Genomic DNA, 144179 nt, shown 5'->3' on the forward strand with positions numbered 1-144179 from the left:
TCTAAGCTTCCAGAAGCTTACGGGCCATGTGGAGGGGGGTTTGGAGGCCGTCAGATGGCGGCGAAGCTCAGGCGACAGCGGCGGCTATTATTGGTGGCTTCTCTTCCTTCAGTGGCTCCACGGCAGCCCCCCCTCTCTCAAGTGGCACAAGCGGCGACTTCATCAACCTCTTCCTCCCTCACTATTCCAACAGAGCCTCCTCCAAAGGCTTTAAATGTAGCGCCTCCTCTGCCTTCCGCTTGCATCCCCCCCCCCCATTTATATAGGTAAGGGGAAGGGGATCTTCCCTCCCTTGCATGTCGTCGGGCATGGCTAAGAGCCTAGGCAAGCTCCAGCAGGAGCTTGCCTCTCTTGCTATTCCCCTCTTCCTCCAGCTCGACAATCGGCTGGAGGAGAGGGGAAATAATTTTTTAAAAATTTTCTTAATCAAAAGAATTATCCAATTCCATTATTCTCTATTGAGGCAGTTCAAGCGTGCTTGCGCCTTTGGGATATTACACACACCTAATTGCACGATAGGATCTATGCCACACCATCAAAACTTACATATTGGAACCTCACATCTATTTTCAAACCACATGTGTACCATCAAACCTCGTTTCTAGCCATCAAAATGTGTGCATCTCTAAGTTGTATCTTCATAATTTTTATCGATTTTGCAATGCTAATAGCTATGCAAATAGGGACAATTTGCGGTGTGTATTGCAACACCAATATGACACGTGCAGTAAATTTGGGATGCTAATAGCGACAGTTACAAAGGGAAAAAAATTGTGGCAGGGCAACAAGCACCTTGTTCTACCACATATAGCACTATGTAATGTATTTATATTCTAGAAATGGATTACATGTTAAGTGTTCAATGGTCGTCAAGATGAGTGCAAAATGTACTTGAACCCACAAGACTGATACGTAGAATAAGTACAAGATCGCTAATGAAAACTCATGGAATTATGGCAAGATACAAAGAATGATAACAACATAGTACATAGAAGATACTTGCATAAATCACAGGACCAAAAAGAAAGAGGGTGTGCGCTTTACGAATCCAAGCGCAAGCTATAGATCCTCGCCATGTGAAAGCTCATCTCAACGCAAAGGAGCATTGAATGGACTTTGCAAAATGAACAACTACACATCAGCCCACCATACATAATGCATTTTAATAAAATATAATAACTATGGACAAGAAAGATGAGTGACTGTTTGGCCTGCCACGTGCATACAGTCTATCCATCAACACACTGAGACCATGTCTCTCTCCATATCGAGTCTCCAAGCCGGTGGGATTGCAGTTTGTAATAGAGTCTTGCTAAGAAAACAAAATACAACTATTAGAAACACGATTGTCAGTACAAGCGATATTGCAAATAAGAAAGCAAGAAGAACAAAAGAAAAACTTACAAAGTCCTCCAAATAAGTCCAGTGGCCGCCACCACTCCCAGGATGATGGATCACCCCTACCTTCAGTCGTGCCCTCACTGCCTCCCACTACTATTGCCAATGTCTTGGAGAATCTGTAGCCTCCTCCTTAAGTCTACGCTAGTCATCTACATCTAGCAACTTGGACTTTGACATGCCACTCTTGAGTGCCTTGTGTGCATCCAATCATCTATGTGTGACATGTATACACACATGCACTCCATCATCCACCTAGTGAAAAACCGCTCTGCCACAGTGGATATTAGAAACTCCTTGTGTAAGGATATTACTATGTAGTCCTTGCTCCCCTTAGGTATGTTCTTCCAATGGTCCAAGACGTTGTGCCAAAAAACATGTTGGCACAACTCTCTCATAAGAGACATCACCTCCTCCCATTATCATTCATGATCATGGCTCCTCTCGTTTCATCTACAAGGTATCCATACCCCTATGGGATATGTCTAAGGTGTGTCCTCTCCCACCCATGAGACTGCACTCCTAGGCATAACTAGGAGACTCCTGTATATTTGCTATACCTAGGGGGTGGTATCTCTTGGAGGAGCACCCATAGGGGTGACACATGTAGATGATTGAGCAAAAGCTAGAGTCATTGGAGTAGATGTCTCCACAAGTATGACAAATCCTACAGGTGGTACAGAGACACTGCATAAATGCCTCCACAACAACCACCTAAGAGCAACCCTCTCTCCAACTTGCACAAGATTGAGTAGCACCTGTATCTCGAGTCAACCATAGGCTCACAATATCCACATCTCCATAGCAACCCAAAACCACTCCCTCCATCCAGACCTAGTTTGGAGTGTCGACTCGTCTACTAGAAACTGAAGCATCAGAGCATGCCAAAGTAAATCCAACAAAATGGTTTGATGGTGTCGAAGACGGCTTGCCATATCTTTGAATCAGGCCATGTGATCTAGAGACATACATATGCATATCTCCTGTAATTATCGTTGCTCATCCCTCGACTCATCCTACTCTCCAAATATTGTCAAAGGCCCCCTGCATAGACAAAAAATGATATTAGCATAATCAATATAAATATTTGTGCAAAGCACGGTAATATAACTCTGAAAAAAATGATGTTACTTAAAATGCATATTGTAGAGTACCCTTATAAGTGATCCATCAATGAATTGAGTAGGCAGATGCTGCAAGTATGATGTAGCCTATGGTCCCATGTCAATCTAGCACAACTCCACATACACTGGAACGTTGATAGATAGGTCACCACAAAAAGAGGAGTCTGCCTCGTTTTCAAAGAATTCTTGGCCTCCTCTCTTTCCATCATCGTTACCCGATTATGCCTCCTCTACACGCTCCACCACCTCCACCCCTTGCAATATCGACCCTTACACCTGCATACTCTTCTCATCTACATTGGAAACATTTATTTCATCATACACTTGCACTCTAGGAAGCTGAAGGCACAACATATCACCATTGAGGTTGTCAGGGGTTTGGATAGAAAATTACCTATTCAAAATCACATATAAGAGAGATTCAATATTTGTGACATATCTGTGTAACTTCCAAATCCTAATGGAAATTTTTATCAAGAGGTAATAAATGTAACTTCCGCTCAAAACTCCCTTATAATAATCAAACTGCATTACTCAAGCTACTTAAGTCTACCTCATAGGAAAAGTTCCACCTCAACCCCACACAGATCAACCTAAAGCAAGCCTAAATTGTGACTATAGTCTCCTACCATGGTTATCTAACATTATCTTAAGATAATTGCTTTGCTATCATCTCTCAAACTTAAGTAGAACATTGCATTGGTTTAAAGAGAGTGAGAAATGAGGGGGAGTAATATGCATCAACTACTTTATTAATAAGGTTTAGTCTCAACTCAGGTCCCCCTAAAATAACATTGATTTGGATCTAGGATGACACACTAAAATAGTTGATATTTGATAATTCTTAACTTGACCTAATGTAGCATTTCAAAATTTTAATGGAATTCTCTTGGCTAACCAAGACCACTTTTCCGTATAAAAAATCCATGGGCAATTTAAACACCCCCTTCCCTCAAAGAGTAGATTTAGTTTTCTAACTAACCTAACACAATTTATCCACCTCTCTCTACACTCTTCATTTCATGTTCTATCCCCCTTCTCTTTTTTTCTCTGTTTCTCTTTCTTTGTTGCCCCAAGAACAAGAACAAACCAAGATGAGGCAACGTACTTACTACAAAGGCCTGATGATGGATTCTTTGTTTCCTCTTCGTGACAGCCCCTCTTCTTCCTTCGTGCACTTATCCCTCTTCTTCGTGAACAGCAGTAGCGGCGGCAATAAGAAGCTCTCCTTCTCTCTCTTTCTCTCTTACTCTCTCTCTCCCTCCCAAAGCCACTCTCTCTTTCGCTCTCTCTCAAAGTCTTTGTGGAAAAATGCCACACTCAAGTTTCACCCACTTTTTTTTCATAGAGTAGCTTTGCTATTTGTGTCGCATAGCGACACCACTAATTTGTGTTGGAAATGCTCGTCACTATACCCCCATTCCCTTGTAATGAGAATGGTCCACCTCGACTGCGAGAGAAGCTGTATAAGAACTAGAAAGAATTCTAAGTTCGATACCAAGAGAACATCAGCGTGAAGTACTAGGAGAATATAAATGTGGAGTGCCTAGTTATGCTTTATTGAGAGAAAGAGAAAGATAGAAAGAGAGTATGGGACCTCAGCTTAAAATAGGGAGTAAGAAGAAGTTTCTTTTGTTGGCTTTATTATTAAAACGAGTGGATTTATTTGTTGTAGTTATCACCATTACACCTCTTGCTCATATGACAGGGCATTACAAAAACCATTCAAAGTAATACTCAACAATATAGCCAGCTTTCACAGGGTCATTAAATTGGCATCTATAGCTTTAGCCTCACAGCACTCCTAGTCTATCAACATCATAAATTAGTAAAGAATTGGTGCTAAATAGTGAAGTTGAAGGTGGCTTCAACAAATCGGCCACACGCTAAAAGCATAGTCAACATTCAAGCAAGCTCCAACCACACTCAATTGACATGGAAAAATACATGATTTGCAGCAAGCCATGGCATACTAGTCAACAATAGTCCATGATAGTCATCCAACATAATTTGTGTAAGCTGATTTGCACCTAGATCTAGTGGGAGAAAGGTAACCCCTTGCCCCCACAAACACACTGTTGCACCTACGAAAGAAAGAAAAAGTAGTGTTTTGTTACACTTGCAGTACCCCTACAAACCCTTGGGAAAATGGTAGTGTGAAGGGAAAGCTAGTGGGGTTTGCAGTCGGTGACTACTCTTATTGGTGTGATCAGATTTGGGTGTAGTTATCCACTAATTGGGGGGAGATGTCTACAAGCTAGCACCATTAATGCAAAGATTCTTTGATTACGTTTCTCCCCCCCTCTCAGACAAGACCCTAGTGAATGATACCCTCCCATTGCTTCTATGTCAATAGGCTTTCCAATTCACTAAGCTTCAAGCCATATTAGCATTCAACATTAGCTATACAAGATAGCCCCACAAGCATCGTCACAGTAGTTCATCGGCATCCTTCACAAATATCCCCATAATCAATGGTGCCTTCCATGGGGCTCCAACATAGGTAACATAGCTGTTAAAGCTTTTTATAAAGGTTTAAGGTTTAAAAGCTTTGAATCAACTCCCTTGCTAAAACCCATTCGTTGGGGCTAAGGCTTGAACTAAGTTCACATGTTTATGGTCACTACAAGACCACAAGCCGTACTCTAAACAAAATTAATGAACCAATTCAATATCTTTTGTATTCATATTACAATGAGATATATATTAATTCATAAAGGTTCTTGTTCACATTGAAAAATAAGACATGGAGGCAAAGCTTTGACTTCAAATGCATGAGACCAACAGAAGATCATGTTCACATGCTATAAGGGAGGGCTATCAAATTTAACTATATAAAGAGCAACAATGTAGAAGAAGGTTATGCATCATTATGGTAATCAAAAACAGTTTCTAGCAAAAATTTAGGAGAAATATGGACTCTCTTTTTTTCCCCTTTTAAGGAACGAATAAACAAATACAGGCCTAACCAATGAGAGAGCTACGACTCCAGATTTATGTAACATGAATCTTCTAGCCATATCTTGGCCCAAATCTTCCCTCAATAATAAAATAAGGGAAAATGTGGGGAATTGCTGACACTTCCTAGAAGTTCGTGACTGAACTGTTCATTTTCTTATTTTTTTATGTTTGACTTTTCATTTCTCCCCTTTTCAGTTTCCCCCTCTTTCTTAGGTGCAACTCAAATTTATCATATCTCTTTTGCCGCTTCTTCTTTCATGACGAAATCTTACAGCCTCATTGTTGCTTGCCCTATTTGTAACCCTGTGAAATTTCATTTCCTCTACACAAACGCAGAGTGAGTTTCACATGTTTTATGAGAGTAGATCTTGTTCTACCAAAGTCATAAGATTTTCTTCACAAAACTTTACCGGTGTATTGTTCTCTTCATGGATGTTCTATAGTAAAGCCTTATCTCGTTTGAAAAATTCTCTAGCATGTAAATCCTTTGGTTTTGGTATTTTAGGAGTCTCTTACAGTCAAGAAAAATAATCTTTTGAACACTCAACTTCTTGTTCAACATCTTATGATTTCTTTGTAAATAAAGTTACAAGTATGTTGTTTTCTTTTTGCTACTCCATGGTTAAATTGTATCTCGTTTGGAAAAAACTTATGCAATCTATACGCATACTAAGATTTCCTTTGTATTTTTACTCCAAGAGTGTTCGAGGGTGGAGAACAATGATTTTCTAAAAACTCAACTTCTTCAACATCTTTGGGCTTCTTTGCAAAGAGAGCCATAAGTATATTGCCACTTTTTTATGTTGCTTCATGGTTAACTTTCAATTTATTTAAGTTATATGTATGCTTTGAATCCATATTTCTTTTGTTTTTGTACTCTAGGAATTTGTTAGTGAAGGAACAATGGTCTTGTTATAAGTCAACTTCTTGTTCAACATCTCTGGGCTTCTTTGTGAAAAGAAATATAGGTACAATGTTTTTTTTAAAATTGCTCCATTTAAATTTCATTTCATTTGGAGAGAAAATTTGCAAATTAAACACATGATGATAGGTAACTTTTCTATTTGGTTATTATAGATGTATTCATGGAGGAAAAACATCAGTAACATACTTGCAATGGAGGTCTTCAGTAGGAAAGATAGTGGCAGTAATTGGATTTGTGATAAGCACTATAAGTTGGATTGGATTTTGATGCACCCAAGTACTCAAGGGAGTTTCAAGGTCAGGTGTAAGGATGTTGCAAACCCTAGCAAACATTGGAAAGGTAGAATTTTAGAGTTTAGAAAAGTGTTTAATGGAACAAGTATAGTAACAGAAGTGTTGATCCAACATGTTTATATCCACAAAAAAATCTATGTACACGACAAGAACTACATTGCAAATTATAAAAAAACAATAAGTTTTTAAATTTTATCATTGTTTATTCTTTTACATCAGAGTTTTAAAAAAAAATCTTTGCAGTGTTCTAATTCAATCTTGTTTTACTGACAACTCTATATCCATCAACTTTGTATGAATGGTAGAATGTGGAATGTTTGACTAGTAAGATACATGTTTGGCATGAAGATATAGGTTCTTTGATCTATAATAATAACTCTGCAAGTCAACTTGAAACTCAAAATATCTTTTTTTATAATTCATTGTATGTAGTAGAAAGCCAGAGATTGCCGCATGTCCCATTGCCGCCACTATCTAGTGGTAAATGGTTGATTGGTAGCTTGGTGTTGTCAAGAGCATGTATGTCTAACATAAAATCTAACATCAATAGTGCTATGAAACCCACAACATGCTCTAAAGATGTGCATCTTAGTTAGTTTATTCCATTCTCATTGTTTGCACATTTGTTTGGTTCATGTAATGTTCTAAAGAAAACAAAGATTACTTATCAATGCAAGTGTCCATCCGAGGAATGGATGAGTTAGCTATTGGGTGAGTCTTGGCAAGTCAAAAGAACACATTTTAATAAGATGATTGAGTGCAGGGTCAACCAATTTGATCTCACATTTAGGTAAATCTCTTTTACTACTTTGAATGCCTTGATTTAATTGACACAGGTCTTGCTTAGATGAATTGTTGTGTTATTCGCATTTACTTACCATTATTTTTATTTTTATTTACAGGTTTTTCATTGCTAGAAAAACTCTGTGCATTCACTTTTGATATAGAACATGGTGACTCTTGCAAGGGGAGTGGATCAGCTTGGATCAAGATACCTCAAATGAGACACATATAGCTCTCATAGATGTGGTTATCTTGTGGAATGGTCATAATCCTTTTGTGGTCAGCGTAGAGAGTCATTGGCCCATTTCTTTTCTAAGACAAGAAATCCAATTAATGTCCAATGAGCCCCTCTGCAACTTCTATTTCAAGTTAGATGACATGTAAACAATGTGCTTCTCCACATATCCTTGAGATTGTGGAATCCTTGTAATTTTTTTTATAAAGAATGAATATAATTTTTTTAAAAACTTTCAAGTACTTTCAATTTAGTTAATCTTAGTTTACTGTGATCCAAGCGTGTGATAATACATATTGTAATTAGTCAATCGTATTGGTTAAAATCATAATTAAATTGCAGGCTAAAGTTCTATAATCTATGCAATATTGTATTTGCATAATGATATATTGTAGCTCATCTCTTCCACTTATTTCTTAAAATTAAATATTAAATTGGATTCAAGGGATTTTGAATATCTTTTATATTTCTTTTCTTAAAAATTTTCTATATTTTTTGTAGTTGGACTTGAATATACTTAGCGATCCAAGTATATTTGTAACATGTATGCTTATCCGCTTGTGGGACATGTCTTAGCAGCCCATCGGAAGGAGGGTCTAGAAGGCTCCGCCTGGCACTCGCAAGGAATGACACAGGGTTTGCGATCTAGGTCTTCCTGAGTTTATCCCGAGCGGAAGTGTCCGGCCATTCCAACTTGGGATCTCCTTTCCTATCAGTAAGGTCTCTAGGAAGAAGCTAGCATCGAGCTCTAGTTGTACCTCCTTTCATAAGAACAATAGAGTCGAAGTAGTTTCATGATGCACTTGGTTCATGGAGAATGGGAAATGAGAGGGATGCAAAGTTCAACCTCTCTGCCATACGGCATAGCCCCATTCCTTTCTCCTAAAAAGAATAAATCAGGAATTATACATCTACTGACACTAGGTCATCATGGTCTTATTATCTCATCATTTGAGAAAAGTTCTTAGCTAATTGGGGCCACCCTTTCGTAGGATGGACCTAAGTCACGTCCACCACACTTTCCTCAGTTTGCTTTAGTTATCTAATTACCTATCACATTATGTTTTGACATGCAAAAGCAGCTTCCTTAATTAATCAAATTAATCACGGGTTCCTTCACGCAACTTAGGCACTCATACAAAAACGATGTCAAGAAAATTCCTTTTTCTCCAATATCTGCTCTTTATTTATAAAAATCTTGGAGTACATCCTATATCACGCCCAAAAGCTATCCCAGTAATCTATAGGATTGCTGCTCCAAGTTTCGCCCATTGACTAGTACACGAGTCTCGAGATTCCATCTCGAGTCACGTCAGTATCTTGTGAGGGATCCGGAGGCAAGGGATTTACAACCAAAGCCTCCCCTGGCACCCAAACATCCTCCCACTCCAAGCAGCACCCACGGAGAGACCTCTCGCGGCAGGTTAGGTCCATATACCCATCATGGCTAATAACCCCCTTGGATAGGGCCAGGCAGACAGTCAGAGGTAGCTCTTCCTACCTGTCCCTCCACGCTTTCAACTCGAAGCATTAAGTGTTTTCATTGAATTAGTTCCTTGAGCAAAGAGATCAAATAATGTACCTAAGTACAAGCACAAACATTTCGGAGGTTGTTTGCATGACCAACTGCTAAGGTGTGACTCCTTTCTCCCCAGATGCTCCCAACATCCAATCTTGGGTCTTTTCACAACTTGGCGAGATCCCAATAATCTCAAATAAGAGTACACAAGCAAATGTAAGTTAACTTATTTTGAGTTGCTCTTTCCTTGGGTTCTTCCTTATGGTATCTTAACCTAACCCAAGCATTAACTGGACAATCAAGGCAATGGTCATGCCTTCATTCACAACCCAACCAAAGGTCTTTTATTCTTCTAGATCTAACCAAGTTCGGTTATTACACTCGGCATCATAGGACTCTTCATTTAGGCCTTCAAGATATAGTCTAGATGCAGGCAATTCCTCCATTTCCCTTAGTGCGATTCCATGCAGAATTTTCCAATCAACCTTATCCATCATGCACATGGCGCGCTTAGTAAAGTTGAACGTCCTAAACAACCTTTGTCTCTCATCATTTTTGGCAATAGGTACTTATTTCTAATGCACCAAATCACATGTGACTTGTGTATATAAAAGTCTAGGTTTCTTTTTCGACGATGCAAATGCATTTTTTGAACGGAAACTAACATTTCTTGTGTTTCTTTTAATCATGAATGCGAAGCATGAATTCTAAATGAATGTTCAAACACTGAACTGGTTTAAAAGCTATTATATTATGTGAAATAATGTGAAGGCCTTATCATTTTATGTACATAAAAACTATCATTTCATGCATATAATCTTATGGAATTCCATAATCTACCATTTCACGCATGCAACTTAGTGCTTAGAGTAAGCAAAAACCCTAAGACTTGTTCTAGTTCCATGCACGTCATACCCCTTTCATCTCTTCCACGAGAAATATTACCTGATTAATTTTTAAAGCTTAGAACCTGGGTTTGATTCGTGTTTGCCGCGTTGGTCGCGTTACTTGCCTCTCCAACATTTCCGGTGGCTTTGGCACCTACGCTTCCCGGGACTTTCTTCTTGGGAGCTATTCGCCTCATGCAGATTGGACAGTCCGGACCTCAACGGTGTTTGAGTTGACAGGTTCGGGTCGGAAAGACCGCTGGATGGGGTCCTTCGTCGAGGGAGTGGTTTGATTGTGGCTCTTTGCAGTTACTCACCAACTCTCACTCCCTCTCCTTCTTTCTCTCTCTTCTTCTTCTTTCTCTCCTCTTCTCCTTCCCTCTCTTTCTCTTCCTCTTCTCTTCTTTTCTCCTTCTACCTCTTCTTCTTCCTCTTCTTCTACTACTACTTCTCTCCTCTCTCCTTCTATCTCTTCTTCTTCTTCTTCTTCTTCTTCTTCCTCTCTCCTTCTCCTTCTTCTTCTCCTCTCCTTTCTTCAACCTGAAGCATTAAGAGTTTTCCTTGAATTAGTTCCTTGAGCAAAGAGATCAAATAATGTACCTAAGTACAAGCACAAACATTTCGGAGGTCATTTGCACGAGACCGACTGTTAAGGTGTGACTCCTTTCTCCTCGGATGCTCCTAGCATCCAATCTTGGGTCTTTTTGAAACTTGGCGAGATCCCAATAATCTCAAACAAGAGTATAGAAGCAAATGTAAGTTAACTTATTTTGAGTTGCTCTTTCCTTGGGTTCTTCCTTATGGTATCTTAACCTAACCCAAGCATTAATTGGACAATCAAAGCAATGGTCATGCCTTCATTCACAACCTAACCAAAGGTCTTTTATTCTTCTAGATCTAACCAAGTTCGATTATTACACTCAGCATCACAGGACTCATCATTTAGGCCTTCAAGATACAGTCTTGATGCATGTGATTCCTCCATTTCCCTTAGTGCGGTTCCATGCAGAATTTTCCAATCAACCTTATCCATCATGCACATGGTGCGCTTAGTAAAGTTGAACGTCCTAAACAACCTTTTTCTCTCATCATTCTTGGAAATGGGTACTTATTTCTATTGCACCGAATCACATGTGACTTGCGTATATGAAAGTCTAGGTTTCTTTCTCGATGGTGCAAATGGAATTTTTGAATGGAAACTAACATTTATGTGTTTCACCATCCATCCACCTACGTCATCAACCAACCACCAGGCTACCTACGTCATCATCCATCATTCATCATCCATTTTATGTGAAATAATGCAAAGGACTTATCATTTTATGTACGTAAAAACTATCAATTCATGCATATAATCTTATGTGAATTCTATACTCTACTGTTGCACACATGCAACTAAGTGCTTAGAGTAAGCAAAAACCCTAAGACTTGTTCTAGTTCCATGCACGTCATACCCCTTTCATCTATTCCACGAGAAATATTACCTAATTAAATTTTAAAGCTTAGAACCTAGGTTTGATTTGTGTTTGCCACGTTGGTCGCTTTGCTCGCCTCTCCAGCATTACCGATTGCTTTGGCACCTACGCTTTCCGCGACTTTCTTCTTGGGAGCCATTTGCCTCACGTAGATTGGACACTCCGGACCTCAACGATATTGGGGTTGACAAGTTTGGGTCGAAGAGACCTCTAGATGGGGTCCTTCGCCAAGGGAGTGGTTTAACTGTGGCTCTTTGTAGTTACTCACCAACTTTGACTCCCTCTCCTTCTTTCTCTCTCTTTCTCTCTCTTCTTATTCTTTCTCTCCTCTTCTCCTTCCCTCTCTTTCTCTTCCTCTTCTCTTCTTTTCTCCTTCTACTCTTCTTCTTATTCTTCTTCTTCTTCTTCTACTACTTCTCTCATCTCTCCTTCTACCTCTTCTTCTACTACTACTTCTCTCGTATCTCCTTCTATCTCTTCTTCTTCTTCTTCTTCCTCTCTCCTTCTCCTTCGCCTTCTCCTCTCCTTTCTTCTACCCCTTTTGTTTCCCCTTCTTCTATCTCTCTCTCTCCTTCTCTTCCCTCCTTCTCCTTCTCTCCTCTTCTTCTCTTCTCTCTCCCACTCCTTCTTCTTCTCTCCTTCTCCTTCTCTCCTTCCCCTTCTCTCCCTCTTCTTCTCTTCTCTCTCCCACCCCTTCTTTTCTTTCGTTCTCCTTCTCTCCCTCTTCTACTCTTCACTCTCCTCCTTCTCCCCCTCTTCTTCTCTTCACTCTCCCACTCCTTCTTTTCCTCCTTCTCCTTCTCCTTCTCCTTCTCTCCCTCTCCTTCTCCTTCTCCTTCTCCTTCTCTCCCTCTTCTTCTCTTCACTCTCCCACTCCTTTTTCTCTCTCCCCTCTCCTTCTCTTCTCTCTCTCCCTCCTTCTTTCTCTTCCCACTCCTCCTTCTTCTCCCTCTCCCTCCTTCTTTCTCTTCACTCCTCCTTCTTTCCCTCTTTCTCCTCTTCTCTCTCTCCCTCCTTCTTTCTCTTCCCACTTCTCCTTCTTCTTTCTCTCCCTCCTTCTTTCTCTTCACTCATTCTCCTTCTTTCCCTCTTCCTCGTCTTCTTTCTCTCCCTCCTTCTTTCTCTTCACTCCTTCTCTTTCCTTCCCCCTTCCTTGTCTTCTCTCTCTCCCTCCTTCTTCCTCTTTCCACTTCCTCACCTACTTTATGTCAGGCGGCGCGCAGTTCATAGCAGGTGGGAGGGTGTCGCCACTTGCTATCACAGGGGGAAAGTGGGCTGAGTCGTCAGCCTGGGTGGTGGCGCAATTGGCTACCAAGTGAGTCCAAGGGTTGCCATTGCAGCGGGTCGCAGGGGGAAAAACATTGATCGGAGGGGCCCAGGGGGGTAGTGTAGCGTTTAGCATAGAGGTGGTGGGGTGGCTACGACCGAGACCACCAGGGGGGAGAAGATAACTCTAGCAAAAGGCCCGGGGGGGCTACAACTACCACCAAGCGAGGAGGGGGGGAAAGGAGCTGATTGACGGCCGCTGGGATGTTGCCGCTACTGGCAGTGACGACGCAGGGAAGGGGGGCACAGTCTCTATCGAGCTGAGGGAGGGGAGGGGCCTCCCCTTATATAGGGGGGAGGAGGTGGGTGGCATGGCCAACCCTCCCACCTAGGGGTTGCATGCCTCCCCCTCATCACCATCACTCCCACTCTCTCTCCCCCAAACGACCTGTGGGGGGAGTAAAAAAATTTGTACTAATGATATATATATATATATATATATATGAAATTACAGGGGGGTTCCTATGGCATGTTACATCCTCCCTCCCTTAGAGGAATTGAGATGTCCTCATCTCGAGAGGACCTGGGGGTATTGTTGGTCTTCGTCCATCTAGGTGGCATCCTCTTCGGGATAATCTTTCCACTGGACGAGGAATTCTCTCAAGGTCCTTGACCTCAAAATGCCTTTCTTTGACATCTAGGACTCTATCAGGCTGTAGCTCAAGGACTCCTTGGCTAGGCATTAAAATTTGTTGATCATCAAGTATATGATTTGGATTAGGTAGTAGGCTAACGTGGAATACTATATGAATCTTTAGGGTTGCGGGTAGATGTAGTTTGTAAGCATTAGGCCCTAGGCACTTAATGATCTTCTAAGGTCCACAATACCTTGGACTTAGCTTCTTGTACTCTCCCAAGGACAGTGAATACTTTTTAGGGCATACGCGGATGAAGACCATATCACATTCAACGAAGGATCTGTCTTGCCATTTCAAGTCTGCGTAAGCCTTCTGTCTATCCTTTGCGGCTTGGATGTCTTGTTTTATTGATTTGATTTGGTCATCCATGTATTCCAGTATCTACATTAAGGCTTCTACCCTCAAATTTGGGTCCAAGAAGCTCAAAGGGATACGACAATCGTGCCCATACAATGCTTGAAAAGGGGTCATCTGAATACTCTGTTGGTAGAAAGCATTGTAGGTAAACTCAACCAGTGGCAAATATTGAATCCACTTTTTGGGTTCGCGATAGCAGTATGCCCTAAGCATATCTTCAATGACTTGATTGACTCATTCTGTTTGACCATCAGTTTGGGGATGGTAGGCTGTACTGAAATAGAGTTGAGTCCCACTAGCCTCAAAGATAGCCCTCCAGAAGTGTGATGTGAAGAGAGAATCACGATCACTAATGATTCTTCTGGGTAACCCATGTAGTTTAAATATTTCCTTGATGAATAATCTTGCGATGTTTGAGGCTTTATAGTTTGTCTTGAACAGGGATGAGATATGCAACCTTGGTGAGCATATCTACTACAACCATAATAGAGTTGTATCCTCCCTGAACTTAGGGTAGGCCAACAACGAAGTCCATACTAATGAATTCCCATTTCATTTGGGAAATGTCAAGTGGTTGCAATTTCCCTAGCATTTTTGACATGTTCTACCTTAATGCGTTGACAAGACAAACATTTCGTGACATATTTGAGAACCTCACCCTTGAGCCTATCCCAATAATAGCTCTTCCTGACCACATTAAGGGTCTTGGCATAGCTAGGATGTCCTAAGAAAGGGGAGTCATGGGCTTCCCAAAGTATCTTCTCCTTGAGAGATTGGCTTGCAGGGATACATGATCTTGTCTTAAAGTAGACAAGTCCAATACTGATAGAGAATTCTTGATACTTCATCTTTAGCTTTGGGTCTTGATCCTTGACGGGGATCTCCCTTAGCAATTTTTTATAGACTAGGTCATGATATGCCTCTTCTATAGCTAGCTCAAGAATTGGGTTGTTTGGCATTGATACCTTTGTGGCTAGAGATATTGCTGTTGATGGATCCTGCAAAATAAGAGAACCGAGAAATGCCTTGCGATTGAGTGCATCGGCAACGACATTCTCTTTTTCAAGCCTGTATTTGATTTAAAAGTCATATTCTTCCATCCCTTTGATCCATCGACGTTGCCTCATATTGAGCTCATTCTGGGTGAAGATCCATTTAAGACTCTTGTGGTCCGTCACTAAGGGAAATTTGTTACCTAGCAAGTAATGTCTCCAAAGTTTGAGAGCATGGATGATAGCCAACAGCTCCAGATCATGGGTAGCATAATTCCTTTCATGGCTCTTCAATTTCCTTGAAGAATACGCTATCGAATGACCTTCTTGCATAAGCACACATCCTAAAGCAAGTGCGCTAGCATCAATTACCACTTCAAACTCCTTACTAAGATCAAGAAGTTTCAGGATAGGTGCTGATACTCAGCTTTGCTTTAGCTTGTCAAAGCTGGTATGTTCGACAGGTGACCATACAATTGCTACTTTCTTTTTTAGTAGATCAATCAGGGGCGCTGCAATCAAAGCATAATCTTTGATGAAAATCCTATACCATCTTGTCAAACCAAGGAAACTACGTATTTCTTTGACAGACGTTGGTGTTGGCCATTCCAAAACGTCTCAGTTGGATCTACTAAAATCCCTTCTGTTGATACAATGAATCCCAAATATTCAATCTATCTCTTGAAAGAGGCACACTTCTTCTTCTTGGCATAAAGCTTGTGTGCTCTCATTGTTTCAAGAACAATGTGAAGCTGGGGTTCATGATCTTTTTCTTGTTTAGAGTAGACTAGGGTATCGTTAAAGAAGACAAGTACGAAGTCATCAAGATAGGGCCTAAAGATGTCTTGCATTAACCTGTTGAAGATAGCAGGAGCATTCGTTAGCCCGAATGACATCTCCAGGAGTTCAAAGTGTCCATACCTTGTGATGAATGCAGTCTTCGAGATATCTTCTTCCTTGATCCTTATCTGATAATATCCAGATTTGAGATCTATCTTAGAGAAATTCTTTTCTCCTTGAAGACAGTCAAGTAATTCATCTATTCTTGGAATGGGGTATTTATTTATGATGGTTGATTGATTCAACCCTCTATAGTCAATGCATAGACAAAGCATTCCATCTTTCTTCTTTTGGAACAGCACTGGAGCTCCCCATGGCGAACTACTAGGACGAATGTAGCCTTGGTCTAATAGTTGCTTGAGTTGCTTTTTCATTTTAATAGCTTCCGGGATGCACATCCTATACAACCTCTTTGCAACGAGTACAGCTCCTAGTGCCAACTTTATTTCGTGGTCGACTTCCCTTTGAGGAGGAAGTTCTATCAACTCCTCAGAAAATACGTCTACATATTCCTTTGACCATGAAGGTTCTTCTCTAGATTCCTGATTGTGATCTAGCTTATTCATTTTAATCAGATAGATAGGTAGGCCATTTCTAACTCCTTTTATTATTCGTGTTGCTTTTGTCAGTTGTATTTTTGGCTTACCAGCCTCTCCTTGAGTTGTGACTAGTTCCCCTTCAGAATTTTGGAAGGAGACGTGGCCCTTTCCACAATGGATGTGGGCATCATTGGGTATTAGCCAATCCATTCCAAGTAAACATTCGTGAACACCTAGGTTAATTACCCTGAATCTCACCGAAGTTGGCTTCCCACCTAGTAGGAATTTCACCTTCGCAGACCTCACAACCATTTGCCAATTCCACAAGTAAAGTAGGTTCATCTATTGTGGCTATCCCTAGCCTTTTTGCACAGATCAGTGAAATGAAGGAATGTGTACTGTCACAATCAATTAGGGTTTTGAAGCTTTTACCTTCATAATGCGATGGATTTTGGATCACCAAAAATTGGCGATTCAGACCCTTCTTATGTAGAGTGGCGTGGACCATTTCCCTCTCAATGTCAGCATCCATGGATGGATCTTTTTCATTGCCCATCTCCTTATGGGAAACACAGGAGGTTCTCCCTCTCGCCATGACTATGGCTCCTTGGCCATGGGAGGCTCCTTGGAATTTCCCTTGGCGATATTCTCTACTAAGCTTGGGACACCACCTCTTGAAGTGTCCAGGCTGGTTGCAATGGAAGCAATGTAGATTGCGGTCATTACCTTGTGTAGGAACAATGTTGTTGACAGCGTTGGTCCTAGCTTTCTTCCTTTGTCCCTAATTCTAACCCTGCACTCTCTTAGTCCGAGCCCTATACATTCCCTTGTTCTGATCCCTGTAAGGCCAAGTTGTGTTGTTCCTCGGCTTGGTCTGCACTTCTTGTATTATTGGAGCAGCTCGAATGAGTGCATCGTGTAGGTCCGTTGGGTGCATAGATTCCAATCGGGTGTTTATGGGTGGATTCAACCCAGCATAGAACTTTGACACCTGTTGTGTCATATCCATTGGAGGTGCGTACTTTAAGAGAGAAAATAACTTTGAATAATATGCATCAAGGGATTGTCCAAGTTGCTTCAATTTGTAGATATCGTTCATCTTCTATGTGTGGTAGGCAGGTGGCAGATACTTCCCTTGCACAGCTTCCTTAAGCTTCTACCAAGTGACTGTCCCTTCCGAGATCGCTTGGTCTCTGTACAAAGGTTTCCACCAAAGTCTTGCTTCGCCTATAAGCTAAAGTTTGGCGAGCATGGCTTGGTTAGTAGGTGCAATTCTTGCTGCCTCAAAATAGTCCTCCATGGACTCGATCCAGATCTCGGCATCAGCTTGAACAGTCCTTCCCTTGCCATCGAACTCAGGTGGCTTGATTTGTTTGAGAAGGAACTTCTTCTCTTGAATCATAGTTGTACTTAGTGCGTGAGTCAGACTTTGAACCTACACTTGGGTTTGCGCCTGGACAATAAGATTCTTTATGTTAAAAACTCATCAAATGTTTCCCATATTACGTTAATATGACTAGCACAGCTTTTAGCCAAGTGATTTAATTGCTTAACACCTAAGCTAATATTTACAATCATGATAGACGATAGTAAAAGTCTTGTTCATTCATGAGGACATAGCGTTTCGAATACATTTATTTTGGAAAAGTAGAACAAGCTGATTGGTACATCAGTTTAGGGAAAATCGGATTGTGTTACAATCGGCTATAGGGACTAAGTAATAATATGGAGTGGGGTCATGGATTCTTAGGAAACGATAAGTCATAGGAAGCTTGGGATATCCCTTCCTTTTATACATGTTCTTCTCATAGCGCCCTAGCACTTTGATCCTGTCAATAGGGATCACCTAAGTCACTTCTTCATACACATACTTGTTCTGCTTGACTTGCCAACAGCCAACATGTAAGGTTGCGTTTGCGTGAGCTTTGAAAAAGATGAATAGCTTCACGATCTTTAAACCCTCCATCCACTTGATTCTCTTCAAGTTGATCTGAAGGTACGCAAGTCGGTGGGCTGCTATGTAGTATATTTTTTATTCTCCCGTCCATCTCCTTCCGCATACACGAATGAACGATTATAGATGTGGTCGAGAATATTCATCATGCCTAGCCTCTGACGATAATCTGAAGCACGCATTGTAGTCATGAACATAACCTAGAACACCGAGAATTTGCTCCATGCTTCGTGATTCTGCAACCCAGCATCCATAAGTGAGTAAAGGAATGTTTTCACGAAAAACACTCCTCTATTCTACTCACCTTTCCCTAGCTGTCCCCTTATTCACTTAATTTTCCTCCATTAAGTTCCCTTGTAAATCTTAGATCCCGTTGGTTTTCTCTGATACCAACTATAACGTGTCCGCTTGTCCGCTTGTCCGCTTGTGGGACATGTCTTAGCAACCCATCGGGAGGAGGGTCTAGAAGGCTCCACCTGGCACTCACAAGGAATGACACAGGTTTTGCGATCTAGGTCTTCCTAAGTCTGCACCAAGCAGAAGTGTTGAGCCATTCCCACTTGGGATGGAGCTGAGGTCAGGGTTCCTTTCCAATCAGGAAGGTCTCTAGGAAGAAGCTAGCATCAAGCTCTAGTTGTACCTCCTTTTTGTAGGAACAACAGAGTCGAAGCGGTTTCATGTTGCACTTGGTTTATGGAGAATGGGAAACGAAAGGGATGCTAAGCTCAACCTCTCTGCCACATGGCATAGTCCCATTCCTTTCTCCTAAATAGAATAAACTGGGAATTCTACATCTACTGACACTAGGTCTTCATGGTTTTATTATCTCATGATTTCAGAAAAGTTCCCAGCAAACCGAGACCACCCTTCTGTAGGACGGTCCTAAGTCACGTCCACCGCACTTTCCTCAGTTTGCTTTAGTTATCTAATTATCTACCACATTATGTTTTGACATGCAAAAGTAGCTTCCTTAATTAATCAATGGGTTCCTTCATACAACTTAGGCACTGACACAAAAACAATGTTAAGAAAATTCCTTTTTCTCCAATATCTTCTCTTTATTTATAAAAATCATGGAGTACATCCTATATCATGCCTAAGGGCTATCCCAGCAATCTACAGGATTGTTGCTCCAAGTTCCGCCCATTGACTAGTACACGGGCCTTGAGATCCCATCTTGAGCCACGTCGGCTTCTTGTGCAGGATTCGAAGGCAGGGGATTTATAGCTAGAGCCTACCCAGGCACCCAAACATCCTCCCCCTCCAAGCAGTGCCCACGAATAGATCTCTCGTGGTGGGTTAGGTCCATATACCCGGCACGACTAATGACCCCCTTGGATACGGCGAGACAGACAGTCCGAGGTAGCTATTCCTACCTCTCCCTCCACGCTTTCAACCTGAAGCATTAAGTGTTTTCCTTGAATTAGTTCCTTGAGCAAAGAGATCAAATAATGTACCTAAGTACAAGCATGAACATTTCGGAGGTCATTCGCATGACCGACTGCTAAGGTGTGGCTCCTTTCTCCCCGGATGCTCCCAACATCCAATCTTGGGTCTTTTCCCAACTTGGCGAGATCCCAATAATCTCAAACAAGAGTACTCAACCAAATGTAAGTTAACTTATTTTGAGTTGCTCTTTCCTTGGGTTCTTCCTTATGGTATCTTAACCTAACCCAAGCATTAATTGGACAATCAAGGCAACGGTCATGTCTTCATTCACAACCCAACCAAAGTTCTTTTATTCTTCTAGATCTAACAAAGTTCAGTTATTACACTCGGCATCACTGGATTCATTATTTAGGCCTTCAAGATACAGTCTAGATGCATGTGATTCCTCCATTTCCCTTAGTGCAATTCCATGCACAATTTTCCAATCAACCTTATCCATCATGCACATGGCGCGCTTACTAAAGTTGAACGTCCTAAAAAACCTTTGTCTCTCATCATTCCTAGCAATAAATACTTATTTCTAATGCACCAAATCACATGTGACTTGCGTATATGAAAGTCTAGCTTTCTTTTTCGACGATGCAAATGCATTTTTCGAACAGAAACCAACATTTCATGTGTTTATTTTAATCATGAATGCAAAGCATGAATTCTAAATGACTGTTTAAGCACTGAACTGGTTTAAAAGCTATTATTTTATGTGAAATAATGCAAAGTCCTTATCATTTTATGTACGTAAAAACTATCATTTCATGCATATAATCTTATGTGAATTCCATACTCTACCGTTTCATGCATGCAACTTAGTGCTTAGAGTAAGCAAAAACCCTAAGACTTGTTCTAGTTCCATGCACTTCATACCCCTTTCATCTCTTTCACGAGAAATATTACCTAATTAATTTTTAAAGCTTAGAACCTGGGTTTGATTTGTGTTTGCTGCGTTTGTCGCTTTGCTCGCCTTTCCAGCATTACCGGTGGCTTTGGCACCTACGCTTCCCTCAACTTTCTTCTTGGGAGCCATTTGTCTCATGCAGATTGGACAATCCGGACCTCAACAGTGTTCGGGTTGACAGGTTCGGGTCGGAAAGACCTTTCGATGGGGTCCTTCACCGAGGGAGTGGTTTGACTATGGCTCTTTATAGTTACTCACCAACTCTCACTCCCTCTCCTTCTTTCTCTCTCTTTCTCTCTCTGCTTCTTCTTTCTCTCCTCTTCTTTTTCCCTCTCTTTCTCTTCCTCTTCTCTTCTTTTCTCCTTCTACCTCTTCTTCTTCTTCTTCTTCTTCTACTTCTACTTCTACTTCTCTTCTCTCTCCTCTCTCCTTTGATCTCTTCTTCTTCTTCTCCTCTCCTTTCTTCTACCCCTTTTGTTTCCCCTTCTTCTACTTATCTCTCTCCTTCTCTTCCCTCTTTCTCCTTCTCTCCTCTTCTTCTCTTCTCTCTCCCACTCCTTCTTCTTCTCTCCTTCTCCTTCTCTCCTCTTCTTCTCTTCTCTCCTTCTCCTTCTGTCCTTCTCCTTCTCTCCTTCCCCTTCTCTCGCTCTTCTTCTCTTCTCTCTCCCATCCCTTCTTTTCTGTCCTTCTCCTTCTCTCCCTCTTCTACTCTTCACTCTCCTTCTCCTTCTCTCCCTCTTCTTCTCTTCACTCTCCCACTCCTTTTCCTCCTTCTCCTTCTCCTTCTCTCCCTCTCCTTCTCCTTCTCTCCCTCTTCTTCTCTTCACTCTCCCACTCCTTCTTTTCCTCTCTCCCCTCTCCTTCTTGTCTCTCTCTCCCTCCTTCTTTCTCTTCCCACTTCTCCTTCTTCTCCCTCTCCCTCCTTCTTTCTCTTCACTCCTTCTCCTTCTTTCCCTCTTCCTCCTCTTCTCTCTCCCTCCTTTCTCTTCCCATTTCTCCTTCTTCTTTCTCTCCCTCCTTCTTTCTCTTCACTCCTTCTCCTTCTTTCACTCTTCCCCCTCTTCTTTTCTCCCTCCTTCTTTCTCTTCCCACTTCTTCTTCTTCTTTCTCTCCCTCCTTTCTCTTCACTCCTTCTCTTTCTTTCTCTCTTCCTCCTCTTCTCTCTCCCTCCTTCTTCCTCTTCCCACTTCCTTACCTACTTTACATGAGGTGAAAAATTCACGGTAGGTGGGAGGGTGTCATCGCCTGCTATCATAGGGGGGAAAGTGGGCTGAGTTGTCAGCCTGGGTGGCACCACAGTTGGCTAGCATGTCAGTCCAAGAGGGGGCTATCGTTGCAGCAGATCGCAGGGGAAAATCGCCAATCGGAGGGCCCCAGGGGGGGTGGTGCAGCGTTTGGCAAACAGGTGGTGGGCTGGCTATGGCCGAGAGCCCCATGGGGGAGCAGATAACTCTAGCAAAAGGCCCAACAGGGGTCACAGCCTACCGCCAAGTGAGGAGGGGGGGGGGAAGGAGCCAATTGACAGCCACTAGGATGCTGCCGCTGCTAGCAGTGACGATGCAGGGAAGGGGAGGTGTAGTCTTTGTTGAGGTGAGGGAGGGGAGGGGCCTCCCCTTATATAGGGGGGGAGGAGGTGGGTGGCATGGCCAACCCTCCCACCTAGGCGTTGCATGCCTCCCCCCCCATCACCACCACTCCCACTCTCTCTCCCCCGACGTGCTATCGACGGGGAGAGAGGAGGGAGTAAAACATTTTGTACAAATGATATATATATATATATATATATATATATATATGAAATTACAGTGGTGGTTCCTATGGCATGTTACATCCTCCCCCCCTTAGAGGAATCGAGATGCCCTCATCTCGAGAGGACCGGGGGGTATTGTTGGTTGAGAGTATCTTCGTCCATCTAGGTGGCATCCTCTTCAGGATAATCTTTCCATTGGATGATGTATTCTCTCAATGTCCTTGACCTCAAATGCCTTTCTCTGACATCTAGGTCTCTATCAGGGTGTAGCTCAAGGACTCCTTGGCTATGCATTACAATTTGCTGATCATCAAGTATATGATTCGGATTAGGTAGATACTTTTTCAATAGGCTAATGTGGAATCAATTATGAATCTTTAGGGTTGCGGGCAACTATAGTTTGTAAGCATTAGGCCCTAGGCACTTAATGATGTTATAAGGTCCACAATACCTTGGACTTAGCTTTTTGTACTCTCCCAAGGACAATGAAATCTTTTTAGGACGTACACGGATGAAGACCATATCACCTTCAATGAAGGATATGTCTTGTCGTTTCAAGTTTGCTTAAGCCTTCTGTCTATCCTTGGAGGCTTGGATGTCTTATTTTATTGATTTGATTTGGTCATCCATGTCCTCCAGCATCTGCCTTGAGGCTTCTACCCTCAAAGTTGGGTGTGAGAAGCTCAAAGGGGTACGAAAATCGTGCCCATACAATGCTTGAAAAGGGGTCATCTGAATACTCTATTGATAGGAAGCATTGTAGGCAAACTCAACCAGTGGCAAATATTGAATCCACTTTTTGGGTTCGCGACAGCAGTATGCCCTAAGCATATCTTCAATGACTTGATTGACTCATTCTGTTTGACCATCAGTTTTTTTGGGGATAGTAGGCTGGACTGAAACACAGTTGAGTCCCACTAGCCTCAAAGATAGCCCTCTAGAAGTGTGATGTGAAGAGAGAATCATGATCACTAATGATTCTTCTAGGTAACCCATGCAGTTTAAATATTTCCTTGATGAATAATCTTGCGATGTCTGAGGCTTTATAGTTTGTCTTGACATGGATGAGATATGCAACCTTGGTGAGCATATTTACTACAACCATAATAGAGTTCTATCCTCCCTGAACTTGGGGTAGGCCAACAACGAAGTCCATACTAATGAATTCCCATTTCATTTGGGGAATGTCAAGTGGTTGCAATTTCCTTGGCATTTTGACATATTCTTCCTTAATGCATTGACAAGACAAACATTTCGTGACATATTTGAGAACCTCACCCTTGAACCTATCCCAATAATAGCTCTTCTTGACTGCATGAAGGGTCTTGGCATAGCTAGGATGTCCTGAGAAAGGGGAGTCATGGGCTTCCCAAAGTATCTTCTGCTTGAGATATTGTCTTGCAGGGATACATGATCTTGTCCTAAAGTAGACAAGCCCACTACTGATAGAGAATTCTTAATACTTAGTCTTTAGCTTCGGGTCTTGATCCTTGACAGGGATCTCCCTTAGCAGTTTCTGATAGACTGGGTCATGACATGCCTCTTCTTTAGCCAGCTTAAGAATTGGGTTGTTTGGCATTGATACCTTTGTGGATAGAGATCTTGTTATTGATGGATCCTGCAAAATAAGAGAATTTAGAAATGCCTTGCGATTGAGTGCATCGGCACCCGCATTCTCTTTTCTAGGCCTGTATTTGATTTCAAAGTCATATTCTTTCAACACTTCGATCCATTGCCGTTGCCTTATATTAAGCTCATTCTGAGTGAAGATCCATTTAAGACTCTTGTGGTCTGCCGTCACTAAGGAAAATTTGTTACCTAGCAAGTAATGTCTCCAAAGTTTGAGAACATGGATGACAGCCAATAGCTCCAGATCATCGGTAGCATAATTCCTTTCATGGCTCTTCAATTTCCTTGAAGAATACGCTATTGGATGACCTTCTTGCATAAGCACACATCCTATAGCAAATGTGCTAGCATCAATTACCACTACAAACTCCTTACGAAGATCAAGAAGTTTCAGGATAGGTACTGATACTAAGCTTTGCTTTAGCTTGCCAAAGCTAGTCTATTCGGCAAGTGATCATACAATTGCTACTTGCTTCTTTAGTAGATCAGTCAGGTGTGCTGCAATCAAAGCATAATCTTTGATTAAAATCCTGTACCATCCTGTCAATCCAAGGAAACTACGTATTTCTTTGATAGACGTTGGTGTTGGCCATTCTAGAACGTCTCTGACTTTAGCTGGATCTACTAAAATCCCTTCTGTTGATACAATGAGTCCCAAATATTCAATCTGTCACTTGAAAAAGCCACACTTCTTCTTCTTGGCATAAAGCTTGTGTTCTCTCATTGTTTCAAGAAAAATGTGAAGCTGGGGTTCATGATCTTTCTCCTGTTTAGAGTAGACTAGGGTATCGTCAAAGAAGAGAGTACGAAGTCATCAAGATAGGGCCTAAAGATGTCCTGCATTAACCTGTTGAAGATAGCAGGAGCATTCCTTAGCCCGAATGACATCACCAGGAATTCAAAGTGTCCATACCTTGTGATGAATGCAGTCTTCGGGATATCTTCTTCCGTGATCCTTATCTGATAATATCTAGATTTGAGATCTATCTTAGAGAAAGTCTTTGCTCCTTGAAGACAGTCAAGTAATTCATCTATTCTTGGAATGGGGTATTTATTTTTTATCATTGATTGATTCAACCCTCTGTAGTCAATGCATAGACGAAGCATTCCACCTTTCTTCTTTTGGAACAACACTGAAGCTCCACATGGCAAACTACTAGGACAAATGTATCCTTGGTCTAATAGTTGCTTCAGTTGCTCTTTCAGTTTAATAGCTTCAGGGATGGACATCCTATATGGCCTCTTTGTGACGGGTGCAACTCCTGGTGCTAGCTTTATTTCATGGTCGACTTCCCTTTGAGGAGGAAGTTCTGTCAGCTCCTTAGGAAATATGTCTATGTATTCCTTTAACCATGAAGGTTCTACTCCAGATTCCTGATTTTGATCTAGCTTATTCAGTTTAATAATATAGACAGGTAGGCCATTTCGAACTCCTTTTATTATTCATGTTACTTTTGCCGGCTGTATTTTTGGCTAACTAGCCTCTCCTTGAGTCGTGACTAGTTCCCCTTCAGAATTTCAGAAGGAGATTTGGCCCTTTCCACAGTGGATGTGGGAATCATTGGGTATTAGCCAATCCATTCCAAGTAAACATTCGTGGACACCTAGGTTTATTACCCTGAATCTCATTGAAGTTGGCTTCCCACCCAGTAGTAATTTCACCTTAGGAGTTTTCCTAGTACAAGAGACCTCATGACCATTTGCCAATTCCAAAAGTAAAGTAGGTGCATCTATTGTGGCTATCCCTCGCCTTTTTGCACAGATTGGTGAAATGAAGGAATGTGTACTACCACAATCAATTAGTGTTCTAAAGCTTTTGCCTTCATAATCTGATGGAGTTTGGATCACTGAGAAATGGCGATTTGGACCCTTCTTGTGCAGTGTGGCGTGGACCGTTGTCCTCTCAATGTCAGTATCCATGGATGGATCTTCTTCATCTCCCAGCTCTTTGTTGAAAACACTAGAGGTTCTCCCTGTGGCCATGACTGTGGCTCATTGGCAATGGGCGGCTCCTTGGAATTGCCCTAATTAGCGATATCCTCTGCTAAGCTTGGGACACTGCCTCTTGAAGTGTTGGGGCTCATTGCAATGAAAGCAATGTAGATTGTAGTCATTACCTTGTGTAGGAACAAACTTGTTGACAACATTCGTCCTAGCTTTCTTCCTTTGCCCCTGATTCTGACCCTGCGCTCTCTTAGTCTGAGCCCTATAAATTCCCTTGTTCTAATCCATGTAAGGCCAAGTTGTGTTGTTCCTCGGCTTGGTCTGCACTTCCTGTATTATTGGAGCAGCTCGAATGAGTGCATCCTGTAGGTGCATTGGGCACATAGATTCCAACCAGGTGTTTATGGGTGGATTCAACCCAACACAAAACTTTGACACCACCTGTTGTGTCATATCCATCCGAGGTGCATACTTTAAGAGAGAAACGAAGTTCAAATAATATGCATCAAGGGATTGTCCAAGCTGCTTAAATTCGTAGAATTCGTTCATCTTCTGTGTGCGGTAGGCAGGTGGTAGATACCTCCCTCGCATAGCTTCCTTAAGCTTCTCCCAAGTGACTCTCCCTTCCAAGATCGCTTGGTCTCTACACCACTGTTTCTACCAAAGTCTTGCTTCACCTGTAAGCTTAAGTTTGGTGAACATGGCTTGGTTAGTAGGTGTAGTTCCTACTGCCTCAAAATAGTCCTCCATGGACTCGATCCAGATCTCGGCGTCATCTTGAACAGTCCTTCCCTTGCTGTTGAACTCAGGTGGCTTGATTTGTTTGAGAAGGAAATTCTTCTCTTGAATCATAGCTATACTTAGTGTAGGAGTCAGACTTGGAACCTACACTTGGGTTTGTGTCTGGACAATAAGATTCTTTATGTTAAAAACTCATCAAATGTTTTCCGTATTACGTTAATATGACTAGCACAGCTTTTAGTCAAGTGATTTAATTGCTTAACACCTTAGCTAACATTTACAATCAAGATAGACGATAGTAAAAGTCTTGTTCATTCATGAGGGCATAGGCTTTTGAGTACATTTATTTTGGAAAATTAGAACAAGCTAATTGGCACATCAGTTTAGGGAAAATAGGATTGTGTTACAATCGACTATAGGGACTAAGTAATAATATGGAGTGGGGTCATGTATTTTCAGGAAACAATAAGTCATAGGAAGCTTGGGGTATCCCTTCCTTTGATACACGTTCTTCTCATAGCGCCCTAGCACTTTGATCTTGTCAGCAGGGATCACCCGAGTCACTTCTTCATACACATATTTGTTTTGCTTGACTTGCCGACTGCCAACATGCAAGGTTGCGTTTGCGTGAGTTTCAACAAAGATAAACAACTTCCAGATCTTTAAATCCACCATCCACTTGATTCTCTTCAAGTTGGTTTGAAGGTACGCAAGTCGGTAGGCTACTATGTAGTATATTCTTGATTCTCCTGTTCATCTCCATTCCGCATTCAAGGGTGAAGGATTATAGATGCGGTCCATAAAATTCATTATGCCTAGCCTCTGACGATAATCCAAAGCACACATTGCAATCATGAACATAACCTGGAACACCAAGAATTTGCTCCATGCTTCGTGATTCTACAACCCAACATCCATAAGTGAGTAAAGGAATGTTTTCACGAAAAACACTGCTCTATTCCACTCACCTTCCCCTGGCTATCCCCTTATTCCATTTATTTTCCTCCATTAAGTTCCCTTGTAAATCTTAGATCCCGTTGGTTTGCTCTGATACCAACTATAACGTGTCTGCCTGTCCACTAGTGGGACACATCTTAGCAATCCATCGAGAGGAGGGTCTAGAAGGCTCCACCTGGCACTCGCAAGGATTGACACAGGGTTTGTGATCTAGGTCTTCATGAGTATGCCCCTAGCGGAAGTGTCCGATCGTTCCCACTTGGGATCAACCTGAGGTCAGGGTTCCTTTCCTACCAGCAAGGTCTCTAGGAAGAAGCTAGCGTCGAGCTCCAGTTGTACCTCCTTTCATAGGAACAATAGAGTTGAAGCGGTTTCATGCTGCACTTGGTTCATGGAGAATGGAAAACAAGAGGGATGCAAAGCTCAACCTCTTTGCCATATGGCATAGTGCTATTCCTTTTCCCTAAATAGAATAAATTGGAAATTCTACATCTAGTGACACTAGGTCTTCATGGTCTTATTATCTCATCATTTAAGAAAAGTTCCCAGCTAACCAGGACCACCCTTCCGTAGGACGGACCTAAGTCACGTCCATCGCACTTTCCTCAGTTTTCTTTAGTTATCTAATTACCTACCACATTATGTTTTGACATGCAAAAGGAGCTTCCTTAATTAATCAAATTAATCACGGGTTCCTTCACACAACTTAGGCACTCACACAAAAACAATGTCAAACAAATTACTTTTTCTCCAATATCTGCTCTTTATTTATAAAAATCGTGGACTATATCCTATATCACACCCGAAGGCTATCCCAGCAATCTACAGGATTGTTGCTCCAAGTTTCACCCGTTGACTAGTACACGGGCCTCGAGATCCCATCTCGAATCACGTCGGCCTCTTGTGTGGGATCCAGAGGCAAGGGATTTACAGCCAGAGCCTCCCCTGGCACCCAAACGTCCTTGGAGCACCCATGGAGAGACCTCTCGTGGCAGGTTAGGTCCATATACCCGATGCAGCTAACAACCCCCTTGGATACGGCCAAGCAGACAGTCTGAGGTAGCTGTTCCTACCTCTCCCTCTAGGCTTTCAATCTGAAGCATTAAGTGTTTTCCTTGAATTAGTTCCTTGAGCAAAGAGATCAAATAATGTACTGAGAACGGAATTTAGGTGCCGAAAAGTGCTTAAAAATAGCTAAAAATTATGAATATCAAGGGAAAAATATTCACCGTCAAAGGCGGCGTCTCGATCTAGGACGATTTTAAGTGTCAAAGTGCTTTAAAGGCGCCCGAGCGACACTTGTTGATTTTTCATAATTTTTCAGACAGTTGTGCGGGTTGACACGAGCTACTGGCCAATGCGGGATGCCAAGCTGGAAGCCCAGGATTTTTCAGAGTCCAATTCCGAGTCTGGATGGGGAAATGGCCAAGAATTGGTCAAGATTTGAAAGGGTGGCCACAACATGGACCAAAGGGGGGGTGCCCTTTGGGGGAATTTTAACCCCCCAACCAAAAAGACATGCATTAGAGAGAATCGTGAAGAAAACGTATGCAGACATGGCGCCGTTTTTTTCGCTAGGATGGAGAGAGGGCATCATGCCTGTTCAAAGCAACCACCATAACTGATCATTGCCCTTGCTTCCCTCCTGGATGCTGACTCTATCACCGCCTCTCGCCCGTCAAATGATGCTCTCTTTGAAGATCTCTGAAATCAGTCTTTCTCTCTCCTCCCTCTCTCTCTTCTAAAGGCAAGTTCATGTGGGAAGAAGAAAGAATGATGGAGGCTTGTCCGGCATGGGTTGGATTGCTCTACGGGCTGGAAATGGTGATTTGTGATTGTGCTGGACATGAAGTGCTGCTGATTTTCAGATTTTCAGCCATGGACACGAAACCCGAAACACGCAAATAAGCGGTAATTTAAATTTTGCAAAGAAAATTTGAGATTTTATGGCTTTTGATTGATAAAATGTTGTTCATGTGGGCTAAAAATTGTTTATGTTGTTGTTTTCCATGAGTACTTGCTGGTCATAATCAGAAAATCAGAAAAATATGCATCTTGTGGTTCAAAATAATACACTAAAACACGTAAAATATGGAAAATCAAGGGAAAATGATGGTTTTGGGCATAAAAATGGAAAAGTGAATAGGAACACCAACTAAACTTTCATTTATGCTGCAAGAAGGAACTAAGGGCCACAACCCATAAGCTATCTTGAATTTTTAGTAATTAAATAATGTAAAAAATAAGGAAAAATACAAGGAAAATGGAGAAAAATCACTAAAAATAGGAGAAAAATGCATTTTGGGTGCAGAAAATTAGTGAAAATTAAGAGCAATGTTTGTGAATGCTTGTGGGGACTGAAGCATGAGGATTTGCCTCAGTTCAACCCCACCTTCTTATTCTAGTGTGTTTTTCTCGCTTTCTACACATAAAATGATGGCAAAATGCCCTATAAATCTATGCAACGATACAATACTTAAATGGGGGAGGGTAGGGTAGTTGAAATATGTCTAAATGCCGTGTGCGATGATGGAAAAGTTACTGATTTCTATGCATAGCATTTAGGACGGATAATAATTATAAAATAAGAGCCTAGTAGCACGAGGGTTCCCTTGGTGCTAGGTTCGTGCAACTCCGCATAAGAACGGTAGTTGAAAATCATTGAAAGGATGTTTTCCGCATGTACTCAATATCGATTTTATAATTGTTTGAGCACTGGGCATCCACAATATGCATAAATCATGGAAATATTTAAAGGTATCAGAAATCCTGGATGCACAACAATTGGTTTCATTAGGACATTGACCTACGTTGAGTGAGAAACAGGACACCCTAAGCCATAGGCTAGTCATGGGGTCTAGGGAAAAGAGAAGTAAGAACAATGGTACATTCATGTATACGATTAAATGATACCTTGAGTGGATTTTGTGCGAAATGTTTATATGTTGAGCGACGTATCGAGGGGCCAATCCCCAAGGTGTAGGAGAGTCGCAGAGGGGTGGCAGCATTCAGCCATAGGAGGACCCCCTATGTCTGTGCTTCATGCCATTAGGCAATGTGTAAGGGACTCCCTCTGAGGAGTAGTGGGTGAGAGAAGAGTGGAATAAAAACGACCTAATACAAACGCAAGATGTCTAGGAAGGCAATGCATGTGTCATCAACGCTCCTGGCCGCGAGGCTGTGGGGTTGTTGAGCGCGTGAGATAGAGGTCCGGCTAGTGCACGAGCCAGTGCTGGCCTGTTTTTAGGTCCATCAGTGGTGCATCTTCCGAGAGCCGCTTAAAAGTGGCGGTCCTCGAATCCTGGTTTTCTAGGGACCAACTAGCAGTTTATACCAAAGGATACTAAGATTGATTCATTATTTATTGATAAGCATCATCTAGCAGAAATCCAAAAGCAAGAAAGAGGCAAAAGAGCTAGGCGACGTGCTGAAATTTTTAGGAGATATTCCCCTAAGCGTAGCGCTATTGAACCCTTATGAGGGAGTGGATCTAGTGGTCTTGGAGCCACAAGCAGCAAGTTAGGAGAAGGTGGAAGCTCTAGTGCTCCCCTTTCTGCCATAAGCCAGTCTACATCAAGTATGGGAGGTGTAACCCCACCGTCCCCTATTCCTAGTGCAAACCCAATCCTTGTCATGGTGCAGCCTATTGCAATTCCAGCAAGAACGACGGATTTACCGGCTCTAGGTTACCCGCTACCCATTTTTAATGGGTTAGTTGAGGAAGATGCGGAACTCTACATTAGGGAGTTTCAAAAGCTGATGTTTAACTGTCGCATTCAAGAAGAAGGACATTTAATGATGTTCTTCAACATGACTCTCAAAGGAAGAGCCGCTATATGGTATCATGGTTTAGAAGTCGGAACCATATTGAATATTGATGCATTTTATGGAGCTTTTCGAAGGGAGTTTGCCCCTAAAAGGGGTGGGCAATATTGGTTGCGTGTACTCAACGTGACCCGCCAAGAACCACACGAGGATATTCGTACTTATGTGAAGAAAATAAAAGAGGTTTTCCGGAAGTTGGACACCTCTATTCCTATCCCCGCAGCTGCCCAATTGCAATATTTCCTACATGGTTTGGACTTTAATATCCAATTGCAGTTGAGTAGTGTTCCCTTGGGGGATATAGATACTGCCATTACACGAGCACAAGAGGTGGAATCCCGACTACAAGTAGCCTATGCTTCTCGAGGCAATTCGAATATGGGTTTAGTATTGGGAAACAATATGGCAATGGCCAATGGCAGTAGTGGTCAAGGGATAGCGATGGCTAACCCTAATGGGAGAGGGAACATGATACAGAATGTCCCTTTATTGCCAGCTCCCCCTAGCATGTCGATGCCTACGGGCAGTCAAATGGCTCCAATGGTGGAGGCCAGGCGATCAATTCTAACACCATGCCTGTGGCTCAACAACCAGTGCCTAATCGAATTGTTAGGCCGATGGAACGACATGGTAATGACCAAGGCTATGAGTCGAGTTCTTCCAATGTTCTTGGAGAGGTTAAGGACATGATGAAGCATTATACCGACATGATTACGGAGCAGTATCGACAAATAGCCGTTGATGTCAACTTCCTTAAAAAACAACAAAATTTGATAGGAAGTAGATACCCAGAGGAGGGTGCACCATCGAGGTTTAGTTGCAAATGGTGTGGTGGGCAGCACTATCCAAGAAATTGCCCAAATGTTAAGTGCGACATTTGTGGAAAATCCGGCCATTTAGCAGCTACTTGCTGGAGTAAGATCAGTTCCCTCCAGCGAGGAAGTCGGCAACCAGGGCTTGTTAATCATCGTGCACAAGGAAATGATTCCCAGCGAGAGGACGGGCCTAAACAAATACTTCAACGACCAAAGACTACAGTAGAGGAGCTACCAAGTGGTAGTGGGGTTAGTTTGATTGAGGCTGTACGCGTTAATGATGCTGAAACCTCTAATCTGCGAGCTGTCCTTACAAGAGGTCAAAAGGGTCGAGAGGCCGACAAGGATAAGCCTGTCGACGGAAACCCTAAACAAGGCGACAAAGGAACGCAAGTCTTGGATCCTGCCATGGAAGGGGGACCTTTGAAGCCTGTAGAAAGTAAAGCCGATAAGGAACCACCAAAGAAGAAGGTGAAAGTTAAAAAGGAGGCATTAAAGCCGGTTCAATGACCTAAAGAGCGGATGGTTTGGCGTGAAAAGCGAGCTCTATCAAACTATCATGAATTCGATTTAGCGAGCTCTCTTTGCGAAGTCAAGCCGGATGTGAATTTTTTACAGCTTATTAAGCTTTCCCCAGGAGTACGCAAGGAATTTAGAAAGATTTTACGTACCGGGTATATCGTAGAACCTTTGGGTATTGCGCGAGTTGGTAATGACTGGTTCGAGCATGCTGAGAAGCATTGCCCAAGGGTTGTAGCCTATGTCGATGGGATATTAGTAGATTATGCCATTGTCAACACGGGATCATCTTTTAACATTATGAGTTTTGAACTGATGGAAAGGTTGGGTCTTGCGATTCAGAAAGATACCTCCACAATTCTCAGAATGGTAGATGATAGTTTGAGACAGCCAGAAGGCTGCATTACTAAGGTCCATGTTGCTGTTGCAAATGTAGAATGCCTGTTGGACTTTAGGGTGATTCGTTTTGCAGGCCGTCCAAGTTACCAAGTATTACTCGGACGACCTTGGATCTTGCAAGAGGACTGCCAAGTGGATATACCCGCCGGTCAGCTAATATTCGGTAGAGGTGCCTAGCGTGTGGTGGTTGATGCTTATCCTGAGTCCCCGCAGAGTGAGAGAGCTCCTCTATCTTCTACAGAATTGGAGACATTAGAAGATTTATCTGCCAGTGAGACATCATCGAGTGATGAGTCCAAAGAGGGATCCACCACGGAAGACATCTATCCGATCACTTTGAATGAGCCGATAGAGGGCCAAGAGCGTATAAGAGATGCAGATGTTATCGAGCTAGACCTTGGTACATCTGATGATTCACGGCCAATCAAATTAGGTTCTATGCTCAGCACAGCAGAAAGGGAGGACTATGTGGCCTTGATCCAGGAATTCCATGATATCTTTGCCTCGAGTTATGATGAGTTGAGAGGCATCCCTCCTAGTCTTGCTGTTCATACAATCCCGTTGAAAGAGGGCAGTCGTCCTGTACGGCAGAAAGTAAGGCGTATGCCTTTTGAACTGAGGGATGGCCTGTTTGAAGAGTTATAGAAGCTTCGAAAAGCGGGTTTGATTTTTCCTGTGCAACACACGGAATGGTGTTCGCCAGTTGTGATTAGAAAGAAGAATAATAATCAAATCCGTTTATGTGTAGACTTTAGGGAGCTGAATAAGTAGACAGTTAAGGACTACTACCCGTTGTCATTTATTGACCAGATTTTGGATCAATTAGCGGGTAGGGAAATATATTCGTTTATGGATTGCTTTGCAGGATACAACCAAATGGCAATTGCAGAAGAGGATAAGTTGAAAATAACTTTTATCACTGTATTTGGTACTTTTGCGTACCATGTGATGGCCTTTGGTTTATGCAATGCACCTGGTTCGTGGCAACGAACAGCAGATAAGACATTCGGTGACATATCCCCTGAAGAGTTGAAGGTGTTTATTGATGACTTAGGGGCCGCCACCGTGAGAGGAAGGCAGTTGCTCATTTTAAGAAAATGCTTTGAGTGTTGTAGACAATTTTGCATCGCCCTAAACCCACGGAAGTGTGTTTTTGGAGTACCTTATGGGCTATTGCTGGGTCATGTGGTCAGTTCGGTAGGAATTGCGACAGACCCCAAGAAGGTTAAAGCTATAGTTGCCATGGGTCCACCATGTACTCCGAAAGAAGTTCATAGCTTTCTGTCTTCGGTTGGTTACTACCGTAGATTCATCAACGCCTTAGCAGAAAGAACGTTGCCGCTTACAAATTTATTGTCCTTTAGCTGTTTGTTTGAATGGGGTGACCCTTGTAAGGTAGCATTCGAGGATGTGAAACAAGAGCTAGCAAGAGCGCCCGTTTTAAAAGCACCTAAAAGAGGAGAGGTGTTCTATATATTCTCAGCAGCCACCATGTATAGTATCAGCTGCTGTTTAGCCCAAATTTGGGAAGAGAAGTGGTACCACTCGATTGCTTTTGCTAGTCGAAAGCTGGGGGTATCCGAAATCAATTATACCTACATGGAGAAGCTGTGTCTAGCGATGGTCTTTGGGACCAAGAAATTCAGGCATTATATTCTCTATGAGAAAGTTGTGCTTTATACGAAGGTGGAGGGGCTTCGATTATTGATGAATAAGCTACAGCCACCTGATCGTCTAGCAAAGTGGTTGATCACTTTGCAAGAATTTGATTATGAAATCAGGAGTAAGCCACCAAGGTTGCAAGGCATCGTGGAATGTCTTGTGGACTTTGGGGAGCCGAAAGAATCTGTGGCTGAAGGTAGTGACATGGAGTTGTTATTTAAAATAGATACGGCATCTATTCCCTCCTGGTATGCTGCAATAATGCATTATTTATCAATAGGAGAGGCGGGATCCGAATTATCTAAAGCTGAGAGAAGGAAAATTAAGCAACAAGCGTTAAAGTTTGCTTTGATCGCAGGTACATTATATCGGCAAGGGGTTGATGATATCTATCGCCGGTGTGTGATGCCTGGCGAGGTGCCATTCATTTTGGAAGAGTGCCATGATTCTGCTTGCGGTGGCCATTTTGCTGGACGGCTTACAGCACAAAAGGCTTTAAGAGCAGGTTATTGGTGGCCTGCCATCTTCCAGGATGCGTTTGCGTATGTTAAGAGATGCGATATTTGTCAACGACATGATAGTCGAGAGAATAGGAAACGACCACTCACCCCTATTATGGTGATACTTCCATTCGAGAAGTGGGGAATAGACTTTGTGGGTCCTATTACTCCGTCGTCGACTACACAAAAGAGGTACATCATTGTAGCAACTAACTACTTCACAAAGTGGTCAAAAGCACGTGCAACAAGGAAAGATGATGCTAAAGAAACTGCTAGTTTCCTTTTAGAGCAGATAATATGCTGGTTTGGTCCGCCGAAAGAATTAGTGTCGGACCGCGGAACCCATTTCCTGAATAAGGTGATTAAAGGTTTGACAGAGATGTGGCAAATCAAGCATAACAAGACAACCCCATATAATCCGCAAGCCAATGGGCAAGTTGAAAGCACCAACAAGCAGCTTGTGGGCATCCTGTCCAAAATTGTGTCGGAAAAGAAACGGGATTGGGATAAAAAGTTATACGTGGCAGTGTGGGCTTATAATACGACCTTCAAACGAGCCACTGGCCATACCCCATTCAAGTTAGTATATGGGGAGGAGTGTGTCTTGCCTTTAGAGATTGAGCTGCCGACTATTCGGTTTGCCATCAATCATTCTTTGAGCGATGAAGATGCACTTTTTGAGCGCTTGACGACACTGGCACATTTAGATGAGCTTAAGTTGCAGAGCTTATTGCACCAAGAAGTGGCGAAGCGCCGAATGAAGCAGCTACATGACCTCAAAGCCAAGAAATACACCTTCAAGAAAGGACAGCTTGTTCTGTATTATGATGCACGACGTGAATTATTTCCAGGCAAGCTAGAGCCCAAATGGGATGGGCCCTATAGGATCGTTAGAATAGGAAAGAATAAATCCATAGTCTTGTTAGCTGACCTTGAGGGGATAGAATTTAAAAATAAGGTTAATCTTAATAAGATTAAACCTTATTATTTCTGATTGCACTAATGCTATGACTGCATGCAGGTCTAGGCAAGATCGATCAAACATCTGCAAGGAAATCGTGATAGAGGTTGATGGGTCATCTGATCCCTTATTTAGAACACCCATATTTAGAACAGAGGTATCATTAGGGAAAGCTCATTTGGTAGAGCAAAGGATATAAGGTGACTGAGCAAGAAGGCGGGACATTTATTTGGGAGATCAAGGTCTTCTGCCATCACTGCCTACAAATTTTGATGAGCATCCCTGTTGAATTCAATGACGATGGAGGGATGGAGCTACAGTCCACCCGTTGAATATGCTGAATTTTGATTACCATAATTACGAGTAGAGTTCAGGATGGCGGGATATGTAAACCCTTTATGGACATACACCTTGTACTTTGATGGGGCGTCCAGGGGTGCCTGTAAAAAAGGAAGTGTAGGAGTTGTCATCTGAGACCCTCGTCGACGCATTGTCATGAAGTTAGCTGCTTATCTCGGGGCGAATTTTACCAATAATATGGCAGAATACAAAGCCTTGATTATGGGTTTGAATATTGCAAAGAAGGGTGGTATCCGCCAGTTATTGGTGAAAGGGGACTCTCAGTTGGTTTTAAATCAACTCAATGGGATATTACATGGTACAGAACCCCATCCTTTGTATATACCATCATACTGCCATAGCCCTGCTAGACAAATTTGATAGAGTGTCTTTTCAGCTGATTCCACGAAATTGGAATTAGTTTGCCGATGCTTTGGATAATTTTGCGTATGAAGAAGACCTCTTCTTTAATTGTGGCCCTCGTCCCGATATATCTATTGATGGTGAGACAGGACCCAGTCGTTTGTGGGGTATGCTTTCTGAACATGCCCTCTTTGGCAGACGATGGTTGATCTGGGTGATGCAGAGGGTAAGCGAGACTCATCTGCCTTTATTATCTTGGACCCATAGACTGATTAGACGACATGTGATGCGAACACCTCTTGCGTATATCGCAAGAGGGATAGGTCATAATCTAATGCACCTAGTTTAGGGCTACAAGCCCTGTTCCCCTGGGAATGGTATGCTTTGATGTCTATCATGGTTGTTTCCAGGTGGATGTTATGCGTAGTATTGTTGATTTCATTAGGCCAAGAGGGCCAATTCAGTTTTGTAGTGAAGTGTTGCATTTCATTAGGCCAAGAGGGCCATTTGCATATCTAGTGCAGGTGCATTTAATTGGATTTTTGTTTTAAGTGCTGTGCTAGACAGGTTTGAAGACAAGCTTGGAGGGAGCCTTTGTCATGGCATCGATGGAAGCTTCTTGTGGCCAAACTAGGTGATATTTCTCCTTTACGAGTACCTTTCTTTCCTGTTATATGTGTATTTGTACTTGTCAAGGGGATACATTTTTGTTGGGGACCGGCAACCAAGGCATGAAGTCCCAGGTTTAGGTTGAGTATGTTTGAGGGAGGTCGAAGTAGTCATTGCCTCCTGCAAAGACATTGTTAGACATTGAAAGACCTATTTTAGAGGGAAGTCCTAGTGGCCCTGTCCTGCTAGCCTGCTAGGCAGCCATTCTGGGAGTACTTGCTAGTCGTGAGGCAGTTAGAGAAGCCTGCTAGAATATAATAATAATGATGCCCAGAAACTCTGTACATCCTAAAAGATGAATATAAATACGAAGGTGTGTAAAAAGGGATTCTAACCCCTATCAAAGAAAAGAAATGAAATGAAAATATATAAGCAGTTGATCATTGCCTTGCAACGGCCTGGTAGGTTCCTGGGGACGAATCAGACCTGGGGCCGATACCTTGTCTTCCTAGGGGTGGCTTCTTGCTGGAAAAAAACTGACAAAACAAGGAAGGTTGGAGCGAAAATAAAAGTGAGCATTAGAAAAGGATTAAGTGTCGCCTTGCGAGGGCTTGGTAGGTTCTTGGGTGGCGAGACAGGTTCTGAGGCCGATGCCCTGTTCTCCTTGGGTCACTACGCTCAGCTCCCTCCTTTTTACATGCCCAAGTCTGTTCATCCAATACAAACCCTAAAAGAAGACATGTACTGAAAGAAAATACTCTTTGATCAGGCTATAGGAGTCCTCACCTTGTAGGAGCTCCTAGTTGTGTTGTCTTTAGTTGGTAAGTAGTGCAGACTACCACTTAGGGCAACCTCTTTGATAGGTTTTTTTTAGTTTGGCTGTGTTGGAGCAGCTGGTTAGTGACTCACTTCGGATCTTCTATTAGATGATGCTAGGCCTACTCCTTGTGGATATCATGTTTTGGTTCTGTCCAGGGGTAGGGGAAGCATTGTGCTGAGTTTTATTATATAATTGTTTTGTATCAGTTTGATGCTTCTTTGGTTGTTTATGTGCAGATATGTTCGTGGATTTGACGGGCTGAGTCGCCCTATCCCGTGGTCGCCAATGAGAACGGAATTTAGGTGCCGAAAAGTGCTTAAAAATAGCTAAAAATTATGAATATCAAGGGAAAAATATTCACCGTCAAAGGCGGCGTCTCGATCTAGGACGATTTTAAGTGTCAAAGTGCTTTAAAGGCGCCCGAGCGACACTTGTTGATTTTTCATAATTTTTCAGACAGTTGTGCGGGTTGACACGAGCTACTGGCCAATGCGGGATGCCAAGCTGGAAGCCCAGGATTTTTCAGAGTCCAATTCCGAGTCTGGATGGGGAAATGGCCAAGAATTGGTCAAGATTTGAAAGGGTGGCCACAACATGGACCAAAGGGGGGGTGCCCTTTGGGGGAATTTTAACCCCCCAACCAAAAAGACATGCATTAGAGAGAATCGTGAAGAAAACGTATGCAGACATGGCGCCGTTTTTTTCGCTAGGATGGAGAGAGGGCATCATGCCTGTTCAAAGCAACCACCATAACTGATCATTGCCCTTGCTTCCCTCCTGGATGCTGACTCTATCACCGCCTCTCGCCCGTCAAATGATGCTCTCTTTGAAGATCTCTGAAATCAGTCTTTCTCTCTCCTCCCTCTCTCTCTTCTAAAGGCAAGTTCATGTGGGAAGAAGAAAGAATGATGGAGGCTTGTCCGGCATGGGTTGGATTGCTCTACGGGCTGGAAATGGTGATTTGTGATTGTGCTGGACATGAAGTGCTGCTGATTTTCAGATTTGCAGCCATGGACACGAAACCCGAAACACGCAAATAAGCGGTAATTTAAATTTTGCAAAGAAAATTTGAGATTTTATGGCTTTTGATTGATAAAATGTTGTTCATGTGGGCTAAAAATTGTTTATGTTGCTGTTTTCCATGAATACTTGCTGGTCATAATCAGAAAATCAGAAAAATATGCATCTTGTGGTTCAAAATAATACACTAAAACACGTAAAATATGAAAAATCAAGGGAAAATGATGGTTTTGGGCATAAAAATGGAAAAGTGAATAGGAACACCAACTAAACTTTCATTTATGCTGCAAGAAGGAACTAAGGGCCACAACCCATAAGCTATCTTGAATTTTTAGTAATTAAATAATGCAAAAAATAAGGAAAAATACAAGGAAAATGGAGAAAAATCACTAAAAATAGGAGAAAAATGCATGTTGGGTGCAGAAAATTAGTGAAAATTAAGAGCAATGTTTGTGAATGCTTGTGGGGACTGAAGCATGATGTTATGCCTCAGTTCAACCCCACCTTCTTGTTCTAGTGTGTTTTTCCCGCTTTCTACACATAAAATGATGGCAAAATGCCCTATAAATCTATGCAACGATACAATACTTAAACGGGGAAGGGTAGGGTAGTTGAAATATGTCTAAATGCCGTGTGAGATGATGGAAAAGTTGCTGATTTCTATGCATAGCATTTAGGATGGATAATAATTATAAAATAAGAGCCTAGTAGTACGAGGGTTTCCTTGGTGCTAGGTTCGTGCAATGCCGCATAAGAACGGTAGTTGAAAATCATTGAAAGGATGTTTTCCGCATGTACACAATATCGATTTTATAATTGTTTGAGCACTGGGCATCCACAATATGCATAAATCATGGAAATATTTAAAGGTATCAAAAATCCTGGATGCACAGCAATTGGTTTCATTAGGACATTGACCTACGTTGAGTGAGAAACAGGACACCCTAAGCCATAGGCTAGTCGTGGGGTCTAGGGAAAAGAGAAGTAAGGACAATGGTACATTCCTATATACGATTAAATGGTATCTTGAGTGGATTTTGTGCAAAATGTTTATATGTTGAGCGACGCATCGAAGGGCCAATCCCCAAGGTGTAGGAGAGTCGCAGAGGGGTGGCGGCATTCAGCCGTAGGAGGACCCCCTATGTCTGTGCTTCGTGCCATTAGGCAATGTGTAAGGGACTCCCTCTGAGGAGTAGTGGGTGAGAGAAGAGTGGACTACAAACAATATAATACAAATGCAAGATGTCTAGGAAGGCAATGCATGTGTGATCAACGCTCCTGGCCGCGAGGCCGTGGGGTTGTTGAGCGCGTGAGATAGAGGTCGGGCTAGTGCACAAGCCAGTGCCGGCCTGTTTTTAGGTCCATCATGTACCTAAGTACAAGCACAAACATTTCGGAGGTCGTTTGCACACGGACTGCTAAGGTGTGACTCCTTTCTCCCTGGATGCTCCCAGCATCGGATCTTCGGTCTTTTCACAACTTGGCGAGATCCCAATAATCTCAAACAAGAGTACACAACCAAATGTAAGTTAACTTATTTTGAGTTTCTCTTTCCTTGGGTTCTTCCTTATGGTATCTTAACATAACCCAAGCATTAATTGGACAATCAAGCCAATGGTCATGCCTTCATTCACAACCCAACCAAAAGTCTTTTATTCTTCTAGATGTAACCAAGTTTGGTTATTACACTCAACATCATATGACTCATCATTTAGGCCTTCAAGATACAGTCTAGATGCATGCGATTCCTCCATTTCTGATTGCAGGAGGCATATTCCACGATGGATTTTGTGAGGTTTTACAGTGGATTCTGTAAACTTTGATGACCGGGGCTCATACACAAAGTGAATTCTTTGTGCGAGAAGTTGATGGGGACGCCTGTCCTTTTCGGGCGTTTCATTAATTTAGTGTGTACATGGGTGATTCCATAGGGGGTGATTCCGCAAAATACATATTAAATTAATAAACATTTATGAGTTTAGAGTGTGCACTCGTAATAAATTAAGGTTAGGATTTATTTCTAACCAGTTGATTTATTTATGTAGCTGAAGACTGCTAGGTATTCACTTTTGTCGGTTTAATTGTATTATTTTACTAACGATTGTGAATGCTTCCGTTGATGTGTAGAGATAGCAGCAGTGGCGGAGGAAAGCATTGGAGTCTAGCGAGTATTCGACCTATGGATTATATTTTGATAGGCGCCACGCCTATATTTTGTCATGTCTATTGAGGCATTGATTATTGATTATTATTTTGTATGTGCCTATGTGCATGGATATGTTATTTCTATTTGGGACATTGTGTTGGGCGTGCCAGACTCTTTGGGCACCATCCATTAGCTTTATTTCCTAAAAGCAAACTCAAAAGCTAAAAGCTTGCCATATTTTTGTAAATTGGGCTATTATTGAGCATGAAGATGGAAATATACATAAAATACATGCTTTGTGAAGCGCTCACACAAGGCATGGGGGGAGATTGAACCGAATTGGTCTCTTGCTCTTGTCGTTCATGCTTTTTACATTGTAATTTGTGCAAAAAGGTAGAGTTCATTGTTCTTGGGGACCTTCCGGGATTCACTACATGAGCATACAGCGACCGATCTGCGCACCAAGTGATCAACATCAAAAATACAAAATCTAATATTCACAAGATACTCTTCGATCTTGTTAGACCATGCTCTAGGTGCTTGCTTCAGCTCATATAGTGCCTTCTTTAACCTGCACACATATATGGGATACCTAAATCCTCATAATGTGTGGCTTCTCCATATACACTTCTTCTTGCAATTCACCATGCAAGAAGGCATTCTTAACATCCATTTGTTGCAAACTCCAACTTTTGGCTGCTACCAAGGCAAGCATACACCTAATAGCTGCCATCCTAGCATGCCTTTGGGAATTTTACGGTCATGAACTCGTATTCTTCCCAAGTGCAAGATAAGGAAAGAACATCAGAGGCAAGGGGTTCATCAAGAAAGTTGACGTCAAGTCTTTCGTAGCTCCTAGTGAATGTGGTAAAGGTATTATCTAAGAGCTTGATGCAAGTCACCAAGTCATCTCTCGTATTCTCAACAAGGTCCTTGGCGATCGATAGATTTGAACGTCACTCGTAGGAAGGCCTAAGACCTACTGGTGGTTGGGGTGGAATTGAGCTAGACAGTGATGGTTTGTGTGGTAGTGACTAGACAATGGTATATCTAAGGGTAACTCCATAGTTTGATCCATTTGTCCAGTGCTACTTTGGGGTACTGAGGGTGGCTCCAACAATGGCATAGATGGTGCGTTTCCTTCCTCTTGCGCAGCCACTAGGGTGCCAAGCTCTCTGGAATTAGATTATTTTTGGGTATCAAGATACTGCATTGGTCGATACTGACCACAATCGTTGCGAGTTTTGTAGGCTTTACAGTTGGGGTTTCCTGGGTGCTCACTGCCTTAGCGAGAGTGGGGCTTCTTGGAGATGGGGTGTTAAGCAATGCTCGTGTGCCAAGGCACCAAAAGTAACCTACTTGTAGCAAGCAAACACAGCCTTTCAAGGCTAACAACTATCATTCAAAACCTAAGAGACCGACTCGACGCTATTGACGTAGGTCCACCATCAAGCCGCGATGGATCCCCAAAGATCTGTTGCGAGCCCAAGGATACTAAGAAGGCAACACATGGATATGGGTGCCCAAGAAGGGAAATCCTAGAAGCATCACCACAAAGTGCAAGAGTGTAAAACATTCCTAGGATCCAAAATCATACATTGAGCTTCCAATGACTTGTAATAGGGTGATCTATGAAATTTTGCTTTATTATTACATTGGGACAGGTTTCAGGCCTCAAACACAACTCAAAAGAATTATGGAGTTGCTGAGGTCAAGGCACTCAATGCTGGAAAGAACTTTTTTAATTGAGTTACATTGGTTTTATTTATTTCATTTAGCTATAAAAAGGCGCTTCGGAGCTCTAGCAAGCTTTTTCATATCTTTATACAACCATTGATTGATGATTTGGAATGTATGTATGTTGATAGGTTTAAAGTAGATTTCAATTATCCAATCACACACATTACTGAACATAGAAATTCTCTCAATAGAAAACTCATTGTATGTGCCATGCTAATGATGGTAATTGGTGACCATCTAGCTCAGTGGAATATTGGATCTTTTAAAGAGGGTGGCCAATTTTTTTGTCATAGACACAAAGAGATAGCTACCTTGGAAAGTAAGGAATCATGAAGTTACTTATATTCAATTGAAACATAGATTAATAAAAAAATCAAGTGATGAAATGCTTACTACTTTGATTATGGTAGAGAGAGCCTTCACACCTCAAGCTAAAAGGGATGAAATTTTGAAAGAAGCATGACTTTCTGTGGTAGATCATGCTTGTGGAGATTATATTATCTCTACGGCTTTGATTTGTCCTTAGATCTTATATATGATTGCATGTACATTTTGGCTCTAAACATATTCTCAAAGTATATGTGTGCTCTAATAAGGAACTGTGGACAATAGAGTGAAAACACAAATTGATAAGGCAACACATCATAATACAAAAGTAACTATGTACTCTATATGATATGGTCAATGGCTAAGGTATCCTAGTAAACACTATGAAAGATACAAGGCCGAAGAATATCAAAAGTGGATACAATGGTGTTTGCCATATGTATTGTGTGAGGTTGAAGGTGTTCTGAAGGTCTCTTATGCCTTGGGATTGATACTACTCATAGACATTGTTTAAGCTTTTTATGACTACACTCGTAAGGTTGGTCTAGAGAAGATGTAGATACTTTGAGAGAAGATGTACACTCATAAGGTTGGTCTAAAGAAGATGTAGATACTTTGAGAGAATTGCTTGGTTTTTGGAGAGTAAGGTCTAAAGAACTCTTAGGATCCAACTCCATGCCATTGGAGCATGTTGAAGGTATAAACTCTTCTCAACTTTCCTTAAGTTTATGTATTTATGGTATCTGCATTTTAATTTAATAATGTATCTTTTTGTAATATCAATTATATGTTCCGGAGAGTTCTTAGATGATATTCTTCATCATGGTAGCCATGATGTTTTTTGGTACAATATATATGAATGAATAGTCTCAAAATATGTTAATATCAAAACAAACAACAAAGATAATGAGATGTCTTATGCAAATTCTTAGAGGTGAAGTTTCTTTACATGGGTACTCATTCATATAGCAAAAGATCAGCTTGACAAAACTTATGTCACATCAAAGGACAATGAGATAATTTCACAAAACTCTCTTGTCACCTGATGGATACTTAGTGGATCTTGATAGATGTTATGAATGTCCAGAATGACATGCATTAGGTCTCATGCATATATCATGTGTTGATAGAGTAGAAGAGTTATGGAGGTTTTCTACAAAAGCTAATGATTGCGCATGCAAAATAGCAACAGTAACAAAGGGAATAGTAATAGGAGAAAAGAGGTTGAGATACATGAATGCAACTAGTGATGAAAGGAGATACGTTTTTTAGACTTTCAACTTAGAGGTGAAATCAGTAATAAAACATTAAAAAATGTTTCTTAAGGAAGAAACTTATAAAGTGGGAGCTAAAGTGGTTGTAAGATGTGATGAAGATACCATTGTTGATACGAATGTTAGCCATTGGAAAGCATGCATATCATCACTTTTTTCATTGGAATATCATGGCAAAGTGAGGCTTTTATTTGGTGCACATTACTATATAGATAAATGTATTATGATTGAAAGGGGCCATGAAATTTTGGTTGTGGATACCACTACAAGCATGACTTGCTTACAAAACAGTTTTGTGCCATTTTTATGGGACTATGTTAGACCAATACAGTCATTATTACACAAATTTATCCCACTTCAACATGGAAATTCTATTATTGCATATGAGACAAAGATTTTGAGACTACGATCACGCTTAACTAAGATAAGTTACATTGGTTGCATTCCTCCTTGGGCTAGAGGAGAATGAAATCATTTTTATAAAGGGTGATTTATTAGCACTGTGTGGGCCAAATGACTTAAAATATTTCATCATAAGGTCAGTTAATTATGAAATGAGGCAAGTTAAAGTGCAATGGTTGACTAAGGCCCATTTCTAAGAAAATATTTAGAAGGTAAGAGGAGAGGATCTAGAATGGAAAGATTGGTGGTTGTGTCTATTCACACAAAAGTGATGGCATGTAATCAGGATAATAATAATAATAATAAATTTTAAAAAAATCATATATATTATGTGGCATTCACTTGAATATGACTCAAAAATCTTATGATGATATGATAATTTTAGTTCTTTTTAATGTTAGCTAACATTTTTTCAACGGAATTAATATATATTTTCTCATAGTCATCACATTTATGTAGGTTTTAAATGTCAACTTCTAATGTAAAGATGTTGGCTCTTGTAAAGAAGACGATGAGTAAAGATCCTAGGTTCCTTGGGCTTATGGACTCTATGATGAATGAGGTGAAATGTATAAAATTTTTGAGATTAATGCATTTTTTGTAATCTAAGTATTAATAATAGGTGATTCAATCGAATACATTATTTTTAAATTTTTTTTTCTTTCTCAAAAATTTATAATCTCAATATCAGCATAAACTTTGATTAGTTGTGTGCAAATATAGAATAAAATATTACTAAAGATTGTACAAGAGAGAATGCATGAAAGAAAGATAAGGAGGTTACTTGTCTTGATATTTCATCGAGTCCGAAAATAAGTATCTTGTTTTTGTAGATAATGATTGACTATCATAAACAACTATATGATTAGAGATATTTTATATCTGAAGTTTCATCGGGAATAGTTTATCTACTGTTATATGATGAAATCTTTTGACCACCCACCTTGGAAAAGAGAGAAAATGGTAGATTTTATGAAAAAAATCTTGGCTAAATGCTTTAAAAGCCAACATGCAGTCATACTTGAAAATTATCGACGAGTATGAAGATGATTTGACTCCTCAAAGTCAATGATCCACTCTATTAAAATTTTGAAAAAGAATCTATTGAATTACTAATCTCTCAAAATCACCATGAAATTTTACCATTGAAGTTTCCTCGATGATGTGAGTACCTATGGAGAGAGTGTGGTATTTATGAATCGTGGAAAAGTACAAGGCAAAATGAGAGGAAATATTTTGGGAGAAAGGGTCTTCCAAATAAGGTAAGTTCATCAAATTTTTCTCATTAAATTTCCTAATATTTGAGACATATTTTTAGTTGGCGAATCCATTAATTTCCTACCATATAGAAAGACTTCACAACCTTTCTTGGAGTGAAAAAATTGGATAAGGTTGAACCTATATCCAAAGATGTTATTTCAAATACAATAAGATCACTAGTAAGATAATATGATTTATATGTTTGGTTTTATGATTATCTTGTTAGTTCCACTTCTTCTATACCCATATATATATATATACATCTTTATGATAATGCGGAGTATATACTCATGTTGTTGACTCTCAGAATCTAGACGTATACATCCTGACTATAGATGATAATCCAATTGATCAAGTCTTGAAACGAGTATCCTATGAAATTGTGTTTTTACTTTTTAATGCATGATTTTTATGCTTTTATGATATTTCATGTATTTAATATATATATATATGACATTATCTTAGCATGTTGGAGAAGAAAAAATCTTTGAAGGTGCGCATGAAGATGAAGAGACAGATTTATCATTACAGGTAATGATTTTATTTAAACTTTTTAATTTTTTCTTAGATAATATATATTATATATGAAGATTTAATTGTCTTAGATTAATATATTTGTCGAAGGAGAAGAGAGCTTTAAACAATTTCAAGACTATACAATATATTAGGTTTTAATATCTATGTGAAAATTCATTTTGACTACATGTTTGTATTGTTAATAATTTATTTTATTTTTTACTTTGTTAAAATGTGTTATTATTATTGAGAATGAAGATGAAGATCTTGATGTGAAAAGCTATGCAAGCTTTTCAAAGTTGTTACATGGTTTAACAAAAAGAATATATTCTAAAGAAACCATACAACAAAACATCAACAACTCAAGCAAAGATAAGGTATATGTTCTGTTTTGATCTTGTAGTTATATATTTTTAAATTTGATTACTAATTTTATTTTCAAATATAGGTTTATTTTAGATGAGAAAAACTATGAAGTAATAGAAAAAGTTTGAGAAAGTGAAAGGTAAATGTTAATATTTATGTGATGATAATATTTACATAATTTAGTAGAATTCTAAATGTAATTTAGCATTTAATTATTTATATGTTTATTTTATCCAAATAAAAAATGATGAATAGTTTGCAACAAACAAGATGAAAAGAAGGTAACAATATCAAAGAAAATAGATTAAAGGCACTATGCATGAATTTTGTATTTTTTTAAGCTTTACATTAGAAGAATAATCTGTTTTGGTTATTTTATTTGGATTAGGAATATAAAGATATTTCAAATCCAAGCAAGCATTGAAATTGATATTTTCAGTGACATTCAAAGGATAAATTTTTAGAGACTTATTTTTTATTTGTACATGGTATTAATTTAAAAGTATAATAATATAAATGTGTATTTCTAAATATCACTATTCACTTAGTTTAAAATAGATTATATCCATTGAATATTTTGTGATGTATTTGTTAATGCACGTTGATATGACAAAAAAATATATGGAGATAATACTTTTAAAGTATCTCTGTGTGCATACGATTCATGACATATACTTTTTATTGAAAAGTACATATATAAATCTTATAAAGACTGATGCTAACTTATAGGTCTTTTGTAAGGATACAAAAAATCCAACAAGTGATAATATGATACATGAGATTGTTCATTGGCTTTTAGAGAATGACAAAATTGTAATAGAAACAAGCAACAATGTGATTAGTTTAGATTATGTAAAGATTGTAGCATAATGTTATTTTACACTCCTCATTTATGAACTCATTACTACTTTAGAAAATTTGTATTTTTTTCTTTTATTAACACCATGTATTGATGTCTTCATTTGTTGACTTTATATTATTCAATTAGATGTGTATTATGTCCTATTTAAAATTAACTAAATAATCTCTATGTAATTTTTAGTTGAGAATTTGCTATATAATTTTCTAATTAAAAATAGAAAAAATTAGGCATGTGTAAACTAGGAAAAATATAATATCTCAAAGTTAGAAAAAAATTATAATTATATAAGAAATTTTATATAGAGAAAAACTATCATATGTAGGAAAATTTCCCTATGTAGGAAGACATAGTAAAACTTTCCTATGTTGGAAAATTCCCACATAGGGATATTTTCTTGCATAGGAAGGAAAAAAAAGAGAATTTCCTAGTTAAATACACAAATAAGTATGGAAAGTAAATCATAGGAAAAATGAAACATTTCCTAGTTAGAGAAAGGAGGGAATCATATATTCCATATATAGAAAGTTTTATTTTTCCCTACATAGAGACATTTTCCTATGTAGGGAATTTTTTCCATGTTAAAAAAATCCTATGTGATTTTCTAGTTTCTCCAACCAGTAAATGTTCCATTTTTCCTATGATTTACTTTTCGTACTTATGTGCATTTTTTACTGGGCAATTGATAGGGAATTCCCTTTTCTTTACTATATAGGGAATTTCCTTTTTTACCAAGGTGACATCCAAGCAAGTTAGGTTGCATGTTTTCCCTTACTCTGGTGAGTGTAAGACGGATCCTTGATCTATGTTTTTATATAGACCTATGTTGTTATGCAAGATATTGAGATGAAGATACTTCTATTACTCTATTTCACATTGGGCATATCTTTCTAGACTTGGGCAATATTAGATATAGACTAAATAGCCTAATTTATAGGCTGAAGGAAGGGTACATTTGTGTTTGCTGAGGTAGATGTGATAGCCTAGTTTAGGCTATGTTTACATCCTATAACCCTATAGGAACTTGAATTTATAGGTTAACATGTATTCCTTGTCTCTCTCACTACAACAACAATCCTATAGGAATCTACATTTTTAGGTCAGCTTGCCTTCTTAGTATCTCTCATCCTAGACACTTCTCATTTAAACTATTGCATATACATCCTTTATTGACTAATAGACCGATACATCATGAATAAGTGGAGGACAATTCAGTTGTAGTGTCTTCTTTTGGTTTATTGGAGGTACTTCTAGAAGGATAGATATTGATTGACATACATGATTTATGAGACCATGTGATTGGGGATCATTCAAACCAACCACCATCCTATCATTATCTCCCTTCATTTTCTTCTGAGGCTTCTAGTCTTCAAGCATCTTTTCTCTATTTTCTCACATCCATTGAGATTCATTTTGGAAGCCTTATATGTTCTAGACATGGGCTTCCTCTTCTCTCAAAATATGGCCTTACTAGAATTGAGACCCATGCCATCTCCCCCATAGGTTCCATCCCACCCCCCATTGTCTCCTCAGGTGGTTCCGTTGTAGTTCACATCTCTTTTAGAGGAGGATGATATCAATGATCTGGGTATGTATTTCCTATCTCCTTGTGATTCAAATGGGGACTCTTAAGATCTTAAGGATATTCTTCAAGGATTATATAATATTTTGGGCCTTTCTACCATACGATGACCTCTTTTCTTCATCATCGAGTCACCATCCCATCCCAATTGTCCTTTAGTCCCTGTTGATTCTATGCAAGTTGTGGCACCTTTGATAATTCCTCACTATCGTCCCACAGTTGGGTCAAAGGCATGGTCAAAGGCATGGCTCACCCATCCTCAAGTTAAGTTTTTAGGATTGATCTATTTGAGTCCTCTTCATTTGCATTGGCAACTTATGGTGGTCTTTTGTTCGATTAGATTTTTGTTTCGAGAGGGGGTGTTGCTCCTTGCTTGGCATCCTTTATCAATAAACTTCATTAACATTGGCCTCTTGCCACCCATGGATCCGCATCTACCATTTTATGAGACTTAGTCTGAGTTAGATGAGGACATTAGGGGCTCTAACATTATCTTCATGTACCATTTTATGTGCTCTAGGTACTTATGGTAGGCACATTAGTGCATCTCCTTTTGGACATTGTAGGTTATCTTGGGTACCCATATTATGATCTTGGCTTGTTTTATTACTAGTTTGTATATATATAGGTGACATGCCTTGTCATTTTTTGATTATCCATCATTGTTCCTACATGATTAGCCATCCCTCGTCATTCTCTTATTCCCCAACTACCATCTAGCACCCACATGATGCTAGCAACCTTGTATCCTGCAATCACTGTCATTAGATTATTCCTTCTCTCACCTACATTCTAATTCTATGTTCTTCTTATTCTCTTTGTGTTCACTTTCCTTTCTATTATGCACTTTCACAATAAGTATCACCCATCATCTAGAAGAGTGTGATATTCATCATCTCTCAAATCATGTCCTTGCACTAGTGTCAATGGCTTAGTCTCATCTGGGGTAAGTTACTCATGAATATATGTGTGCATCACGTGATTTTTAAAAAAATGTATTTTAAAAATACCATTTTATACATTTTTTACATACAAAAGGATGTAATATAAAGGTTTTATTTACAAATTGAATAGAAAAGGGTTATGTTTTATTTAGGAAAAATTCACAAATAAGGATATTTACAAATATGCCTTGAACACATGTAATGTAGAGAATATATATATAGTAACTTCCCCAAGAGTTTCATTATTACATGGGTCCTTTAAACTTCACATGGTTACCTAGGAATAAAACATACTTCAAGAGCCAAACCCTTAGCCTCCCAATAGGTCATCATGTGATAGAATTCTAGCTCATTATGATTTACATGTCTTCATATTGTAGCCAACACAAATTTTTCCATCTTAGGAGCTAGGTGCTTTAGTCTTGACAACTGTACATATCTACAATCGAATTCTTGTAGAAATTCTATCATTGCTAACCCCTTATTGGGATTAGCAACCCAGTTATTTTGTTACCCATGATAGAGCTACCACTATTAGATCTCAAATTATGAGATTTTTTAGAAAGAGTTAGATTTCATTATATGAAGAAGAGAAGGGATTTAGAATCAAGCTATAGACAAGAATATGTCAAAAGCATGTATATTATACTAATGGATTCCAAAAAGAAGAGTGTACATTTAGTACAAATAATGAATTTGATTCACTTTTGAAGGCTTGTGTACAGCATATTTGTGGCTATGAACAACTCAGATTACTTATGAACAATCCTAAAATTCTTTACGCAACCTTGTATGCTTCTACTATTCAAGAATTTGACACAAGTATATGTTGAAGCTATGTTAAAGCTCCATTTGCATTGTATAGGATTATGACACTACAAGGATATGGGGACATAGCGACGGGCAGTTAAGATGGTGCATATTAGCCGCGTTGTTATTTGCATTGCAAATAGAAATGGTACTCAGAGAAAAAAAATTTGGGTGAAACCTGAGCGCCGCATTTTGCTGCAAAGAGTGAAAGAGGGAGCAAAAGAGATCGTGCCTTTGGGAGGGAGAGGGAGAGCAAGAGAGAATGAGAACTTCTCACCGTCGCCACCATTCACAAAGAAGAGGAGGAAGTGCACAAAGGAAGAAGAGGGGCCGTCACAAAGAGAAGATGAAGAATCCATCCTCGGTCGTTTACGGTAAGTACATTGCCCCCTCTTGGTTTGTTCTTATTCCTTATTGTTTTCTTTTGTTTGTTTTTGTTGAGAATGAGGTGCATTGAGGGTGAAAGAGAAGAAATGAGAGAGGGAGAAGAAGAAAGGAAAAGGAAGAGAGCATGACAGAGAGATAATAAACATGAAAGATAACAAAGAATGTAAGAAAGTGAGAGAGAGAGAGGGAGAGAGAGAGGAGAATGAGTGAGAAAACACGAGGGGGTGGAGAGAAACAAAGAGAGGGTTTGTCAGGAAGAGGAGATGAACAATCCATCCTCCTCTTGGTTTGTTCTTATTCTTTCTTATTTTTTTAAATTTTTTTAAATTATGAGGTGCATTGAGGGAGAAAGAGAGGAAATGAAAGAGGGAGAAGAAGAAAGGAAAAGAAAGAGAGAGAGAGAGAGAGAGAGAGAGAGAGAGAGAGAGAGAGAGAGAGAGAGAGGTTTGTATAGTTTAGGGATATAGATTTATAGATTTATCTGTTAGCTAGTTAGTTTAGTTAGATTCTTTGCTTTGAATTGTTTAGATTACTGATCAATGATTGAGAGAGAGAGAGAGAGAGAGAGAGAGAGAGGTTTGTATTATTTAAATTGTTATATATTTACATAATTGATTAGTAAGTTATTAGGTTTTTTTACAATTAGTAAGTTTAGATTTCTAGATTTCTAGCCATGATTTCCAGCTAATTTAAAGAAAGAGAGAGGGAGGGAGGGAGGGAGAAAGAAGAAAGAGTGAGAAAACACGAGGGGTTGATTTTATAGATTTATCTATTAGTTAGTTAGTTTAGTTAAATACTTTGCTTTAAATTGTTTAGATTACTGATCAATGATTGAGAGAGAGAGAGAGAGAGAGAGAGACACACACACACACATACACACACACACAGGTTTGTATTGTTTAAATTGTTATCTATTTATATAATTGATTAGTAAGTTAGTAGGTTTGTTTACAATTAGTAAGTTTAGATTTAAAGATTTCTAGCTGATTTAAAGAGAGAGAGAGAGAGATGGAGGGATAGAGAAGAATAAGTGAGAAAATACGAGGGGTGGGACAGAAATAAAGAGAGGGTTTGTTGCAAAGGGGAGACGAATAGTCCATCCTTCTCTTGGTTTGTTCTTGTTCTTTCTTCTTTTTCTTTTTTCTTGAGAATGAGGTGCATTGAGGGAGAAAGAGAGGAAATGAGAGAGAGAGAGAGAGAGAGAGAGAAGAAGAAAGGAAAAGAAAGAGAGAACGAGAGAGAGAGAGAGAGAGAAAGAGAGAATAAACATAAAAGATAACAAAGAAATTAGGAAAGAGAGAGAGAGAGGGAGAGAGAGAGGAGAATGAGTGAGAAAACACGAGGGGGTGGAGAAAAACAAAGAGAAGGGCAACAAAGAAAGAGAGAGAGAGAGAGAGAGAGAGAGAGAGAGAGAGAGAGAGAGAGAGAGAGAGAGAGAGAGAGAAAGAGAATGGGGAGAGAACATAAAATGAAGAGTGCAAAGAAAGGGGGAGAAAACCAAGACTTTAGTTGATGTTAATTTTGTTGAGTTACAAGAGAAGAAATCCCTCATCAAACAAATTATTAAAGAAAAAAAACTAATTATTTGTCGTAATGTAGACAAAATGAAAAATAATGATAGTCATGATGTTCAAGATCGCGAGCCGTATCTTAATCAGCATGTCGTGTGTCCTTGCTCTCAATGCAAGTTGGCAATCATATGAAAGTGTCACTTGTCTATAGAACACATACTATTCTTCAGTGAGTTTCAATCGGAGATCATTGATTAGGCAATCTCAAACTTTGAGCAAACAATAAGAAAAATATGTATCGGAGATCATTGATTAGGCAATCTCAAACTTTGAACAAACAATAAGAAAAATATGTATCAATCATGTCTTATATTATTTTCGTTAACTAATTGAATATCATATACAAAAACATTAGGCATGGTCATAATATTTATACAGGGAGGTGATGTCTCATCCCAAGGATGAATGCACTTATTGCGGCCATTTAGAAGAGTTTGTGGGCATGTGATGCATGGAGTGCTTGAGCCAATCTACCACTTGCAAAGTATGACCCAGTCTATATCATCAATACCAAAGGAGACATGTAACCTTTTAGAATTTCCTATAATCTTGGAGCCTGAGATGGAGGCAATGATCGATGCATTGATACTTAAGGATGTTGAGACATCTGATTCGCTAAGAGAGGAAGCATCCATACCATTATATGATGGGTGCCGAGTATCTCGCTTGAAGACACTGCCTATAATCCTAAGTGTGCAAGAAAAATACGGGTGGAGCGATGTGAGTGTGACTGAGTTGTTCAAGTACCTTCTACGTACGCTTCATTGATTTCTTTTTGGAACCATTATAAAAAACAATTGTGCTTTTTCAAAGTGTTGTATGATCTCTTTTTAGGTTGCTAAATTGTCATATATTACCTCTTGGAAATACCATGCCTGAGTCTCATGATGATGCACAACATGTTTTACGAAAGCTTGGTATGGACTACAATAGTAGCCATGCATATGTCAACGATTGCATGTTGTTTCGAGGAGAGTATGACACTATGGAGACATATTCAATGTGTGGTGCTCATAGGTATTGACAAGACTTGCAAGGGCAAACCATCCCTCAAAAAGTTCATAGATACTTTCCACTTATCCCTCGTATATGTCACATGTTTCGTATGTCAAGCATGGCGAGCTTAACAATGTGGCATGTGTAGAATAGATCCACAAATAGAGTCCAATGAATATCAATGTATTCACGTGCATGGAGACACATTCAATCTTCCTTCCAAGCTTTGCACAAGAGTCAAGGAATCTTTGGCTCGGTCTTGCTATGGATGGCATGAACCAATGTGTGGTTTGTAGTCCTTGTTAACTGCAACATCCTGCTATGGCTTTCTATGAAGAAAGGACACCTGATCCTTAGCTTGTACATTTTTCTAGCCGCTAAAAAATCAAGAATATGGACATCTATCTCTGTCCATTAGTCGATGAGCTTAAGATTTTGTGAGAGGAGGGGGTCATCGTGGAAGATATGAGCAAGTGCGATGGTGGCTGATGGTCCGCCAATATATGAGCCAATATATAGAGTTCATGAAACATAAAGAAGATTGTATATCAAGGATGATTCTTGGTTTTCTATGAGTTGCCATATTGAACCCACTTACAAATCAACCACTTGTTGGATCCCATGTATATTTTCAAGAATGTGAATAGCTTACTATAGAACCACATCACAAGAAAGAGAGACATTGTAGGGGCACGAATGGATTTGAAGGAGGTAAGCAAGATGGAGGCGAAGTGTTGATAAACTGACCGGAGATGTAGTGGTTGGAAATGGGTTAGAAAAAAGGATGGATGCTGTAATGGAAGAGTAACTGAATCATTTTTTTATGTTGCACCATGCATCTATGGAGACATGGCTCGCTAGATATGAGCAAGCCAGGAAAGATTGGAAAGAAGCGCGGTTGGAATTTTGATGTAGTACGTGCCATCGACTAATTTGATAATACGAGGGTATGAAGGAGATATCACAATTTATATCTATGCGATGGTTACATGAAGCCTTGATCGCAGCCTCTCACGAAGTGGTGGAGGTCTCTACTGAGTAGGAATTCTCAAGGGAATGTAGTCTAAAGGTGACCACATATTTTATAAGCTATCATATCTAGATTTTCTATATGACAACTAATCTAACCATTTCAATGTGCAATACAAAATATATAGTACGGTTGGTAGCGCAGGCGATATTTTAGTGTTGAGTGCTTCAACAAAATGCACTCCACAACAGATTGTGGTGTCATGGAAAAGTTCGAGCAAGAGAGCCGATGGTGAGCCACAGATCCAAAAACCGTTATAGATGAGATGGAGTATTTTGGAAACTTACAAAGTGTTATCACGGTGGATTACCGTAGCTTCTCCATGATCATGTTCAATGTGCAGTGGTTCAAAGTGGTATTGGGGCAATTGTTTGATGAGGTCCATCTGGATTTCTCAAAATAGATTCTGAAGAAAGATGGACAGATCTGTATGACACGTTTGTCTTACCGATCCATTGTGAACATGTGCATGAATAATTTTTTTAAATTTTATCATGACATGGTATATGTCACAAATGTTGAATCTCTCTTGTATGTAATTTTGAACAAGTAATTTTCTATTATAAACCCCCGACAACCTCAATGGTGGTATGTTGTGCCTTCAGCTCCCCAAAGTGCGAGAGTATATAATGAAAGTAATGTTCTCAAGGTAGATGAGGACAGTATGTAGATGGAGGGGTCAATATTGCAAGGGGTGGAGGTTAAACATGACTTGCAGCATGTAGAGGAGATAGAATCAGGTAACGACAAAGACAGGAGGCCAAGAATTCTTTGAGAACGAGGAGGACTCATCCTTTTGTGGTGACGTGTTTATTGACCTTCCAGTCTATGCGGAGTTGTGCTAGGAGATTGACATGGGACCATAGGCTATGTTACACTTATAGCATCTACCTACACAATTCGTTGATGAATCACTTATAAGGATACTTTAGAATATGCATTTTAAGTAACATCATTTTTTCAGAGTTATATTACCATGCTTTGCTTGAATCTTTATATTGACTATGCTAACATTACTATTTCTCTGTACATGTGACCTTTGACGATATTTTAGAGAGCACGATGATTCGAGGGATGAGCGACAAGGACTTGCAATATATATTTACACGTATGTCTCCAGATCAGATGGCTCGATTTAGAGATATGGAAAACCATGAGTTGTCTTGGACAGCATTAGCGGGTTTCGTTAGATCTACAGTGGCACACTCTGATGCTTTGATTTTCAATAGACGAGGTCGATGCTCCAGACTTGGGCCACATGGAGGGGGTGGTTTTGGGCGATCGGCTTGAGATACAGGTGCTACTCCTCACCCTCGTGCAAGTTTGAGAGAGGGTGGCTCAAATGGTTGTTGTGAAGGCACCGATGCAGTGTCTCTATCTCGTCGTTCTAGTGGAGTTGCATCACCCATAGGATTTGTCACACCTATGGGGATGTCTACTCTAGTGTCTCTTGCTTTTGCTCAATCATCCGTAGGTGCATGTCACCCCTCACTACAACAAAAAGGCTCCATAGACACTCTTGTAGACGCAATATTTGAATTGTGTTAAAAAATGTCGGGTGCGTTTATTACCGCGTCTACTAGCGCGTCTACAATTTCGCGTCTACAAGCGCGCTTATAGTGAAAACTACACACGCATATAGACACGCATATACACCCAAAGATAGATGCTCCTATAGATGCACTTATAGATGCACATATACACGCACATATACACGTGCATATACATGCGCACATGCATACACATATACACGCGCATATACATGCGCACATAGATGCGATTATAGACGCTGAAAATAGTGTATGAAAAAAAAAACCTCAAAGGAGATGTTGTTGTTTAATGCGAGCGTGTCTACTCTGTGGATTAGATGCGCTCTTACACGCGCCAAGTCCACAAAACTCAAAAAAACCTAGGAGGTTTTATGGATCTTCAACGCTTGTGCATCTACGAGAGTGTCTACTCTATATATTAGACACGCTTGTAGACACGAATTAGCAGTGAAGCACAAAATAAAACTAGGAAAAGCAAGCAACAACTAACATACCCAAAGCTAAGAAGGAACCAAAATACAACTCAGAGTAACCACAGAGAGAGAGAGAGAGAGAGAGAGAGAGAGAGAGGGGGAGAGAGAGAGAGAGAGAGAGAGAGAGAGAAGAGAAGAAGGACTCACCTTGAATATTTGTTGTGATGGGCAACGGCACAACTACAAACTCCTTCTTCTCTTCCATCTCCTTGCTCTTTGGCTATTCTCCTTATCGCAACAAATATACCAAAAGCTAAGAAGGTAGCAAAATACAACTCAAAGCAAAGATAGAGAGAGAAAGATATAGAGAGGGAGGGAGGGAGAGGGAGAGAGAGAGAGAGTGTGAGAGTGAGTGAGTGAGAGAGACAAGAAGAAGGACTCATCTTGAATCGTTGTTGTGATGGGCGGCGACAGGGCTACAAACTCCTTCTCCTCCCTCTCCTTTCTCTTTGCCTCTTACTTCCTCCTCTCTTTACCCTTTCTTCTTTACCTCTTCCTTTCTCCTCTCTTTGTGTCATGCGCATGTCAAAAAAACCCAAAAGAAACGCACGACGGGACTACTTTGAAAAGAATGACACACAAGAAATATTTTTTTAAAAATTTTAAAATTTTATTGCGCGTCTGTGCGTGCATCTAGAAGCGCGTGTATATAGAGCAGGAATTGCTTATAGACGCACTTATATATGTACAATTAAACACGCTGTCGTATTGCTGCGCATTCGAGGTGTGAAAACCACCCAAAAGTTGTGCATGAGATTTGTTACTTTATACATACTTTGACGTAGACGTTGTGCTTTGCTTTGCTTGAACATTTTTCTTTCAGTTGGTTCATGATTCAATTTTACAGAAGAAACAAGCGTAAGTTCCTTAAGAGGTGAACTATTCTTCCTCACAACTGAGAATGGAACGGTGGATATCTTGTTTATCCATCTCTTTCTACATTACACACACTTGATGCTCACACAGCAGGTTGTTATTGATTTTCCATTGATCCGACTGGGAGGTACTTTGCAATGGGAGTGCAGATGTTCTTGTGAGTCTTTGGGAACTTTCTGAGATGCTTTGTGTTCGTACTTTTTACCAAGCTTGAAGCAAAGCAAGAGACCTAGAGTTGAAGGGACATGCAATGTGAAGAGGAAAAGATGCTGCTTTTCTGTGTGTGTAAGGGAGGAAAGTGTGGCTAAATAAGTGGGCTTTTTCTGGTTCATAAAAAGAAAACAAAAGGGGAAAAGAAAACACTAATGAAGAAAGCTAAAGAGGGATTTTCAAAAGAGCTAAAGAGGGAGGGAAAAAAGAGGCGTATGTGACAGAAAAAGAGAGTATTACGCTAAATCTGAATTCTGGGGGAGGAGAACAGTCGACACCCAGAGAAAAAGCAGAGGATCCGCCTATGGAATATGGATGCAATGTCAGCTTGGCAAAACCCTGGAGATTCTCACACGCAGATTTTACTGGTTTATGAGCTTCATGAAGGAAATGCTAAATTGGGGAGTCGTGGTGAATAAGTTTGAGAGGGCTCGAGCTTTGGTGAAGGAGGCACGTTGATTAGGACTGTCGGCTGATGTTTTTGAGGCAGCTACAGCGTCAGTGAGCATACAATTACTAAGGATATTCAGAGACCGAGGTGGAGATCATGATCACCGAGGAGGCCGAGACGATATTGGATTCGTATGAGGACGATGCTCTGTGCTAAATAGAGGGGAAAAAGGACGAAAAAGCTGGGGGGGAAAAGCTCGGAAGGCAGAGGGAGTGTGGAAGTCATGCGAGAGAGGGGAGATAGAGGGAGCGAGAGAGCGATGTCTCTAACGGGTGCAACAACAGCTTTAGGGATCCCTCGTAGTGGTTGAACAAGCCGAGCAGCAAGGCAAATCCATGCTATTGGAGGTAGGGCCTTCTTCATGGAGAGAGAGGCATGCATTCTGCACTGCTCAGCAGGTCGCAGTCTCCAAAATTGAAGCACACAGTCACCAAAGATTCCTTGTGGATTGATGGCTGCTGCAGCACACATAGGATTCGCAAAGTGCTTGTTCTCAAAGGGCTTGCAAAACCAGCAGAAATAGAAGATGGTGTGGGACACGAGAAGCCAGCCTATGACGAGGCAGCAATGAGCATTGTGGCCTCACTTAAGGCCTGTGCCAAGCAGAAGGATCTGCTCGAAGGTGCTAGGCTACATGCAGATGTTCTGAAGAGCGGCCTGCTCGGAAGTAACCGCCATATAGCGAACACTCTTGTCAATATGTATGCAAAATGTGGTGAATTTCAAAGAGCACAACAAGTGTTCGATGAGCTTTTGATTCGAGATGTAGTGACTTGGTCCGCGTTAATCTCCGGATATGTACAACAAGGGCTCTGAGGATGCAGCACAAAGATGCTATAAATCATACCTATATTCATTTCCTGATGATGTTATGCTTGGCCAGCTGGTCTCTTTCTCTCTGAGTTCTTGCTTACTTATCCTGCCATGTTTACTAGGCGCTGCTGTTTGGAGATTGGTGCTGGTGTGGAGGGTAAGCAATATCTTCCTGGCTTACTTGAATGCTTCAAAGGTGATTTCAATTGATGGAGATGTGTTCCGTCTTGTCAAAGAAAACACGACAAGTTCAAATTACTAAGTGCGTATCCTCAGCACCATTGACAGAGAGCTGCTAAAGCCATCCTGGTTCACGCGAACGCTGCCTGAACTGCTATGAATGCAACCATGGACAACTACAATTATACACTCTGAACAGCACACTAATGTACCAACCCGCCATCATTTCCAGCATGTCAATGTCTCATGAAGAGCCATTAGTTTTGTCTTGATTTAAGTACCTTTTGTCCTTGAACCATACCATCAAACTAACTTGAAGAAAGAAGTCGTGCTGTCCAAATTTCCAGCTCACCGATTGCTATTTCTGCTTTTATGCCTGTATATCATGAATGATGAGAAAACATGAGATTTCAAGGCAGATTCTAAGCTTTCCTTTGATCATCCATATTCCTCAACAGAAATTGTGTTTGTTCCTGATAAAGAGTGCTAGAAATCTGATTTATTAGCCACAATTGATGAATATCTCTGGATCTGACAATTCAGAGGCTGTTCAAGTTTCTTCTTCTTGAAACAGTGTCTTGGGATCAATTTCTCATCTTGATTATTCACCTGTTTGATCTTTTATCCTGAAATTATTCAAGGTCTTCAGTAGACACGACTTTGCTTTGCTTTGGCAAATCCTTCGACATCTTTGGTGAACCCGACGTGAAAGCGTCGCAGAAATTTCAGGATGGGAGATACTTCAGCCTTTATTTCAGCTTCTTCTACAATTCCAGCTGCCTCTACTTCAGCTCCATCTATGACTGCTGCGTCAAGTACTTCAACGGAGGATCTAAAACAGATTTTGCAGAATATGTCCATGTATATGCAGCTCTAAAATCAGCAAACACAAATGTATATGCAGCAGCAACAACAATTGCATCAACAACAGTTGTCTCAGCAAAGGCAACTCTATTCGGAGCAGGAGAATGCAAACAGCGCGACTAAGGCTATTGAAGCAGTTGAGAGTGAGAAGAAGCTATTTGACGGGCGTAATGTTTAAGCATATTTGAAGACATATGAGATCAAGATGGGGTTTTTTGGAGTTCCTGCTGGACTTATGAGTAAGTACTTCCTTCGTCTTGTCACACCTGCTTTGAGGACAAAAGTGACTGATCTTTTTATTCAAAATACACATTGGCAAGATTTTAAGAAGGCTCTAAAAAAAGAATACTTCCTTGAGGACTTTGGTATGGCTACTCGGCGGTCATTCCGAGAGTGGGTCTACATGCCAAACAAAGGTCTCGCTGCTTCGGAGTTGATTCGAGAATTCGAAGAGAGGTATAGTCAGCTTGATGCCATTGAACAAAGAGCATTGGATGTTGAAAAAGTTGAGCTTTTCTTGCAAGCTGCAGATCCTGCTCTTCAAGAAGAATTGGGTGAGCTTCTTGAAGATCGCACAAAGCCTATGGGTCTTAAAACTGATTGGCAGGATGCTCAGGATGCAGTCTCGACTTTGACCAAGAGGAGGATATGGAAGACTCGCCTACAGAATGGTTCCATGACACCTACACCATCATCTGCTCCTATGCCTACTTCTATCCCTGTTATTTCTTCTCCTCCTCAGCCAGTTTCTTGGCCTATGCCAGTGCCTACTATTTCTACTCCACCTATTCCTCCTGTTCCACGACCGATGCCTACACCTTCTGCTCCAAAACCATCCGCTCCATCTGTGCCTACCTCTATTGATGACATAATCAAAGGCATTACAGATTTGACACTTGAGTCAGTCAAAGCGGAGTTGGTGGGTAAGTTGAAGGAGCAGTTTGCATCAACTGTGCCTACTACTTCTTCTAGTGCTCCTACTGCACCTAGGAGTGCTCCTAGTGCACCTAGGAGAGATCGGAGATGTATTTGGTGTGATAGTACGGAGCATCAGCATTGCAGGGATTGTGACTCTTTCTAGGATGCAAGGAGGAAGAATTTGGTATATTGGGGGCAAGATGGTAAGATTTGGTTGACTGAGACAGGAGCTCCACTTGCTACCAACTTTGGTAAAGGTGGAATGAAGAAGTTAGTGGAGGACATGGCTGCGCGTACTTCTTATGTGACAGCTAGAGGTGATGCTTCTGCATATGGAGTACAGATTGAGAAGGGATCAGAGACTCAGTCCGCACTATGGACTTATGCTATGGAGACTGCAAACAAGGGGAAAATTCAGCAAACTGTTTTGACTAGCGCAGGCTCTAGCATCAGATCAGAGACAGGTTGGGACTCGCCTGTTGACAGGTATTCTATTTATGCTTATTTGGCTAAATTTCATGGTGCAGATGTACTTGTTGAGGAGAAACGTAAGAGGGATGAATAAAATCCAAGTGCAGCTAAGAAGACTAGAGGGGGTGAGTTTGTTTCTCCACCTACTGCAGGACCGTCTTCACAATCAGTGCCAGATCGACAGATGGAGGATGCTCAAAAGAGAGAAAAGAGGCAAGAGCCTAGAGAGAGAAAGCAGCAAGGATTCAGATTGATGTCCGGTATTGAGACATCTACAGACATGAAGAAAATCTTTAATGATAAGATACTTGGCAGTGAGGTGACTTTCACTTTTTCTGAGATTTTGGGCATCTCAAAAAGAGAGTTTCAGGATCAGTTTCAGGAGGTCCTGAAGAGGAAAAGACATGCATTGGCTACCACTGATACACATGGAGTTTTGATTGGAGAGTTGGATGAGGATGATGATGAGGTTATGGTTGATAATGCTTCTGTTTTGCCGCAGGTAGAGAAGAGGGTTCAGCCTATGCATTATGCTGAAATTGATGAGCCTGTTTTGATACCGCGTAGTCACTTTTCGCGGAGCCATTGGGCTAGGGCAACTACAGAGACGATGGTAAAGATTGGAGAGAAACAGGTGCCTTATATTGCATTGGTTGATCATGGTTCAGAGATTAATCTCATAGTTCGTGGAGTTTATGAGAGTAACAGTTGGCCTATGGATATAGAGCATGGGTGGTGTATGAGAGCCGCCAATAACACTGCAAGTGATTTATATGCTACTTGCCCTAGTGTCAGGGTTTCTATTGGTGATGTAGAGGAGGATTTTCATTTCTTTGTGTAGGATTCATGCTCTTATCCCATAATTCTTGGACAGCCATTCATTACAGAGATGCGCATGGAAACAAAGGTCATGGATGATGGATCTGCTTATGCACGGATTCACAGTAAAGATGGTATGAGAGCAGTTCAGTTTATGACTGTATGTGTGAACCATGTTAGAAACAGGGATACTCTCAGAGATGCACCCTTACCCACTGTGAGGGATTCGGGTTTTCATTAGGTACCGCCGTTTCGCGAGACGATGGTGGTACAGAGGAGAGGAGATTGGAGTTCTCGCCTCCTCGCAGCAGTGTTTTCTCCTCCGGTTTTGTTGGGATTTCAGCAAACAGTTCGATGAGTTATCAGAAGACTTCTAGGTTGCCTAGAGCTGCCAGGCAGTATATATGCAGGAAGGAGAAAAATTTGAAAAATGCAGGAATTTTGGAGGATGATGAGCACATAGATGGTATGTATGACAGTGTGATTTGTGCAAATACGATGGCAGAGATGGGAGATATGCTGAAAACTGATATGCTGAATTGTCATGGTAATGTATTAGTGCAATCCCTGGACATGTTTCATGAAATTGCAGATTTTGTGTCACAGATTGAGTCAGAGGCTGAGGAAACTCAGCAAAGAGTGTTGAGTGCTGAAGAAATTCAGCAAACAGAGTTTCCAGCTGGTTATGATAAGCTTTCAGAGAGACAGAGGGCTGAAAATTTTCAGCCGACAGAGTTTACTGCTGAAATATTTCAACATTCAGAGTTTGGGGCTGTTTCTATGCAGTCCATAGAGCAGAGGGCTGAGAATATTCAGCCATTGGAGTGCAGAATTGCTGATTTACAGCAAGGTTTATGTAATACAGAAGAGTATAATGAAGCCAGCCAGGGTTGACACGAAATACAAAAATGTGGATAAGAAGGTGAAGCCGGTTGCTGTACCGCTTCCATCTGACAGTGATCAGCAAATAGAGAGGGCTGCTAAACATAAAATTTTGAGGAATCCGGAGCATATTGGTCATAAATTTTCAGCAGAGACACTTGCAGAATTGAAAATTGGAAATGGTGATTTCTTGTTACCCATGGAGAAGCAATGCTTTCAGGAGATGCTTGAGCGTCATGGAAGGGGATTTGCTTTTGTCCCACATGAGATTGGATGTGTGAATCCTGATATTGTTGCTCCTATGGTCATTTTTACTATTCCTCATATCCCATGGAATCTTCGACCTATTCCAGTGCCTAAAGCACACTTGCCAAAGCTGATTGATTTATTGAATGAGAAAATCAGGATGGGAATCCTTGAGCCTTCATCTGCACCATACTCAAACAGGTGGTTTACAGTTCCAAAGAAGAATGGTACTCTCCGATTTATTCAGGATATGCAGCCGGTGAACAGAGTTACTATCAGGAATGTTGGTATAGGTCCAGTTGTGGATGAGTTTGCAGAGGCATTTGCTGGACGTGCCATCTATTCTTTGGGTGATTTGTATTCAGGTTATGATCAGTTTCAACTGGCTTTGGAAAGCAGGGACATAACCACCATGAGAACTCCTATTGGGCTTGTCAGGATGTGTACCTTGTCTCAAGGTGCCACTAATTCTGTTGCGCATATAATGAATGCCATGCATAAGGTCCTTCATGATTATATACCTCAGCTTACTATGCCTTTCTTGGATGATGTGCCCATTAAGGGGTGTGCAGAAGAATAGAAGAATGAGAGCCTAAATGAGCAGGGATGCAGATACTTTGTGGCTGATCATATTTCATCATGTGAGAAGATTTTGGCCAGGTTAGAAGAAGTGAACTTGACACTTTCAGGGCAAAAATCTGTTTTTGGAGTGAATGAGGTTGTCATTGTTGGGCATATGTGTGGATATTATGGCAGGAAACCCTCACCTGATAAGGTGAATGCTATAGGCAAGATTGCAGAGTATTGTTCTACTAGTTCAGAGGTACGGAGATTCATTGGTGATTGTGTGTTTTATATGATTTGGATACCTCATTTTGCACACATTGCAGATTGTTTGTATCAGCTGCTTCGAAAGGGGCAGAAATTCTATTGGGATGAGAGCCACACTAAAGCCATGCGGAAATTGAAGAAGTTATTGCAGAATGCTCCTACTCTCAGGAAAGCGGATTATAATTGTGATAGGCCCATTGTATTGACAGTTGACACTAGTCCAATTGGCATAGGTTGGGCTGTGGGTCAAGATGATGCAGATGGAAATAGGTATGCTATTCGGTTTGGGGCGAAAGTCCTAAACGAGAGACAGAGGAGATATCCGCAAATCAAGAGGGAGTTATTGGGGATTGTCACGGCTCTCAAATGTGACAAGGAGTACTTTATTGGAGCTTCGGTTGTGGTAGAGACAGATTGCTTGCCATTGATTGGTATGATCACGAGTTGCTCTACTCCGGATATAGCTATGTTGAGATGGATTGCATACATCAAGTCATTAAATCCGGAATTTAAACACATAGCAGGGAAGGATAATCCAGTGGCAGATATGTTGTCTAGAGCCAGATATGATGATGAGGAGACTCTACTTGCAGAAGAGGATGATGCAGAAATTTCAGCCACTATGGTTGATCATGTTTGTCATGTCTATGATATTGTGGCTTTCATAGAAGAACTTTATGTTGGAGATTGGTTGCAGATTGGCAGGTACCTTAGTACACTAACCAAAAGAGATGAATGGATAGATGAAGAGTTCAAGAAGATCAGAAGGAAAGCCTATGGTTATTTTCTCAAGGACGGATTTCTTTGGAAGCATCCGAAGAAAAGAGGTGGATTACCTTTGCGGGTTGTCTGTGATAGAGAGACACAGTTACAAGTGATGAGGGAGTTTCATGAGAGTCCTTGGGCTGGTCATAGAGGAGTATGGGCTACTTATGAGAAAATCAAGGAGAAATATTGGTGGAAAGGCATGTACAGAGATGTTTCTCACTTTGTTGAGACTTGCAGAGATTGCCAGATGTATTCAGTAGTGCGTCATAGAGATGAGCTTCATCCGACCTATCTGCTATGCATTCATTATAAGTGGGTAGTTGATTTGGTTACCATGCCTATGGGTCTATGGCAGATGAGATACATTGTTTTGGCTAGAGAGGATCTTACTAATCATGTTGAGGGCAGATCGTTGAGAACGAAGAGCACTAGTGTAGTGTGTAAGTTCTTATTGGAGGAAATTTTCTACAGGTATGGTTGTGTGGGTAAGATCACTGCGGATCGTGGTGAATTAGATGCAGATGAAGCTAGGGAGTTTTTCTCTCAGCTAGGAATCAAATTGGCTCTAACCACAGCATACAATCCAGAGGGAAATGGAAAGAGTGAAAGAGGGCATCCGCCGATAGTGAAAGCATTAGCCAAAGCATGAAGAGGATGGATTGGAGAATGGCCGAGACTTCTACCATTTGCTTTATGGGCTGATCGTACGACTCATAGTGTTACCACAGGATATATGCCTGCAGAGTTGATGTATGGTCAGAAACCTGTTATGCCGATTGAGACTTGTGCTTTGACTTGGTCAGTTTTACCTTGGCAGGAGGATTTGACGAGAGAGGAGCTCTTAGCTCTTCGGATTCGACAGTTGGAGAGGAGACCTGAGGATATTCAGCTAGCTATTGACAGGTTGAAGGTTGCTAGACTAAGGAATAAGGACAGGTTTGACAGTAGGCATCGCTTACGGCCTAGAGCAATAGAAGAGGGAGATTGGGTATTGGTCTTTGATAGCAGCCTTGAAAATCAGCATACTGCACTTCGGAAGATGGTGAAAAGATGGTTTGGGCCGTATATAGTCAGATATGTCTTTGATAATGCAACATATGAGCTGACTGAATTGGATGGGACAGTGCTTAGAGTGCCTATTGCTGGAAAAAGAATCAAGATTTTCAAGAAAAGAGATGATGAGGATTATGCATTGGAAGAATTTTCAAGAGAAGAGCAACGACAAGAAACTCCAATGGAAGAGACAGATGATATGGCTGATAATCTTGTTGATCTATCAAAAATGCATAATGAAGAGATTGATCTGTTTGTGGATCTTGATGATAACGATCATGGGTAGTTGGCCCATCCGGAGGATGCGCAGGATTAGAGGGGGTGGATGTCGTATTGCTGCGCATTCGAGGTGTGAAAACCACCCAAAAGTTGTGCATGAGATTTGTTACTTTGTACATACTTTGACGTAGACGTTGTGCTTTGCTTTGCTTGAACATTTTTCTTTCAGTTGGTTCATGATTCAATTTTACAGAAGAAACAAGCGTAAGATCCTTAAGAGGCGAACTATTCTTCCTCACAACTGAGAATGGAACGGTGGATATCTTGTTTATCCATCTCTTTCTACATTACACACACTTGATGCTCAGACAGCAGGTTGTTATTGATTTGCCATTGATCCGACTGGGAGGTACTTTGCAATGGGAGTGCAGATGTTCTTGTGAGTCTTTGGGAACTTTCTGAGATGCTTTGTGTTCGTACTTTTTACCAAGCTTGAAGCAAAGCAAGAGACCTAGAGTTGAAGGGACATGCAATGTGAAGAGGAAAAGATGCTGCTTTTCTATGTGTGTAAGGGAGGAAAGTGTGACTAAATAAGTGGGCTTTTTTTGGTTCATAAAAAGAAAACAAAAGGGGAAAAGAAAACACTAATGAAGAAAGCTAAAGAGGGATTTTCAAAAGAGCTAAAGAGGGAGGGAAAAAAGAGGCGTATGTGACAGAAAAAGAGAGTATTACGCTAAATCTGAATTCTGGGGGAGGAGAACAGTCGACACCCAAAGAAAAAGCAGAGGATCCGCCTATGGAATATGGAGCAATGTCAGCTTGGCAAAACCCTGGAGATTCTCACACGCAGATTTTACAAGTTTATGAGCTTCATGAAGGAAATGCTAAATTGGGGAGTCGTGGTGAATAAGTTTGAGAGGGCTCGAGCTTTGGTGAAGAAGGCACGTTGATCAGGACTTTCGGCTGATGTTTTTGAGGCAGCTGCAGCGTCAGTGAGCATACAATTACTAAGGATATTCAGAGACCGAGGTGGAGATCATGATCACCGAGGAGGCCGAGACCATATTGGATTCGTATGAGGACGATGCTCTGTGCTAAATAGAGGGGAAAAAGGACGAAAAAGCTGGGGGGGAAAAGCTCGGAAGGCAGAGGGAGTGCGGAAGTCATGCGAGAGAGGGGAGATAGAGGGAGCGAGAGAGCGATGTCTCTAACGGGTGCAACAACAGCTTTAGGGATCCCTCGTAGTGGTTGAACAAGCCGAGCAGCAAGGCAAATCCATGCTATTGGAGATAGGGCCTTCTTCACGGAGAGAGAGGCATGCATTCTGCACTGCTCAGCAGGTCGCAGTCTCCAAAATTGAAGCACACAGTCACCAAAGATTCCTTGTGGATTGATGGCTGCTGCAGCACACATAGGATTCGCAAAGTGCTTGTTCTCAAAGGGCTTGCAAAACCAGCAGAAACAGAAGATGGTGTGGGACACGAGAAGCCAGCCTATGACGAGGCAGCAGTGAGCATTGTGGCCTCACTTAAGGCCTGTGCCAAGCAGAAGGATCTGCTCGAAGGTGCTAGGCTACATGCAGATGTTCTGAAGAGCGGCCTGCTCGGAAGTAACCGCCATATAGCGAACACTCTTGTCAGTATGTATGCAAAATGTGGTGAATTTCAAAGAGCACAACAAGTGTTCGATGAGCTTTTGATTCGAGATGTAGTGACTTGGTCCGCGTTAATCTCCGGATATGTACAACAGGGGCTCTGAGGATGCAGCACAAAGATGCTATAAATCATACCTATATTCATTTCCTGATAATGTTATGCTTGGCCAGCTGGTCTCTTTCTCTCTGAGTTCTTGCTTACTTATCCTGCCATGTTTACTAGGCGCTGCTGTTTGGAGATTGGTGCTGGTGTGGAGGGTAAGCAATATCTTCCTGGCTTACTTGAATGCTTCAAAGGTGATTTCAATTGATGGAGATGTGTTCCGTCTTGTCAAAGAAAACACGACAAGTTCAAATTACTAAGTGCGTATCCTCAGCACCATTGACAGAGAGCTGTTAAAGCCATCCTGGTTCACGCGAACGCTGCCTGAAGTGCTATGAATGCAACCACGGACAACTACAATTATACACTCTGAACAGCGCACTAATGTACCAACCCGCCATCATTTCCAACGTGTCAATGCCTCATGAAGAGCCATTAGTTTTGTCTTGATTTAAGTACCTTTTGTCCTTGAACCATACCATCAAACTAACTTGAAGAAAGAAGTCGTGATGTCCAAATTTCCAGCTCACCGATTGCTATTTCTGCTTTTATGCCTGTATATCATGAATGATGAGAAAACATGAGATTTCAAGGCAGATTCTAAGTTTTCCTTTGATCATCCATATTCCTCAATAGAAATTGTGTTTGTTCCTGATAAAGAGTGCCAGAAATCTTATTTATTAGCCACAATTGATGAATATCTCTGGATCTGACAATTCAGAGGCTGTTCAAGTTTCTTCTTCTTGAAACAGTGTCTTGGGATCAATTTCTCATCTTGATTATTCACCTGTTTGATCTTTTATCCTGAAATTAGTCAAGGTCTTCTGTAGACACGACTTTGCTTTGCTTTGGCAAATCCTTCGACAACGCTTATAGATGCGCATATACACGCGCTTATACATGCGCAAATACATGTGCATATACATGCGCACATAGATGCGATTTCACCTGTAAATTAGATGCAAATATAGATGCGCAATTGCGTTTATATTTTTTAAATTTTTTTAAAATTTTAGTGCGCGTCTGTGCGCGTGTCTATAATTGCTGCTTGTTGTAGTGATGCGTCTGAAAACGCATCTATATTCACATCTATTTGCGCGGATTTATAGACATAAAATTCGTGTCTATTTACATGCTCTTTTATATGCGCATACAGACGCGATAATAGACGTGCCCGACTTTGCGCATCTAACATGCGCGTCTATGCCTCGTTTTTGTTGTAGTGCCTATGGGTGCTACTCCGAGAGATACCACCCCCGTGGGTACACCAAATGTACAAGGTTTTCCTGGTTATGCCTCTAAGAGCGCAATCGTAGGTGGGAGATAACACATCTTAGACATACCCCAAAGGGGTATGGATACCTTGTAGATTACAGGATAGAAACTATGATCATGAATGATGTGGGGAGGAGGGTGATGGCTCATATGAGAGAGTTGTGCCAACAAGTTTTTCGACACAATGTCTTGGACCATTGGAGAACATACTCAAGAGAAGCAAGGACTACATAGTAGCATCCTTGCATGAGGAGTTTCCGGTACCCACCGCAGTGGATAGGTTTTTCACATGCTCGATGATGGAGTGCATGCATGCATACATGCTAGATAGACGATCGGACGCACCTCAAAGCCCGAGTGGCTAGACATAGATGACTAGCGTAGACTCAGGGAGGAGGCTATAGATTCTCCAGGATGTTGGAGAAAATAGCGCGAGGAAATGAGGATACGACTGGAGACAGGGGTGGTCCATCATCTTGGGCATGGCGCTCACAAGACTTATCTGGAGGACTTTGTAAGTTTTTATTTTGTTTCTCTCACTTATTTTTTTGCAATATCACTTCTACTGACGATCATGTTTCTAATAGTTTTATTTTTTTTTCTTTGTAGCACTCCATTACAAATCGCAATCCCACCAACCTAGAGACTCAATATATAGAGAGACACGGTCTCACTACTATATTGATTGATAGACTATATGCACGCGGCGGCCCAATAAGTCACTCATCTTTATTGTCTGTAGTTACTATTTTTATTAAAATGCATTATGTATAGTGGATTGATGTGTAGTTTTTTTCTTTTTTTGCAGAGTCTATTCGATACTCCTTTGTGTTGGAATGAGCTTTTGGATGGCAAGGATCTATAGCTTGCACTTGGATTCGTGGAGCACGCATCCTCTTCCTTTTCAGTCCTCTAATTTATGTAGGCATTTTCTATGCACTATGTTATTATCATCTTTTGTATCTTGCCATGATTCCATGAGCTTTCATTCAATGATCTTGTATTTATTTTATTGTATCAGTCTTGTGGGTTCAAGTACATTTTGCCTTCATTTTGACGACCATTGTACACTTTACATATAATCCATTTGTAGAATGTAAATACAACACATGCTATATGTGGCAAGGCAGCTTGTTGCCTTATCACAAAATTTGTTTTCTCTGTAACCGTCGCTATTAGCATCACTATTAGCCAATATCATTGAAAGATGCATTTACAAATGACATGGCCTCAACAAAATTTATAATTACTTTTTCTTGAATTTAAACCATCTCTATGCAAAAATGTTTTGTAGCCTATGGGAATGTGCTGGGAGGTAGCAAAAGGGACTACATGTCCCATCTAGAATGGATTGGCAAGAGGGGATTTATTACCACATTTTGAGTATTAAGTATGTTTTCATATGTTTTATTTTATATGCATGTGATTTTTATAAATTCGTCTTTTTTGTAAATAGATAAAAGATTATGGCTATGTACCCACTCTTGTATAAATAGAGTTGTGACATATCGTAGCTATTGAGCCTTGTAGGTGACACTTCTTCCCTCATAGCCCTTTCTAAGTATTTATATATATTTATGACCTGGTTCAATTGGTAAGTAACAAGTGTAGCCTACTAATAGATAGTTCACAATATACAGGAGACTCATGCGACATGGGATATGGAGGCTGTTGCTTAAGAGGAGATTGAGGGCAATTGGTGAGTAGGTGGGTACATAGGAGAGGGAGTAGATTGAGAGAGAGGAGAGCCATTCCTTTGAGCACTTTAACTAGAATACACATAAGCATAGTGATTATTCGAGCGTTATGACTCAGATGATAATAATGGTGATGCAACTTGAGTTACACTTCCATGTGTTAATTGATTGCTTGTTCGTTACTTGAATCATAATTTCACTTATTAGTCAGTCTTGCTAGGTTTTTCATTCATCATGATACTCTGATATTTACACACACGTTTTACTATTATGATATGATATTACTTCATCTCATATTATACATTATTTTTTTAATGTCACAAATAATAGTTGGAAACATATATAATGTGTTACTAACTTGTATGTAAGAGTGTATGTGTACAACAAGATTAGACAACAATTAATGGATGGATTTCAACATCACTATGACCCACACATTATAGTAATATGCATTCTTTCTTTTGTGATTTAGAAGGAGAGAATATAGTTCACGTAAGAGGGAGTACAAGTAACTCTGTGTGAGATAGCAATACTAAGGTACACCGATTACCCTAATCACACCAAGGACTATACATTGTGATTAGGATACTTGATCATACCATATATAGGACTATATAGTAGGGAAAAAGAGAGAGAAAGGAAAGCTATATGAATAAAGGAAGAGAGGTAGGGAGGGAGAGATAGAGTGAGGAAGAGAGACTAAGAAATATATAAAGGAAAAGTGAGTATTAAAGTTCAAGTTTGATTTGTTTTCTAAAATGTTGCTTACAATGAAGAAAAAGAAAGAGATAGGAAAAGTGCAAGAATGAGGGAAGAAAGTTGGGAGAGAGAGACAAAGTGAGGAAGGGAGAAAGTGAGAGTATTAGAGTTGAGGTATTATATATATCACTTATTAGATGTATGGGTAAAATGCATCACTTATAGAATGCCCAAAGCTCATGTTGCTACAAATGTCGCTTAAGCCATTGACTATAGCAATGCCTATATAGTAGTGGTATTCATGTCCTTTATGAGACAAAAATGGTCATCACTATGCCCAAGGAAATGTGGTAATAACTAAAATATCAAGGTTTTTATTGGTGTACGTGCTAAAAACTCTAATTTCTAATGCTATTTTAGTGATTTTTGTGACAATCACACTAGCACCAACTGCTAGTATGACCAAAGCTTTTTTCAATGTATATATGTCCTTCATATGTTATAGTGCAACTTATGTGATATGGTACATGCCCTTATAACAAATCATAAAATTGTTAAATTTTTCCTAAATATTGTATTGTTGGATGAAAAAGTGATGACGCTTTCACTACAAGAAAGAGGAGGGCTTAACAACATTGGGGAAAATTGTGGGTATCGCATAAGTGATTGCTATTTGTCTCGCTTATGCAATGAACTATAAAAATAATATTTTTTACATTAAAAAAATCATCATAATTGTGAATCTCCTATTGATGTTTACAAATTGGAATCCATCGATTGGACATTGCCAAAATGCAAAAAAATATTGAAATGTCATAAGGGGAGGTCATTTTACCCCATGAAGCTAGTACAGAGAGAGAGAGTAACCAACTTTGCTATAATTTGTGTGGATAGGTTGGAGAAGGGTCACTTGTGGCAAACTTAGCTACTAGCCTGCTAGATAAGTTACATCCCCTCTCTCATACACATGCACAATTCACTAAGACAGCCTAAAATTCATGTGATATGATTGTTCATGCAGGTTGAATGGTGGATACAAAAACCATTGTGCTTTCTCAAGTATCATGATCAATGCTATCCTTACATTGAGTTGGTATTCTAATGTGCCTCCCTACCTCCCAAAGAGAGCATCCAAGAAATGTATTTTGAAGCTATGAGGGTAAGAGAAAAATGATGCCATTTGAAATCCCAACCAACTACAACTAATGATCATAGGTAGTTTTGGCATGGCTTGCACCCACCATATAGAATAACATATTTGTAGGACTGAATTGGAATTCATAAGAAAATTTGAGAAGCTAGCATTAGGTTTGGGTGGTTAGGTTCACTCTCATGATTAGCTTTGGTGCAATCCTCCTAACATATGAATAGGTTATAGAACTAATCAAATTATCTGGGAGACAATCCAAAGAATAGCCCAAGGTAGCAAGAATGACAAGGGACACTAGTTAAAACAATATAAAGGAGGAGCTAAGAACAATGATTCAATAATTATCCATGAAAGGAAATGTAAAGGACCTATTTCTTAAGCGAATATTACAGCTGTGAAACAACAACTCCTTTAGAAGCTTGACAACTAGAGGTATTACACTTTTAAAATTGTTAAATAATAAGGTTTAGCAATGCATGCATGCCAACCAAGGTAGATGATCACATAGATAGATGTGAGAATGATAAGTATGTGTACCACTCAAGGTAAGTGATATTCATGCACTCGAGCTAAATGATTCAATGTAAGAGAATAGGTGTAAGTCACTCAAGACGCATTTAGCTCAAGTATTCTAAACATGGGAGCATGGCAAGTGGTTGAGTTGCAAAAGTGGACGATCACTATTTCTCATTTTTGTTGTACCAATACTCAAGTCTTGGTTGTCCTCTTGGCCTTACGTTTTGAAGCCCAATGGGCCAAAAGGTCATTTTCTTGTTAAAAATGAGAACACCTCATGGAACATCGCAACTAGATTAATGGAAAGGGATGTTTTCATGTAGCACACCCTTGACAAGATCATTAGAATATATGGTCTTTTTGTCATGTCTCTTGAAGTGATCACATCACTATACAATCACTCATTAATAAGAGTAATCAAATCATGGCTTTTTGTTGTCTTAATTGTGATGGAGTCAATTTTTGTTAGGTCTCTTCAAGTGATCACATTACTTTGCAATCACTCATTAACAAGAGTAATCAAATCATGGTTTTTTGTTGTTGTCTTAGTTGTGATGGAGTCCATTTTAGGCAATCAGTCCACCACAACTAGGTTGCCTCTTGAGCTCTCTCTTACTCTAAAACTAGCTAAATTAACTCCTAGATTGTGCATATACTAATATATTTGTCATTAGAGATATTGAAGGCATGCAAAACCATACTTTCAATCATCTTTTGCTAATGTTGTGAGGGAATGGGGTAGAAGTTGGGTTGTCCTCAAGGAAATTGTCTTAGATTGACTCTTCTGAGATTTGAGCCTATGAATGAGCCTAGTTGGGGGTGTCATGCATCGATCGTACTTAAGGATTGGCATGCACAACTTGTCTCCATGGATCGAGAGAATTTGGAGGAGTGTAGAAGAAAGACTACTCACAATATGCTAATATAATATACGATTCTCATGTTTTTCGTAGTTTCTTTTTGAGATGGCTTTGAAGAATCATTCGATTAAAAACCAAATGGCTCTTGTCTCATTGTGGTTCTAGCCCCTTTGTATCCAGCACAAAACAAATCAACCTTCAATACAACCTATCATATAAGATTCACAATATCTTTGAAGAAATTCTTAATCCATAAGTGTGGCACATTTTTGTCTATCTAAAAGTTCATATTACCTTCTTGCAAGCATGGTAGTTCAAATTGCAAATATTGACTATGATTCCACATAGCAAAAATCAAGTACATAAATTTTAAGCAAGAATACTAGAATTTCATACAACGTAATAAATATACATGAATATGAGAAATGTTACCTCTCAATCGACATAGCCAAATCCAATCTCTCTTTACTCATCACTATATCTTCCCCTTCTAGAATTCCATCTCTAATATAGTGAAATAACCATGAAAGAACAAATGGAGGTTCAATCTTGGTAGATTTTCTACCTCTTCATCTTCGTGGTGGGTTGTAAACTTCATGTACTCTTCACAAATCTTTCCACACACAATATTAGTGAGTTTGGGAATCTCCCAATTCCCAGCTTTTGAATGTTAAAAAGGTGGCACCCGGATAGCATTTCCATAAGTTTCTCAAAACCATATTATGTGACCTATCCTTGAAAAGCCTTTGAAAAATGGAATCTATTAAGCTATAGAGCGCTCGATTTGGAGTTAAAGTGTTCAAGTTATGACAAATCCAAAGATTTGACCACATGTCCCAAACTTATGGAAAATTCCCATATTCTCCAATATGATGTTTGCCAAGTCATATGGTTTTTTCAATTTGGCATAATTGCTTGGATCACTCCAATGAATGAGTCACATGCAGTCAATCGACATACGAGAGATGCCATAAAGGTTAGACTAAAGGTAGCTATAAGTATCCAAAACAATAAAGGTAAGACTAAAGAACACTAACCATAGGTTTGTTTCAATATGTGATGTCGAAACGTTTGGGGTCGAAAGTCTACCACAAGGGTAAGAGACAATAGGGTAAAGGGAGATTCAGGGAGAGGAGTAGATGAAAGAGAGGGGATTCGAAGAAATAGAAGATGTAGAAGAATACTCATATAGAAAGACCAGTTTCTGTTGCATGTATTTTGCCATCTTTTCGTAAGACTAACCTTTTTGCTCCCTCTTCACGGTAGGCTGTATAGTCTCGCTTTTCAATTGTAAACTATCAGACCAAATGCATCTCCTCTTGTATCCTTCTTTGTATAGTCTTTGGATTGTTGCTCGAGCCTTCTCTTCTACCTTATCCAACTTTTCTACTTTTATATAGATTTTTGTCAATTTCGGCCTCAAATCAGGCATGCCTTTGATTAATTCATCCACAACATCACCTTTAAGAGCGGGACCAACAAGTATAGCGGGTTGTTCTGCCATAGCTATAAGCGTCTTGACTGCAATTTCAGCCCCCTTTTGAGCACTAGAAGGTGTGGTACTTGTACTCCATCTTAATTTCATCCACTCTCTCTTTACCAACATATGCACTCCCTCAGTTACATTAGTCCAATTTGATTTCAGTCTCGTTTCAAAAGAGGCATCTTATAAACAATCACTTAGCTTCTCCTGTAAGACACGATCTATAGCCTTTAGAAACAAATCAATTTTTTGACTCTCCAATGATTACTGCTCATTGGCATCCAACTGTACATACCGACTTTCAAATTTACGAAGCAAAGCTATAGCAGCTAACCCTTCATTGGGCTTTTCAATCCAATCTATAAATGTCTTTTTAGTTGCCAATCCTGCATCTTCCAAGAAAAACTCTTCTCTCAAATCTTTCTTAAAAGCTATCCGATCATCATCTCTTCTATGTAACTTATCAATCCGATCATACAATGCATGTATGGCCAAACAGGTGAAATACTGACTCCATGCATACTACGGTACCCCATGAAATATATTTTCTTCATACAATTGGATGAAGGCCAAAACATTTTGACCCTTAAACTACTTCAATTCATGTCCCACTGTCTACAATGCCTACATAGCTAAGGAATCAATTATTTATTCTTCCTGCCGAGTTTGCATATGATATTGTAACAACTGCTATTGTAACAGCTACTATTGTTGTTGCTACAACAAAGAAATCATATGTTATAAAGCATCACCACCACTTGAATTGCAGAATCCCCTATCTTTGCACACCTGTTGTGCTGACTTTCACGTTGGGTTCACCATTGTTGGAGCATTTAGGATCAAAAGTCTACCACGGGGGTAAGGGATACTAGGGTGAAGGGAGATACAAGGAGAGGAGTATATGGAAGAGAAGGGGTTCGAAGAAATAGAAGATTTTGAAGAATACTTATAGAGGTGAATCTTGTCAATTTATTTCTACATCTTGAGAAGATAAATCTCTTGTAGACCAAAAATGTGCGTAAAATAGTAGCTTCCTCTCTGCTGCTCAAACTGCCAATCTAATGCTTTCGTTGGCTTCGAAAGGGGGGTAAAATAGCAAGACACCTGCTCAAAATTCTCCCAAATCAGAGTCCTTCTCCCAGTTCAGAGTGTTGTTTGATGCTTGCAAACTGCGATTGCGCATCACATGATTTCGCCAATCCTTCTTTTTGCATAAAATCCCCCAAAATTTGCTAAAAGCCACTTAGTTTTTTTACATGTCGTCCTATTCTAGAAGTTTTCTATAGTTTTTGGATATTTACAAGAAATAATATCTAACATATAAAAAATAGACTAAACTTGTCCAAAAATTCTAGTATTTTTAAACCATCTACACTATGAACACTGACACTAATGATTAATAGGGCATTGACTCTCTAGATCATAAAGAAAGTCGAATGACAATGCACTCTAGAGTTTTTTACACTCTGTCCACATAGTAGTGGCACGATAGCGAGTATTGGTGCATGAGCTGCATAAAAGACCCAACAAGACTCGTGTGAAAGACACTAATGTCATGACCTTCAATGTAAGCCTCAGCACCTATCACACCAATATGGAATCCATTTCTCCTCATAATAAGATAAAGCTGCAAGTGGCTCTTCTCCTGGTTCCATCATAGCAACATGATCTCCATGGTTATAACATGAATCTATACAAACAAAGAGGTTATACTTCAATACACATAAAAAGTTAATATACTACATTGTTTCTTCTTCTATGAATATAGAGAGCCGGTATGCCATGGTCCTTGAAAATTGGAGACCTATGGGATTCCATGGGGAGTCTCAGATCTTGCTTTGAGGAGAGATGCAACTATGAATGACATTTCCATAGCAAAGACTACTTTTTGTCATTGCAATAAGTTACTTTATAACCTAAATCTCATATCAAATTACAATTATATATGTTCATATATAGTGTAACTTTCATGTCATTTTGATTTCACCTAAATTAAATTTAGGAGGTAGTACATCCTAGGGTCGTGACTAGTCAGACATCTTGCTTGGTTTGCATGGAGAGAAGCGGCTTCATAGCCATTTTTATAAGTATATTCTTACAAGTTCTCATAATATAGAAACACTAGCTTAGAATGGACAAAATGACAAAAAAAATATAACTTTGGATATGTTCTTGTATAGATGAAAGACTACATTTGTGTGCCCACTCCAACATAGATCTAAACAGCCACATATTAGTGATATAGAGCCCTATAGAGGACACTTTCTCCAGCACTCCCTCCTTTGTGAGTATTGTTTGTAATTTTTAGATATCTTTTCAAGCTAAAATCATTTTTAACAACTTTTTCACTATCAACTAATCTAACTTCACTCTTATTAATGCAATGGATTCATGGGGAGAGATATTTGGAGGTGGTCACTAGAGAGGAGGAGCAAGATAGGAAAATAGAAGAGAAACAAGCTCAAGGTGTATCCTCATAGTAGCCACCTCTTGATAATCACACAAGACATGGTGACTACAACGATGACGATGGTGGTGGTAGCAACCCTCAGTGACTTTTATTGATATTGTGTACATACATCCATACAGCTTGCTCTTAGATTATGTTTTTCTTATTTTGTACATGTTGACATTGTATACATAGATTTATAGTCACATATTTTCATATTTTGTACATGTTGACATTGTATTCATAGATTTATATTCACTCTATTTTAGCTATTCTTGTCTATTCAAGTATAATTTTTGAAAAGATTAATATTATAAGTTTAAAAAACATACCATGATGATCCATACTTCTATTTTTTTCAATCGTTGCTACTTTGGTGACTAACCACCTTTTGTTGTAGTGTATGTAGAATACCCCAAAGTGTATGCTGTATGTGTATCACTATGCATCACACACACACACACACACACACACACACACACGCATGCACGCATGCACGCACACACGCACACATGCACGCACACACACACGCACACACGCATGCACGCATGCACGCACACACGCATGCACGCACACACGCACACATGCACGCATGCACACACGCACACACACACGCACAAGCGCACGTGCACGCGTACGCACACGTGCACATGCACACGCGCACACACACGCACATGCACATGCACACACACGCACGCACACACACATACAGAGATCATAGTTGGAGATATTGGGAGAGAGAGCTCTTTGTTTTGTGAATTTTTTACCCATTCATTTTTTAAAACCAAAGCGTCGTACAAGTGACACTCATTAGAAAAAGTATCTATGTCACTTAATCAATGCATGTCCCATTGCTTAAGTGACACCATAAACAATGCTTAGAATCTGGTTACGTGACATAAACAATGTTGTGAAGGACATTGCTTATGCGATGTGACCGTAGTGACGCTCATAGTGACATGTCGCCATGTGTGGCCTAAGTGATGCAAATTGGTGTCACTATGGCCATCCCTCTATTAGTGTTTGATTTTGATTTTAATAGTTCAAGTCAATATTATTAAGCTTGTTTAACACATATACTTAAAGATATCATGACCTATAAATGAGTAGAGCTATTCAATTCTTTTGAAATTGTAAGATATAATCATTACATATTTATATTTAGTTTACACATAGATGTCAAAGGAAGCATCATATCATGGATTCACTCTCGAGCCTATTTAACAAAATGAAATAGCTCCAAAGTCTAACCTTTTTGAAACCATTATTCCAAATAATGTGTGTGTGTGTGTGTGCATGTGAGTGTGTGTGTGTGTGTGTGTGTGTGTGTGTGTGTGTGTGTGTGTGTGTGTGTGTGTGTGTGTGTGTGTGTGTGTGTGTGTGTGTGTGTGTGTGTGTGTGTGTGTGTGTGTGTGTGTGTGTGTGTGTGTGTGTGTGTGTGTGTGTGTGTGTGCATGTGCGTGTGCATGTGTGTGCGTGCGTGCGTGCGTGTGTGCGTGTGTGTGTGTGTGTGTGCATGCGTGCGCGTGCGCGTGCGCATGCACATGCGTGTGCGTGCGTGTGTGTGTGTGTGTGTGTGCGTGCATGCATCCCCCGATAGGGTTCCAGCAGAGAAAGGTTGATGTGGTAGTAGGCCCCACCTTATTTCCTATCAAGGCCCCCCAACAAAAAACCATTTGAATCCTCATAGGCCTTGTTAGCAAGAACAATCAGGCAATGATTAGGAAAGGTTTGATACATGGGGCTTTTTTTGGGCCCAATTTTGGGCACTTTATGAAGTAACACATCATCTTTTGTTATGAAAAATGGGCCCATCATAAAATTTTCCCAAATGAACCCCATTAAATTTAGATATTGATGATCTAGCTATAGACGATATTTTCATCATATATAATACGATAAGGTTTGGATATGACAAGTGGGGGATGCAGAAAAAGTGAATTAAAATTTCCATATGAATGGTACATTTTGAAGCTAATAGTAAAATATCCAAGATAGCTTGAGCATAAGTAATTCTTGGGACCTTCAAAATGTACATTTTGTTCCAGGAGAGGTATCAAATGATGCATTCCTATAATAGAGTTTTAATATAAGGCTAATAGGGATTGCCATGCTTTTTATTTTTTACCAAGGAGTTGATGATGTAGCACCTATTAGAGGGCCAAGAAATTGAGTTCAAAAAAGTTTAGGGAGGTGCATTCTTTGCAAATAGATCATGTGGAATGAGCTTCTCAATAGCATCATCATCGGGGCAACCCCTTGCCCTAATAGAGCAAATTGATACATCAACCTCTTGCACCCTTACACTTGCCAGAGTTATGCTAGGGGCTCCAAAATGTGTCATCATTAGGTATGTTGAACAACTAGATATGCATATAGCCAATAGGAGCTCCTTGCAATGAAGCCTCACATGAGAAAATTATGATTTTCTCTTTAATAACACCTCCCAACTTCCTTGCTCTACGTTGAAGATTGCAAACTTGTAATTGCAAAAAGTATAGTGCACTAGCTCCATTACTTCTAACTAATAATAGCATGCAAGCTTGCAAGAGGGCCCCTATTGATGCAAGCTACAAGCCCACTTCAAGAGATTGTGGGTATGTTTATGGATATCTACATGTAGTCTACCACATGGTAATAGCTTATCCTTGTTATAACAGTAACGTGATTGTGCACCAATGCAAGAAACAATTTGATGGGCCCTTTTATAATGGTCTGGACAAATCAAGAGCACCACAATTAAAAAAGTAACTATGTGACATGAGTTTACTATTAATGATTTTTTTCGATAGAATTGGAATAAAATTACTATTATGGATACCTTTTGATAGAATTTGGATAGATTAATATACCACAATGCTTTATGTTCTATTTACATTTTAGATAATAACCTCTATGTTTCTTAAGAAAGAGTAGTAATTTTAATATCTCACATGTAAATAAAATTTCATTTAAATATCCCTTCAAGGCATGTAATATGTAGTTTTTCTTATAGATGCACACCCTAATGTGGACATTCAACTCATTGTGAACTCTATTCTCACTAGTCACTTAGACCTTGCCATGTTGCCCACATCGCGTCCCCTCCTCTAAAATCCCCACAGTTGGTGGATAGGTTTATTTGATTTGAATTATAGCATATCCCAATCACCTTGGTCACTCTCTAATCATATAGATCCATATGTAGCCAATATGTGATGCCATTCTTCTCTCACAAAAGAGCTCTTCTACTTCTTTTGGCATAATTGGCTACAAAAAAATTAACCCTGTAGTACTTAATAAGGTAAAGTGGTGACTAGCACATGCACGCACATGCACACATATACACACAAACAAGAGGAATATCCAGAGTAATTCAAACTTCTTCATGGAGAGAGAGAGAGAGAGAGAGAGAGCTACATATACTTTCCAGATTATGTAGAACACAATTATGCATAAGTATAATAACATATTGTTTACAATGATCACATGTTTCTCACCCTGAAAATGTAACATCAAATCCACAAGGTCGCATTATATTTTACATCATCAAAAGATATAGCCATGCTAAGGTAGAATGGGTATGATCCATTCTTTAGAAATATTTATGACAATTTGTCCATAAATTGATAATGGGATTTTGAACATGCATATCATTATTGTGAGATGATTTTAGATAGTAACATAAAATTTTATTATTCAACCATATGTATACAATTCTAGATAATGTTTCCTTAAACAGGGTTAATGCAGACCAATAACCCAATTGTGTAGCATATCACATACGTGATATGTCACTAAAGTGTTTAATTGATTGGATTTATTTCTCAATATTCAATTTAGTCATGATTTAGTGTTGAGATATCGAGCTCCACTCGTGATATGCCAGGGTGGCTGTTGTGCATTTATGTCACCAACTTGTTAGTTGCAGATGCAGTTGGTACACCGCCCATGAATAATAGCTACATGACAGCTATCCTTATCTACTCTAGTTTGTGGCTCAGTTAGTATGCCACCTTAGTTAGTTGAGTTTGGTTTGAGACCCATATATAGGGTTCTTCTATTTCTATGTACTAGAGTTCTTTTTGGCTTACACAACTAAGAAGAGAAAAACAGTTTTCAGCCTCCATCTCTGTGTGTATTCCCCCATTGTGCAAGCAAGAAAGCTTCAAGTGAGACTCCTTCCTTCTCTCCCACAATCTTGACATGGTATCAGAGCCTTGCTTGTGGTAAGGAGCTCAAGAAAGCAAGCCAAGCTCACGGTGTTCTGGTAGGAGGAGCAGTGTTGCTTTCATTTTTTGTTTTGGGAGCAGATATCTGCAGGCAGCACAGCCGAAAATTGCAAGAGTGCATTGTCTCAAGTTGAGACGCCCTTCGCAGTGAAGCAAGAGGGCAGTATATGCTGCGGGATAGGGCTTTAGCCTTCGGCGACCCTGTTTTTTTTATTTGAGGCCATTTCGGGGCCTGTTTTGGAGGCGGAAGTTTTCTGCACTCACTCAAAAAAAAGCCTTGTTTTATGTTGTGCAACCACCACTATTCTACAGGTCGGTGAAAAATTACCACAGATATTGCAGCGTATGCTTGTGTGCAAAGACATTGGGAGTTACAGAATCATCCTTGGTTCCTGTATATGCAAAATCGTCACTAGGAAGTGACTGTGTGGTCAAATACCACTTTCGCCAGTTTTGTAAATTTGCCCTTGTGAGGTTGAAGTTGTGTTCTTTGCAGTGACAGATTTTTTTGCAGTGTTCTGTAATGGCGTCTGATTCTCTTTCATAGATTGTCACTGAAAAGCTTGACAAGAACAACTTCCAAGCATGGAAGTTTAGAATGACGAATTTCCTTATGGGAAAAGGATATTGGAAATTTGTTGCAGAAAATGAAGAAGAACCAGTTCTTCCTGATGTTCCCAATCAACAGCAAATGCAGGCATTTAAAGCATGGCATGAGAGAGCCAGGAAAGTTATGTACTAGCTGTCTATCAGCATTTCAAACTCTATGATTGTGCATATTCAAGATGCAAGTACGCCAAAGGAGGCATGGGATACTTTGTCAAAAATGTATAGCACAAATACGCAAGCCAGGAAAATGCAGCTCAAGCAAGAGTTGCACAATGTGCAAAGAGAAAATATGAGCATCAATGACTACCACATGAAGGTGAAGAAGATTGCAAATGCACTTGCTTCCATTGGGTCACCAGTGGAAGATGATGATTTAGTTTCTGTGACCTTGAATGGTCTGGGAAAGGATTATGCATAGTTCCGAACATCCATTTCCGTCCGTGAAAGATTTCCTAATTTTGAGGAATTGATTGCTCTTCTAATTTTTGAGGAGCAGAGAAATGGTGGTGCATCTTCTTCAGGAGGAACTTCAAAAGAAGTTGTCTTCTACTCAAATGCTGGAAGAGGTAGAGGCAGAGGTAGAGGAGGCCGATTTGGAGGTCGTGGTAGATATCAGAATATGCAACAAACTCAAGAAAACCAGTCCTATGGAGGAGGACGTGGTAACTCTAGAGGCAGGGGGAGCCAAAGAGGTTGTGGTGGATGGCAAAGAGGCCAAAATGCAAACAGCAATGTTGAATGCTACTACTATGGTAAAATGGGTCATATGGCTAAAGACTGCTATAAAAAGCAGAATGACATCATGAATGGGAAATTGCAACAAGGGAATTATGCATCTTCCAGTAGAGAGGGTGATGACAAAAATGAGCATTTGTTTATGGTGCAGCACATGAACAATTCTGTGACAAGTGCAGAAGAAAGCAACGATGTATGGTATGTTGACTCAGGTATATCAAACCACATGACAGGTCATGCAGAATGGATGGAGGATGCAAGGAAAAGGGAAAAACCAGGATTTGTGGAGACTGGTGATGATACTGCACATCCTATTGTGCAGATTGGAAAAATTCATTTGTCTATGCAAGATGGAAAAAATGAATATTTGTCCGATGTATTTCATGTTCCGAATATCACCAAGAATCTGGTTTCTGTTGGTCAAATGGTTGAGCAAGGCTTGCAGGTCAAATTTAATCCTCATGGATGCTTTGTTGAGGATATAAAAAATAAAGGTCGCTTGATAGCAAAAGGAAAGAAGAAGGGCAAAATGTTTACGTTGGATGCAGACATGCCTGAATTGAGTGTAGCAATGTTTGCACATGGGACCGGTGTAGTTGCAGATATTGATATCTGGTATAAACGCATTGGTCATGTTAATGTACAACGACTTAAATCAATGCAGGCCCAAAATATTGTTGCAGGATTTCCTAAATTCAAGGTTGTAGATATGCATAAGGTATGTGAAGCTTGTCAATTTGGAAAACAGGCAAGGAAACCATTTCCTAGACATGTTCAAGAGAGTAAGAAGCCATTGGAATTAATCCACTCTGATGTGTGGACTACTAAAGCTGCATCTCTTGGAGGCTGTCATTATTTTGTCAGTTTTATTGATGACTATAGCAGAAAAGTTTGGGTGTATTTTATGAAAAAGAAAAGTGAAGTGTTTGGGCATTTCAAAACTCTTAAAGTTATGGTTGAAAAAGAAACAGGCCTGCAAATAAAATGCCTAAGGTCAGATGGAGGGGGAGAGTGCCTCTCAAATGAGTTTGCAAGGTTCCTGCAGGAGCATGGCATAAAGTAGCAATATTCATGCAGTCATACCCCACAACAAAATGGAATTGCAGAAAGGAAAAACAGGCATATTGGAGAGGTATCTCGTGCCATGCTCAACGAAAAAGACTTGCCAGATTTTTACTGGGCTGAAGCAGTTGCTACGGCAGTCTATATAATGAACACGATTCCCACTGCAGCAATACATGGGATGACTCCAGAGGAGAGGTATACTGGTAGGAAACCAGATATTTCTCATTTGAAAATTTTTTGTTGCATTGCCTATGTACATGTGCCAGATGAGTTGAGATCCAAGTTGGATCCAAAAGCTGAGAAGTGCATCTTTATTGGTTACTCTCTACAGCAAAAAGGGTATAGATGCTATAACCCTTCTACTCGTAAGTTTACAGTGAGCAGAGATGTTTTTTTTAATGAGATGAATAGCTGGTATAAACCAGTAAATGTGATTGATGATGTAGATGCACAAAATGGTAATGCTGCACAGAATTCACAGTAGCAGTCACAAAATATTAGTGGACCTGGAACGTCCTCTAGCAGTGGTTCACATTCTTCGCCATGGACAGGCAGATTGAGATCAGGAGAATCTTCTCAAAGCAATGCAGATAGTGGTATTCAGGTATCACGAAAAGGAAAAGAGAAGGTAGATCAACCCATGTTTGATGTGAATGCAGGTCACTCTTATGTGGATGGTGAATCCAGTGGCTTAGAACAGAGCATTGATGATGAGTTGGGTATTCCTTCTATTGTTACACCTGGAGTAAGGAAGACCATGGATGTTTTGAGAGTACTTGGGAGTGAACCTACTTTGCGCAGGTCTACCAGAGCTAGGTATCCTGTGGATAGGCTGAAATATGATGGATTTACAGCCATTCACTATGCATATATGGTCAAAGTGATACAGGAACCAGAACCCACTTCCTTTGAGCAAGCCATGGGAAAAGAAAAATGGGAGAAAGCCATGGATGAAGAAATGGATGCCTTGGAAGAAAATGCTACATGGGAATTGGTACCTTTGCCAAATGTAAGAATGCAATTGGCTGTAAGTGGGTTTATAAGGTGAAGCACAATGCAGATGGTTCTGTGAACAGATACAAGGCAAGATTAGTAGTCAAGGGGTATGCACAAACATATGGCATTGATTATGAAGAAACATTCAGTCCGGTTGCAAGGATGGCAACCGTAAGAGCAGTCATTGCTATGGCTGCATCAAAGGAATGGTCTTTACATCAGATGGATGTAAAGAATACCTTCTTGCATGGTGATTTGCAAGAAGAGGTATATATGGAGCAGCCACCAGGTTATGTGCATGCTGTTCATCCTGAGTTTGTTTGCAGGTTGAAGAAAGCATTATATGGCTTGAAGCAAGCACCTAGAGCATGGTCTGACAAGATAGGACAGTATCTTGTCACTATTGGCTTTCAGATTTCCAAGGCAAATTTCTCACTTTATGTGAGAAAAATAGAGAAATGTATCATGCTACTTGTCATTTATGTTGATGATTTGATTATGACAGGTGACAGTGATGAAGATATCTTTCATGTGAAAATGCTATTGAAGCAGAAGTTTGAGATGAAGGATTTGGGAGAGCTGCGTTATTTCTTGGGCATTGAGGTGATTAGATCACCAAGTGGAATACAGCTCTTGCAAAGGTAGTATGGATTGGACATGCTGTCGAAATATGGGATGACAGGCTGTAAGCCTATTTCAGTTCCTTTGGAGTAGAATGTGAAGCTGAGCGCAGATGCAGGTGAGCTTCTGGAAGACCCTACTATGTACAGACGCATAGTAGGAAGTCTGATTTATATGACTATTACCAGGCTAGATTTGAGCTATGCTGTTGGATTGGTAAGTCAGTTTATGCAGGCTCCAAGGAAACCGCATTTGGATGCGGCTAGACGCATACTCAGGTATGTGAAGTCCACATTGCAGTATGGACTATTTTATGAGACTGGGGTTCAAATACAATTGCATGGATACACTGATGCTGATTGGGCTGGTAGTATTTCTGATAGATGATCTACTAGTGGATATGTGTTCTTTTTTGGGAGTGCTACAGTCACTTGGAGCAGCAAGAAACAGCCTACAGTTGCCTTGTCGAGCACAGAGGCTGAGTACAAGGGTGTAGCAATGGCTGCATGTGAGGTAGCTTGGTTGCATAAGCTACTTTATGATATGCATCAGCCTACAGATGGGCCAGTTGTCATTTATTGTGACAACATGAGCAGTATACACTTGGCAAATAACCCAGTCTATCATGCTAGAACAAAGCACATTGAGGTGCATTATCACTATGTGCGGGAGAGGGTTTTACTAGGTCTTATTGATCTAGTTTATGTCAGCACAGAGAATCAGGTAGCTAACATATTTACGAAGGCATTGGGCGCATAGAAGCTGCGCAAGTTCAAATACCTACTTGGTGTGCAGGAATTGGGATTGAGCTCGAGGGGGAGTGTTGAGATATCGAGCTCCACTCGTGATATGCCAGGGTGACCGTTGTGCATTTATGTCACCGACTTGTCAGTTGCAGATGCGGTTGGTACATTGCCCATGAATAATAGCTACATGACAGCTATCCTTATCTACTCTAGTTTGTGGCTCCGTTAGTATGCCACCTTGGTTAGTTGAGTTTGGTTTGAGACCCATATATAGGGTTCTTCTATTTCTCTGTGCTAGAGTTCTTTTTGGCTTACACAACTAAGAAGAGGAAAATTGTTTTCAGCCTCCATCTCTGTGTGTATTCCCCCATTGTGCAAGCAAGAAAGCTTCAAGTGAGACTCCTTCCTTCTCTCCCACAATCTTGACATTTTGCACCATTGATCAAGTTACATGATCTAGGGGATGAGAAATAGGTGAATGAATTAGAGTATATGCTAGCATATCAAGGGGAGATGATGGCAAGAAAGTAGAGATATATATATATATATATATCATTTGCATCCAATGATAGATAGAGATGTAGTAGCTTGATAAAAGCTTGATAAAATTTACCATTTGAGCTTTGTGCCAACATATAAATGCAAGGTGAATTCTCAAAGGTGGAATGGTGCATGTGGATATTCATGTAGCATAACCACTAAAACAAGATCTCCTTTTTACAAGCATCACTCTAGGGATCGACACACTAGATGCAGCACACTAACATCACAATGTTCATGTAATCATAAGGATTTTTCTTGAAACAAAGAGGACTTAACAAATTTCAATACGACTCTATGTCATAGACTTTCACCATGCAATCACAAATATGAATGTGCAAGTATGTCCCTCATGCATGTACTTATGGATTCGTCCTTCTTAGCCTTTTATGCTCAAAAATCACATCATTCTGAGCTTTTTGCTTTCCCTGCATGCATGACAAGTGTTGTCGTGCCGCTACGTGGTCACAATGTGAAAACCTATAGAGTGCAGCTTTCTTATTGATCTAGAGAGCCAATGCCATATTAGTCATTAGTGCCTGTAGTGTGGATGGTTCAAAAATACTAGATTTTTGGACAAGTTTAGTCAATTTTTGATATTTTATATATTATCTCTTGTAAATATCCAAAAGCTGGAGACAACTTCTAGAATAGAATGACATGTAAAAGAAAGCAAGTAGCTTTCAACCATTTTTTGGGGATTTTATGTAAAAAGAAGGATTTGTAAAATCGTGTGATGTGCAATTGTAGTTTTCAAGCAGTGAACAACACTCTGAATTGGGAGAAGGAGTGATCTGGGAGAATTTTGGCTAGGTGTCCTGGTATTGTACCCGCTTTTGGAGCCAATGGAAGCATCAGATTGGCGGTCTGAGCAGTATAGAGGAATGTATTATTTTATGTATGTTTTTGTCTACAAGAGATTTATCTTCTCATAATGCAAAAATAAATTGACAGGCTTCAGCTCTGTGAGTATTCTTCTACATCTTCTATTTCTTTGATCCCTTTCTCTTCCATCTACTCCTCTCCCTGAATCTCCCTTCACCCTACTATCTCTTACCCCCGAAGTAGACTTTCGACCCCAAATGCTTCGATAATGGAGTGAACCCAATGTGAAAGTCTGCAATAGGTGTGTAAAGATAGGGGATTCTATAGGTTCAAGCGGTGGTGATGTTTTACAATGGATGATTACTTTATTGCAACAGCAGCAACAACAACAGTTGTTACAACGACAGATGCAAACTGGGCAGGAAGCCGAAAGAATTGATTCCTTAGCTGTGAATTGCATACAATAGGACAGGAATTGAAGCAATTTAAGGGTCAGAATGTTTCAGCCTTCATCCAATTGCATGAAGAAAAGATGTTGTTTCATGGGGTACCACAGTATGCATAGAGTCAGCATTTCTCCCACTGGGCGATGCATGCATTGCATGATCAGATTAATGAGTTACATAGAAGAGATGGTGATTGGGCAGCTTTTAAGAAAGCTTTAAAAGAATGTTTTTTCTTGGAAGATGCAAGATTGGTAACTAAAAGACATTTACAGATTGGATTGAAAAGCGCAATAAAGGATTGACTGCTAGAGCTTTGCTATGTGAATTTGAAAGTCAGTATGTGCAATTGGATGCCAGTGAATCCTTGGAGAGTCAGAAAATTGATTTGCTTTTGAAGGTCACAAATCCTATTTTGTAGGAGAAGTTGACTGATCGTTTAGAATATGCCTCTTCTGAAACAAGATTGAAGTCAAATTGAGCTAATGTAACTGAGACAATGCATATGTTGGTAAAGAGAGAGCAGATGAAATTAAGATGGGACACAGGAACCACACCTGCCAATTCTCAAAAGGGGGTTGAAATTACAGCCAAGGTGCCTATAGCTACGGTAGAACAACCAGCTATACCTGTTGGTCCGGCTCTTAAAGGTGATGCTGTGGATGAATTAATCAAAGCCATGTGTGATTTAAGGCTGAATTTGATAGAAATCTATGTAAAGGTCGAAAAGTTGGATGCTAAGGTAGAAGAGATGGCTTGGGCATCAGTCCAAAGGCCGTATAGAGAAGGATACAAGAGGAGATGCATTTGGTGTGATAGTTTACAACATTAAAAGTGAGACTATATAGTCTACCGTGAAGTGAAAGTGAAAAGGTTAGTCTTTGGAAAGATGGAAAAATATATGCAATAGAAACTGGTCTTCCAATAGAGCCAAATTTTGGAAATTGTAGCATGCAGAAGAGGTTGGAAGATATAGTTGCAAGGACAACAATTGTTGCCATATATGCAGCCACATATGGGTTGAGAATTAAAAGGACTGATGAAGCTCGTAAAGAAGGCATGGCTGAAGCGAAATCTCTTTTTTGGATGCAAGCATTAGATTGTACAGAAAATGGCAAAATAGCAAATTCTGAATTGGCTGATGCAAGTCAGAGTATACGAGGGAGAACAGGATGGACTGCACCAATGGATTCATTTTCAACCTATGCTTATTTGGTTGAGGCTCATAATCAAGAAGCTCTTGTCGAAGAAAAGAGAAGAAGAAATGAGGACATTGCTGGTCCTTCCTCTTCAGGCCCAACTAAACATATAACACGAAGTAAAATAGAGAAGCAAAAAGAGGCTGGAAAAGCCATACCTAAGCATGTTATGGAGGATACATCTCAAGAGAAAAAATAAGAAAGGAAGAAAAGGGTCAAGCAGCCCAATTACAGGTTATAATTGGATCTAGAGAGTGCCACAAACCTTAAAAAGGTCTTGGAAGATCGCATACTTGGCTGTAGAGTGAAATTCACACTTGGCGAAGTTCTTGGAATCACGAAGCATGAATTTCATGATGCAATCATTAATATGTTGAAACAAAAAAGAAAGTTTAATGGTGAAGTTTTGCAAGCATTAATGCAGGTTGATAAAGACATAGAGAAACAACTTCAGAGGGAATATGATGATGCATGTAATGCTGATTTGGAGCAAGTTGATGTTGAAAATGGATTAAATGGGAGTGTAGACAGCAAGCTTGTGGCTAAAATTAGTCTTATGAGCAGCAATAAGCATAGAGAGAAGGCTATATATAATGGGGATGTCCATCAACAAGCACATGAAGAAGAAGGTGGTCATTTTATTCCAAGCATCATTATTTACAAACGCATTAGGCTTGTGCTACAACAGAGACAATTGTTAAAGTGGGAGAAAGAGAGCTGCCTTGCATAGCTCTCTTAGATCATGGTTCCAAAATCAATCTTATGGCACACTCATCTTGTATGAGAATGGAGGTTGGTCGATTGGTGTAGATTTGGGATGGCACATGCGGGCAACAAAAAATTCATCAGGGGATCTTTATGCGGCTCGTCCAAATATACCCGTGACTGTTGGAGATGTTAGGGATGAATATCATTTTTTGTGCAAGATTCATATAATTATCTAGTGATTTTGGGACATCCCTATATTTTAGAATCAAGGCTGGAAACAAAAGCCTTGGATGATGGTTCTTCATATACTCAGGTTTAGAGTAGAGACAATACAAAGGCAGTATAGACTCTCACTGTTTGTGTGAGAATCGTCCCTGATATCTCGATATGCTACGCGATATTCTCATGCTACCTAATGCATGAGAGTTTAAGGATTTTTAGATAGCACTGCTATAAGTGGAGGCTATGGCAACGTCTCTAGGGAGATAATTATGCCTCCAAGAAAGGGAAAACTGTATTTGTGTCTTGATTGCAAGAATAGATAGCATGTAGTCTTAACAGTTTTAAGAATATTTCAGTCATGTGCATGGCTGAAAAGAAATATGTAAGATGGACTGAAAAAGAGCTGAAGACATATGGTTTGATGGTGGCTGCAAATAAAGGTATTTCAGGGTTGTTTTCAAGGCTAGTTGATGTTGATACAGTGTTTGAAATTTTTGTAGCAATAAATGATGAAAACAGGGTAGAAAAAGAGGTTATTTATGTTGATACTTTAGATATGTATGAAGTCACTCAAGAGTTTTCTGAGCATGAACATGAGAATATGGAAGAAGAAGAGGTAGAAGATGAAGACATTGACATTACAAATGATACTTCTTCTGGCACACAGATCTATAAGACTTTGGCACATGCCGGAGGATGTGCATGTTAGAAGGGGATGGATGTCATGCGGCTACGCGGTCATAGTGTGAAAAACTCTAAAGTGTGACTTTCTTATTGATCTAGAGAGCCAATGCCATATTAGTCATTAATGTTAGTGTTTGTAGTGTAGATGGTTCAAAAAAACTAGATTTTTGGACAAGTTTAGCCAATTTTTGATATTTTAGATATTATCTCTTATAAATATCCAAAAGTTGGAGATAACTTCTAGAATAGGATGACATGTAAAAGAAAACAAGTAGCTTTCAACCATTTTTGGGGAATTTTATGTAAAAGAATTGGCAAAAAAGCGCGACACGTGATCGTAGTTTTTAGGCAGTGAACAATACTCCGAACTAGGAGGAGGAGCGATTTGGGAGACTTTTGACCAGATGTCCTAGTATTTTACCCCCCTTTCAGAGCAAATGGAAGCATCAGATTGGCGGTCTGAGCAGCATAGAGGAATATATTATGTTATACACATTTTTGTCTACAAGAGATTTATCTTCTCATAATGCAAAAATAAATTGGCAGGCTTCACCTCTGTGAGTATTCTTCTACATCTTCTATTTCTTTGAGCTCCTTCTCTTCCGTCTACTCCTCTTCCTGAATCTCCCTTCACCCTATTATCTCTTACCCCTACGACAGACTTTCGATCCCAAATGCTCTAACAGCGTTGGGGCCTAATTTTTTCTAACTCATACCCAATAGATCCATTAAATAGTTTCAAAAATAATTTTCTTGCCCATAGGCTTAGGCTTTAGTAGAGAGGCTACAATCATAATAACCAAATTGGCACGTGTGCACGTACGACCATTAATAGATTTGTATGATAGAAACACCCAAAAAACAAAAAAACTTGTAGATATCAAAATACACTCGCACAATGTATAGATAATTTATTTACATGTCTATCTCATAATCTTCATATATTGGCCACACAAGACACACTGGATAAATAAATTATCATAACACTTTGCACCTCACAAGGAAGTACTTTTGCATCTTATAGATTACTAAATCGTTAAAAACACTTCAAAGAGGTTACACATATTGTTACTTTGAAACTGCCTTTCACAACGATGCTACTAAGTGTCTGCTCGTGCCATGATGCACGTGAGTATGCATATAACCACATGCATGCATGTGCGCATCTCTTAATGTGGAGAAAAGGAGCGGGGTTAAAGTGGTTTATTCTACTAAGACTAAGATTTAAAAAAACGTTGAAAGATTTAGAGTCGTACCTTTATACTTATAATCTTATATATATTCGGCCAAACGGACCTCTCGAGGGTACAGGTCTAAATCTGGATTCGGGATCGCTCCGTCGAGGAGTAAACAGGAAAAACATTGTCTAAAGACGAGATTGAGTGAATCGAGAGAGAGAGAGAGAGAGATGGGGTGTGTGTGTGTGTGTGTGTGTGTGTGCCGGCGAGAGAGAGAGAGAGGATAAGGTTACAGCATGGATACTGGAGGGGGTTGTGACAGGGCTCGGACGAGGTCGGCCCAGTTGCGGGAGGAGGTGCCGGACGTCGTCCAATCGACGGCCTGCTGGGCTGCCTTCTTCCAGGTGGCCGCCGAGGCCTTGAGGTGGCCGGACTCGGCCGTGAGCGCCCTCACCTTGGCCTCCACCTCCTCTCTCCGGATGAGCCCGTCGGGCCCGGCCTCGAAGTCTAGGCCCACCCCCCAGGCGTCCACGCAGCACCGGTTGTTCAGCATCTGATCCGCGAAGTAGGGCCAGCCAAGCATTGGCACGCCCGCGGAGAGGCTCTCCAGGGTGGAGTTCCAGCCGCTGTGCGTGAGGAAGCCGCCCACGGCTCGGTGGGTGAGTACCCGCATCTGCGGGGCCCACGGAACGAAGCACGCTCGGCCCTTCATCCTTTCGAGGTAGCCCTCTGGGAAGATGGCACCCTCCCCGTGCATCAGGTCCGTCCGGATGACCCACAGCAGCGGCCGCCCGGCCGCCTCCAGCCCCAGCGCCAGCTCGCCGAACTGCTGAGCTGTCAGGACCGCGATGCTGCCGAAGGACACGTACAGCACCGACTCCTCCTCCTGCTCGTCCAGCCAACCCACGCACGCCTCTTCCTCCGGCCACAGCGCCGCCGTCTGGTAGGCCCGGTCCACGTGGCCCGCGAAGAAGGACGCCGGCAGCAGTGGGCCCACTGTCCACGTGTCCTCGCGCTCCTTGGCCCGCAGCGCCTCTATGGAGGCTGCCTCTAGAGCGTCGAAGGTGTTGAGGGCCACCCACGTCGCCTCGTGGATACGGCGGCACGGCTGCTGAAACACTTCGAACATGAAGTCCTCGTCGTCGAACGGCTGCAGGAACGTGTTGAGCTCCCGCAGCTGCAACGCGGGCACGCCCGGAATCCAGTCAATCAGCCGAGAGTTCGAATCCCGAGACGCTCCTGCAGCCATGTTGGAATAGCATCAGTACAGGAAAGCAGGGCAGCCATTCTCGCATACTATTTTCATCACTACAAGCAGTACATATCAACAGGCACGCAATATACATCCGTCAACCGTCCGCTGTTTTCAGTACCTCAGGCCGTAAGTTGCAGACGTTTTTATAAACCTTCTGCATCAGTCTACTTTTTCTACGTGTCATATGCATAATCCGTAGCATGCAGTGTACATATGGAGCCGTTGATAACATCATCAGTCAGCATTCATGCTACGGACGTTTTATGCACTTCCGAACTTCCGTATAAAGCAGCTGCAAATAACATCATATTGCGAACCTTTTACGCACACCGTGCATCAGAATGAAATCACTCTACCTTCAGCGGGCCTGCGGCCTTGCTTGACAGCCATCATCGACGCCAGCGTCCCCGCCGAGGCAGTCCAAAACGCCATCCTTCTGAGCTGGAACTTGTTCGCCACATCCTGCGTGAAGTACAGATACAGGTCGGATATCATGCAAGTAAGTGGAACCGCATCAGCACTCTGATCTGATCTGTCCTGATCCACGCGCAGAAGCCTCTCTACCAGCTGATCCAACGCAGGCCGAAGGCTGAAGAACGACTTGCAGAGCTCCACCAGCGTGTCCTGCCCGCTCGTGCTTCCGTTCTCTCTATCGTCCCTTATCTCTGCGAAGCGTATGTCCAGGCCCTGCTCCTGCAGCCTGGCCTGCATGGGCTTGAGTATGGCGTGGTTGTGCTGCGTGTTGACGAAGGTGATCGTGAACCCCTCCGAAGCCAGCTTGACGGACAGGTGCATCATGGGGGCGATGTGCCCCTGCGCAGGGAAGGGTATCACCATGGCATGAGGCCGCGCAGGCCGTGGCTTATTACATTGAGCTTTGCAGATGAGATCAGCCTCAGCGCTCATATTGGACTTCCCCAAATCGAGGATGATCAGCTCTGCAGAATATGGCCTAGAAGCTGCACCGTGCTACGGATATGAGTTGATCCAAGGCAGACGCAGAGTGCTATTACTGCTACTGAAAGTATCAATCGATCATGTGCAGCTACAGAGCTACTTGCACAAACGCTGCAGATCCCAGAATATTAGGTACCTTTCTCTAACTATTAATGGGATACTGGGCGTACGCAAAAGCTCAGAGGCAGATAGGTACCGGGTGATGGTATAAAATTGGTACTTAAAGCGGGAAACGGAAGAGAGTACTACTGTACTACCGTAGAACAGGGCCTGGAATGCTGCCCCAGCTATTCTTCAGGATTCATGGGTTTCTCCTTTTGGCACGGTTTTATAAAGATCTGGCAGACCGACTCCTTCGTGTTTTCTTCTCTGTTTTCGCCGTCCAACCAGCCAGGAACCCACCACCATCAATCATCTTCTACTTCCATTTGAACTAGTGGCTTGAAGAGGCAGCTGTATCCCCGGCGTGCTACGATTGTCTTCCATGTCTACTAGAACCCGTAGACAATCGACATTAACAATAAATATCTCCGGCGTGCTACGATTGTCTTCCATGTCTACTTGAACCCGTAGGCAATGAGTATAACAATAAATATCTCCTTCACTTATAAGATATAAGACCGGCGGTGAGGCAAATTTTTTGGCCATTTCATCATGTGCCAGGGCCCAGCAGCCCTCTATTAGCTTTAGACAAAAGCCCATCTGTCGATTTAGTCAGGTACTCGACAAGAGGTTAGGCACGCGCAAACTCCATGGATGAACGTGACGCAGATCAGAGAAGCTCTTCCGCGAAGAGAGAGACCGTGATGCGAGCAATGACGGAGTACTCCGTTCAACGTTGAGTAGTCCACTGGAAATTTAACGGACACGGATAAGCTCGAGGTCAAAGCTACGACGCCCACCACACGTTTAAATTTTAAACATAAATTACTGTGGAAACCCATTATTGTTGGAAATTGGAGCTCTCTGCTTCAAATATCAACAGCTTTGGAAGCCCATTATTGTTGGAGCTCCAAATGTCAACAGATAATGAAAAATGACGTCTGTCGAAACACTTTACATGTGCGAATTAATTATGACAGTTATAGAGTAGAGATTTTTTTTATTTGGGTGAGAACTTAGAAGGCTGTAACATTCAATGAAGATAGAAATATTTACATCATGTGAGCAACCTAAAATATGGCTTTGAGATGTAGCAAAAAGAAGCACGAAGAACTTGTAATCATTCCTTATATAGAAGATTTTATAAAATATAGGAAATTCATTTATATTTCCTATATATGCATCCATATAACTAGGGAATCAAATTCCCCACATCTACTAGTAGGGAATTACACTTTAAAAGGGAGAATTTCCTACATTCTTTCAAATTTCCCTATATTAGAGAATAGGACAATGTGATTCCCCACTTCTAATAGTAGGGAATTATAGATCACTATAGTGAATTTCTATGTTCTCTCAAAATTCTCTACATAGTTCTAATAGTAGGGAATTATATGTATATATGGAGAATTGCCTACATTCTCTCAAAACTCTCTATATAGGAGAATATAAGAAATTCAAGCATTGGTCTAGGTATTTAAGATCTAGCTTATAAACAAAATTATAAATTTGTTAAAGTTGGAGTTTATAGTTATTACTTAGTTGAATTTGGTTTCTTTTTTGTATTATAGAAAATATTTTGATTGAGTGAATTGTCTACTTTAGTTTTTAATATGAGTTAGTGGAAAAAACTTCTTAGCTTCCTTAATTGTAATGAGTTAAGAGATATAAGACTAAGATAGATTTGTATAATTTATATTTTTAGTATGAGATAGAATTTATATTGAATATATACAAACATAAAATTGAGTGACCTGGCTAAGTTAGAATGTTTCAACATGTAGCTGGGTCTTTAAAGGTAACCTTGAAGACTCGATCGGTTTTCTTAAGTAACCTTATAAGTAGAGCCAGAGCATTGCTTTATATTTTTAAACATAATATCTATTCGAAGTTATTTTCCTTCTCTATCAAAACCTTGTTCCTCACGATCCAAATGATTTTTAGAACAATGATCTTGAATACTTTCCACTACTTTAAGGACTCCTGATCTAGGGATCCTTTGTCAACCAAACAAACCTATGTGCATCCTAATGGTAGTATTTATCCCAACAAGATGGGTCCATTCTCTCACTCTTTTCCAAAATCTCCTTGCCTCCACATAGTGCTGCCAAAAGTGATGGTGGGTGACTATGTCACTGTGTACAATATTACAAAGGAGTCATCAATCATTGATATTCTTGAATTTGGAAATCTTAACCTTAGTAGGTATATTTTTAGCATCTACTTTCCAAAGCATTAAGTTCAACACTTGACTTGGCTTAGTAGTTTTCTCCTCAAAGTGCCAAAAATGGTATAAGGGTAACATGTCTTCTATGCTTCTTTGATGTGGGCAGCCACATGTCCCTTCTCTTCTATAAATCCTATTTCTTTGATGTGGGCAGCCACGTGTCCCTTCTCTTCTATAAGTCTTATTTCTTCCTTGTTTTTCATGTTGAGTTTTTCCTCGTATTGAAGAGAGAGTGCCACATGTTTTCTAGACCAACCTTTGTGTCTGGTGACCACTTTGACTTCTTCATTTAGAGAACTGCAATCAAACCCTCCCTCTTTTATTTATCTAGCTACAAATTACATGTTATTTCCTCCAACTCAAGTACTCCCTACATGTTAGTGTTCTAGATATCCAACCATCTCACTAGTCCCTTGTTGCCATTTTGAGGTCCTGGGTGATAGTGGGGATGTTCATAGCATAAGGTTGAGGAAACATATAGACACTTTGTAACAACACTTTGCCTCTCATATAACTTATATTTTCAATTTTTCATTAAAGCTTGGACACAACTTATCTCCACTGGTAATGGAGCACTTGTGTTGTGATAGATTTTGGGAGTTGGATTTTCCCATTGGCAAGCACTATCCTTTTAGGTAAGTGTTGTCCATTTTCACCCATGAAAATTTTGTCCATTTTTTCGTATGTAACTTTGCCTTATAGGTAAGTGATGTCTATTTTCACATATATTTTCACCTTCCCCCTAACATGTATTTAATCATGATAGCCCATGGTTTTCCTCACTAAGCTTGTAAAGTAATTTGAAGATCAGCCTTTTTGGCTTTTGACATGATTTCTCCTTCGATTTCTCCAGCCCTAATCCTCCACAATTTCTTATTGTGGTCATCACTTTCCAAATATTAAATTTCGCCTACTACTTGGTCCAAAGCTCCACAAAAATCTATGCAGCAACTTGTCATCTCTTTTCCATTGCACCTTAGAGAATGGGGTTACAAACTATTTTAAACATGATTAAGGAATGTCAAAGTATCTTATCTACCACCATTGACTTGTCTCCAAAACTTAGAGGCAAGGCACAAAATGTGTTTAATATATCTTCCATCTTTCCTAGTATCCAATCCATATACCCAATCCCTAGAGGGCACTCTTGCTACGAAGCAGAATGCGTGCCAAATCTAGTAAATCAAATATCAATCATAAACAACTTTATGACACACATAATAGAACTTAGTGGAAAAATCTAACAAATCAAACATCTCAACTATTAAATACAAACAACATTATAAGACATAAGAGGATTTGAATAACTCAATAGATTGAGAAAGACAAGAGAAAAAACGTACAATTGGGCTCAACCTCCCCTATAGTAGCAAAAGCCATGGTTTGTTATCATTAATTATATATTATAGTTTTACATGGATATTTACATTCATATCTTACATATAATTACAAAGAAAGTATAAGTATCAATTGAAATATAGAGTTTTAAGAGTCAAGAGGTATCATGTAACATGTTGTAGTTGCTACAGAAAATTCTATGCTCTAAATCTTGACGTTTTAATATCACCATCAGTTTCAAAGCATGCCAAAACCCCCCAAAACGACTCTTAAAGCTCTGAATTCTGATTTCGGATGAGGGAGAAATGAAAAAAACTCAATTTTCACCCTCTTCTTTTGTTTTACACGAGATCTTGTTGCTTTTATAAAGAAAGCTAGAAAAGCCTTCTAAAACTTAACCACATTAAGAAAATAGCAAGATATTCCATAAAGAAAACTTATTCTAATAAAATCATATCTTAAATCTCATATTTTAACATAATCTATATTAAAAATAAATTAATTAATAATACTAAGGACAATGATCTAATTATTACTAAAGAAGTTTAAACTTATATCTTATAAATAGAGTAATAATTTTAATAATATAATATATTATACTTAAGATAACTAATCATAATTATAAAATTTATACTTGGACTTACGCTAACACCTACTGCTACCCAAAGCCATCGCTACCTACCCTACACATCAACTTAATCATTCACAATTATTAGAAAATCATAAGATAAAACCCACAAAAGTGAATACCTAGTAGTCTTCAGCTACAAAATAATTAAATAGATTGGAACTTTGTCCTAACCTTAATATAATTCAAGTGCACTCTAAACTTATGAATGTCTATTAATTTGATATGTATTTTGCGAAATCACCTGCTATGGAATCACCCACATGCACATTACATTAATTTGATGCCTGAAAACAACAGGCGTTGTCAGAGGGGTTTTTGTGGAAATGTTATATCCACCGGGGGATCAGAGGTAGAAGAAAATAGAGATAGGAGATGGAAGAGAAGATAAAGAATACACAAGAGGTAAACACCATAATGACAAAGCACAATTAATCGAATCAATATGTATTGACATAATGTGAAATCCTTTGTCTAGCACTACTCAGAAGCACTCTCTAGGCATTAGATCTCCTGGAGCTCCTTTGTAGACAAAAAATGTGGATTAAAAATAACACCTCCTTCTCTGCTGTGCTCGAAACCCAAATCTGATGGCTTCGTTGACTTCGAAAGGGGGATAAAACCATAGGACACCTGCTCAAGGATCTCTCATATTACTTCTTTTTCTTCTTCCATTTCAAAGTACAACTTTTAGCCTGTCAATAGCGATCGCGACGTGCACGATTTTGCCTATCTATCTTTTTTATGAAAAATCCAATAACTAGCTAAAAAAGCAACTTGCTTTTTACATGCCATCCTTATCTAGAAGCTTTTCTAACTTTTTTTAGATTTTTACAATAAATAATATAAAAAATAGGCTAAAATTATCTAAAAATCTAGTATTTTTGGATAATCCATCTCACTAACACTAGTACTAAAGACTCAGATCACATTGACTCTCTTAATCAATAAGAAAGTCAGATGATGATGCACTCCATAGTTTTTCACACCGTGTCCGCATAGTGACACGACATCCACCCCCTCTGAATTTGCACGTTCTCCGCTATGTGCCAAAATCCTAGTTGTCACTAGATTCTGAGTCCTCCTTATCCTCTACAACCATATCCATCACTTTTTTATCTTTCATATCTTCTTGGCGACCCCTTGTATCGTGGCTACTGATTTTGTCCAATTCTAGCAACTCATAAGCATTAGATTCCCACCTCTTGAATAATTTGATTCTTTTTCCCACTACCGAAAGTTTTATGGTTGTCCCATCCAGCTCATTTAATGCATAAGTAGCATTATCAAACACTTGTCTTACCACATAAGGTCCAAACCATCTTTTGGAAACTTTACACATGGCGCTATGCTGGTTGTCTAAACTGCTATCATAAACCAATACCCAATCCCCATCTTGTATGGTTCTTGGTCTCAGTTTATGTCTTTATCAAACCATTTCTTGTTTTGTATTCTTGTTGCCCTTAATTTTACAATTGCTGCCTCTATGTCTTCTGACTTTCTTTCCAATTGTCTAATGCGCAAGGCCAATAACTCCTCTCGATTCAACTCCTCCTCCCAAGGTAGCATACTCCATGTGACAGTCATCTCTTCTATCGGCATGATAGGCTTTTAACCATACATCAATTCAGCAAGCATATATCATGTAACAACACTATGTGTTGTTCTGTCAGTCCCACAAAGCATAAGGGAGCAATCGTGGCCACTCTTTTACCTGCTCTTCACATGCTTTTGCTAATGCCTTCACAATAGGTGGATGACCTCTTTCACTTTTTTCATTTCCTTCAGGGTTATAGGCTAAAGTTAAAGCAAGCTTTATCCCCAACCGTGCAAAGAAATCATGGGCTTCATCCACATCCAGCTCACCCCTATCTGCTGTTATTTTTCCCATGCAGCCATACCAACAAAAGATCTCCTCTAAGAGAAAAATACACATAGCATTTGCTGTCTTAGTACGTAGAGCTCTCACTTCCACTTGATTAGTCAAGTCTTCATGGGTAAGCACAAGATACCTCATTTGCCAAAGACCTGTAGGTATCGTGACTAAATCCATCACCCACTTAAATTGAAGAGACAATGGATATGTGGGCTGCAATCCATCCCGATGTCTCACAGATGAATACATTTGACATGTCGTACATGTTTCCACAAAGTGAGCAACATCCTTATACATACCTTTCCACCAATATATTTCTTTGATCTTTGGAAAAGTATCCCAAACGCCTCTATAGCTAGCCCACAAGCTTTCATGAAATTCTTGCATAACAATGGCATACCCTGTTTCTTTTTTGCATGTTTCCATAAGTATCCATCTTTTAAGAAAGACCCATAGGCTTTTCTTTTGATCTTCTTAAACTCCTCATCTGATCATTTATCTTTCTTTGTTAATGTACTAAGGTATTGACCAATTCTCAGCGCCTCTCTTACATATTTGTCGTCTAGAGATACTTCTACACAAGATGCATACATCTAAAATGTCTTCTCTTTGTTGTCCAAGCTTCTGTTAATGTTGTAGCAACACCTTGCATTGCTAAATTCACTCTTATAACATCACTTTCAGCCACAAGAAAGTCATCTTCTTCCTCCTCATCCATCATCCCTTCTTCATTCTCATAGTGATGCCAGGAGGCATATTCCACGGTGGATTCCGTGAGGTTTTACGGTGGATTCCGTAAACTTAGATGACCGGGGCTCATACACAAAGTGGATTCTTTGTGCGAGAAGTTGATGGGGACGCCTGTCCTTTTCGGGCGTTTCATTAATTTAGTGTGTACATGGGTGATTCCATAGCGGGTGATTCCGCAAAATACATATTAAATTAATAAACGTTTATGAGTTTAGAGTGTGCATTCGTAATAAATTAAGGTTAGGATTTATTTCTAACCAGTTGATTTATTTATGTAGCTGAAGACTGCTAGGTATTCACTTTTGTCGGTTTAATTGTATTATTTTACTAACGATTGTGAATGCTTCAGTTGATGTGTAGAGATAGCAGCAGTGGCGGAGGAAAGCATTGGATTCTAGCGAGTATTCGACCTATGGATTATATTTTGATAGGTGCCACGCCTATATTTTGTTATGTCTATTGAGGCATCGATTATTTATTATTATTTTGTATGCGCCTATGCGCACGGATATGTTATTTCTATTTGGACACTGAGATTGGGCGTGCCAGACTCTATGGGCACCATCTATTAGCTTTATTTCCTATTTTTGTAAAAGGAAAACTCAAAAGCTAAAAGCTTGTCATATTTTTGTAAATTGGGCTATTATTGAGCATGAAGATGAAAATATACATAAAATACATGCTTTGTGAAGCATTCACACAAGGCATGGGGGGAGATTGAACCCAATTGGTCTCTTGCTCTTGTTGTTCATGCTTTTTACATTGTTTTTTGTGCAAAAAGGTAGAGTTTATTGTTCTTGGGGACCTTCCGGAATTCACTACATGAGCATACAGCGACCAATCTGCGCACCACATAGCGTGCTCGAGATAACATGTTTGCCACTGGGTTATTTCTTCCTGCAATATGCTGAAATTTGGGGTTCAAAGATTTAATGTATGCAATCCACCAAAGCATAGCAATGTTCGAGGTAGCACAACTAGTAATCATACTCAATACCGACAAACAATTAGTCTCTGTGACTACATGAGCACCCATAAAATACTCCTTATCACATTGGCCTTTCTCAATGTAAGAGCAGATTTTAAGAGTTGCTTCAATGTCTTCATTGCTTTCTAATGCTTCCTTTCCCAATGAAATCTCTTACCTTTCCTTAGAAGCTGATATAGAGCATCAACTACATGTGCAAAGTAAGGAATCCATATCAAATAGAGCACACATGCTCCCAAGAACCGATAACCTATATCTTTAGGATCCCGTAAGCTTGGCTGCCTTGACACTTTTTCATACATACCCTCACTTTCTGGCGAAAGTGGCAAAGCAATTGGTTTCACCTTTTTATAAGCTAACTTATACTTTGTCTCCACAAGTGCTTCAGCCCATTGTAATCCTTCCTACTGCGCAAACAATACTATAACATCATATGTATCCAAAGAACATACTGACATCATTTTGTTTTCAGCCTCATTTTCTACATGTATAGTTGCTGAAATTTCAGCCATAGTATCATTAATATTCAGCCCATAAAAGATGCATGAAATGCCTTCATTTTCAACTAACAGTCCCAATGCTCTTAATTCCTTAGTAGCCCATTTCATAGATATGCGTTCAACCTTGTACATAGCTTCCATAGGCTTAAACCAACATGAATTGTTTGCTATAAATTGAGAAAAACCAATAGTAAATACATGCTTCATTCCATCAAGAGGCGAGTACATTCTCTAAACAGCACCACTGTAGCTCCGCATTACAGTAGTGCTTAATGAAAATCCAGGTCTTTGAATTCCCTTGCATTTGGAGCCAAAGGAGACTCTCGAAGCATATCATGATTTCTAGGATTATTAACACAAACAGTAAGAAATTGGACTGCTTTCCTCCCATCCTTGCTTCTAACTCTCATATAAGCAGAACCATCATCAAGTGCCTTTGTCTCCGTACATACTCCTGTAATATAGGGCTGTCCCAGAATCATTGCATATGAGGAATTATCTTGCACAAAGAAGTGTTACTCTTCTTGTACATCACCAATTGTCACTTTTACATTAGGACATGCAGCATAAAGCTCTTCCGAATAATTATTTGTAGCCCTCATATGCCAACCATGATCAGTGTCTACAGGCCACGCACCATTTTCATACAATCCATTACTCAATGACATTTATCTCAGACCCATGGTCAAATAAAGAAACACAAGGATTTTCACGTTCTCCTATTTTCACTACTATTTCAATGGTAGCTCTAGCCCAATGATTTCTTGTGTAGTGACTTCGAGGAATAAATCCTAGAGTTTCTTCCCCATATTGTTGCATCTGCCTTACTCCACCATGTAATATGGCTATAAGACAATGCATTTTCAGCTACTTTCTTCTCTTTTCCACATGCTGTCCACTGATTAGTAGCATCCTGCATAGATAATGTAGTACTTCATGCTCATATTCAGCCCAAATACCCAAAGAACCAATTTCCTCTTCAAATTGCAACAATGCACTAGTGGTATCACCAAGAAATTGACGCTTCCTCTTAATTATATCAATGATCTCAGTATGAAATTCTCGCTTGGCAATGCCAAGCACCTCTCCCAAGGTGAATTCCACACGATTGTTTAAGATCCATTCCTCAAGAACCTTCTTTAGATCTGTGACTATCTCAATGTCAGACTGCAACTTATACCCTGGCTGCTTACTCTTCTTTTTTCCCTCTTGTTTGCTATCTTGTTTTTGCTCCTAACTGACCTCTTCCATAATATGCTCAGGAGGTGGTTGATTTGTAGCTTTAGGCTGATCCACACTTCTTCTTGTCATTCTTTTATATGTCCCTATATTATCTTCATCTCTCTTTCGTTTTTCTTCTACAAGTACATCCGTGTTTTGTACCTTTGTTAAATATGCATACACTGAATATGCATCTACTGGTGATTCCCAACCAGTTATGTCATGAATGTTTTGCCTTGCATGAGACATTTCACTATTAGTAACCTTTCTCTTTTTAGCTGCATGTAAATCATGTGTCCATATTTCAACCTTTGGACCAACCATCACTTGGCCATGCATTCTATTCAACTATAGACCAAAAGTAGAAGCATGTACCGTTGCATAAGCATTTCGGATAGCCCCTTTCCAAAATTCAAAGAGAAAGGAAATATCGTTTCTTGTGCATGGATCTTACCATCTTTCCAAAAGATGAGCTTTCGTACCAAGGCCTCTTATTAGACAACACAATCCTTTCTCTCATGCTACAAACTATCACACCACATACATGTTTTTCTTGGCTTAGGGGCTGCTACCCATCCCCTTTTCTCTTATCCTTTTTCATCCAATTTTGCAACCTTCAATTGAAGATCCCACATCCCTTTAACCAATTCATTTGAGACATCTTCCCTAATAGAGGGAACAATAGTAGGTACAACCATAGGACTACACACAGAAGTATATTGCCTAATGGATACATCAATTGTCTTGCCCATAATAGTGGGTAGGCTAGAGACATGCAATCTTTCTTTTCTTCTATGCTTTTTCACGACTGCAGTAAGAGCTTCCTTGACATGTCTCCACTCTGTTTTCAAACCTGTCTCTGTAGTTTGATTCTCCAACAAATCATCAAGCTTCTCTTGAAGCTCAGAATCAGCTGCCTATAGAAACAATTCAATTTTCTGACTTGCAAGAGCTTGCTATTTTGCAAGATCCAACTGCTCAAATTGACTTTCAAATTCTCTTAACAATTCTGTAGCCACAAGACCCTTATTGGGTTGTAAAACCCACTCTTGAAAAGTCTTGCGCGTAATCAAACTGGTATCTTTACTGTAAAATTCTTCTTTGTGTGTCTTCTTGAAAGCTACCCAGTCAACATCTTATATGTATAATTCAGTAATCTATACTTTCAGTTCATGTGTAGTAACATGTACAAAACACCGACTCCATGCGAGTTGAGCCACTCTAAAGAATTCCATCTTTTGAACATAGGTATGCACGTATGCAGATACATTCCTGCCATTGAATAACCTCACCTCATGCTCAACTACTTGCAAAGCATTCATCACAATACTTTCTGTTTGAGCAGAAGCTTGCATCACCTATTTTTGTTGTTGTACATGTATAAGCATACTCATATTTTGCGCCAACTATTGCAAAACATCACTGGAGATTGTGTTTGAAGGTTCTCCCATCTTGTCTTTCCTTCTTTTGACGACCTTTCACATCGGGTTCACCAATGTCGGAGGGTTTTTTGTCAAAAGGTCGTATCCATCGGGTATTAGAGGTAGAAAGAAGTAGAGATAGGAGATAGAAAAGAAGATAAAGAATACACAAGAAACACCATATTGGAGAATATAAGAATTTCCCTTAAGTTTGGGACACGTGGTCAACTCTTTGGATTTGTCATAATTTGAACATTGTAACTCCAAATCGAGCGCTCTATATCTCAATAGATTCCATTTTTAAAGTGCTTTCCAACGATAGGTCACATCATATGGTTTTGAGAAACTTATGGGAATGTTATCCAGGTGTCACCTTTTTAGTATTCAAAAAATAGGAATTGGAAGATTCCCAAAATTACTAATATTGTGTTAAGAGGTAAATACAATAATGACAAAGCATAATGAATCAAATCAATATGTATTGACAGAACCTGAAATCCATTGTTTGGCACTACTCAGAAGCACTCTCCAAGCATTAGATCTCTTGGAGCTCCTTCCTAGACCAAAAATATGGATTAAAAATAATAGCTTCTTCTCTGCTGCTCGGAACCCAAATCTAATGGCTCTGTTGGCTTTGGAAGGGGGTTATAACCCCAGGACACCTCCTCAAGGATCTCTCAGATCACTTTTTCTTCTTCTTCTAGTTCAAAGTGCAGTTTTCAGTCTGTCAACAGCAATCGCGACGCACGCGAATTCGCCCATCTATCTTTTTTATGAAAAATCCAATAACTGGATGAAAAAGCAACTTGCTTTTTGCATACCATCCTAATCTAGAAGCTTTTCTAAATATTTTTGGATTTTTAGAATAAATAGTATAAAAAATAGACTAAAATTATCTAAAACTCTAATATTTTTAGATAATCCATGCCACTCACACTAGTACTAATGACTCAGATCACATTGACTCTCTTGATCAATAAGAAAGTCAAATGATGATGCACTCCAAAGTTTTTCACATCGTTGTCGCAGCGCATAGGGTTGAAGGTCACCATAGGGGTTTTGGCAAGAGAAGAATGTATGGGGGTTCAAGAGCTTAGACTCCAGAGATGGTAGAGATAAGAGAAGGATTGAAGGTTTAAAGCCAAGTTCTCGAAGATAAGGATAGCAGGGTGAAGGTAGATTCAAGAAGAGGAGTAGACGGAAGAGAAGGGGTTCAAAGAGATTTAACATATGCAATCCATCTTAGCAAAGCAATGTCGAGTGTAGAGCAGTTGGCAATCATGCCCAAGAGTGGAAGACAATCAGTTTCTACCACTATGGAAGCACATATAAAGTATTCACGATCACACTTTCATGCAGTTACAACTCCCCACAATTCCCTTTTTACTTGTGTATACATTCTTTGATGTTCATTGAGAACTTTTACTCCAAAATGAATTGCATACCTGTTACCTTCAAAATCCTCTTGGCCAAGAGCCCATCCTATCCCAATGGGACTTGTATCCATAGTAATGGGTTGACCATTTGAATAATTAGCCCTTTTGAGAGTGGGGGCTGAAATTAACAGCTTCTTTAATTTACGCATAGTGAGAGTATACTCATTATCCCAAGAGAATCTTTGGCATTTTCTTAATAATTGATTAAAAAATTTTATTACATGAGTAAAATATGGTATCCATATGAGATAGAATACACATGCGCCAAGAAATCTTCTCACCTCTGAAACATTTGTGCATTTTTCTTGCATTCTGCTGATGGCATGTATCTTGATTGGAGAAGGTTTGCGTCCATAGGGCCACATAGATTACCGACCACTAGAACTTCTTCTACTCCAAAAATCGACTTAGCTCCAGAAAGGGTAAGATGTACCTCTTCTAGACTTGTCAAAATCCTGTCACAATCATGAATATGATTAACTACAAATGTCCTACAACCATCATCGTCAAGCTCCTTATTCTTTTCATTGAATTCACATCCCTTGATAGGTACATCATCAAGAAATGAAAGAGTAAGTTGTGGAATAAAGTCCCTTAAGAATTTGTGCATGGCATTCATCATATGGGCTACGGAGTTTGTTGCACCTTGTGGTAGAGTACACATGCGAACCAATCCAAGAGATGTCTTCATTGTGGTAATGTCTCGACTTTCTAATGAAAGCTGAAATTGGTCATATCCTGAATATAGGTCGCCCATAGAATAAATTGCTCTACCTGTAAAAGCTTCAGCAAACTCATCAACAATTGGACTCGAACCAACATTTTGGATTGTGACATGATTAACAAGCTGTAGATCTTGAATGAATTGTAAAGATCCATTTTTCTTGGGCACGGTAAACCATCAGTTTGAGTAGGGCACTGAAGAAGGTTCTAAAATCTTCATTCTCATCTTTTTATTTAGAAGTTTCAGTAATTTGGGCAAATGCACCCTTGGAATAGGAATAGGCTTGAGAGTCCAAGGCACATGTGGGACCATAAAAATGACCATAGGAGCCATAATATTTGGATCCACACAGCCTATTTCACTTGGTTGAAATGCAAAAGCTTTTCCATATTTCATTAGCATTTGCATAAAAGAGTGTTTTTCAGCCGGTGAAAGGAAAGAATTTTCACCTATTTTGAGCTCTTTTATACTTTCAAATGTGAACTTGTGCCTAATGTTGGAAGGATCACCAAGACTTGGTTGATTTGCTGCCCTATTAGTCGACCCTTCACTTTCAAGAGGTAGTACAACTGACACATGCTTGACTTTCTTATCCACCGTCTTGTGTTTTGTCTCCACTTGTGCTTTAACCTTGTTGAGTAAACCAATGTCTTCTTGCTCAACAAATTATTGAATTGTTTGGTAAAAATCCAATGTATATACTTCTATGGACTGATTTTCTACCTGATTTTTTGTATAAGCAACTGCATATATTTCAGTCAATGTGTCAGTAGTAATCAATCAAAAAAAAAATCCGAAATATCTTCATTTTCAGCCATTATGTCATAAGTTTTCAGCTCCCTTTTTACATATATACAAATTTGCTATTGGTTGTACATATATACAAATTTGCTAGAGACACAATTTCTGTAGCATAAGAAGGTTCAATCTTTTTACATGATGCACTACCATAGTTTCCTTTTATAGTAGTGCAGCCCGAAAACCCTTGAATTCTCGAGCATTAGGAGGCACAGGATAATCACTCAGTCGATCTCTATTTTGATGATGGACAACACACAATAAGAAATTGGACAGCTCATTCATTATCCTTGCTTTGGATTAGAGCATAGGAAGAACCATCATCAAGAGCTTTTGTTTCCAAGCGGGCTTTAGAAATGTAAGGTTGCCCAAGAATGATAGAGTAACTACAAGAGTCTTGAACAAAAAAGTGAAAATTGTCTTTTATGTCTCCAATAGTTACCTATACATTAGGACATGCAGCATATAACTCTCTAGAAGAGTTATTTGCGGCTCTCATTCACCATCCTGGATAAACATCTATGGGCCATACTTTCATAGAGACTCCTTACCATGACGTTTATCTCCAAGCCATGGTCTAAGAGTGCAATACATGGTGTTTCTTTTTCTCCAATTTTGACAACTGTCTCCATTGTTGCTCTTGCCCAATGCGTACGGGAGTAGTGACTGCTTGGAATGAACTGAGCCTCTTCCTCCTCATGCATGTGTTGTAGACAGTCTTCTTTTTGAGAGGTGGACTGCCCAACTGGTTTGAACCAGTCTACCATTACATTTTCAACTGGTTTGAACCAGTCGACCATTACATTTTCAACTTTCACTTCGTTAATTTTTGCATTCATGTTTTCTTTATCTTCAACTTTAATTGCTGCAATTAATTCTTTAACTGCTTCAATATGAATTCCTTATGAAGTCAGCTTATCTTCATCCTACACAAAAACTCGAAGAACTTGCAAAAAAGCATGGATTTTTTTTCAGCTTCATCATCAATATATTATCTTTTCCTTTTCATTACATTAATAATTACATCATAGAATTCACTTTTGGCAATTCCAAGAATTTTATCTAAGGTGAATTCAAATTTACTTCCTAGAATTTGTTCTTCTAGGACTCATTTGAGATCGATTGTAGATTCTATATCAGACTGCAATTTGTAGCCTCGCTGCTTGCCTTTCTTCTTTTCTTCAATCTTCTTTGTTTGTGGTGCATCTTCCACCTCTTGATCTAGGGTTATATTTTCAGCAAGCTTTGGTTGTTGAGGCATTCTTCTAGTTACCCGTTTTGGAGGGATCTACCAGTTATTCCTCGAATACACTTAGTGGCATTATCCAAATCTTCTTTGGTTGCTTTACCACGTTCCATTTGATCTAGTGCATGCATCTATACTTTAGATTATACATTAGCTTTACATGCTTTCAAACTTGATTTTGTTGGCTCACTTTGTAGCCCATAGGTAGCTGCATCAATTGTTGCATAAGCATTCTTTACATCTAAATCTTCAAATATTTTCTTCATTCCACCATTACTAAAATTTGGCTCTAGTGGAAGACCAGTTTCAATTGCATGGATTTTTTTGTGTTTCCAAAATACGAGCTTTTGTGCTTCAGTCTCACGGTGTCGTATTGCTGCGCATTCGAGGTGTGAAAACCACCCGAAAGTTGTGTGTGCGATTTGATACTTTGTGCATACTTAGTTGTTGTGATTACATTTATTCTCTGCGTATGAGTATAGATGCTCACATGAAGGGCTTCACTTCAGATGCTTTTGTTAATAGCATACTTATTAGTATCTATGGTAAATGTGGCAGCATTTTAGAAGCAGAGAGCATGTTTGATGGGCTGTTTGATCAGGACATTGTCGTGGCATGGAATGAGATGATCTCATTACACTCTCAACTGGAGAATGGATGTGGAAGATGGTGATGGAAAGAGACATTGGAAGTATGGCTCCCTCATCATTTACAAATCTTATAGAGAAGAGAAGGGTTTCAAGCATAGAACTTGCACGCAACAAGGAGATTGTGAGTGCACACAAGAGAAGCATTAATAGTCTTCAGGTACCTAATTTCGAGAGCATTAGATGGATCTGTTGCTGCTTAGGACATTCAGCAGCCAAGCAGCTATGGATACAATTCATGTACACAAAAACATGAGGCGTTGTTTTTAGTCGATAAAAGGGCTAACCATGGGCACACATATTGTGTCTCATGTGTACACTGATATTCCATTGATACATGCATCTTCATCACTGGATCTTTTGATCATTTTGTGAATGTTTGGGACATTCGAAGGTCAGGGCTGTTACAGATGGATGAACAGTTGAACAACAGGTTTTGGAGTCAAATTCGCTTCTTGAGGGAGGCTTTTGGCAATGCAAAAAAAATAGTGCTTTAGGGGAAAGGAGTCGTGCTTTAGGGGAAAGGAGCCGTGCTTTGGGGGGGAAAAGAGGAGCTTTTATGTTTTTGAATTGAGCTTGGGGGACCCGGGATTGATGGATCTGGCATACGATTTTTTTGGAGAGGAATCAGAAGGCAAAAAGGGAGGACGATCCTCTGCGCTGAATATGGATTTGGGGAGGACGATCCTCTGCGCAGAATAGGGGGAGTAAACGATGGAAAAAGCTGGAGAAAGCTCTGAATGCGGACGGAGTGCTAAAAGTCTTGGGCAAGAGAGAGGATTGGAAGAGAGACAGTGACGATGAGGGACAGGGGAGTTTACGCTGAATCAGAGAAAAGAGGAAGGAACGGAGCATAGGAAAACCAGAGAAAGGATTGGAGAGGAAGCTGAAGCCGAAGCCGAAGTTGACGAAGCTGAAGGCCAAGATAAAATTGATGAAGTTGAAGGTGAAGCATCAGTCGAGATGAAGATGACAACTAGGAAGATGAAGCCGAAGACGTAGTAACAACGACGAAGAAGAAGCATCATTGAAAGGTAGAAGAGGAGCGAGGCCGCAGCGAAACCAAAGAAGCTGAACGAAGAGAAGTCGAAAGCAATCGACGATGAAGAAACAAATGAAGAAAGGAGGCCACGACGAAGAATCGACGATGATGGCTCGCTGGATTAAACGGGAAGAAGCAGTATTATTGTCCTCCTGTGAGTCATAGGCCTCGGCCGCTTGCTGCTACCCTTTTGATCAGGCGGAGTGAAGAGTTTTTGTGCTTTGAGAGGTCTCCAAACAATCCCATCGTTAGGCTCCATTCAATAAAATCCAGCGGCTGATTCCGACCAACTCGAGCTGCTGTTGACGAAGTAAATATACCACTGACAGCCTGGACCTTCAGAGTCTCGATCGGATGCCTGAAGAAGGAAACCAGGATCGACGACAAGGGAGGAAGCATCAGAGCCTACATGGACGAAAGGATAGCATTACTCCGACATGAAGACTGTAATAAAGAAGGTGCTGAATATGTAAGCCGAAGATGAAGAAGATCGAGAGAGGCGACTACTGATTCCAAAGACAGTGATGAGTTCAAGCCTTTTATCCGCCAGCTTCCAGAGTTCAAATTCTGGTATGCATTGACCAAAGCCTTCTATGTGGCATTTGGCTTGCCATTTATATCTATGTTCGACGTCCCTGTTTTCTAGCCTATTTTGCTATTGTACTAGATAGTGTTGTTTGTCCTCACCATGAAGCGGCAGATACTCCACATGAGCAAAACGACAACGGAGTTGCTATTCCTTTTATTCTTCAGACGACAGGGCTGCGAGAAGTGATCGATCAACTCTTCTAATTCCAGCCAAGATAACCAGTTTGATTCAGAGTTTATAAGTGTTCTGAAGTTGCATTGTGTGGAATGAACATGACAAATTGCAGAGAAGATAATGGTGTAGTTCATGTGTATTGAAAGTTTTTTTTTTTTTGAGAGAAAGGAGCGAGCTTTTGACATCTTTGCAAGTTGTCATGCTGAGCGTCGGGCACCTCGAATTCTAAGTGTTTGAAAAGCTCTGGGACATGGTTTGTGATCTTTAACGGCTGATAGAATTGAAAGGCAACATTCATCAATGAAGACCATACTCTTGGAAATTTTCTTTGAAATGTATATATGATCTATGCATTCGAGAGGCTGCTCGGTTTTCTTCATCTTGAATCTTGATACTCTTATTGACAGAAATAAAAACAGAGTCCTGACATTATTTTCTCATCTTGTTTATTCATATGTTCGATCTTTTATCCTGAAATTTATCAAGGTCTTCTGAAGATGCGACTTTGTTTTCACAAACCCTTCGACATCTTGGTGAACCCGATGTGAAAGCGTCGCAGAAATTTCAGGATGGGAGATACTTCAGCCTCTATTTCAGCTTCCTCTACAACTCCAGCTGCCTCTACTTCAGCTCCATCAATGACTGTTGCGTCAAGTACTTCAACGGAGGATCTAAAACAGATTTTGCAGAATATGTCCATGTATATGCAGCTCCAAAATCAGCAAACACAAATGTATATGCAGCAGCAACAACAATTGCATCAACAACAGTTGTCTCAGTAAAGGCAACTCTATTCGGAGCAGGAAAATGCAAACAGCGCGACTAAGGCTATTGAAGCAGTTGAGAGTGAGAAGAAGCTATTTGACGGGCGTAATGTTCCAGCATATTTGAAGACATATGAGATTAAGATGGGGTTTTTTGGAGTTCCTGCTGGACTTATGAGTAAGTACTTCCTTCATCTTGTCACACCTACTTTGAGGACAAAAGTGACTGATCTTTTTATTCAAAATACACATTGGCAAGATTTTAAGAAGGCTCTAAAAGAAGAATACTTCCTTGAGGACTTTGGTATGGCTACACGGCGGTCATTCCGAGAGTGGGTCTACATGCCAAACAAGGGTCTTGCTGCTTCGGAGTTGATTCGAGAATTCGAAGAGAGGTATAGTCAGCTTGATGCTATTGAACAAAGAGCATTGGATGTTGAAAAAGTTGAGCTTTTCTTGCAAGCTGCAGATCCTGCTCTTCAAGAAGAATTGGGTGAGCTTCTTGAAGATCGCACGAAGCCTATGGGTCTTAAAACTGATTGGTAGGATGCTCAGGATGCAGTCTCGACTTTGACCAAGAGGAGGATATGGAAGACTCGCCTACAGAATGGTTCCATGACATCTACACCATCATCTGCTCCTATGCCTACTTCTATCCCTGTTATTTCTTCTCCTCCTCAGCCAGTTTCTTGGCCTATGCCAGTGCCTACTGTTTCTACTCCACCTATTCCTCTTGTTCCACGACTGATGCCTACACCTTCTGCTCCAAAACCATCGGCTCCATCGGTGCCTACCTCTATTGATGACATAATCAAAGGTATCACAGATTTGACACTTGAGTCAGTCAAAGCGGAGTTAGTGGGAAAGTTGAAGGAGCAGTTTGCTTCAACTGTGCCTACTACTTCTTCTAGTGCTCCTACTGCACCTAGGAGTGCTCCTAGTGCACCTAGGAGAGATCGGAGATGTATTTGGTGTGATAGTACGGAGCATCAGCATTGCAGGGATTGTGACTCTTTCCAGGATGCAAGGAGGAAGAATTTGGTATATTGGGGGCAAGATGGTAAGATTTGGTTGACTGAGATAGGAGCTCCACTTGCTACCAACTTTGGTAAAGGTGGAATGAAGAAGTTAGTGGAGGACATGGCTACGCGTACTTCTTATGTGACAGCTAGAGGTGATGCTTCTGCATATGGAGTACAGATTGAGAAGGGATCAGAGACTCAATCCGCACTATGGACTTATGCTATGGAGACTGCAAACAAGGGGAAAATTCAGCAAACTGTTTTGACTAGTGCAGGCTCTAGCATCAGATCAGAGACAGGTTGGGACTCGCCTGTTGAGAGGTATTCTATTTATGCTTATTTGGCTAAATCTCATGGTGAAGATGTATTTGTTGAGGAGAAGCGTAAGAGGGATGAAGAAAATCCAAGTGCAGCTAAGAAGACTAGAGGGGGTGAGTTTGTTACTCCACCTACTGCAGGACCGTCTTCAAGATCAGGGCCAGATCGACAGATGGAGGATGCTCAAAAGAGAGAAAAGAGGCAAGAGCCTAGAGAGAGAAAGCAGCCAGGATTCAGATTGATGTCCGATATTGAGACATCTACAGACATGAAGAAAATCTTTAATGATAAGATACTTGGCAGTGAGGTGACTTTCACTATTTCTGAGATTTTGGGCATCTCAAAAAGAGAGTTTCAGGATCAGTTTCAGGAGGTCCTGAAGAGGAAAAGACATGCATTGGCTACCACTGACACACAGGGAGTTTTGATTGGGGAGTTGGATGAGGATGATGATGAGGTTATGGTTGATAATGCTTCTGTTTTTCCGCAGGTAGAGAAGAGGGTTCGGCCTATGCATTATGCTGAAATTGATGAGCCTGTTTTGATACCGCGTAGTCACTTTTCGCGGAGCCATTGGGCTAGGGCAACTACAGAGACGATGGTAAAGATTGGAGAAAAACAGGTGCCTTATGTTGCATTGGTTGATCATGGTTCAGAGATTAATCTCATAGTTCGTGGAGTTTATGAGAGTAACAGATGGCCTATGGATGTAGAGCATGGGTGGCGTATGAGAGCCGCCAATAACACTGCAGGTGATTTATATGCTGCTTGCCCTAGTGTCAGGGTTTCTATTGGTGATGTAGAGGAGGATTTTCATTTCTTTGTGCAGGATTCATGCTCTTATCCCATAATTCTTGGTCAGCCATTCATTACAGAGATGCACATGGAAACAAAGGTCATGGATGATGGATCTGCTTATGCACGGATTTGCAGTAAAGATGGTATGAGAGCAATTCAGTTTATGACTGTATGTGTGAACCATGTTAGAAACAGGGATACTCTCAGAGATGCACCCTTACCCACTGTGAGGGATTCGGGTTTTCATTAGGTACCGCCGTTTCGCGAGACGACGGTGGTACAGAGGAGAGGAGATTGGAGTTCTCGCCTCCTGGCAGCAGTGTTTTCTCCTCCGGTTATGTTGGGATTTCAGCAAACAGTTCGATGAGTTATCAGAAGACTTCTACGTTGTCTAGAGCTGCCAGGCAGTATATATGTAGGAAGGAGAAAAATTTGAAAAATGCAGGAATTTTGGAGGATGATGAGCACATAGATGGTATATATGACAGTGTGATTTGTGCAGATACGATGGCAGAGATGGGAGATATGCTGAAAACTGATATGCTGAATTGTCATGGTAATGTATTAGTGCAATCCCTGGACATGTTTCATGAAATTGCAGATTTTATGTCACAGATTGAGTCAGAGGCTGAGGAAACTCAGCAAAGAGTGTTGAGTGCTGAAGAAATTCAGCAACAGAGTTTCCAGCTGGTTATGATCAGCTTTCAGAGAGACAGAGGGCTAAAAATTTTCAGCCAACAGAGTTTATTGCTGAAATATTTCAGCATTCAGAGTTTGGGGCTGTTTCTATGCAGTCCATAGAGCAGAGGGCTAAGAATATTCAGCCATTAGAGTGCAGAATTGCTGATTTACAGCAAGGTTTACGTAATGCAGAAGAGCATAATGAAGCCAGGGTTGACACGAAATACAAAACTGTGGATAAGAAGGTGAAGCCGGTTGCTGTACCGGTTCCACCTGATAGTGATCAGCAAATAGAGAGGGCTGCTAAACAGCAAATTTTGAGGAATCCGGAGTATATTGGTCATAAGTTTTCAGCAGAGACTCTCGCTGAATTGAAAATTGGAAATGGTGATTTCTTGTTACCTATAGAGAAGCAATGCTTTCAGGATATGCTTGAGCGTCATGGAAGGGGATTTGCTTTTTTGCCACATGAGATTGGATATGTGAATCCTGATATTGTTGCTCCTATGGTCATTTTTACTATTCCTCATATTCCATGGAATCTCCGACCTATTCCAGTGCCTAAAGCACACTTGCCAAAGCTGATTGATTTATTGAATGAAAAAATCAGGATGGGAATCCTTGAGCCTTCATCTGCACCATACTCAAACAGGTGGTTTACAGTTCCAAAGAAGAATGGTACTCTTCGATTTATTCAGGATATAGAGCCAGTGAACAGAGTTACTATCAGGAATGTTGGTATAGGTCCAGTTGTGGATGAGTTTGCAGAGGCATTTGCTGGACGTGCCATCTATTCTTTGGGTGATTTGTATTCAGGATATGATCAGTTTCAGCTGGCTTTGGAAAGCAGGGACATAACCACCATGAGAACTCCTATTGGGCTTGTTAGGATGTGTACCTTGCCTCAAGGTGCCATTAATTCTGTTGCGCATATGATGAATGCCATGCATAAGGTCCTTCGTGATTACATACCTCAGCTTACTATGCCTTTCTTGGATGATGTGCCCATTAAGGGGTGTGTAGAAGAAGAGAAGAATGAGAGCCTAAATGAGCAGGGATGTAGATACTTTGTGGGTGATCATATTTCAGCATGTGAGAAGATTTTGGCCAGGTTAGAAGAAGTGAACTTGACACTTTCAGGGCAAAAATCTATTTTTGGAGTGAATGAGGTTGTCATTGTTGGGCATATGTGTGGATATTATGGCAGGAAACCCTCACCTGATAAGGTGAATGCTATAGGCAAGATTGCAGAGTATTGTTCTACTACTTCAGAGGTACGGAGATTCATTGGTGCTTGTGTGTTTTATATGATTTGGATACCTCATTTTACACACATAGCAGATTGTTTGTATCAGCTGCTTCGAAAGGGACAGAAATTCTATTGGGATGAGAGTCACACTAGAGCCATGCGGAAATTGAAGAAGTTATTGCAGAATGCTCCTACTCTCAGGAAAGCGGATTATAATTGTGATAGGCCCATTGTATTGACAGTTGACACTAGTCCAATTGGCATAGGTTGGGCTGTGGGTCAAGATGATGCATATGGAAATAGGTATGCTATTCGGTTTGGGGCGAAAGTCCTAAACGAGAGACAGAGGAGATATCCGAAAATCAAGAGGGAGTTATTGGGGATTGTCACGGCTCTCAAATGTGACAAGGAGTACTTTATTGGAGCTTCAGTTGTGGTAGAGACAGATTTGCTTGCCATTGATTGGCATGATCACGAGTTGCTCTACTCCGGATATAGCTATGTTGAGATGGATTGCATACATCAAGTCACTAAATCCGGAATTTAAACACATAGCAGGGAAAGATAATCCAGTGGCAGATATGTTGTCTAGAGCCAGATATGATGATGAGGAGACTCTACTTGCAGAAGAGGATGATGCAGAAATTTCAGCCACTATGGTTGATCATGTTTGTCATGTCTATGATATTGTGGCTTTCATAGAAGAACTTTATGTTGGAGATTGGTTGCAGATTGGCAGGTACCTTAGTACACTAAGCAAAAGAGATGAATGGACAGATGAAGAGTTCAAGAAAATCAGAAGGAAAGCCTATGGTTATTTTCTCAAGGATGGATTTCTTTGGAAGCATCCGAAGAAAAGAGGCGGATTACCTTTGCGGGTTGTCTGCGATAGAGAGACACAGTTACAGGTGATGAGGGAGTTTCATGAGAGTCCTTGGGCTGGTCATAGAGGAGTGTGGGCTACTTATGAGAAAATCAAGGAGAAATATTGATGGAAAGGCATGTATAGAGATGTTTCTCACTTTGTTGAGACTTGCAGAGACTGCCAGATGTATTCAGTAGTGCGTCATCGGGATGAGCTTCATCCGACCTATCCGCTATGCATTCATTATAAGTGGGTAGTTGATTTGGTTACCATGCCTATGGGTTTATGGCAGATGAGATACATTGTTTTGGCTAGAGAGGATCTTACTAATCATGTTGAGGGCAGATCTTTGAGAACGAAGACCACTAGTGCAGTGTGTAAGTTCTTATTGGAGGAAATTTTCTGCAGGTATGGTTGTGTGGGTAAGATCACTGCGGATCGTGGTGAATTGGATGCAGATGGAGCTAGGGGGTTTTTCTCTCAGCTAGGAATCAAGTTGGCTCTAACCACAGCATATAATCCAGAGGGAAATGGGAAGAGTGAAAGAGGGCATCCGCCGATAGTGAAAGCATTAGCCAAAGCATGCAGCGGACGGATTGGAGAATGGCCGAGACTTCTACCATTTGCTTTATGGGCTGATCGTACGACTCATAGTGTTACCACAGGATATATGCCTGCAGAGTTGATGTATGGTCAGAAACCTGTTATGCCGATTGAGACTTGTGCTTTGACTTGGTTAGTTTTACCTTGGCAGGAGGATTTGACGAGAAAGGAGCTCTTAGCTCTTCGGATTCGACAGTTGGAGAGGAGACCTGAGGATATTCAGCTAGCTATTGACAGGTTGAAGGTTGCTAGACTAAGGAATAAGGACAGGTTTGACAGTAGGCATCGCTTACGGCCAAGAGCAATAGAAGAGGGAGATTGGGTATTGGTCTTTGATAGCAGTCTTGAAAATCAGCATACTGCACTTCGGAAGATGGTGAAAAGATGGTTTGGGCCATACATAGTCAGACATGTCTTTGATAATGCAACATATGAACTGACTGAATTTGATGGGACAGTGCTTAGAGTGCCTATTGCTGGAAAAAGAATCAAGATTTTCAAGAAAAGGGATGATGAAGACTATGCATTGGAAGAATTTTCAAGAGAAGAGCAACGACAAGAAACTCCAATGGAAGAGACAGATAATCTTGTTGATCTACCGGAAATGCATAACGAAGAGATTGATTTGTTTGTCGATCTTGATGATAACGATCATGGGTAGTTGGCCCATCCGGAGGATGCGCAGGATTAGAGGGGGTGGATGTCGTATTGCTGCGCATTCGAGGTGTGAAAACCACCCGAAAGTTGTGTGTGCGATTTGATACTTTGTGCATACTTAGTTGTTGTGATTACATTTATTCTCTGCGTATGAGTATAGATGCTCACATGAAGGGCTTCACTTCAGATGCTTTTGTTAATAGCATACTTATTAGTATCTATGGTAAATGTGGCAGCATTTTAGAAGCAGAGAGCATGTTTGATGGGCTGTTTGATCAGGACATTGTCGTGGCATGGAATGAGATGATCTCATTACACTCTCAACTGGAGAATGGATGTGGAAGATGGTGATGGAAAGAGACATTGGAAGTATGGCTCCCTCATCATTTACAAATCTTATAGAGAAGAGAAGGGTTTCAAGCATAGAACTTGCACGCAACAAGGAGATTGTGAGTGCACACAAGAGAAGCATTAATAGTCTTCAGGTACCTAATTTCGAGAGCATTAGATGGATCTGTTGCTGCTTAGGACATTCAGCAGCCAAGCAGCTATGGATACAATTCATGTACACAAAAACATGAGGCGTTGTTTTTAGTCGATAAAAGGGCTAACCATGGGCACACATATTGTGTCTCATGTGTACACTGATATTCCATTGATACATGCATCTTCATCACTGGATCTTTTGATCATTTTGTGAATGTTTGGGACATTCGAAGGTCAGGGCTGTTACAGATGGATGAACAGTTGAACAACAGGTTTTGGAGTCAAATTCGCTTCTTGAGGGAGGCTTTTGGCAATGCAAAAAAAATAGTGCTTTAGGGGAAAGGAGTCGTGCTTTAGGGGAAAGGAGCCGTGCTTTGGGGGGGAAAAGAGGAGCTTTTATGTTTTTGAATTGAGCTTGGGGGACCCGGGATTGATGGATCTGGCATACGATTTTTTTGGAGAGGAATCAGAAGGCAAAAAGGGAGGACGATCCTCTGCGCTGAATATGGATTTGGGGAGGACGATCCTCTGCGCAGAATAGGGGGAGTAAACGATGGAAAAAGCTGGAGAAAGCTCTGAATGCGGACGGAGTGCTAAAAGTCTTGGGCAAGATAGAGGATTGGAAGAGAGACAGTGACGATGAGGGACAGGGGAGTTTACGGTGAATCAGAGAAAAGAGGAAGGAACAGAGCATAGGAAAACCAGAGAAAGGATTGGAGAGGAAGCTGAAGCCGAAGCCGAAGTTGACGAAGCTGAAGGCCAAGATAAAATTGATGAAGTTGAAGGTGAAGCATCAGTCGAGATGAAGATGACAACTAGGAAGATGAAGCCGAAGACGCAGTAACAACGACGAAGAAGAAGCATCATTGAAAGGTAGAAGAGGAGCGAGGCCGCAGCGAAACCAAAGAAGCTGAACGAAGAGAAGTCGAAAGCAGTCGACGATGAAGAAACAAATGAAGAAAGGAGGCCACGACGAAGAATCGACGATGATGGCTCGCTGGATTAAACGGGAAGAAGCAGTATTATTGTCCTCCTGTGAGTCATAGGCCTCGGCCGCTTGCTGCTACCCTTCTGATCAGGCGGAGTGAAGAGTTTTTGTGCTTTGAGAGGTCTCCAAACAATCCTATCGTTAGGCTCCATTCAATAAAATCCAGCGGCTGATTCCGACCAACTCGAGCTGCTGTTGACGAAGTAAATATACCACTGACAGCCTGGACCTTCAGAGTCTCGATCGGATGCCTGAAGAAGGAAACCAGGATCGACGACAAGGGAGGAAGCATCAGAGCCTACATGGACGAAAGGATAGCATTACTCCGACATGAAGACTGTAATAAAGAAGGTGCTGAATATGTAAGCCGAAGATGAAGAAGATCGAGAGAGGCGACTACTGATTCCAAAGATAGTGATGAGTTCAAGCCTTTTATCCGCCAGCTTCCAGAGTTCAAATTCTGGTATGCATTGACCAAAGCCTTCTATGTGGCATTTGGCTTGCCATTTATATCTATGTTCGACGTCCCTGTTTTCTAGCCTATTTTGCTATTGTACTAGATAGTGTTGTTTGTCCTCACCATGAAGCGGCAGATACTCCACATGAGCAAAACGACAACGGAGTTGCTATTCCTTTTATTCTTCAGACGACAGGGCTGCGAGAAGTGATCGATCAACTCTTCTAATTCCAGCCTGTAAAATATTACACGGCGCAGCGAACAGAATCTGAGAAAGAGATAGAGAGTACACAACAGATAAGAGGAGAATCAGTAAATTATTTAACTCCAAACAACTGATACAAAGATGGCTCTGTCCACCCGTGCGCTTCCACTGTGTGAAGCTTAGATGGCGATCTAGACAGAAGATAGGTGAAGAGCTTAAGGCTAGCTGGAACAACAACTCTGACTGGGTGAAAGATGAGTGTAAGATGGCTGCGAAAGGGGTTTAGCTTTTATAGCCCGCGAAGGTCGTTAGGTCGGCCTGCTGACCGACCTACCATATGAGCCTCCACTAGTCGGCCAGGGAATATTCCAGGGAATATTCCCTTTACCATCGGGCCGGGGGCGCTGCCCCCGGACCCCCGCCAGGGGGGCCGCTGGCCCCCCTGGGACCCCCCAGCCAGGGGCCGCTTCCGCGGCCCCCGGACCCCACAATAGGGGCCCCTTTTAACTCCCTTACCACGCAACTCAATGCAATGTGCCTCGAGTTGCTACCAGCTTAACCACTCCGTCTAACCCAAAGATTAGACCCACAACAGTCACCTTTTTGCCATCCGGTCACATAGACCTCATCTGATATACAAGTCAGGACTCAACCAATGTCCGGGCTCACATTTGGCTTCTCCTCATAATGGGGGCCTTACAACTTTGAGCACCATGGATCATTGGTAGCACCTAATGAGGGTGGGGCATTGATCATATCTAACACCCCCCCTCAATGTCCACCCATAGGTGAACTATCTCCTCGGCCCAATGCCGAGTCTCTGAAGATGAACTTGAAGCAGATCCTTCGTAAGTGCTTTGGTGAAGATATCTGCTCCATTCTCCTCTGTTGGACAGTAGACCAATTCCACTATCCCATCCTCCATCAAATCACGCACATAGTGATACTGGATCTCTATATGTTTGGTGCGTGCATGAAACACTGGATTTTTGGCAATGGCGATGCAACTCTGATTGTCACATCTCAGCACAGTTGGTTCTTCATCCTGCACTCCCATATGCCATAGAATCCTTCTCAACCATACGGCCTCACATGCAGCAAAACAAGCTGCCTTGTACTCTGCTTCGGTAGAAGACAATGCCACTGTTGGTTGCTTCTTACTAATCCAAGAGAAAATTCCTGAACCCAAAGAGAAACAATAACCAGAAACTGACTTCCTGGAATCAATGTCTCCTGCCCAATCTGAGTCACAGTTCCCCACAAGAGAAGTTCCGAAACTGTATGTGATACCATAGTCAAGAGTTTTCTTCAAGTATCTGAGCACCCGCATCCCAGCCTTCCAATGACTCTCATGAGGTTTGTTTGAGAACCTGCTCAAAACACCAACAGCAAAACTGATATCTGGTCTGGTGTTACACAAGTAGATTAGACTGCCGACCAACCTCCTATACCTCCCAATGTCTGCTAGTGCTGATGTATCCTCAACGGATAACTTTACATTCACCTCCATAGGTGTAGCTATCTCCTTGCACTCGGTCATGCCAAATGCCTTCAAGATCTCCCATGCATACTTCTTCTGAGAGATGAAGATCTTTCCTGGCTCTTGCCAGACTTCAATCCCCAAACAATAGTGCAGCAAGCCCAAGTCTGTCATTTCAAACTCAAAACTCAAAGCCTTTCGAGTTTGGTTGATCATATCTTCATAGTCACCTGTAATAAGAAGGTCGTCCACATATAGGACAATCACTGCAGACTTTTTACCATCCCTGTAAACATACAAGTTAGCATCTGAGGCACATCTTTTGAAGTTTAGGTTTAAAAAGAACCTATCTATCCGTTGGTACCATGCTCTGGGGGCTTGTTTCAGCCCATACAATGCCTTCTTCAGTTTACACACTTTGTTCTCAGAATGGGGGGCCTCAAACCCTGGTGGCTGAGCCACGTACACCTCCTCCTTGAGGTCACCATTTAAGAACGCTGACTTAACATCCATTTGGTACACTGGCCACTTCTTGTGGGCAGCCACTGCAAGTACCGTGCGAATAGTGGTCATTCTGGCAGTTGGGGCAAATGACTCTTGAAAATCAAACCCTTCAACTTGTGAAAATCCTTGGGCAACCAGTCTAACTTTGTACTTTTCTAAGGTACCATCAGCCTTGTACTTTACCTTCCAGATCCACTTGGTGCCAATAATCTTCCGCTTTGCTGGCCGATCCACTAGCTCCCAAGTGTCATTCTTCATTATGCTGTCATACTCCGCCTGCATAGCAGCCTTCCATGATGGATCTGCAAGTGCTTCTTCTAAGTCAGTTGGCTCCTTTACTTCTCTCATAATCTCAACCATCAAGGCCATGTTGACTATGTGAGCAGAAGCCCTCCTTTGCTCCTCTATTCTCTGAGACCTCCTTGGTCCGTCTGCCTTCTCCTCAACAGATGCAGGCATAGGATTATTGTGGTCATAGAGCTGCTTCACCCAGCGCGGCAATGGCTTTTCCGGTGGGGTGATGTCAGGTTGGTGAACTTTTTCCTCATCATCTGAAGATGATGCTTCCTCCTCCTTAAGGATAGGGATAGCTCTCGGGACAGGTTCATAGTGGACTACTTCTTCGCTTGATGATAAAGTGGAAGACCTTGCCTTCTCCTCCTCCACTGTATGCGGCTCCTCCTTGAACACCACATCACGGCTCGCGATGATCTTCTTTGCCTCTTGGTCATATAACTTGTAAGCCTTCTGCTCATCACTATAACCCAAGAAGATACATTTTCTGCTTTTTGGTTGTAACTTGTTTCTCTTCTCATCTGGAACATGTGTATAACATTCACATCCAAAAATTCTGAAATGTGAAACAGATGGTTTCTTACCAGTGTAAGCCTCATGAGGTGTTTTTCCCTTGAGAGCCTTTGTGTAGCTCCGATTTAGAATGTAGACTGCAGTATTAACAGCTTCAGCCCAAAAATGGTTAGGCAATCCCTTGCCCTTTAGCATGCATCTTGCCATCTCCACAATGGTACGATTCCTGCGTTCCACAACACCATTCTGCTGAGGTGTGTGAGGCGTCGTCAATTGACGCTTGATCCCTTTGCTCTTGCAAAAGCCTTCAAACTCCTTTGAGTTGAACTCACCACCACCATCTGTTCTAAATTTCTTCACACTTTTCCCTGTTTCATTCTCAACAAGTATTAGCCATTCTTTAAACTTACCAAAAGCTTGAGCCTTATCACGAAGGAAGTACACCCACATCTTCCTACTGTAGTCATCGACAATCAACATAAAATAAGAAGATCCCCCCAAGGCCTGTGTAGGCATCTTACCACACAAGTCAGCATGCACCAACTCTAGAGGAGCATGTGCTCTATTCTTGCTTTCTTGTGGAAATGCCTTTCTCTGTTGCTTGCCCATCATACAAGCTTCACATGGTTCCTTCAATTCAGTTATTGTAGGTAGGTGAGCAACCATACCTTGCTTTTGCATCTCCTTCAATACTGCAAATCCGATGTGTCCAAACCTTTCATGCCAAAGCTTACTTGTGCCCACTCCAGCGGTGGCTGTAAGAGCACTTAGCTCATACAGGTTGTTCCTTCTTTCTCCTTTGCCAACAATTGTGCCAGCACTATCAATAATTTCTGCACCTGTCTTCTTGAACCTCACTTCATGACCAAGATTAGTTATGGCAGCAACTGATAAGAGATTTCTCCTGATTTCGGGAACATACAACACATTTGAAAGCTTTTTGACTTCACCATTTGCAGCAACAAAAGAAATAGTACCTGTGCCCGCAGCAGGGCATTTAGCATCATTTCCAACCGTCACAGTGATGGATTCTTGTAGAGGCTGCATAGAACTGTATAGACCTTTCTTGTTGGTCATGTGACGGGAGGCCCCACTATCCAACACCCAAGAGTCAGTGGTAGATTCTTCTTGCGCCGAGGAGCACACTTCCTCAATGGTTGCCATGAATAATTCCAACTCTGCTTCAGCCGTATTGGCTGTCTCTTTCCCTTTAGTTTTAAGGGTACCATTCTTTTCATCTGCCTTCTTGACACGACAATCTGCAATTGCATGTCCTTTCTTCTTACAGTAGAAGCACTCTCCTTGAAACTTCTTCTTGCCGCCCTTTTTCTTTTTGTCACCATCATTTTTGGTGGAGGAAACACCTTTGCCTTTTGCATTGGCAGAGAATGCAGCATCTCCATTGTTGCTTCCTTCTCGGGCTTTCAGCCTCAACTCCTCCTCCATTAATAATGCACAAAACTCCTCAAAAGTCAAAGCTTGAGGTCTCACCTGAGTATTAAGGGCAGTTACTAGTCCATCAAACTTTTGTGGACAAATCCGAAGACACCTCCGAGCTAGCTCTTCGCTAGTCTTTTGTATCCCAGCGCCAGCCATCTGGTCGCGCAGATTCTTAATCCGAGTGATGAATGCTTCAACCGTCTCTCCTTCAGCAAACTTCTCCGCTGCTAGTTGATTCTCCAAGTTTTGAATCCTTGTTTGGTTTCGTGTTTCATACTGACTCCTTAGTACATTCCAAGCCTCTGACGCTTTGGTTGTATGCTGAATCAGAGTCAAAACACTGTCAGAACAGCTTGTAACTAAGGCACACAATGCATCTGCATTCCTTCGTTTCCAAGCTCGTAGAAGATCTGCATTCGGAGGAATCATCACACTAGGATTTGATGGGTCGGGGGTAGGCTGTGGTTCTGCGTCAGTCCCCAGCACAGTCTCCAGAAGCTCATAAGAATCAAGGATAGTAGTAATTTTGAACTTCCACAAGGTGTAGTTTGTACCATCTAACTTGCCTTCGCTGAAGGTTGGTGGACGAATCCTCAGTGTTTGAATAGCCGGTACAGCAGCACCACCTCCTCACCGCTTCCTGATGCGCCAGAACTGCTTCCCGGAGTCGACATCGTTTCTCTTTGCTGTTGAAGCCTTTGCCTCTTGCACTCTCTCCGATCTCTAGAGCCCCCTGGGCTCTGATACCATGTAAAATATTACACGGCGCAGCGAACAGAATCTGAGAAAGAGATAGAGAGTACACAACAGATAAGAGGAGAATCAGTAAATTATTTAACTCCAAACAACTGATACAAAGATGGCTCTGTCCACCCGTGCGCTTCCACTGTGTGAAGCTTAGATGGCGATCTAGACAGAAGATAGGTGAAGAGCTTAAGGCTAGCTGGAACAACAACTCTGACTGGGTGAAAGATGAGTGTAAGATGGCTGCGAAAGGGGTTTAGCTTTTATACCACGCAACTCAATGCAATGTGCCTCGAGTTGCTACCAGCTTAACCACTCCGTCTAACCCAAAGATTAGACCCACAACAGTCACCTTTTTGCCATCCGGTCACATAGACCTCATCTGATATACAAGTCAGGACTCAACCAATGTCCGGGCTCACATTTGGCTTCTCCTCATAATGGGGGCCTTACAACTTTGAGCACCATGGATCATTGGTAGCACCTAATGAGGGTGGGGCATTGATCATATCTAACACAGCCAAGATAACCAGTTTGATTCAGAGTTTATAAGTGTTCTGAAGTTGCATTGTGTGGAATGAACATGACAAATTGCAGAGAAGATAATGGTGTAGTTCATGTGTATTGAAAGTTTTTTTTTTTTTGAGAGAAAGGAGCGAGCTTTTGACATCTTTGCAAGTTGTCATGCTGAGCGTCGGGCACCTCGAATTCTAAGTGTTTGAAAAGCTCTGGGACATGGTTTGTGATCTTTAACGGCTGATAGAATTGAAAGGCAACATTCATCAATGAAGACCATACTCTTGGAAATTTTCTTTGAAATGTATATATGATCTATGCATTCGAGAGGCTGCTCGGTTTTCTTCATCTTGAATCTTGATACTCTTATTGACAGAAATAAAAACAGAGTCCTGACATTATTTTCTCATCTTGTTTATTCATATGTTCGATCTTTTATCCTGAAATTTATCAAGGTCTTCTGAAGATGCGACTTTGTTTTCACAAACCCTTCGACATCTTGGTGAACCCGATGTGAAAGCGTCGCAGAAATTTCAGGATGGGAGATACTTCAGCCTCTATTTCAGCTTCCTCTACAACTCCAGCTGCCTCTACTTCAGCTCCATCAATGACTGTTGCGTCAAGTACTTCAACGAAGGATCTAAAACAGATTTTGCAGAATATGTCCATGTATATGCAGCTCCAAAATCAGCAAACACAAATGTATATGCAGCAGCAACAACAATTGCATCAACAACAGTTGTCTCAGTAAAGGCAACTCTATTCGGAGCAGGAAAATGCAAACAGCGCGACTAAGGCTATTGAAGCAGTTGAGAGTGAGAAGAAGCTATTTGACGGGCGTAATGTTCCAGCATATTTGAAGACATATGAGATTAAGATGGGGTTTTTTGGAGTTCCTACTGGACTTATGAGTAAGTACTTCCTTCATCTTGTCACACCTACTTTGAGGACAAAAGTGACTGATCTTTTTATTCAAAATACACATTGGCAAGATTTTAAGAAGGCTCTAAAAGAAGAATACTTCCTTGAGGACTTTGGTATGGCTACACGGCGGTCATTCCGAGAGTGGGTCTACATGCCAAACAAGGGACTTGCTGCTTCGGAGTTGATTCGAGAATTCGAAGAGAGGTATAGTCAGCTTGATGCTATTGAACAAAGAGCATTGGATGTTGAAAAAGTTGAGCTTTTCTTGCAAGCTGCAGATCCTGCTCTTCAAGAAGAATTGGGTGAGCTTCTTGAAGATCGCACGAAGCCTATGGGTCTTAAAACTGATTGGTAGGATGCTCAGGATGCAGTCTCGACTTTGACCAAGAGGAGGATATGGAAGACTCGCCTACAGAATGGTTCCATGACATCTACACCATCATCTGCTCCTATGCCTACTTCTATCCCTGTTATTTCTTCTCCTCCTCAGCCAGTTTCTTGGCCTATGCCAGTGCCTACTGTTTCTACTCCACCTATTCCTCTTGTTCCACGACTGATGCCTACACCTTCTGCTCCAAAACCATCGGCTCCATCGGTGCCTACCTCTATTGATGACATAATCAAAGGTATCACAGATTTGACACTTGAGTCAGTCAAAGCGGAGTTAGTGGGAAAGTTGAAGGAGCAGTTTGCTTCAACTGTGCCTACTACTTCTTCTAGTGCTCCTACTGCACCTAGGAGTGCTCCTAGTGCACCTAGGAGAGATCGGAGATGTATTTGGTGTGATAGTACGGAGCATCAGCATTGCAGGGATTGTGACTCTTTCCAGGATGCAAGGAGGCAGAATTTGGTATATTGGGGGCAAGATGGTAAGATTTGGTTGACTGAGATAGGAGCTCCACTTGCTACCAACTTTGGTAAAGGTGGAATGAAGAAGTTAGTGGAGGACATGGCTACGCGTACTTCTTATGTGACAGCTAGAGGTGATGCTTCTGCATATGGAGTACAGATTGAGAAGGGATCAGAGACTCAATCCGCACTATGGACTTATGCTATGGAGACTGCAAACAAGGGGAAAATTCAGCAAACTGTTTTGACTAGTGCAGGCTCTAGCATCAGATCAGAGACAGGTTGGGACTCGCCTGTTGAGAGGTATTCTATTTATGCTTATTTGGCTAAATCTCATGGTGCAAATGTATTTGTTGAGGAGAAGCGTAAGAAGGATGAAGAAAATCCAAGTGCAGCTAAGAAGACTAGAGGGGGTGAGTTTGTTACTCCACCTACTGCAGGACCGTCTTCAAGATCAGGGCCAGATCGACAGATGGAGGATGCTCAAAAGAGAGAAAAGAGGCAAGAGCCTAGAGAGAGAAAGCAGCCAGGATTCAGATTGATGTCCGATATTGAGACATCTACAGACATGAAGAAAATCTTTAATGATAAGATACTTGGCAGTGAGGTGACTTTCACTATTTCTGAGATTTTGGGCATCTCAAAAAGAGAGTTTCAGGATCAGTTTCAGGAGGTCCTGAAGAGGAAAAGACATGCATTGGCTACCACTGACACACAGGGAGTTTTGATTGGGGAGTTGGATGAGGATGATGATGAGGTTATGGTTGATAATGCTTCTGTTTTTCCGCAGGTAGAGAAGAGGGTTCGGCCTATGCATTATGCTGAAATTGATGAGCCTGTTTTGATACCGCGTAGTCACTTTTCGCGGAGCCATTGGGCTAGGGCAACTACAGAGACGATGGTAAAGATTGGAGAAAAACAGGTGCCTTATGTTGCATTGGTTGATCATGGTTCAGAGATTAATCTCATAGTTCGTGGAGTTTATGAGAGTAACAGATGGCCTATGGATGTAGAGCATGGGTGGCGTATAAGAGCCGCCAATAACACTGCAGGTGATTTATATGCTGCTTGCCCTAGTGTCAAGGTTTCTATTGGTGATGTAGAGGAGGATTTTCATTTCTTTGTGCAGGATTCATGCTCTTATCCCATAATTCTTGGTCAGCCATTCATTACAGAGATGGGCATGGAAACAAAGGTCATGGATGATGGATCTGCTTATGCACGGATTCGCAGTAAAGATGGTATGAGAGCAATTCAGTTTATGACTGTATGTGTGAACCATGTTAGAAACAGGGATACTCTCAGAGATGCACCCTTACCCACTGTGAGGGATTCGGGTTTTCATTAGGTACCGCCGTTTCGCGAGACGACGGTGGTACAGAGGAGAGGAGATTGGAGTTCTCGCCTCCTGGTAGCAGTGTTTTCTCCTCCGGTTATGTTGGGATTTCAGCAAACAGTTCGATGAGTTATCAGAAGACTTCTACGTTGTCTAGAGCTGCCAGGCAGTATATATGTAGGAAGGAGAAAAATTTGAAAAATGCAGGAATTTTGGAGGATGATGAGCACATAGATGGTATATATGACAGTGTGATTTGTGCAGATACGATGGCAGAGATGGGAGATATGCTGAAAACTGATATGCTGAATTGTCATGGTAATGTATTAGTGCAATCCCTGGACATGTTTCATGAAATTGCAGATTTTATGTCACAGATTGAGTCAGAGGCTGAGGAAACTCAGCAAAGAGTGTTGAGTGCTGAAGAAATTCAGCAACAGAGTTTCCAGCTGGTTATGATCAGCTTTCAGAGAGACAGAGGGCTGAAAATTTTCAGCCAACAGAGTTTATTGCTGAAATATTTCAGTATTCAGAGTTTGGGGCTGTTTCTATGCAGTCCATAGAGCAGAGGGCTAAGAATATTCAGCCATTAGAGTGCAGAATTGCTGATTTACAGCAAGGTTTATGTAATGCAGAAGAGCATAATGAAGCCAGGGTTGACACGAAATACAAAACTGTGGATAAGAAGGTGAAGCCGGTTGCTGTACCGGTTCCACCTGATAGTGATCAGCAAATAGAGAGGGCTGCTAAACAGCAAATTTTGAGGAATCCGGAGTATATTGGTCATAAGTTTTCAGCAGAGACTCTTGCTGAATTGAAAATTGGAAATGGTGATTTCTTGTTACCTATAGAGAAGCAATGCTTTCAGGATATGCTTGAGCGTCATGGAAGGGGATTTGCTTTTTTGCCACATGAGATTGGATATGTGAATCCTGATATTGTTGCTCCTATGGTCATTTTTACTATTCCTCATATTCCATGGAATCTCCGACCTATTCCAGTGCCTAAAGCACACTTGCCAAAGCTGATTGATTTATTGAATGAAAAAATCAGGATGGGAATCCTTGAGCCTTCATCTGCACCATACTCAAACAGGTGGTTTACAGTTCCAAAGAAGAATGGTACTCTTCGATTTATTCAGGATATACAGCCAGTGAACAGAGTTACTATCAGGAATGTTGGTATAGGTCCAGTTGTGGATGAGTTTGCAGAGGCATTTGCTGGACGTGCCATCTATTCTTTGGGTGATTTGTATTCAGGATATGATCAGTTTCAGCTGGCTTTGGAAAGCAGGGACATAACCACCATGAGAACTCCTATTGGGCTTGTTAGGATGTGTACCTTGCCTCAAGGTGCCACTAATTCTGTTGCGCATATGATGAATGCCATGCATAAGGTCCTTCGTGATTACATACCTCAGCTTACTATGCCTTTCTTGGATGATGTGCCCATTAAGGGGTGTGTAGAAGAAGAGAAGAATGAGAGCCTAAATGAGCAGGGATGTAGATACTTTGTGGGTGATCATATTTCAGCATGTGAGAAGATTTTGGCCAGGTTAGAAGAAGTGAACTTGACACTTTCAGGGCAAAAATCTGTTTTTGGAGTGAATGAGGTTGTCATTGTTGGGCATATGTGTGGATATTATGGCAGGAAACCCTCACCTGATAAGGTGAATGCTATAGGCAAGATTGCAGAGTATTGTTCTACTACTTCAGAGGTACGGAGATTCATTGGTGCTTGTGTGTTTTATATGATTTGGATACCTCATTTTGCACACATAGCAGATTGTTTGTATCAGCTGCTTCGAAAGGGACAGAAATTCTATTGGGATGAGAGTCACACTAGAGCCATGCGGAAATTGAAGAAGTTATTGCAGAATGCTCCTACTCTCAGGAAAGCAGATTATAATTGTGATAGGCCCATTGTATTGACAGTTGACACTAGTCCAATTGGCATAGGTTGGGCTGTGGGTCAAGATGATGCATATGGAAATAGGTATGCTATTCGGTTTGGGGCGAAAGTCCTAAACGAGAGACAGAGGAGATATCCGAAAATCAAGAGGGAGTTATTGGGGATTGTCACGGCTCTCAAATGTGACAAGGAGTACTTTATTGGAGCTTCAGTTGTGGTAGAGACAGATTTGCTTGCCATTGATTGGCATGATCACGAGTTGCTCTACTCCGGATATAGCTATGTTGAGATGGATTGCATACATCAAGTCATTAAATCCGGAATTTAAACACATAGCAGGGAAAGATAATCCAGTGGTAGATATGTTGTCTAGAGCCAGATATGATGATGAGGAGACTCTACTTGCAGAAGAGGATGATGCAGAAATTTCAGCCACTATGGTTGATCATGTTTGTCATGTCTATGATATTGTGGCTTTCATAGAAGAACTTTATGTTGGAGATTGGTTGCAGATTGGCAGGTACCTTAGTACACTAAGCAAAAGAGATGAATGGACAGATGAAGAGTTCAAGAAAATCAGAAGGAAAGCCTATGGTTATTTTCTCAAGGATGGATTTCTTTGGAAGCATCCGAAGAAAAGAGGCGGATTACCTTTGCGGGTTGTCTGCGATAGAGAGACACAGTTACAGGTGATGAGGGAGTTTCATGAGAGTCCTTGGGCTGGTCATAGAGGAGTGTGGGCTACTTATGAGAAAATCAAGGAGAAATATTGATGGAAAGGCATGTATAGAGATGTTTCTCACTTTGTTGAGACTTGCAGAGACTGCCAGATGTATTCAGTAGTGCGTCATCGGGATGAGCTTCATCCGACCTATCCGCTATGCATTCATTATAAGTGGGTAGTTGATTTGGTTACCATGCCTATGGGTTTATGGCAGATGAGATACATTGTTTTGGCTAGAGAGGATCTTACTAATCATGTTGAGGGCAGATCTTTGAGAACGAAGACCACTAGTGCAGTGTGTAAGTTCTTATTGGAGGAAATTTTCTGCAGGTATGGTTGTGTGGGTAAGATCACTGCGGATCATGGTGAATTGGATGCAGATGAAGCTAGGGAGTTTTTCTCTCAGCTAGGAATCAAGTTGGCTCTAACCACAGCATATAATCCAGAGGGAAATGGGAAGAGTGAAAGAGGGCATCCGCCGATAGTGAAAGCATTAGCCAAAGCATGCAGCGGACGGATTGGAGAATGGCCGAGACTTCTACCATTTGCTTTATGGGCTGATCGTACGACTCATAGTGTTACCACAGGATATATGCCTGCAGAGTTGATGTATGGTCAGAAACCTGTTATGCCGATTGAGACTTGTGCTTTGACTTGGTCAGTTTTACCTTGGCAGGAGGATTTGATGAGAAAGGAGCTCTTAGCTCTTCGGATTTGACAGTTGGAGAGGAGACCTGAGGATATTCAGCTAGCTATTGACAGGTTGAAGGTTGCTAGACTAAGGAATAAGGACAGGTTTGACAGTAGGCATCGCTTACGGCCAAGAGCAATAGAAGAGGGAGATTGGGTATTGGTCTTTGATAGCAGTCTTGAAAATCAGCATACTGCACTTCGGAAGATGGTGAAAAGATGGTTTGGGCCATACATAGTCAGACATGTCTTTGATAATGCAACATATGAACTGACTGAATTGGATGGGACAGTGCTTAGAGTGCCTATTGCTGGAAAAAGAATCAAGATTTTCAAGAAAAGGGATGATGAAGACTATGCATTGGAAGAATTTTCAAGAGAAGAGCAACGACAAGAAACTCCAATGGAAGAGACAGATAATCTTGTTGATCTACCGGAAATGCATAACGAAGAGATTGATTTGTTTATGGATCTTGATGATAACGATCATGGGTAGTTGGCCCATCCGGAGGATGCGCAGGATTAGAGGGGGTGGATGTCGTATTGCTGCGCATTCGAGGTGTGAAAACCACCCGAAAGTTGTGTGTGCGATTTGATACTTTGTGCATACTTAGTTGTTGTGATTACATTTATTCTCTGCGTATGAGTATAGATGCTCACATGAAGGGCTTCACTTCAGATGCATTTGTTAATAGCATACTTATTAGTATCTATGGTAAATGTGGCAGCATTTTAGAAGCAGAGAGCATGTTTGATGGGCTGTTTGATCAGGACATTGTCGTGGCATGGAATGAGATGATCTCATTACACTCTCAACTGGAGAATGGATGTGGAAGATGGTGATGGAAAGAGACATTGGAAGTATGGCTCCCTCATCATTTACAAATCTTATAGAGAAGAGAAGGGTTTCAAGCATAGAACTTGCACGCAACAAGGAGATTGTGAGTGCACACAAGAGAAGCATTAATAGTCTCCAGGTACCTAATTTCGGGAGCATTAGATGGATCTGTTGCTGCTTATGACATTCAGCAGCCAAGCAGCTATGGATACAATTCATGTACACAAAAACATGAGGCGTTGTTTTCAGTCGATAAAAGGGCTAACCATGGGCACACATATTGTGTCTCATGTGTACACTGATATTCCATTGATACAGGCATCTTCATCACCGGATCTTTTGATCATTTTGTGAATGTTTGGGACATTCGAAGGTCAGGGCTGTTACAGATGGATGAACAGTTGAACAACAGGTTTTGGAGTCAAATTCGCTTCTTGAGGGAGGCTTTTGGCAATGCAAAAAAAATAGTGCTTTAGGGGAAAGGAGCCGTGCTTTAGGGGAAAGGAGCCGTGCTTTGGGGGGGAAAAGAGGAGCTTTTATGTTTTTGAATCAAGCTTGGGGGACCCGGGATGAAGGTCACGCATGCTTTTAATGAGTTCATCCATTACATCATTTTTAGAAGGAACTGAAGAAGAAAGAGTTGGTTGATTCGTCAAAGAAATAGGAGATTTTGAAGGTGGAACAAGCTCCATCAGTGGAGTTGTTGAAGTTAAAGTAGAGCCCAATCTTAGTCGCATCCACTCTCTTCGAGAAATCCTGTTAATTGCATCAATAACATCTGTCCATGCAGTCTTGACTCCTAATTTGGAGGTAGCATCTTCTAGGCGATCAACAAGATTTTCTTGTAGAATGAGATTTGCAACCTTAAGGAATAATTCACTCTTCTGACCTTTCATACTTTGTTGGTCTTCAGCATCAAGTTGTCCAAATTTACTTTCAAATTCATGTATAGAGCTGTTGCAGCTAAACCTTTGTTGGGTTTTTCAACCCATTCAGTGAAACTTTTCTTCATCATAAGACTAGAGTCTTCTAAGAAGAATTCTTTGCGTAGGGCTTTTTTAAATGCAGCCCAATCTGCATCTTATTGGAAAAGACCATGCATTCTTTCTTGAAGACCATGCTTGGCTAGTCTGGAAAAATAATAGCTCCATGCATGTTGTGATAAACCAAAGAATAGCATTTTCTCAACATATAAACAAATGAAAACTGAGACATTTTAACCATTAAATTGTTTTTGATAGCTATGAAATCAATCTTCTATTCTTCTTGTCTTTATTGTTGTTGTTGTAACATTTGGATTTGTTGTTGTTGAGTCTGCTGTAGTATACGCACCAATTGTTGTAGAGTATCTCCTGAAGAATCCTCCATAATCTTGGAGTTCTCTTACACTGACCTTCACGTCTGGCTTACCAATGTCGCAATCCGTAGGGTTGAAGGTCACCACAGGGGTTTTGGCAAGCTGAGAATAATGTATGGGGGCTCAAGAGCTTAGACTCCGGAGATGGTAGAGATAAGAGAAGGGTTGAAGGTTTCAAGCCAAGTTCTTGAAGATAAGTGACAGCAGAGTGAAGGTAGATTCAAGGAGAGGAGTAGACGGAAGAGAAGGGGTTCGAAGAGATTGAAGATGTAGAAGAATACTTCAAAAAAAGAATTAGAAAATATAGAAGAATACTAATAGAGATGAAGCCTGTCAGTTTCTTTCAGCATTATGAGAAAATATAACTCTAATAGACAAAAACGTGTACAAAATAATGCCTTCTTCTATGCTCCTCAGATCGCCAATCTGATCCTTTCAATGGTTCCAAAAGGGGGGTTAAATAGCAGAACACCTCCCCAGAATCCTGCCAGATCACTCCTTCTTCATCTCCCACTTTCAAAGTGTTGTTCACTACCTGAAAATAGCGATCCTGCGTCGCACAATTTCGCTAATCTCTCTTTTTACATAAAATCCTCTCAAATTAGCTGAAAGCTACATGCTTTCTTTTACATGTCATCCTAATCTAGAAGTTGTCTATAGTTTTGTAGATTTTTTTTACAAGAGCTAATATCTAGAATATTAAAAATTGACTAAAATCTAATATTTATGAGCCATGGACACTAACATTAATGTCTAAAATGGCCTTGGATCTCTAAATCCAAAAGGAAGCCACACTCTAGATTTTTTTTTACACGGTGTGCGCGTAGCGGTACGACACCGTGTCCGCATAGTGACACGACAGCGTCCTTGTCAACTTCTTGCATAAGGAATCCACCTTGTGTACGAGCCCTAGAAAATACATATAGTTTTATAGAATCCACCGTGGAATATGCCTCTAGTTTTACGAAATCCACCAAAAAACTTCACAGAATCCACCGTTATCGCAGTGCGTAGGGTTGATGGTCACCACAGGGGTTTGAAAAGAGAAAAATGTATGGGGATTCAAGAGCTTAGACTTCAAAGATGGTAGAGATAAGAGAAGGTTGAAGGTTTCAAGCCAAGTTATTGAAGATAAGAGATAGCAGGGTGTAGGTAGATTCAAGGAGAGGAGTAGATGGAAGAGAAGGGGTTTGAAGAGATTGAAGATGTAGAAGAATACTCCCAAAAAGAATTAGAAAATATAGAAGAATACTAACAGAGATGAAGCCTGTCAGTTTCTTTCAGCATTATGAGAAAATATAACTCTAATAGACAAAAACATGTACAAAATAATACCTTCCTCTATGCTACTCAGATCGCCAATTTGATGCCTCCAATGGCTCCGAAAAGGGGAGTTAAGTACCAGGACACCAGCCACAATCCTGCGAGATCACTCCTTCATCTGCGACTTTCAAAATTACTCTTCACTGCCTGAAAACAGCGATCGTGCGTCGCGCGATTTCGCTAATCTCTTTATCTACATAAAATCCTCTCAAATTGGCTAAAAGCTACATGCTGTCTTTTACATGTCCTCCTAATCTAGAAGTTATCTATAGTTTTATGGATTTTTACAAGAATGATATCTAGAATATAAAAATTTGACTAAAAACTTGTCCAAAAAAATCTAATATTTTGAACCATGGACACTAATACTAATGCCTAAAGTGGCATTGGCTCTCTAAATCTAAAAGGAAGCCACACTCTAGATTTTTTTACATGGTGTGCGCGTAGTGGCACGACATCCACCCCCTCCTAACCTGCACATCCTCTAGCATGTGCCAAAGTCTTACGGATTCACAGTGTCAGAAGAAGTATCTTCTGCCATGTCAATGTCTTCATCTTCTGCCTCTTCTTCTTCCTCTATGTCTTCATGCTCTTGAATTATATTCAAGACTTCTTGCTTATATGTTGAACTTTCTCTTCGTTTGAAGAGCTTGATTCCTTTTCCAGTTATGGGTATCTTCATGCTTGTTCCATCCAATTCAGCCAATGAATATGTGGCATTGTCATGAACAACCTTTACCACATATGGGCCAAATCAATGCTTTACCATCTTCCTAGAAGCATTGTATTGATTGTCTAGGCTGTTGTCATAGACAAGCACCTAGTCATTTTCTTAAATTGCTCTTGGCAAAAGTTGATGTCGCTTATCAAATCTTCTTCTATTCTTTAGTCTTGTTGTCTTTAGCTTCTCAATAGCTACTTGAACATCTTTAGGCCTTCTTTCTAGTTGCCATATGCGCAAAGTCAGCACCTCTTCTCTACTAATGCCTTCCTCCCAAGGTAGAAGACTCCATGTGAGAATAGATTCTTCAATTGGCATAATTGGTTGTTGTCCATGCATAAGTTCAGCTAGCTTATAGCCAATCACTCAACTGTGAGTAGTTCGATCAGCCCATAATGCAATAGCATTTTAGGCCATTCTTTGATCTTTCCTCTACAAAAATTTGCTAGAGTTTTGAGAATAGGTTGATGACCTCTCTTACTCTTTCTATTGCCTTCAGGGTTGTAGGATGATGTTAAAGCCAACTTAATATCCAATTGAGCAAAGAAGTTGTGTGCCTCATCAGCATCCAACTCTCCTCTATCTGCAGTTACTTTACCCACACAACCATATCTACAAAACACTTCTTCAAGCAAAAAACAACAAATAGCTTGAGTGGATTTGGTTGTTAAGGCTTTCAACTTGATTGGTTAGATCCTCTCTTGCAATCACTAAATACCGCAAATTCCATATTCTTGTAGGCATGGTTACAAGATCAATAACCCATCTATAATGTATATACAAAGGATAAGTTGGTTGTAACCCATCTCGATGCTTGACCATAGAATACATTTGACACACATAGCAGGTTTCAACAAAATGTGCTATGTCTCAATACATGTTTTGCCACCAATATTTTTCTTTGACTTTACTAAAGGTTTCCCATATGCCTCTATGGCTAGCCCATAGGCTTTCATGAAATTCCTTCATTACTTGTTGCAATCTTTTGTTACTTAAAACTCGGATAGGCGCTCATTTCGTTTTCTTTGCGTGCTTCTATAGATGTCCTTCTTTAAGAAAAAATCCATAAGCTTTCCTCTTGATATGCTTGAACTCCTCATCAGTCCAAGTCTCATTCTTCTTTATTATGCTCAAATATTGGTCAATATTTAGCCAATATTCTTCATAATATTCTTCAAGGAAATGAACTAGAACTTGAGCAATGCAATGAGCATGATGGCTTCTAGTTGACCATCCTGTTGTTTTCAGCTTTGGACCAGTATATGCAGTAACTGAAAATGTATTTTCAGCAGCCATGGAATGAAATCTAGCAAGTATAGATTCTTCAGCTTCATCTTCTTCCATCAACTCTTCTTCATTGTCATATCTTGCATGTGATAGCATGTCAGCAACTAGATTCACCTTTCCTGCAATATGCTTTAATTCAGGGTTGAGAGACTTAATATATGAAATTCATCTCAGCATAGCAATGTCGGGTGTAGAGCAGTTGGCAATCATACCCAAGACTGGAAGACAATCAATTTCTACCACTACGGAAGCACCTCTAAAGTATTCACGATCACACTTTAATGATGTTACAACTCCCCACAATTCCCTTTTTACTTGTGCATACCTTCTTTGACGATCAATGAGAACTTTAACTCCAAAACGAATTGCATACATGTTACCTTCAAGATCCTCTTAGCCAACAGCCCATCCTATCCCAATGGGACTTGTATCCATAGTAATGGGTTGACCATTTGAATAATCATCCCTTTTGAGAGTGGGGGCTGAAATTAACAGCTTCTTTAATTTATGCATAGTGAGAGTATGCTCATTATCCCAAGAGAATCTTTGGCCTTTTCTTAATAATTGATAAAGATTTTCGACTACATGAGTAAAATATGGTATCCATATGAGATAGAATACCCATGCGCCAAGAAATCTTCTCACCTCTAAAACATTTGTGCATTTTTCTTGCATTCTGCTGATGGCATCTATCTTGATTGGAGAAGGATTTGCATCCAAAGGGCCACATAGATGACCGACCACTAGGACTTCTTCTACTCCAAAAATCGACTTAGCTCTAGAAAGGGTAAGATGTACCTCTTCTAGCCTTGTCAAAATCCTGTCACAATCATGAATATGAATAACTACAAATGTCTTGCAGCCATCTTCGTCAAGCTCCTTATTCTTTTCATTGAATTCACATCCCTTGATAGGTACATCATTAAGAAATGGAAGAGTAAGTTGTGGAATAAAGTCCCTTAAGACTTTGTGCATGGTATTCATCATATGGGCTACGGAGTTTGTTGCACCTTGTGGTAGAGTGCACATGCGGACCAATCCAAGAGATGTCTTCATTGTGGTAATGTCTGGACTTTCTAATGAAAGCTGAAATTGGTCATATCCTGAATATAGGTCACCCATAGAATAAATTGCTCTACCTGCAAAAGCTTCAGCAAACTCATCAACAATTGGACCCAAACCAACATTTCAGATTGTGACACGATTAACAGACTGTAGATCTTGAATGAATCGTAAAGATCCATTTTTCTTGGGCACAATAAACCATCGGTTTGAGTAGGGCACTCAAGAAGGTTCTAAAATCTTCATTCTGATCTTTTCATTTAGAAGTTTTAGTAATTTGGGCAAATGCGCCCTTGGAACAAAGGAATAGGCTTGATATTCCAAGGCACATGTGGGACTGTAAAAATGACCATAAGAGCCACAATATTTGGATCCACTCAGCCTATTTCATTTGGTTGAAATGCAAAAGCTTTTCCATGTTTCATTAGCATTTGCATAAAAGAGTGTTTTTTAGCTGACGAAAGGAAAGAAATTTCACCTATTTTGAGCTCTTTTATACTTTCAGATGTGAACTTGTACCCAATGTTGGAAGGATCACCAAGACTTGGTTGATTTGCTGCCCTATCAGCTAACCCTTCACTTTCAGGAGGCAATGGGATTGCTACAGGCTTGACTTTCTTATCCACCGTCTTGTATTTTGTCTCCACTTGCACTTTAACATTGTTGAGTAAACCAACGTCTTCTTGCTCAACAAATTCTTGAATTGTTTGATAAAAATCCAATGTACATACTTCTATGGACTGAATTTTAACCTGATTTTCTGCATGAGCAGCTGCATATATTTTAGCCAATGTGTCAATAGTAATCAGTAAAAAAAAAACCCAAAATATCTTCATTTTCAGCCATCATGTCATAAGTTTTCAACTCCCTTTTTACATGACATAAATATTTTCTTTCAGCCTTAGTCATGGCCGGAAGAGACTTATAACAGCCTATATTATTGGATGTACATACATACAAATTAGCTAGAGACATAGTTTCTGTAGCATAAGGAGATTCAATCTTTTTACATAACACACTACCACAGCCTCCCTTTATAGTAGTGCATCCCGAAAACCCATGAATTCTCGGGCATTAGGAAGCACAGGATAATCACGCAGTCGATCTCTATTTCGATGATGGTTAACACACATAGTAAGAAATTGGATAGCTATTTCATTATCCTTGCTTCGGATTCGAGCATAGAAAGAACCATCATCAAGAACTTTTGTTTTCAAGCGGGCTTCAGAAATGTAAGGTTGCCCAAGAATGATAGGATAACTACAAAAGTCTTGAACAAAATAGTGAAAATTGTCTTTTATGTCTCCAATGGTTACCTGCACATTAGGACATGCATCATATAACTCTCTAGAAGAGTTGTTTGTAGCTCTCATTCGCCATCCTGGATCAACATTTATGGGCCATCCACCACTTTCATAGAGACTCATTGCCATGACGTTTATCTCCAAGCCATGGTCTAAGAGTCAAATACATGGTGTTTCTTTTTCTTCAATTTTGATGACGGTCTCCGTTGTTTCTCTTGCCCAATGCATACGGAAGTAGTGACTGCTTGGAATGAACCGAGTCTCTTCTTCCTTAGGCATGTACTATAGACAGCCTTCTTTTTGAGAGTTAGGTTGCCCAAGTAGTTTGGACTAGCTGACCATTACATTTTCAGCTTTCACTTCTTTAATTTTTGCATTCATACTTTCTTTATCTTTAGCTTCAATTGCTGCAATTAATTATTTAACTACTTTGACAAGTTGAATTCCTTGTGAAGTCAGCTTGTTTTCATCTTGCACAAAAACTCAAGAACTTGCAAAAAAGCATGCACTGTTTCTTCAACTTTATCACCAAAATATTGTATTTCCCTTTTGATTACATTAATAATTACATCATGGAATTCAAGTTTGGAAATTCCAAGAATTTTTCCTAAGGTGAATTCAATTTTACTTCCTAGAATTCATTCTTCTAGAACTCGTTTGAGATCGGTTGCAGATTCTATGTCAAACTGCAATTTGTAGCCTGGCTACTTGCCTTTCTTCTTTTCTTCAGTCTTCTTTGTTTGTGGAACATCTTCCATCTCTTGATCTGGGGTTATATTTCCAGCAAGCTTTGGTTGTTTAGGTATTCTTCTAGTTACCCGTTTCGGAGGGCCAGAAGAGGATGACCCTAGTTCATATTCTCTTCTTCTCGTTTCTTCAATCAAGGCTTCTTTATGATTGATGTCAGCCAAATGTGCAAAGGCAGAAAAATAATCTACCAACCAATTATTCCTTGAATATATTGACTAGCGTTAGCCAAATATTCTTGGGCTACTTTACCACATTCCATTTGATCTAGTGCCTACATCCATACTTTAGATTGTACATTACCTTTACAAACATAATATTAGTGAGTTTGGGAATCTCCCAATTCCCATTATTTGAAATAGTAAAAAGGTGGTACCCAAATAACATGCCCATAAGTTTCTCAAAATCATATGATATGACCTATCATTGAAAAGCGCTTGAAAAAATGGATTCTATTGAGCTATAGAGCGCTTCATTTGGATTTATAATGTTCAAGTTATGACAAATCCAAAGATTTGACCATGTGTCCCAAACTTATGGGAAATTCTCATATTCCCTAATATGGTATTTACATGCTTCCAAACTTGATTTAATTGGCTCAATTTGCAGCCCATAGGTAGTTACATCAATTGCTGCATAGGCATTCTTTACAGCTAAATCT

General features: G+C 40.6%; 1 protein-coding gene across 1 annotated transcript; it reads right to left on the reverse strand.

The window, feature by feature from the left end:
- Positions 1-93925: 93925 nt before the first annotated feature.
- LOC148041417 (7-deoxyloganetin glucosyltransferase-like) lies at positions 93926-96661 on the reverse strand. The gene is made up of 2 exons (XM_087679187.1): positions 95554-96661; positions 93926-95181 (listed from the first exon to the last, which is right to left on the reverse strand). Exons 1-2 carry the CDS (start codon positions 96101-96103, stop codon positions 94232-94234), a joined length of 1500 nt encoding a protein of 499 aa, XP_087535313.1. The 5' UTR covers positions 96104-96661; the 3' UTR covers positions 93926-94231.
- Positions 96662-144179: the final 47518 nt, after the last annotated feature.

The sequence above is a fragment of the Lygodium microphyllum genome, chromosome 1 (genome assembly GCF_053477565.2).
Source record: "Lygodium microphyllum isolate KBCC chromosome 1, Lygodium_microphyllum_v1.1.10, whole genome shotgun sequence".
NCBI lineage: Eukaryota > Viridiplantae > Streptophyta > Polypodiopsida > Schizaeales > Lygodiaceae > Lygodium > Lygodium microphyllum.

Coding starts and splice junctions, on each gene's coding strand:
- LOC148041417 (XM_087679187.1), bottom strand. CDS start 96,103: ATGAGCGCTGAGGCTGATCTCATCTGCAAAGCTCAATGTAATAAGCCA. Junction 95,182..95,553: donor AGGCCGCAGGCCCGCTGAAG/GTAGAGTGATTT, acceptor ACATGGCTGCAG/GAGCGTCTCGGGATTCGAAC.